This window comes from Bos indicus, chromosome 9 (genome assembly GCF_029378745.1).
Source record: "Bos indicus isolate NIAB-ARS_2022 breed Sahiwal x Tharparkar chromosome 9, NIAB-ARS_B.indTharparkar_mat_pri_1.0, whole genome shotgun sequence".
Classification (NCBI taxonomy): domain Eukaryota; kingdom Metazoa; phylum Chordata; class Mammalia; order Artiodactyla; family Bovidae; genus Bos; species Bos indicus.
This window is the reverse complement of record NC_091768.1, coordinates 74404712-74548886: the sequence shown is the minus strand read 5'-3', so window position 1 is coordinate 74548886 and position 144175 is coordinate 74404712. Positions and strand designations below refer to the sequence as shown.

At 39.8% G+C, this 144175-nt stretch overlaps 2 protein-coding genes and 1 pseudogene across 12 annotated transcripts; 2 read left to right on the top strand and 1 right to left on the bottom strand.

The window, feature by feature from the left end:
• Positions 1 to 38799: 38799 nt before the first annotated feature.
• Positions 38800 to 57815, bottom strand: LOC109563555 (zinc finger protein 639-like; annotated as a pseudogene).
• A 493-nt stretch (positions 57816 to 58308) lies between these two features.
• Positions 58309 to 89199, top strand: BCLAF1 (BCL2 associated transcription factor 1). 9 transcript variants are annotated; one of them, XM_070796238.1, is made up of 13 exons: positions 58309 to 58464; positions 66021 to 66111; positions 67782 to 67895; positions 68690 to 69595; positions 71288 to 71434; positions 71587 to 71756; positions 74084 to 74189; positions 75231 to 75315; positions 77719 to 77894; positions 79020 to 79200; positions 80263 to 80409; positions 86226 to 86438; positions 86600 to 89199. In XM_070796238.1, the coding sequence occupies exons 3-13, from the start codon at positions 67792 to 67794 to the stop codon at positions 86603 to 86605; spliced, it is 2241 nt and encodes a 746-aa protein (XP_070652339.1). In that variant the 5' UTR covers positions 58309 to 58464; positions 66021 to 66111; positions 67782 to 67791; the 3' UTR covers positions 86606 to 89199. The 9 variants fall into 9 exon arrangements, 8 of the variants coding, with proteins under 8 accessions (XP_070652339.1, XP_070652334.1, XP_070652338.1 ...); XM_070796233.1 differs by having other exon boundaries at positions 70769 to 71434; XM_070796237.1 differs by having other exon boundaries at positions 68684 to 69595.
• Positions 89200 to 89345: 146 nt separating this feature from the next.
• MTFR2 (mitochondrial fission regulator 2) lies at positions 89346 to 113010 on the top strand. Of its 3 annotated transcripts, none has more exons than XM_070796241.1 (8): positions 89346 to 95673; positions 96709 to 96821; positions 104328 to 104432; positions 104902 to 105014; positions 106274 to 106503; positions 107962 to 108316; positions 110960 to 111134; positions 112124 to 113010. In XM_070796241.1, the coding sequence occupies exons 2-8, from the start codon at positions 96711 to 96713 to the stop codon at positions 112229 to 112231; spliced, it is 1197 nt and encodes a 398-aa protein (XP_070652342.1). In that variant the 5' UTR covers positions 89346 to 95673; positions 96709 to 96710; the 3' UTR covers positions 112232 to 113010. The 3 variants fall into 3 exon arrangements, with proteins under 3 accessions (XP_070652342.1, XP_070652344.1, XP_070652343.1); XM_070796243.1 differs by having other exon boundaries at positions 110960 to 111147; XM_070796242.1 differs by having other exon boundaries at positions 89346 to 95693.
• Positions 113011 to 144175: the final 31165 nt, after the last annotated feature.

Here is a 144175-nt window from a genome sequence, read left to right as displayed (position 1 = left end):
ACCCTAAAGATTGTTTTTATGTGGGTCATTTTTAAAGTTTTATTGAATTTGTTACAATATTGCTTCTATTTGGTTTTTTGGCCATGGGACATGTGGGATCTTAGCTTCCCAGCCAGGGACCAAACCTCCACCTGCTGGATTGGAAGGTGACATCTTAACCACCACCAACATCCCCTCAAAACTCTAATTTTCTTCACAGTCCTTGAAGCCTCTCAGGGGATGACTGCTCATCCCCCGAGCACAGTCTCTGTGCTGTTGCTGAATTTGTGAGAGTTGGAGTACTGTTTGTTACATTTCTGAAAGAATCTAAAACTAATAATCTTTCTAATGGTGTGCTAGACTCAGAATCTTATCAAGTACTTAAAAAAAAAATTGCTACTGCTCCTTATAGAAATTGCAAGTAAAGGAGGGATTTTTTTTTCAGATATTTTATAGGGACCACATGGAAATGGTAAGGAAACAATGGTAAGTGTTATTTTATAAAGAAATATGATGTTACATAAATATACACATAAGATTCCTAAAATGTGTTAGCTGGTCTTTACATTTTGCAGTTTTCATATCAAAATGCTTAAATTACACTTATAAACAAATTTTAGTTACAAACAACAAAAAAAAACCCCACTAGATAAATCATTTAAAAATAGCATTTTTTAGCTACTAAATTTTTTAAAAACATTTGGGGCAGTGTTATAAACACAAAGATAATCCAATAGTTGTGTCTTTTATGCATATTTAAAGTACTCCAAATTTAAATATCTGATGATATTGATTCTATTTATTCAGCTAACATTTTAGGAAGAGAGATATAGAAGTATAAGGCCCAAAACCTTGAAAGCCTGCTTTCTGATAGAAAAAATATGTATTGCTCATGTTCTCGATAGGAAGAAATGAAATGGGAATGTAGCATAGTTTATAAACTAGGATATACTAGAGATGAAAATGTCATTCTTTCCTAATGGCACTACCTTTGCTATGTTACCTTCTGCTGCTGCTGCTGCTGCTAAGTCACTTCAGTCCTGTCCGACTCTGTGCGACCCCATAGATGGCAGCCTACCAGGCTCCACCGTCCCTGGGATTCTCCAGGCAAGAACACTGGAGTGGGTTGCCATTTCCTTCTCCAATGCATGAAAGTGAAAAGTGAAAGGGAAGTCGCTCATTCGTGCGACTCTTAGCGACCCCATGGACTGCATGGACTGCAGCCTACCAGGCTCCTCTGTCCATGGGATTTTCCAGGCAAGAGTACTGGAGTGGGGTGCCATTGCCTTCTCCAGTGTTACCTTCTAGGTTTCCTGCAAATCATGAATGTTATCAACCTCTTCTTAACCCTTTGAGTCAGTTCAGAAAAAGGGTTTCCTTATGGTATCTCATCCACACTAGGAGCACAGCCAGAGGCATTTCTGCTTCACTCATAACCAAACCAAGCCAACTGGTTGGTTTGGGCTTTTAGCCTGTTATGGAAGAAAATCAGCATCCTCACTAAGGAGCCATCCTGAATGTTCCTGCTGCTGCTGCCCAGCCACATCTTACACCTGTGGAACTCTGCTCCTGCTGTATCTTCTCTGTTGGGACATTAGTCAAGGCTCCAACTGTTGTCCATGATGGATTCTCTTACACTTGGTGCAAATTTCCAACAATAACAGGACTCAAAACCCCAAATCTATTGGGCTGGCCAAAAAGTTCATTTGGGTGAAAAGGCAAAACCCGAACAAACTTTTTGGCCAATCCGATTTAACAGGTACCCTGAGACAAAGATGTCAGTCTGCTCAGAGGTGGCCCGCAGGATTTCTAACCAAAATAAACAAAGCCAGATGCTAGGTAAAGTGGTCAGGACAGATTTTAATCAATAATACACTGTTGCAATAGAGGAAAGAATCCAGGATAAATGACACCTAAGTAATCTGTACAGAGGTGATGGTCTTTTAAAAGGAGAATGAGGGAATAATGAGACAGCTGAGCAGGCGCTCAGTGGAGTCAGGGAGGTAAAATATTACAAAAAGTTAGAAGAGAAGCACTGGTCCATATGAAAATCATCTGGACTTGTTAACTGACTCTTATCAAAGTTGGGCTCCTACACTCCCCCGGCAGCTGGGAGCCAGGACCCTATCTTTAGGTGTCGGCTGGAACAGTGTTTCTTGCTCATGCTGTTCCCTCTGCTAATATTCTCTACTTCATATGAATGTTTGGAGGATTCCATGAAGTCTAGCATGTAAAGGTCTTAGCATCATGCTTAACCTACAGTAAGTGTTTGGTATTTATTAACTAAATAAAAAGACTCATCCTTCAATATTCAGCTTGGGTTTCTTCCTTCAAGAAGCCTAATTCCTTCCCGAGTCTCACTGCAGGTTAGGCGCACTTACTCTTTTCTAATGTTAGCTCCCTGAATATGCCTCTATTGTTGTAGTAGCCACAGTCTATTACATTTATACTCATGATTTTTCTCCCCAACTAGACTGAATTCTTAAAGAGAAAGACTATTTCTCATCTATGTACAGTATTTCCAAATGTCCAGTGTGGCCCCTGGTACCCATTAAGGACTTACAATAACAATTGTTATAATGGATGGATGTTTGCATGCATTCATGAAATCCTCATCCAGACTTTTTGGCAGTTTTTGAATTACTACTGCTACTGCTAAGTCACTTCAGTCGTGTCCGACTCTGTGCGACCCCATAGACGGCAGCCCACCAGGCTCCCCTGTCCCTGGGATTCTCCAGGCAAGAACACTGAAGTGGGTTGCCATTTGATTTACTATGTAGCCCTTTATCCTTGAATATCTTTCCTCCATTGGCGTTTGTATTAATTGGAGGTCAGTTGCAGACAACAGAAACCAACACAGTATTTTCAGCAGAGAGGGATTTAAACACCATTAAAATCATTGGATAGAGAAGAAAATGATAACCCACTCCAGTATTCATGCTTGGAAAATTCCATAGACAGAGGAGTCTGGCAGGCTACAGTCCATGGGGTCGAGAACAGTCAGATACAATTTAGCAACTGAGCACAAAATTGTTGGAAGGACTGAAGAGCATGCTCTAGACTGGGCCTTCAGGAATGACTCAGATCACAGCAGAAATGACCCACTAGGAGAGCTACTACTTCTCCCACACAGGAAGATGAGAATTCAGGAAGCTGCCCCTGGAACCATTGACTTCAGAAACATATTGCCTTCACTGAGATCCAAAGATCAGGAAGCCATCACAACTGAACTTTTATGCAAGAGTCACACAAGCAAAGCATGAATTCCTAGGCCTTTGCCTCTTGTCCCCCAGGAAGCCGGTGCCTGAATGCCAAATGACAGCTTCGAGGAACAGAGGCAGCCAACGATTCCATGACCTTACTTGTCAGCAGAAGCAGCTCAGAAGTGCTATCAACATCTTGCCAGTCTCACTCAGATCACCTGATTCTCAGAACCTGCATCACATCCAGACCCTCTGGTTGCAAGGAAATCTGGGAAATGACACCACAGAAGGGCATCCTAGACTCACAGTGGACTGGTTGTTAAGTCAGCATACAAGTCAGCCCCAACTCTGTACTCTTCACTGAGTCTTCCCTCTCATCTCAGCACCACCCCCAATATGATTTTACCCTTAGTCATGACCCTTTCCCCTGAAATTGCCTTGAATAGCTTTTATACACATTATTATTTCCTAGCCCAATTTACAAATATTAATTTCCAGCCTTTTCCTTCCTCCTAAAGTTGTCCTCTTGGTCCATATGCCTGTCACCTGGTACCACTTGGGCATCCTCCAGCACTGCAGACTCAAAATGTCTACAATTAACTGCATCAGTTCAGTTCAGTTCAGTCGCTCAGTCGTCTCCGACTCTTTGCAACCCCATGAATCGCAGCACGCCAGGCCTCCCTGTCCATCACCAACTCCCAGAGTTCACTCAGACTCACGTCCATCGAGTCAGTGATGCCATCCAGCCATCTTATCCTCTGTCGTCCCCTGCTCCTCCTGCCCCCAATCCCTCCCAGTATCAGAGTCTTTTCCAATGAGTCAACTCTTTGCATGAGGTGGCCAAAGTACTGGAGTTTCAGTTTCAGCATCATTCCCTCCAAAGAAATCCCAGGGCTGATCTCCTTCAGAATGGACTGGTTGGATCTCCTTGCAGTCCAAAGGACTCTTAAGAATCTTCTCCAACACCACAGTTCAAAAGCATCAATTCTTAGGCGTTCAGCCTTCTTCACAGTCCAACTCTCACATCCATACATGACCACTGGAAAAACCATAGCCTTGACTAGATGGACCTTTGTTGGCAAAGTAATGTCTCTGCTTTTGAATATGCTATCTAGGTTGGTCATAACTTTCCTTCAAAGAAGTAAGCGTCTTTTAATTTCAGGGCTGCAGTCACCATCTGCAGTGATTTTGGAGCCCAAAAAAAGAAAGTCTGACACTGTTTCCCCATCTATTTCCCATGAAGTGATGGGACCAGATGCCATGATCTTCATTTTCTGAATGTTGAGCTTTAAGCCAACTTTTTCACTCTCCACTTTCACTTTCATCCAGAGGCTTTTTTTCCTCTTCACTTTCTGCCATAAGGGTGGTGTCATATGCATATCTGAGGTTATTGATATTTCTCCCGGTAATCTTGATTCCAGCTTGTGTTTCTTCCAGTCCAGCATTTCTCATGATGTACTCTGCATATAAGTTAAATGAACAGGGTGACAATATACAGCCTTGACGTACTCCTTTTCCTATTTGGAACCAGTCTGTTGTTCCATGTCCAGTTCTAACTGTTGCTTCCTGACCTGCATACAGATTTCTCAAGAGGCAGATCAGGTGGTCTGGTATTCCCATCTCTTGCAGAATTTTCCACAGTTTCTTGTGATCCACATAGTCAAAGGCTTTGGCATAGTCAGTAAAGCAGAAATAGATGTTTTTCTGGAACTCTCTTGCTTTTTCCATGATCCAGCGGATATTGGCAATTTGATCTCTGGTTCCTCTGCCTTTTCTAAATCCAGCTTGAACATCAGGAAGTTCACGGTTCACGTATTGCTGAAGCCTGGCTTCGAGAATTTTGAGCATTACTTTACTAGCATGTGAGATGTTAACCCCCAAATCAACTCTACCTTTATAATCCCTTTCTTTTTTCCCCACCACCATTTAAGTCATCCATGCTTTGAACATCAGATATTTTATATTTTCCATTCTGCATTCAGTCTCCAAATTTCCCTGTTACATACTTCTAAACTGTTTCTACCCTGTTAGTTGTGGCCCCTTGCAGCTGCACACCACCACTGAAGCACCCTTTGCCTCAGAAGACTGCAAGTTCAGACATAGTTGCCTCCTCACTTTGAAGGCTCACAATTTCAATGTCACACAGGCTAACATGAAAGAAAAGCAACAGAGTGGTACCTTAACTCTGAGCTGTTGTCAGCAGGTTCCTTGAGTTTGCCTGTAGTGGGATTATGCATGTCTAACCTTTGACTGTGTGGATCACAGTAAACTGTGGAAAATTCTGAAAGAGATGGGAATACCAGACCACCTGATCTGCCTCTTGAGAAATCTATATGCAGGTCAGGAAGCAACAGTTAGAACTGGACATGAACAACAGACTGGTTCCAAATAGGAAAAGGAGTACGTAAAGGCTGTATATTGTCACCCTGCTTATTTAACTTCTATGTAGAGTACATCATGAGAAACGCTGGACTGGAGGAAGCACAAGCTGGAATCAAGATTGCCGGGAGAAGTATCAATAATCTCAGATATGCAGATGACGCCACCCTTATGGCAGAAAGCGAAGAGGAACTAAAAAGCCTCTTGATGAAAGTGAAAGAGGAGAGTGAAAAGGTTGGCTTAAAGCTCAACATTCAGAAAACGAAGATCATGGCATCTGGTCCCATCACTTCATGGGAAATAGATGGGGAAACAGTGTCAGACTTCATTTTGGGGGGCTCCAAAATCACTGCAGATGGTGATTGCAGCCATGAAATTAAAAGACACTTACTCCTTGGAAGGAAAGTTATGACCAACCTAGATAGCACCTTGAAAAGCAGAGACATTACTTTGCCAACAAAGGTCCGTCTAGTCAAGGCTATGGTTTTTCCAGTGGTCATGTATGGATGTGAGAGTTGGACTGTGAAGAAGGCTGAGGGACGAAGAATTGATGCTTTTGAACTGTGGTGTTGGAGAAGACCCTTGAGAGTCCCTTGGACTGCAAGGAGATCCAACCAGTCCATTCTAAAGGAGATCAGCCCTGGGATTTCTTTGGAAGGAATGATGCTAAAGCTGAAACTCCAGTACTTTGTCCACCTCATGCAAAGAGTTGACTCATTGGAAAAGACTGATGGTAGGAGGGATTGGGGGCAGGAGGAGAAGGGGACGACAGAGGATGAGATGGCTGGATGGCATCACCGACTCGATGGACATGAGTTCGGGTAAACTCCGGGAGTTGGTGATGGACAGGGAGGCCTGGCGTGCTGCGATTCATGGGGTCCCAAAGAGTGGGACACAACTGAGCGACTGAACTGAACTGAACCCCCACTCAGATCATCAAGACTGAGAAAGGTCCACTCCCATGCCCAGCTCTGCCAGGAAGTTTTTCTGGTTATAGTTTGCCTGTTATTAACCTTTGGTACCTGTATTCCTTCAAAAATATGGGGCATAGGCTCCTGGGAAGGAGGAGTACAACAAGTATGTATGTACTCATTTCTCATTTGCTATCTTAAGTCCACCATTTCTTGCTAAATGCTGACCACTTCCTTTGAAATATATCACCTCTAAGTCTATCTTTATGTTCCTACTCTCATCATCTTCATTTCTACTCTGGTCCCATTCTTATTATCTAATGCATGGACCATGCTCAAAATCTTTTGTCGTTTCCTCATAACTATCAGCTGATGAAGGTTTAGTTTTTTTCTTTTTTCCGGCTGCACCACATGGCTTGTGGGATCTTAGTTCCCGAACCAGGGATTGAACCTGGGCCCACAGCAGTGAAAGCACCAAGTCCTAACCACTGGACCGCCAAGGAATTCCCTGGAGGTCTTTAAAAGGCAACTCATCAACTGATTTTGACTCAAAGCAGATGATTACTCCAGATCAGAAAAAGATGATATAACATCTAACACAATACAATCTTCCCTTTGCATTCAGTGGAGACCTAAAAAGTTATGAACAGTCAGGTTTTTATGAGCTAAATAGTTTCTTTCTCTCATATGGATATACAAGTTAAAATATTGTTAGGATTTGTTTCATCCCTAAGTTTTAATGAAATTTGAGGCTTATTGATAATTGTCTTTCCAAATTTGTATACTGGCCTATTTCAAAGTTAGAGAAAATTTCCTCTATTAAGTAGAAAATACAATTATCATTAAAGTAGCGCACACTCATTGCGGATTTACTATGTGCTGGTCACTGTGTTAACATCTATTATGCATTCGCTCCTTTAACTCCTTTCATCCTCACAACCTCTTGAGGTTGGTACCATTATCCTCTGAGGCTTGGAGAGGTAAATAATTCTGTGAAAAAGCACACAGCTTCTAAGTACAGAATCAGGACTAGAGCCCAGGTCTGCTTCCAGGGCCCAAGCTCACAGTCACTGCTCCATCTATGATGTGACCTCCAAAGTGAGTTCATTGGAAATCATTGTGCTCTGTGTGTGAAGGGAATTACTGCTTTAGTTTAACAGTAAACTTTCGGGGTGGGGAAGGAAGCTGCATCTTATTTATCACTGATTAAATACAGAGATCAACAAATAAATACATTCAGAGATAATTGGAGTAAGGTTCTTCATTCTCAGAATAGTTACAGATATGGAAACCCAGTTGCATTGAATTAGATTTGGAAGCATTGATGTGAATACACAGTATCTATGATAGAGATTTCTATACATATACACATGTATATACATACATTTATTTAGCTCTGCCTATTGAGAGGACCTAGAAGGAATGACAATCTATTAGCAATGACCACATCTAGTATCTAGATATTTGTTACTGAATATTGTCTTCTACTAAAAGTAACCAGAGAAATGGCTGTTTGCAAGGCAAGGGTAGGAAAAGTACATGAGTTTGGTATCTTTTGTCCCAGAAACTGGGCAAGTGCCTTAAAAATTACAGGAACGTCAAAAATGTACAGGAAACAAGTTTTGAAGGCCTTCCATTGACCAAATCTAGGACACTTTGAGCATGAAAAGAATGATGATAGTCATAGTTTGTGACCCAATAAATAAAAGAGAAGCTGATGAGGCCATACTGATTTAAAATAGAAGGAAAAACTTTAACTCACAGTCAAATTTCAGGTAATAAATATAGAAGTATGGAATCTTAAAATCACCATTTTTCAATTATAATAACTGGTTCAGGCAATAATAATCAATGAATACCACAAACAGTGGGTGGAAATTTGATGAGGAACAGCATATGTACACAGTCTTAAAGTATTTTTCCACAAAATACCTATTATTAATTTAAAAAGTTAACAAAAAACATTAGAGAAATCTGTCAAATACCATCTGAAGCGATAAACATTACCACCAGTTCTAGTCGTGGGCCAGACCCACATATATATCCTCATATGATACACAGAGAAAGCATACATTTTTATATTTCTGCCTAGAATGCATAATCTAAATTTAGTGAGGATGAAACGTCAGGCAATCCCAAAATAAAGAGCACTTTACAAAGTAACAGGCCTGTCCTCTCCCAAATGTTATGGCTGTGAAAGATAAGGAAAGAGAAACATTCCCAGATCTAAGGAGTTAGAGAGAAAACCATATAAACTAAATATAATATATATATATAAACTCTTTGATTGGCTCCTTTGTCTAGAGAAAACAATATTGGAACAATAGCCAAAATAAATGGGGCTGGGTGGGGAGGTCTGTGAAATAAACAGTGATGAGTATCAATGTTAATTTCCAGACTGCACTCTCATTAAGTTGGGAACTACTCTCAGAAATTACAAACTGAAGTATTGCGCTGACCAAAAAGTTCAGTCAGGTGTAAACCCGAATGAACCTTTTGGCCAACCCAATATTAAAGGGTTAATAGGAAGCATATCTGTAAACCTCAAATAGCTCAGGGGGGGAATATACGTAATATACCTATAATAGGTATTATATATGTGTATATGTGGGTGTGTGTCTGTTCACATAAAGATCCAAAGATGAAGCAAATGTTAAAAGTTACCTGGAGAATCTCCATGAAGGGTATATGAGATTTCTTTCCGTTATTTCTGTAACTTTTCTAGAATTTGAAATTACGCCAAATAAAGAATGTTTAAATATATGTACATAGCTTTGGATGATCTCCGTTCCTTCTGCCTGCCATAAGCATAGAAGATATGACCACCGTAACCTACTTTAAGGATCCCATTCATAGCCCTGCTGTAAACCAGCACTTTAACCATGAGCGAGTCAAACAATAACAATGGCTTCTATCTGTTGAAGTCTTACTGTATGTGGAGACAGCGCACAAACCACTTTATACATGGTACACACCCTCCCAACAAAGCCAGGAGGCTCAGGAAGCCTCAGCACCTTGCCCAGGATCACACAGCTAAAAGAGGCAAGCTGTGAATTCAGGCCTGCCTCGTGCAAGGTTCGGGCTACAACAGCTCTGCTATTCTAGTTTATAAAAAGACAAAACTGCATAAATGCCTATGAGACCTCTTTTAGCACTAAGATTTTATAATGCACATTTCCAGATTTCTTTTCTGGAGACTGTGATTCATTTGGTGTGGTGGTGAGGGTGCCCCAGGTGACTCAGACTCAGGCTTGCTGGTGTCATATGTGAGATGCCTTGGCCAAAGCTCATTTGAGATGACATCTGGATCCTCATCTCACAGTATTTTCTCTTGACCTGTGTGTAGGTGACCAGTATCCCCCTCTCGGCCAACCTTTGCTGCATGGCACGCTTAGAGAGCAAAAACATTGGAGCTGCTCTCTGTGAGGGAACCAGATCATGTCCATGACTTACATGCAGTGACCATGCATCCTGGTCCTGGGATACTGATAGCTCCCCTTTTTCCTCTTCCATGGGTCTGCGGGCACAGGTCTTATGGTTAGAGCCCTCCTTCTAGGTCTGGGTGTCAGAACCTCCCATACACAGTCTGTCTCCTGTACACCCAGTCAGTCCCCATATCTAGCCAGTGGACCTCTGACCAGACCAGGTCGCACTTTTGTCCCCAAGGCTTTAAGGGACCACTAGATCATGGGAGGGAAAAGGCAATGGCACCCCACTCCAGTACTCTTGCCTGGAAAAGCCCATGGATGTAGGAGCCTGGTGGGCTGCAGTCCATGGGCTCGTGAGGAGTCGGACACGACTGAGCGACTTCACTTTCATTTTTCACTTTCATGCATTGGAGAAGGAAATGGCAACCCACTCCAGTGTTCTTGCCTGGAGAATCCCAGGGATGGGGGAGCCTGGTGGGCTGCCCTTTGTGGGGTCGCACAGAATTGGACACGACTGAAGCGACTTAGCAGCAGCAGCAGCAGATCATGGGAATCATTTACAGTTTCACCAAACACCAGTATAGATTCTTCAGAGCTTCATACATGCTCTTAAAATCATATGCATATATTGCTCATCAAGTCACATTTTCCAGCCCAATACTTTCCTTGCCAGGGGCAGTATGTCTATGTTTATATAAAACCTAAGTGCCTCACACAGAAGGCTTGTCTTTGTATCATGATCATTTGACTCTGAAATACAATTCTCTGTAGCCTTGCAGCTCAGGCTGGGTTCTCAGCCCGACCTCTCTTGATAATGACGTCCTCACTCACTCTCCAGCTAGAAATGACTAGGGTTGCCATGACAAAACAAATAGGTTTTGCTGGCAGAAGCTTTTGTATGTGAGTTTGTGTAACTTCTGTGTCTGACTCTCAGTATTGATGAAATGGGCCCCTCCAACAGCCTGGAAATAACAGTAAAATACAGATGTCACAGGTAATGTGACAAGTATTTTTTACACATACATCAAGAAAATAGGGCTTTGAAAAGAGGTAATTATTTAAGCTTCTTAAGCCCAAAGAATCCAGATGTTTAATTATAAAATGTTCCCTTCTAATTCTAGATATAACCTCTCCTGGGTAACTTTGAACTCTGCTAAATAATATGATTTGCCCTTCTGTTCCTTATCCCTATTTTTTTTAATATAAATCAAAATATGACAAGAGTCATTTAAGTGAGCAGAGAGTCAATAATATGAATAATAACTATTTGTGAAGGGCTGACTGCCTGCATCAGAGTCAGGGACTTAAATTGCATTATTTTGAATCCTCCCACCACCTGGCAAAGGTAAGTATCCTTATTCCTATTTTAAAGATGAAGAAATAGGTTAGTGGCAGAGCTGAGATTTGAACTCAGGTCATCTTGACACCAAAGTCTGTGTTTCATCTACCAAACACATCCCAGGGAAAGTTATGCAAATAAACATTACAGTTAATGCTCACTATTTCGGCTTGACATTTTAGGGATGGGTTGGAAAAGGGATGGAAAAGAATAGATTTGGGGACTAAGGCACCTATGAGCCTTACCTTCCTCTACCCGTGGCAGCCCTGAGATAATGGATAAAGCCAGCACTTAAAATCAACAGTCATGGGCTATAAATATTAACTTTATTCCCCATTTTGTTCTCTCCATGCTGTTCCCATGGAGACACAGATCCTCAATTTATCTGGAATTCAAATCGCCCAGAGGATGTGCCTGCGAGAGCTATGAGAGGGGCCCTGTAAGAGGCAGACCCTGTGCAAAGCTTCAACCCCTGCCTGAGCCCAATTGACCCCTCTCCTCATTCTTTCTCCCTTTCTCATTTTCATTAGCAACTGACAGTGAGATGGATGTTGTAATGAGATATGGACTCAATAAAATACTTCTCCATTTCCAAACATTATCAGGGAGAGAAAGAAACCTCTGCGGTGACTGACTGGCCATTTGTAGGCAAGTCCACAGCCAATTTTCAGCAAAGCTATTCTTTCATGGGTAGAAACCACGCCTAAAACTGTAGATATTACCGATACCTACGGGGTCTAATTAGACATTGCACACCCACCCTGGGCACTGGCTTAATTAAAACATTTATGCTGCCATTTTAACATTGAGATATATTTCATACCTTCCAAACAGTATGGATTCTTGAAAAACAAAGCTCACCTTCAGATGGTCTAATGTGCCATCAAATGCTGCCTTGTGTTTTTATCTCAAATGAGATTTCTAATTTGGCCATTCTGACAGTATTTTCTTGTTTCTCAAGCTAGGTATTGGGGGTGGGGAAGGAGGGATAAAAAAATTCTGCTGTGCCTCAAAGGGTTAGTACTCAAAATATATAAAAAATTCTTGATAGAAGAATGAATAGCTAAGAACATTAGTACTGAAAGGGAAAACCTAGTAACAATGATAAATAAAAGCCAAATTAAATTATCTTGGAAAAATAAGAAAAAACTAAGTGTAACTCATTCCTGTCTTCATTTTTCTTTTTGGTTTCTCATTTTTGTCTTCCTAAACCTACAAAGACGACTTATGAATGTATAATTGAAGTTCCGACCCCTTCTCCTCCTTGCATATAAATTTCCTTAAAATTGGAAAGCTTGTGGGAATCAAAGTTTAGTCTCCATCTCATATATAAATATCTCATGAATAAGAAACTAAGAAGTAATAATAACTTCTACAGGTTGAAGGCTGGCTGTGTCTGCCACAAGTGAGGGTTTTGAGCTATGAATCTGCATTTTTCACTGAATTCTCACAGCATTCCTGCTAGACAGACAATACCAAAGCCATTTATCATTTTGCAAATGAAGAAGTTGAGGCTCAGAAAAACTAATGCTGCTGCTGCTGCATCACTTCAGTCGTGTCCGACTCTGTGCGACCCCATAGATGGCAGCCCACCAGGCTCCCCCATCCCTGGGATTCTCCAGGCAAGAACACTGGAGTGGGTTGCCATTTCCTTCTCCAATGCACAAAAGTGAAAAGTGAAAGTGAAGTCGCTCAGTCGTGTCCGACTCTTAGCGACCCCATGGACTGCAGCCCACCAGGCTCCTCCATCCATGGGATTTTCCAGGCAAGAGCACTGGAGTGGGGTGCCTAGAAAAACTAATGAACCTACCTAAATCACATTTGGTAAAAGCCAGAGGCAGGATTGAAACCTACGTATGTCTTATTTGAAATGTTATTTTCATCTACTCTATGCTGTCATTCATTAGCTATCCAAAGTATAAGCGATGTTATGATAAATAAAGAGCGAAAGTGTTTCTTGAAACCCTAAAACCAGGTGTGTTTTAACGGTAGAGATTCGGAAGATTTTCTTTCAACACAATAAAGTGCCTGGGACAAAACAGGAGTGAAACTAAACTTAGCTCCTCTTCCCTCAGACAGAGCAGCTTAACTTGTACTAGAAAGTTTTATGCACCTGCGTCAGCTTGAAAGTCTCCTCACTGCAGGTTGACAGACAGTTCTGTGGAAAATACTGGCACACACCATTCGCTGCCCTGCTTTCCCCTCTATCCATTCCTCCTCTGATCCCGCCCTCCGTGCCCTAATCCTATTCAAGGCCACAGAAAATGGGATTAAAGGAACACAGCCAGCCAGCAAGAAATCCTTTCTAACCTTCTTTTTAATGCTAGGTGTTTTCTGAACACAGCATATAATCTTTATTAAGCACTGGATGCCCTTGTCATGGCTCCTTTTACACCGGGATTTATCCTCTCAGGAAATGGATAACAGAAGGGCAGAAGGAGAAAGAAAGAATATAAATGGACTGTGTTATTCCAGCTTTCAGCCTAAATGAAAAACAACCAAGCTTCCACGATTACATCAGGTAATACTGGCTGCTTCGAATCATGTGGTATGCAAATATGTGTATTTTTCAAAGACCAGATCTGTACTATTCAGAGGACCCATAAGACTCTAAAATAAGTATCATTTCATTCTAGTCATTAACAGGACCCCAGGGAACCAAAGCCTGTTCAACATGGGCTCTAATATCAATATTTCTCAGCAATTCTATGAGGAAGCTTGTCACTTGAAATATGTATTGCTTTCTGAGAGGCATTCCAGATGAAGAGTCTGTGTCTTTCCTTTATTCCTACAACCATATCATTAACTTTTCTTCTCCTCCTTCTCTTCTTCCTCCTTTTTCTCCCCTCCCTCAGATTTTATCAAACTCCTTGATATCATGTGGGGTTCCCTCATAGCTCAGTCAGTAAAGAATCTGCAGGAGATCCGGGATCGATCCCTGGGTCTGGAAGATCCCCTGAAGAAGGAAATGACAATCCACTCCAGTATCCTTGCCTGGAAAATCCCATGGACAGAGAAGCCTGATGGGCTGCAGTCCATGGGGTCACAAAGAGTTGGGCACTACTGAGCAACTAACACTAACAAATATGTAGTTAATATTCACTGATTGTAATTTATACCATTGTTCTATTTACACACTATTTATCCCTCCATTCTTACACCTTCTTATAAATGAATATCTTGTTAAGACTTGGCAGGCTGACTAAAAAAAAATCTTTCTAACTAATATAAATGTTAAACCTTATTTCAGGGAGAAAATTTTTGTGATGTCTAGCACAACTCTAAATATTTTCAGAGTTCACTGCAAAAGCAGTTTTAACAAATCCACCAAGAAAGTGAGCCTTATTATGGAGTCATTAAGATATAATCTATTTCACCTCAAAAGAAAATCCAAGCTTTTGCTCACTCAGGACTTAAAACTAAGGCTCACATATTTTAAGTGGTTTGTTCTGAACTGGCCAGGGAGTGATCTTATTAGGACATGAAAAGCCTCTTGTGTTTAATTCTCACTAGCAGATAACACTCCATCTGGGACCAGTAACTCAGATCCAAATGGGGCCAAATCAGCTCAGCAGAATCACCTCAGAGCCTTTGCTGTCCTTAATGCTGCAAGTCTAAGAGATCTCCAAGCCTAGAATCAAACTGTCTGCGAAAAGCACCCTGTAGGATGCTGGGGCCATCGCAGGGCTGAAGCTGCCCTATCCTGTCATGATTAAGAAAGAGTGTACAACCTGGAATTCTAACTGCACCACTTACAAGCTGTCAACTAACTCCTTTGTTCCTGTATTCTCATTTGTAAATGGGGCAAAAACTATACCCACTGGGACTTGCCTGGTGGTCCAGTGACTAAGACTGCTCTCCCAGTACAGGGGGCCCGGGTTTGATCCCTGGTCAGGGAACTAGATCCCGCATGCTGCAACTAAGTTCGCATGCCACAGCTAAAGATCCCACTTGCCGCAGGGCCGATGGAAGATGCTGAGTGCTGCAACTAAGACCTGGCATAGTCAAATAAATTAAAATAAAATCACTTCATGGGAAACAAGGTAATCATATCTGAACTTGGATATTCTGGTCAGACTATGCATTTCAATTCATTTGAGTTAAAAGGCCCATGAAGTAGTAACAAAACCAAAAACCTACTTCCTAGAGTGAATAGGACTAACTGAAATGAGATGTGGAAAGCATTTATAGTAGCACTTGACATAAATATTGGTTATTATTATTTTTTCTATTAATATGACTATTAGGGCCTCTCTGGTGGCTCAGTGGTGAAGAATCCGCCTGCCAACGCAGGAGACGTGAATTTGATCCTTGGTCCGGAAAGATCCTACATGCCATGGAGCAACTAAGCCTGTGTGCCACAACTCTGGAACGTGCTCCAGAAAACCCGGGAACTGAAACTAATGAGCCCACATGCTGTTCATTAGAAGACTGTGCGCTCTAGAGCCTGTGCTCTGCAACGAGAGAAGCCACCGCAATGAGAAGCCCGAACACCGCAACAGAGAGTAGCCACTGCTTGCCACAACTAGAGAAAAGCCCTGGCAGCAGTGAAGACTCAGCACAGTCAAAAAGAAATTATTTTTTAAATTACTATTATTACAAAAAAGGAAAATTAAAGTTGTTTTGCCAACAAAGACAGAAATACAGATCAATGGAACAAAATAGAAAGCCCAGAGATAAATCCACGCACATATGGACAACTTATCTTTGACAAAGGAGGCAAGAATATACAATGGATTAAAGACAATCTCTTTAACAAGTGGTGCTGGGAAAACTGGTCAACCACTTGTAAAAGAATGAAACTAGAACACTTTCTAACACCATACACAAAAATAAACTCAAAATGGATTAAAGATCTAAACGTAAGACCAGAAACTATAAAACTCCTAGAGGAGAACATAGGCAAAACACTCTCTGACATACATCACAGCAGGATCCTCTATGACCCACCTCCCAGAATATTGGAAATAAAAGCAAAAATAAACAAATGGGACCTAATTAACCTTAAAAGCTTCTGCACAACAAAGGAAACTATTACCAAGGTGAAAAGACAGCCTTCAGAATGGGAGAAAATAATAGCAAATGAAGCAACTGACAAACAACTAATCTCAAAAATATACAAGCAACTCCTACAGCTCAATTCCAGAAAAATAAATGACCCAATCAAAAAATGGGCCAAAGAACTAAATAGACATTTCTCCAAAGAAGACATACAGATGGCTAACAAACACATGAAAAGATGCTCAACATCATTCATTATCAGAGAAATGCAAATCAAAACCACTATGAGGTACCATTTCACGCCAGTCAGAATGGCTGCGATCCAAAAGTCTACAAGCAATAAATGCTGGAGAGGGTGTGGAGAAAAGGGAACCCTCTTACACTGTTGGTGGGAATGCAAACTAGTACAGCCACTATGGAGAACAGTGTGGAGATTCTTTAAAAAACTGGTAATAGAACTGCCTTATGATCCAGCAATCCCACTGCTGGGCATACACACTGAGGAAACCGGAAGGGAAAGAGACACGTGTACCCCCAATGTTCATCGCAGCACTGTTTACAATAGCCAGGACATGGAAGCAACCTAGATGTCCATCAGCAGAATGGATAAGAAAGCTGTGGTACATATACACAATGGAGTATTACTCAGCCATTAAAAAGAATACATATGAATCAGTTCTAATGAGGTGGATGAAACTGGAGCCTATTATACAGAGTGAAGTAAGCCAGAAAGAAAAACACCAATACAGTATACTAATGCATATATATGGAATTTAGAAAGATGGTAACAATAACCCTGTATACAAGACAGCAAAAGAGCCACTGATGTATAGAACAGTCTTATGGACTCTGTGGGAGAGGGAGAGGGTGGGAAGATTTGGGAGAATGACATTGAAACATGTATAATATCATGTATGAAACGAGTCGCCAGTCCAGGTTCGATACACGATACTGGATGCTTGGGGCTGGTGCACTGGGACGACCCAGAGGGATGGTATGGGGAGGGAGGAGGGAGGAGGGTTCAGGATGGGGAACACATGTATACCTGTGGCAGATTCATTTCAATATTTGGCAAAACCAATACAATATTGTAAAGTTAAAAAAAAAAAAGTTGTTGTGCCAGGCCTAGAGATATATTATATATTATCTGAATTTGGGGGAGTATTTTTCAAGATTCATTAGCTTGGGCAAAGAGCACATATTTGGTTGTTTTGCCTTAGGTTTTAAAAGAAAATATTATCTTTTAACCTTTTTTGTATTGTGACATATAATACACATGTAGAAACAGAGGTAAAATATAAATAATAGTTTAAGGAATTATGTTAAATTTAACACCCATGTAAATCTCCCAGGTCAGAGAGGATTATTACCAAAACCCCAGAAAACCTCTGCATGCCCTTTCCAAAACACAAATCCCTCCTTCCCCAAAAGTAGCCACTATTCTTACTTGAATATAATCGCTTTTTTGACTCTTTTTAGGCTTTAAACCTAAGCATACCTAAACACTAGACTGTGGTCTAGCTACCTTTTTATAGCAAATATAAAATGAAATGGTACAGTATGTTTGTTTCTGGTTTCTTTTGATCAACATTGCCTTTGTAAGATTCCACATTTATTTTTGTATTCCACTGGATGAATATGCCATATATTTACATATATACACACACACAAGTCTATGCTCCAACCAGTAACGCTGAAGAAGCTGAAGTTGAATGGTTCTATGAAGACCTACAAGACCTTTTAGAACTAACACCCAAAAAAGATGTCCTTTTCATTATAGAGGACTGGAATGCAAAAGTAGGAAGTCAAGAAACACTTGGGGTAACAGGCTAAATGCCTTGGAATACGGAATGAAGCAGGGCAAAGACTAATAGAGTTTTGCCAAGAGAACGGACTGGTCATAGCAAACACCCTCTTCCAACAACACAAGAGAAGACTCTACACATGGACATCACCAGATGGTCAACACCGAAATCAGATTGATTATATTCTTTGCAGCCAAAAATGGAGAAGCTCTATACAGTCAGCAAAAACAAGACCAGGAGCTGACTGTGGCTCAGACCATGAACTCCTTATTGCCAAATTCAGACTGAAATTGAAGAAAGTAGGGAAAACCACTAGACTATTCAGGTATGACCTAAATCAAATCCCTTATGATTATACAGTGGAAGTGAGAAGTAGATTTAAGGGCCTAGATCTGATAGAGTGCCTGATGAACTATGGAATGAGGTTTGTGACATTGTACAGGAGACAGGGATCAAGACCATTCCCATAGAAAAGAAATGCAAAAAAGCAAAATGGCTGTCTGGGGAGGCCTTACAAATAGCTGTGAAAAGAAGAGAAGTGAAAAGCAAAGGAGAAAAGGAAAGATATAAACATCTGAATGCAGAGTTCCAAAGAATAGCAAGAAGAGATAAGAAAGCCTTCCTCAGCAATCAATGCAAAGAAATAGAGGAAAACCACAGAATGGGAAAGACTAGAGATCTCTTCAAGAAAATCAGAGATACCAAAGCAACATTTCATGCAAAGATGGGCTCGATAAAGGACAGAAATGGAATGGACCTAACAGAAGCAGAAGATATTAAGAAGAGATGGCAAGAATACACAGAAGAACTGTACAAAAAAGATCTTCATGACCCAGATAATCACGATGGTGTGATCACTGACCTAGAGCCAGACATCTTGGAATGTGAAGTCAAGTGGGCCTTAGAAAGCATCACTATGAACAAAGCTAGTGGAGGTGATGGAATTCCAGTTGAGCTATTCCAAATCCTGAAAGATGATGCTGTGAAAGTGCTGCACTCAATATGCCAGCAAATTTGGAAAATTCAGCAGTGGCCACAGGACTGGAAAAGGTCAGTTTTCATTCCAATCCCAAAGAAAGGCAATGCCAAAGAATGCTCAAACTACCACACAATTGCACTCATCTCACACACTAGTAAAGTAATGCTCAAAATTCTCCAAGCCAGGCTTCAGCAATACATGAACCGTGAACTTCCTGATGTTCAAGCTGGTTTTAGAAAAGGCAGAGGAACAAGAGATCAAATTGCCAACATCCGCTGGATCATCGAAAAAGCAAGAGTTCCAGAAAAACATCTATTTTTGCTTTATTGACTCTGCCAAAGCCTTTGACTGTGTGGATCACAATAAACTGTGGAAAATTCTGAAAGAGATGGGAATACCAGACCACCTGATCTGCCTCTTGAGAAATCTGTATGCGGGTCAGGAAGCAACAGTTAGAACTAGACATGGAACAACCGACTGGTTCCAAATAGGAAAAGGAGTACGTCAAGGTTGTATATTGTCACCCTGCTTATTTAACTTCTATGCAGAGTACATCATGAGAAACGCTGGACTGGAAGAAACACAAGCTGGAATCAGGATTGCCAGGAGAAGTATCAATAACCTCAGATATGCATATGACACCACCCTTATGGCAGCAAGTGAAGAGGAACTCAAAAGCCTCTTGATGAAAGTGAAAGTGGAGAGTGAAAAAGGTTGGCTTAAAGCTCAACATTCAGAAAATGAAGATCATGGCATCTGGTCCCATCAGTTCATGGGAAATAGATGGGGAAACAGTGGAAACAGTGTCAGACTTTATTTTTGGGGGCTCCAAAATCATTGCAGATGGTGACTGCAGCCATGAAATTAAAAGACGCTTACTCCTTGGAAGGAAAGTTATGACCAACCTAGATAGCATATTCAAAAGCAGAGACATTACTTTGTCAACAAAGGTTCATCTAGTCAAGGCTATGGTTTTTCCTGTGGTCATGTATGGACGTGAGAGTTGGACTGTGAAGAAGGCTGAGGGCCGAAGAATTGATGCTTTTGAACTGTGGTGTTGTAGAAGACTCTTGAGAGTCCCTTGGACTGCAAGGAGATCCAACCAGTCCATTCTGAAGGAGATCAGCCCTGGGATTTCTTTGGAAGGAATGATGCTAAAGCTGAAACTCCAGTACTTCGGCCACCTCATGCGAAATGTTGACTCATTGGAAAAGACTCTGATGCTGGGAGGGATTGGGGGCAGGAGGAGAAGGGGACGACAGAGGATGAGATGGCTGGATGGTATCACTGACTTGATGGACATGAGTCTGAGTGAACTCCGGGAGTTGGTGATGGACAGGGAGGCCTGGCGTGCTGCGATTCATGGGGTCGCAAAGAGTCGGACACGACTGAGCGACTGATCTGATACACACACACACATACTGTTTCTGCTGTTGATAGGCATTTGTGTTGTGTCCACTTTGGACATTTGGATAGTAAAAATACTGCTGTTATCCACACTCTTGAACGCATGTCTCGTGGTGCACTCACACACACTTTATATACTTGAAGTGGAACTGCTTGATAACAGGAATGCAGATATTCATATTTAGTTGACAATGTCATAGTGTTTTCTAAGATCAATGCATTGGGTTGCCAAAAAGTTCGTTCAGGTTTTTCCATATGTCTTAACAGGCAAACCTGAATGAATTTTTTGGCCAACCCTCAGACACAGCTGAGCAACTAAGCACACGCACCGTCTACACTCTAACCAACAGTGATAAGAGCTCCAGTCGCTCCACATTCCCACCCCAAATTGGTCTTGTTAGACTTTTTAATTTCTAGTCATTCCTGGATTACTAATAAGAATGAGCACTTTTTGAATTTTTAGTGGCTATTTGGATATGCATATCTCTTGCCCATTTTTCTTTTGGGTTTTATCTTTTCCCTATTGATTGGTAGGAGTTCTTACTATAGCCTGTATATGATTATTCTTGCTTATGAGTACTACTGTTGTCTTCTAATTTTCAGCTTGCATTTTCATCCTCTTAATGGTGTCTTTTGATGAACGAAAGTTCTTAATTTTACTGTTGTTCAAGTTCTCAATCTAGTCCTTTATGTTTGTTCGTGTGTGTCCTATTTTAAAAATGTTCCCAATTCTGAGTTCATGAAGATAAGAGTATACTGTAGAGGATGAAAGACCAAGAGCAAGTTGCTTGCAAATGGCCATCTACTTAGAGTCCTCACAGGACAGAGCAAGCATGGGCTCTGCACACTAATTCCATCACAGGGGCCCCACACTCATGAACTCATCGACACCTAATTACCTCCAAATGCCATCGCTTTGTCTCTTTGGGCTTCAACATACAATGCTCTGAGAGGGACACAAACATTCAGTCCGTAACAGTCTTACTATGGAAATCCATTTTTGTTAGCCATCTAATATTTCTTCTGGATAACAAATTGCCCAGCACTATTTCTGAAAAACTGTCCTTTAGCAACTCCTCTGGAATATTACTGTGATCTCTGCAAAGTCGCTTCACAGGCCACCAGTGCCTCTTTAGGTTGCCACCGCGGTGTTATCCCATGTCCCAGTGCCCCAGAATTGGAGATACAAAGGGAAAATTTCATGCAAAGATAGGCACAATAAAGGATAAAAATGGTAAGGACCTAAAAGAAGCAGAAGAGATTAAGAAGAGGGGCAAGAATACATAGAAGAACTGTACAAAAAAAGCTCTTAGTGACCCAGATAACCACAATGGTGTGGTTACTCTCCTAGAACCAGATATCCTGAAGTGTGCAGTCAAGTGGGCCTTAGGAAGCATTGCTGCAAACAAAGTTAGTGGAGGTGATGGAATTCCAGCTGAGCTATTTCAAATCCTAAAAGATGATGCTACGAAAGTGCTGCACTCAACATGCCAGGAAATTTGGAAAACTCAGCAGAGGCCACAGGACTGGAAATGGTCAGTTTTCATTCCAATTCCAAAGAAAGGCAATGTCAAAGAATGTTCAGATTACTATACAGTTGCACTAATTTCACAGGCTAGCAAGATTATGCTCAAAATCCTCCACGCTAGGCCTCAGCAGTACGTGAACTGACAACTTCCAGGTGTAAAATCTGGATTTAGGAAAGGCAGAGGAACCAACTATCAAATTGCCAACATCTGTTGGATCACAGAAAAGGCAAGGGAATTCCAAAAAATATCTACTTCTGCTTCACTGACTATGCTAAAACCTTTGACAGTGTGGACCACAACAAACTGTGGAATATTCTTAAAGACATGGGACTGCCAGACCACCTTACCTGACCCCTGAGAAACCTGTATGCAGGACAAGAAGCAACAGTTAGTACTGGCCATGGAACAATCGACTGGTTCAAAATTGGGAAAGGAGGACATCAAGGCTATATATTGTTATCCTGCTTATTTAAATTATACGTACATCATATGAAATGCTGGGCTGGATGACTCACAAACTGGAATCAAGAATGCTGGGAGAAATATCACCAACCCCCAATATGCAGATGATACCACTTTAACTATAGAATGTGAAGAGAGCCTCTTGATGAAGGTGAAAGAGGACAGTGAAAAAACTGGTTTAAAACTAAACATTCAAAAAACTAAGATCACGGCATCCAGTCCCATCACTTCATGGCAAATAGATGGGAAAACAATGGAAACAGTGACAGATTTCATTTTCTTGGGCTCCAAAACCATTACGGATGGTGACTGCAGCCACGAAATTAAAAGACACCTTCTCCTTGGAAGAAAAGCTGTGACAAACCTAAACAGTGTATTGAAAAGCAGAGACATCACTTTGCCAACAAAGGTCCATATAGTCAAATCTATGGTTTTTTCAGTAGTCATGTATGGATGTGAGAGTTGGACCAGAAAGAAGGCTGAGCACCAAAGAACTGATGCTTTTGAACTGTGGTGCCGAAGAAGACTGATGGAGTCCCTCGGACAGCAAGAGATCAAACCAGTCAATCCTAAAGGAAATCAACCATGGATATTCATTGGAAGGACTGATGATGAAGCTTCAATACTTTGGCCACCTGCTACAAAGAACTGACTCATTGGAAAAGATTCTGATGCTGGGAAAGATTGAGGGCAGGCGGGGAAGGGGGCTACAGCGGATGGGACGTTTGGATGGCATTCTGATTCAATGGACATAAGTTTGAGCAAACTCAGAGAGATAGTAAGGGATAGGGAAGCCTGGTGTGCTCAGTTCATGGGGTCACAAAGAGTTGGACACGACTTAGGGACTGAACAAAGAACAACTGCAATATCAACTTCAGCAATAAATCAAATGTCCATTTTGTCTCTTGGCTTGGTTTTTCAGTTCTCTATGGTGTCCCACAGTCAATTTGTCTATCCTTGAGCCCAATCCGCATGGTTATGATATTCAGGGAGAGCAAGTCCTCTTTTGTCCTCATCAAGTAGGAAGACTTTTGCATTTCTGAAGCAACTGCAGAACCAATTTCATTTTTAAAATCTGTGGGAATTTTGTTTGGGTTTGCATTGAATCTGGAGATGTATTTTGGGAGAACTGATGTATAATATCAAGATCTCTGATCCACAAAAATGAGATATATACTTCCCTCATTGAAGTCTTCTTTAATAATTTCTCCCAATAATATTTTAGATTTTTCTAACTAGAGGTCTTGTACATTTTCTTTCGAGGTATTTTTAGGTATTTTATTTTCTTGGTATTATAACTGGTTTCTTCTTAAATTTTATTTTCTAATCATTAGCTGCTTGTAAATAGCTTTACAAATGATTTTTTAAAAATCTACCTTGTATCAGCAATCTCACTCTTACTAGTTTACTAAATCTACAATGTCAAATAGAAGCAGAATTATACATCATTCTTTATCACCACCCTTATTAAGTACCATTAATTCATGATAAAAACTTCAGTAAACTTAGTATGAGAGACTTGACTTTATATGATGGCCTATTTACAGAAACATATGTAGCAAGCCTAAGTGTGAAATGTTGAAAGCATAGGCTCTGAGGCCAGGAACCAGCAGAGGATGCCTCCTACCTCTGCTTCTATTTGACTTTGTATCGGAGATCCTAGCCAGTGCACGTGGTAAGAACAAGAACAAGAATCTATAATACTTAAAAGAATAAAACTCATTCTTCAGATTATTTGAATAGGAAAAAATTCAAGTTAATTTAGTAAACTAGTAAGAGGTTAGTGAGATTGCTGATACAAGGTAAATTTTTAAAAAATCATTTATAAAGCCATTTACAAGCAACTAATGATTTGAAAATAAAATTTTAAGAAGAAACAAGTTGCAATACCAAGAAATATCAAATACCTAAAAATAACTCTAAAGAAAGAATTATAAAGCAAAAAATGCCTACCAAGGCTAACCAACAGCCCTGTTATAGCTCGAAATTTCCAGCAGGTGGAGGCAGTGAGCCACCAAAAAGCTTTTAGCCTACAATTTCCTGCTGCCTTCCAAAACCTATTACCAGTTAACTGAGCAGAGAAGTTGGCCTATTTAGCTATTTTATCCCTATTCACTTGTTTGCTGCTGCTGCTAAGTCACTTCAGTTGTGTTCGACTTTGTGCAACCCCATAGATGGCAGCCCACCAGGCTCCCCCATCCCTGGGATTCTCCAGGCAAGAACACTGGAGTGGGTTGCCATTGCCTTCTCCAATGCATGAAAGTGAAAAGTGAAAGTGAAGTCACTCAGTCGTGTCCAACCCTCAGCGACCCCATGGACTGCAGCCCACCAGGCTCCTCCATCCATGGGATTTTCCAGGCAAGAGTACTGGAGTGGGATGCCATTGCCTTCTCCGATTCACTTGTTTAACTTCTAGCATTACCAGGCAGAAATTTCACTAAGGCAGCGTTGCATGATGGCTGCTGTTTTCCTGGTTGGATCTCACTGGGTTTCAATATTCGGTACACTCAATCCATGTCATTATAAGAGTACCTTAAGGGGGCTCTTTTGCTTTGGAATAATGAGACTAGGATTCATATAAACTGACTGAACTCACATCTGTTGACTCATTCTAGTATGAAAGTGTGTTGCTACACACTTGGTCTGCTCAGCCTGCCGTAACAACATGGCATTGGCTAGATGGCTTAATCAACAGAAGATTTATTTTTTTACAGTTCTGGAAGCTGGAAAGTTTAAGATCAATGTGTCTGGTATTCGGTTCCTGGGAGAGCTCTCTTTGTCACTTGCAGACAGATACCTGTTCCTGTGTCCTCCCACAGCAAAGAAGAGTGTTCTCATAAGAACATTAATCCCACCACAAGCCTCATTCTCATCACCTCATCTAACCTCATCCTCAAGTACAATCACATTGAGGGTTAGAGTTTCAACATGGGAATTTGAAGGGGACAAAACATTTAGCCCACCGACATGATGTTGCTAAGTTGCTTTAGTCGTGTCCAACTCTTCGCCAGCCCTATGGGCCATAGCCTGCCAGGATCCTCTGTCCATGGGGTTCTCCAGGCAAGAATACTGGAGTGGGTTGCCATACCCTTCTCCAGGGGATCTGCCCTGGAAGGATCGAACCAGAATCTTTTACATTTTCTGCACTGGCAGGTGGGTTATTTACCACTAACACCATCTGAAAAGCCCCTTAGTCCACGACAACTAACTGTAAAAGATGTATGTAGGTCTCAGAAAGGAGCTGGTAAAAGTTCTCAGCCTAAATGAATAGAATTGACACATTTCTGGTCAAGTCTGGATTCTTTTCTTCACTGATCCTCTCCTGTGAATCTGAGCCTATTTTTGTCCTGTTCCATCTGTCCCAAAACTGGAGGACTCCTATATGAAGGCCCTTATTATCAAAATCTATCTTCTTGCTGCCTACTCTTGAAATCCTTTTTAAAACAGAATTTTAATCACATGAAGACTAAATGGATTTATTTGGTCCACTAAACTCTGAAAAATCCAAGCCACCTACTTTTCTTAGTGTTCTGGGACAATAAATTTTCGGTTTTTTGTTTTGTCTTATCTTTTTTAGTTGAAGTATAGTGATTAACTGGAGAAGAAAATGGCAACCCACTCCAGTATTCCTGTCAGGATAATCTCATGGCCAGAAGAGATGGGCAGGCTACAGTCCATGGGGTCACAGAGAGTTGGACATGATGTACCAACTGAATAACAGCATAGTGATTTATAATGTTGTGTTAGTTTCAGGCATACAGCAAAGCAGTTCAGTTATATGTACTTTTCCAGATATTTTCCACTATAGGGTATTACAAGATAATAAAGTTTCCTGTGCTATACAGTAAACCCTTGTTGTTCATTTATTTTATGTATAGTGGTATCTAATTCCATACTTAGTTTTTCCCTTCCCACCTCCACTACCCATTGGAAAACAAACTTATGGTTACCAATGTCTATTTTTAAGTTAATTTGTATATTTTTGATTCCATATACAAGTGATATATTTGTTTGTCTGACATACTTCACTTAGTATGATATTCTTTAGATCCTTATTTCTGCAAATGACATTACTTTTTTCTTTTTTATAGCTGACTAATATTCCATTGAAAATCTGTAAAAATGTATTGTCCCAGAACACTAAGAAAAGTGGATGGCTTGGATTTGGCAGAATTTCATGGACTAAACAAACCCACTTAGTCATTGTGTGATTAAAATTTTGTTTTAAAAGGAATGTTTGCGAGTAGGCAGAAGGAAGATAGATTTTGATAATAAGGGCCTTCATAAAGGAGTCCTTCAGTTTGGGGAATGATGGAACAGGACAAAAGATGCAAGAGACATGGGTTCAATCCCTGGGTTGGAAAGATCCCCTGGAGTAGGAAATGGCAACCTACTCTAGTATTCTCACCTGGAAATTCCATGGACAGAGGAACCTGGCTGACAGTCCATGGGACTGCAAAGAGTTGGACATGACTGAGCATATACACACTTATCTCCTTTACCTATTCACTTAAAAAAAATTGTTTATTTGATTGTGCTGGGTCTTAGTTGCGGCATGTGGGATCTAGATCCCACCAGGGATTGAACCCAGGTCTCCTATATTGGGAACACGGAGTCTTAGCCACTGGACCACAGGGAAGCCCCTATTTATTCACTGTTGATGGACAGCTTGGTTGCCTCCGTGTCTCAGCTATTTGAAAACAGTGCTGCTATTACCACTGGGGTGTGTGTTTCTTTTTGAATTAGAGTTTGTCTTTTCTGGCTATATGCCCAGGAGTGGGATTGCTGGATCATATGGTAGTTCTATTTTTAAGTACCCTCCATATTGTTCTCCAAAGTGACTATACCAATTTACATTCCCACCAGCAGTAATAGGATGGTTCCCTTCTCTCCACACCCTCTCCAGCATTTATTATTTGTAGACAGCTTGATGATAGCCATTCTGACCCGCATGAGGTGACACCTTGTTGTAGTTTTGATTTGTACTTCCCTAATAACTAGGGACGTTGAGTATCTTTTACATGGGCCTGTTGGCCATTTGTATGTCTTTGGAGAAATATCTGTTTAGATCTTTTGCCCATTTTTTGGCTGACTTGTCTTCATTATTGAGTTGTCTGAGCTGTTTGTTTATACTGGAGTTAATCCCTTGTCATTTACATCATTTGCAAATATTTTCTCCCATTCCAGACTGTCTTTTCACTCAACAATGCCCACTTTCACCACTTCTTTTCAACATAGAATTCGAAGTCTTAGCCACAGCAAAGAGAAGTTAAAAGGTATCCAAATTGGAATGGAAGAGGTCAATGTCATTATATACAGATAACATAATTTCATCATGTACAGATGAAATAATATTCTATGTAGAAAACCTTAAAGACTCTACACAAAACTTTAGAACTAATGAATTCAGCAAGGTGGCAGGATACAAAATATACAGCGATCTGTTGCATTTCTTCGACTAAAAATGAAGTATCAGAGAAAGTAAGAAAAAAAAGAAAAAGAAAAAAAAAAAAACCATTTAAAATGGCATTAGAAATAACACCTCAGAATAAACCTAACCAAGGAGATGAAAGACCCATATGCTAAAACTATAAAACATTGATAAAGGAAATGGAAGACAATTCAATAAAATGAAAACATATCCCATGCTCTTGGATTGGAAAGCGTGAAAGTGAAAGTTGCTCAGTTGTGTCTGACTCTTTGTGACCCTATGGACAATATAGCCCATGGAATTCTCCAGGTCAGAATACTGGAGTGGGTAGCCATTCCCTTCTGCAGGGGATCTTCCCAACCCAGGGATTGAACCTAGGTCTCCCACATTGCAGGCAGATTCTTTACAAGCTGAGCCATCAGGGAAGCCTTGGATTGGAAGTATATTGCTAAAAAGGCCATGTTACCCAAAACAATCTACGGATTTAATGCAATCCCTATCAAATTATCCATGACATTTTTTCATAGAACTAGAATCCTAAAATGTATATGGAACCATGAAGGACCCAAAATTGCCAAAGCAATCCTGAAGAAAAACAGAGCTGGAGGCATAACTCTCCCAGACATCAAACAATACTACAAAGACACAGAAGAGAGCCCAGAAAGAAACCTTCATCCCCTAGTCAATTAATCTTCAACAAATGAGGCAGAATATACAATAAAGACAAGTCTCTTCGGCATTGGGAAAGCTGGACAGATTCATGTAAGTGAATGAAGTTAGAACACTCCCTAACACCACAGACAAAAGATGGTTTAAAGACCTAAATATAAGACATGATGCCACAAGACTTCTAGAACATAAACAAAACATCCTGACATAAACCACAGCAATGTTTTCTTAGATCAGTCTCCCAAAGCAAAAGAAACAAAAGCAAAAAAAAAAAAAAAAAAGGGGACTTAATCAAACTTAAAAGCTATTGCACAGCAAAGGAAATCATGAATCAAGAGACAACCTATGAAGTGGGAGAAAATATTTATAGCTTTTGCTAAGGCTAATTTAAGTGTTTCATTGGACCTTAAAGTCCATACAACTATACTCATTGGTCATGACTCACTCATATTGTTGACCCACGAAAAGGAGTCGTTTCTGGAAAGAAGCTGTTCTCTCTGGCCCTGCCTCTTTTCTCAGTCCTTATCCTATTCTTTCTGTGTATTTCAATCATTCTCCTCTCCCCCTCTGAAAAGTAAATGCTTTCTGGATGGTAACAATCTTTTCCTGATTGTGCTCTACTGGGAAATCTGCTACCTTTTTTAATCCCTACAGATTCTCTAAAATTAGCCAGGCAGGACTTGTAAAGAAATGAAATTAGATCATTCCTTAACTCCATACACAAATATATGCTCAAAATGGATTAAAGACCTAAATGTTAGACGAGACACTATAAAACTCTTAGAGGAAGACATAGGCAGAACAGTAATATAAATCATAGCAACATCTTTTTTAATCCATCTCCCAGAATAATGGAAATAAAAGCAAAAATAAACAAACGGGACCTACTTAAGCTCAAAAGCTCTTGCACAGCAAAGGAAACAATGATGTGACTGATAAAGGATTAGTCTCCAAAATTTATAGCTTATACTTTGTGTGCTGTGCTTAGTCACTCAGTCATGTCCACCTCTTTGTGACTCCACGGACTGTAGCCCACCAGGCTCCTCCATCCACGGGGATTCTCCAGGCAAGAATACTGGAGTGGGTTGCCATGTCCTCCTCCAGGGGATCACCAAACCCAGGGATTGAACCCAAATCTCCTGCACTGCAGGTGATTCTTTACCATCTGAGCCATATGGAAGCTTCAGTTCAGTTCACTCACTCAGTCATGTCCAACTCTTTGTGACCCCATGGACTGCAGCACGCTAAGTTTCCCTGTCCATCACCAACTCCCGAAGCTTACTCAAATTCATGTCCATCGAGTCAGTGATGCCATCCAACCATCTCATCCTCTGTTATCCCCTTCTCCTCCCACCTTCAATATTTCCCAGCATCAGGGTCTTTTCCAATGAGTCAGTTCTTTGCATCAGGTGGCCAAAGTATTGGAGCTTCAGCTTCAGTCCTTCCAATGAATATTCAGGATTGATTTCTTTAGGATTGACTGGTTTGATCTCCTTGCAGTCCAAGGGACTCTCAAGAGTCTTCTCCAACACCACAGTTCAAAAGCATCAATTCTTCGGTAATCAACTTTCTTTAGTCCAACTCTCACATCCATACATGACTACTGGAAAAACCATAGCTTTGACCAGACGGATCTTTGTTGGCAAAGTAAACTTTGCCAGGGAAGTTTAATAGCATCAAAATAAACAACACACTCAGGAAATGGTCAGAAGACCTGAATAGACATTTCTCTAAAGAGGCCATATAGATACCCAATAGGCATATGAAAGATGTTGAACATCACTAGTTATTAGAGAAATGCAAATAAAAACTACAATGAGATGTCACCTCACACGGGTCAGAATGGTTATCATAAAAAACATCCACAAACAACAAATGCTGGACAGGGTGTGGAGATAAGGGAACCCTCCTGCACTGGTGGTGCGAATGTAAATTGCAATAGCATGGAAGTTCCTTAAAAATCTAAAAATAGACCCTAAATATGAAATACATTCTATTTCAATATGAAATAGATCCTAAATATAAATAGAAAACTAAATATGACCCTGCAATCTCACTCCTGGGCATATATCCAGAGAATAACATGGCCCAGAAAGATACGTGCACCCCAGTGTTCATTGCAACACTGTTTACAATAGCCAAGACATGGAAACAACCTAAATAGCCACTGACAGAGGAATGGATAAAGAAGATGTGGTACATATATACAATGGACTACTACTCAGCCATTAAAAAGAATGAAATAAGGCCATTTGAAGCAACATAGATGGACCTAGAGACTGTCAGATTGAGCGCAGTCAGACAGAGAAGGAGAAACAGAACATCCCTTATATCTTGAATCTAAAAGGAAAGGATACGAATTCCCTCACAAAACAGAAAGACTCACAGACTTAGAAAAGGAACCACAAGCTGTCATTGGGAAGGGATAGTTAAGGACTTGGGAAAGGTCATGTACACACTGCTCTATTTAAAATGGATAAACAAAGTTCTATTGTATAGCACATAAAACTGTGCTCAATGTTATGTGCCAGCCTGGATGGGAGGCGGGTTTGTGGGAGAATGGATACATGTATATGTATGGATGAGTCCCTTCGCTGTTCACCTGAAACTGTCACACCATTGTTAATTGGCTGTACCCCAATACAAAATGCTTTTGGTGTTAATAAAAATAAAACTTAAAAAATCAGCCAGGCAGGGAGAATTTCCACCTGGGAAGGAAAGGCAGGTTTCCTGGAAGGCACTTGGCTTTGTTTCACCTCCTCCTAATGGTGGGGTCTCTGTGGAATCATCCAAGCACTTCCCTGCGGATGCCAGAGACTTGATTCACCTACAGACCCCGAGCCAGTTCTTTAAACCTTTGTTGTCATTTTGACCAAACACTTAGAAGTAGTCACTTTTTCAGCTACTTCCACAATTTATAATAATGGTAAAGGTGGTGACAGTGGTGTGGTAAACATATTGAGTTTTTCTGTGCCACACAAGATACTGTTTCACATGTATTATCTCATTTGTATATATGTTTGAATTCAGAACTTTAGGGGTTTAGCAAGGTAATAAATTGCATATATATAGTATGGAATGCTGGGAGCCACCACGGGAGATCCCACCCATGACAAGGTCATGTGGAAGAGATCTGACGAGCAACGCGGATCAGAACTTGAGGGACCCCCTGGATCTGCTCGAGCATCTACCCCAAAACCAGAATCTGTCTGTCTTACTATTTTGTGCCTTTCACCAACTCTTCTGACATTAGCAGGGGGCTATGCCCGACCACCTTTCTCTGGAAAAAGTCAACTCAGGGCTCTAATTAATAAGTCTCTTGGGCATGAAAGGAGTATTTTAATTCAAACCTCTCTGATGGCTTTCTAGCTTGCCTGACAGGTTTATCCAGACTCTTGCAGCTATGCACATGATTGTTCACAGCCTCCCAACCGTGAGAGACATGGGAAGCCTAAAACATTCTAAAAATATAGAGCCTTTCAAAGAGTTAAAAACTATTAGAGTAGTGCTGGTGTAAGATTTCATTGTTGAGCCAATGCTTGCTGCCAAGTTCCCATATCCCTTACCCATTGTGCACCTAGGGGTGCACTGGTTAACATAGTTGGAATGTAAGAAAAACAAGGAGCAGCCTTGGAATTAACCACACCAGACTTTTGAGCTAATTGGTTCTTTCTCTATTGTGACCCACTGCACCTTTGCTCCGTGAGACTGTAACTTTATTTAGTTTTTTCTGAAGCTGGGAGAAATAAAGAAAAAACTAAGGGAAAATAAGTTTTCTGGTTGAGCAGCCTTTATCAAAAAAGGGTCATAAAATGTCCACAGGCCTCCAAGGCCAGAAGATAATGTACACAACATTGTTTATAGGAAAGGTATGCAGAAAAAACCCTGGTTTTGATAAAGACAAAACAGATGTAATGTTTGGGCTGACTCTGCATGACTCTGCATATTTCATTTCCCTCTATGTACAAGTCAAGCTTTAAAAGTTCCTTTTGAAAATAAAGTTATGGGCCTTGCTCACCAAAGGTTGGTCTCCCCGTGTCATTCTTTCTTTCCTTTTCTTTCTTTCTCTCTCTGTTCTTCTTTCAGGATGACTCCTTGGGGCACAGGGGCTCTCTGAGTTCACTTTTTTGCCTAGGCTTCTTAGGCCCGATCGGGAAGGCGCCCTGCGTCTTCACCAGGGAGTGGGCGTCCTGCGTCCTCACCCTACCGAGAGGGTGCCTGCGGCCTCCGTGAACAGAGCAAGTTCCGTGCCAGGAGCTTTACTGGCTTTCTGTGTAAACCAAGGAAGATCAAGCCTCTTTCTCTCCCCTTTTTTTACTTTCCTTATCACCGATGCTGTCATCCTGAGGGTACCCCTGGATCCTGCTGGGGCTGGACCCCGGCAATGGAACACAATTAGTAGGGTTTGTTAACTTGTAATCAAATACATGCATATACCCTCAGTGAAATGTATGAATATGGTAAACTACATAAAGGCTACACAAGTTGCCCCAAAACATTCCAGATTAGGTTTGTTTGCCAATAAATTCAGATTAGGTAGAGTTTTGTTACCAAAAGATTTAGAGAGAATTTTGGAACTACAGATAAGAAACTGTGAACCTTATAAATATTTCAGAACTTGTGTGCTCAGTATCTAAGTTATGTTGGACATTGTGTGACACCATAGACTGCAGCCTGCCAGGCTCCTCTCTCTGTGGGACTCTCCAGGTAAGAATACTGGAGTGGGTTGCCATTTCCTCCTCCAACGGATCTTCAGTTCAGTCACTCAGTCGTGTCCAACTCTTTGCAACCCCATGAATCGCAGCACACCAGGCCTCCCTGTCCATCACCAACTCCCGCAGTTCACTCAGACTCATGTCCATCAAGTCAGTGATGCCATCCAGCCATCTCATCCTCTGTCGTCCCCTTCTCCTCCTGCCCCCAATCCCTCCCAGCATCAGAGTCTTTTCCAATGAGTCAACTCTTCGCATGAGGTGGCCAAAGTACTGGAGTTTCAGCTTTAGCATCATTCCTTCCAAAGAAATCCCAGGGCTGATCTCCTTCAGAATGGACTGGTTGGATCTCCTTGCAGTCCAAGGGACTCTCAAGAGTCTTCTCCAACATCACAGTTCAAACGCATCAATTCTTTGGCACTCAGCTTTCTTCACAGTCCAACTCTCATATCCATACATGACCACTGGAAAAACCATAGCCTTGACTAGACAGACCTTTGTTGGCGAGGTAATATCTCTGCTTTCAATATGCTATCTAGGTTGGTCATAACTTCCCTTCCAAGGAATAAGCGTCTTTTAATTTTGACTATAAAATATTAGTACTTCCAGATCATTACTAATCAAGGATTTTTTTTCCCTCCCACATCTGTATCGAGTTACTTAGCACTATTTATTTAAACATTTCTCTCATTTAATCTTGGTGACTGTTGATCAATTGACCATATATGTATAGGTCCATTTCTGGACTATCTGTTCTATTCCATTTATTTATATATCCTCACAACAATGTCACACCATAATTACTGTGGTTACTGTGGTTTGCCATGAGACCTGAAATCAGGTAATATAAGCCCACATTTGTTTTTGTCTTGAGTTTTCCAGGTTCACTGCATTTTCATACAAATATTTCAATCAACTTGACTTTCCACAATTACTATTCCACAAAAAATTAGCTATTTGTAGACAATATGATACACCTGGACCCCCTAGACAATCATTGATCAAACTCACTCAGTAGCAGGATATTAAGTGAACATGTGGAAGTCATTAGCCTTCTTATAAACAAACAGTATCTAACGACAGGACAGACCATCTTAGTAACAAGATAAAATATTAGAAATAACATTTAATCAGAAATGTACAAATTCATATGAGGAAAACTTTAAACTCTAAATAAAACTAAGTTTGGTAAAATGTTCTCTCTCATATTTGGATCGGATATTGCCACATCATAAAAATGTCAGTTCTCCCTAGTTTATTGATAGACTTAACTCAGTTCCTCCCCTCAAATTCTAGCTTTTTTGTGAAGCTAGACAAGTTGATACATGTTGCTCCATATTAAATTAATAGAAATACTAAGAAAATTTATGGAGAAGGCAATGGCACCCCACTCCAGTACTCTTGCCTGGAAAATCCCATGGACGGAGGAGCCTGGTAGGCTGCAGTCCATGGGGTCGCTAGGAGTCGGACACGACTGGGCAACTTTACTTTCACTTTTCACTTTCATACACTGGAGAAGGAAATGGCAACCCACTCCAGTGTTCTTGCCTGGAGAATCCCAGGGGCGGGGAGCCTGGTGAGCTGCCGTCTTTGGGGTCACACAGAGTCGGACACGACTGAAGTGACTTAGCAGACTTAGCAGCAAGAAAATTTATGAGGACTAGCCCTTACATTGGAGAAGGCAATGGCACCCCACTCCAGTACTCTTGCCTGGAAAATCCCATGGATGGAGGAGCCTGGTAGGCTGCAGTCCATGGGGTCGCTAAGAGTCGGACACAACTGAGAGACTTCACTTTCACTTTTCACTTTCATGCATTGGAGAAGGAAATGGCAACCCACTCCAGTGTTCTTGCCTGGAGAATCCTGGGGACGGTGGAGACTGGTGGGCTGCAGACTATGGGGTCTCGCAGAGTCGGACATGACTGAAGCGACTTAGCAGTAGCAGCAGCCCTTACATACAAAAAATAAACTGTAAAGTCTGTAATTAAAACCGTGGTATTAGCCCATGAATATACAAGCCCATGGAACACAAAACAAAAAATCTACAATTTGATCCAAGCTCATATGAACTCTTTAAAGTGGTATTTCAAGTCACTGAGAGCAAGAAGGTATTTCAATAAATGATGCTACAACTGGCTGGTTGTTTGGAAAAAGTTACATATGGTGTGAAGCATAAAATCTAAGACTGAATTCCCAATGGACCAGTGATTTGAATCTAATAAAAGATGAAATTCCACAAGGACTGGAGGAAAACCTGAGTGAATTTGTCTTTATCTTGAGTGAGAAGAAAGACTTCAACTATGACTGAAAGTCCAGAAGTAGCAAAATAAAAATGGACACATATGATTGTATGCAGAGTACATCATGAGAAACGCTGGACTGGAAGATACACAAGCTGGAATCAAGATTGCTGGGAGAAATATCAATAACCTCAGATATGCAGATGACACCACCCTTATGGCAGAGAGTGAAGAGGAACTCAAAAGCCTCTTGATGAAAGTGAAAGAGGAGAGTGAAAAAAGTTGGCTTAAAGCTCAACATTCAGAAAACTAAGATCATGGCATCCGGTCCCATCACTTCATGGGAAATAGATGGGGAAACAGTGGAAACAATGTCAGACTTTATTTTTGGGGGCTCCAAAATCACTGCAGATGGTGACTGCAGCCAGGAAATTAAAAGACGCTTACTCCTTGGAAGGAAAGTTATGACCAACCTAGATAGCATAATCAAAAGCAGAGACATTACTTTGCCAACAAAGGTTCATCTAGTCAAGGCTATGGTTTTTCCTGTGGTCATGTATGGATGTGAGAGTTGGACTGTGAAGAAGGCTGAGCACTGAAGAATTGATGCTTTTGAACTGTGGTGTTGGGGAAGACTCTTGAGAGTCCCTTGGACTACAAGGAGATCCAACCAGTCCATTCTGAAGGAGATCAGCCCTGGGATTTCTTTGGAAGGAATGATGCTAAAGCTGAAACTCCAGTACTTTGGCCACCTCATGCGAAGAGTTGACTCATTGGAAAAGACTCTGATGCTGGGAGGGATTGGGGGCAGGAGGAGAAGGGGACGACAGAGGATGAGATGGCTGGATGGCATCACTGACTTGATGGACATGAGTCTGAGTGAACTGCGGGAGTTGGTGATGGACAGGGAGGCCTGGCGTGCTGCGATTCATGGGGTCGCAAAGAGTCAGACACGACTGAGCGACTGAACTGAACTTGATTGTATATTTTCAGGGCAAAAATACCATAAACCAAGTCAAAGTCAGGCTGACACAAGTTGCAAAATATATCATAAAGGTCAATATGTTTATCTATCTTAGAAACTTGAGTAAAGGGAAAAAGGCATGAATAAAGTATGTGAAGAGACAACTCATCTAAAAATAAGGCAATGACTCTTACCCATGTCAAACAGTGTTTGACCTTGCTTGTAAGAAACTACATTGAGATACTATTTCTTGCTTATCAAATTGGAAAAAGTATAACATACTCTTTGGGCAAAGCTTTGGGGAAATGGGCACTCTTACATTGCCTGTGGCTTTTCAAATTTGTACAGTTCTCTTAGAGGGCATTTTGGTAATATTTAATAAAACTACAATTGCATTTACTTTTTGACCCAGCATTTACCTTTTTTCCTCTGGCTTCAGTGGTTTTTGATGAGAAGTCAGCTGTTATTTGTGTAATTGTTCACCTTTAGGTAATGTATGTTTCTCTGGTTGCTTTCAAGATTTCCCTTTATTTTTGTTTTTTAACAGTTTGGATTATGATGTGTCTGTGTGGGTTTTGTTTATAGTTACTGAATTTTTTTGTATATCTGAGTTTCTTTGATCTGTGGGCTGATTATTTTATCAATTCTAAAGAATGCAAATACTTATTTTCCTCCCTTCTTTTTCTGTTTGTTTACTGTAATCTCTATTGACTTGTCAAGTTTACTGATTCATTCCTTAGCTGTATTCAGTCTACTGATAAGCCTATTGAAGTATTCTTCATCTCTGAGACCATTTTTTATTTCTAACCTTTTCCTTTGGCTCTTTGTCATAGTTTCCATGTCTCTGCTAAAACCCACCATTTACTCATATTGTCCACCTATCCAACTAGACTCATTAACATATTTATCGATTTTTTTTTGAAGAGTCCCTAATTGGTAATTTCGACAGCTCTGTCATACCTGCATTTGATTTTATTAACATTTTGTTTTTTGACAAGGCCATGCTTCCTTGCATGCCTCGTAATTTTGGTGGAATGCAGTATATAGCATGTTTAAAAATTGAAGGGGCTGAAATAAATTTTATGTCCAGCAAGGGGCATATCTTTCTTTCCATCAGGATGTTAGCCTTGAAATTTGAGTGAATCTAATCTGTAGTTGAGCTGGGCCTGGGCTCTATGGTTAGATTCAGCTCACCACAGATTAAGTTATTTGAAAATCAAAGTGTTAGCTGCTCAGTTGTGTGCAACTCTTTGTGACCCCATGGACTATAGGCCACCAGGCTCTTCTGTCCATGGAATTCTCTAGGCAAGAATACTGGGAGTGGGCTGCCAGGCCCTCCTCCAGGGGATCTTCCCGATCCAGGGATTGAAACCCTTGTCTCCTGCATTGTAGGCAGATTCTTTACCGAGTTATTCAAGGGTTGCATCAAAACACTGTCTTTGATATACTTGGAAACTGTATGCCTGAAGAGCTTATTTTAGCTCTCCGATCTCCCTCTGAAGCAGGCCCCATGTTTTACCTTGGGGTTGGGGGCCTCTCATACAGTTGCTTCTCCCCCAGCTGAAAACTATGAAAAGCAGCACAAGGCCAAAAACGCCTGTGGATTTGTTATCCTCTGGTTTGGCCCTCAGATTTCAGCAGGCCCCACAGAGGTGTGCCTCGGCTGGTGTATCCTTAAGCTCTTCTGCTTTGCCCCACAAACACTCCATGAAAGTCTATGGAAGAGAGCTGTGTCTCCCAGGGATTTTAAGGGCCTGTGTCAGGGGCTTCCCTGGTGGCTCAGTGGTACAGAATCCACCTACCAATACAGGAGACAAGGGTTCGATTCCTGGTCCAGGAAGATCCCACATGCCATGGAGTAACTACACCTGTGTGCCACAACTATTCAGCCTGTGCTCTAGAGCCTGGGAGCTGCAACTCCTGAGCCCACACACCCTAAACCCTGTGCTCAAGGGAAGCCACTGCCAGGAGAAGCTGGCATACAACAATGAGAGTAGCTTCTGCTTGCTGCAACTAGAGAAAAGCCCACGCAACAATGAAGACCCAGCACAGCCAAAAATAAGCAGAAAATTTTTTTAAAGGGGCCACGTCAGCTAAATTTCATTACAAGCTCAGTTGTTCAGTTGTCTCCTTACCTGCATCTGTGGAAGCTTCCTCCTCTCTGCACTGTCCTGTTCACAGCCATGTCAAAGATGAAAGCAACTGTTACAATCTCTCTTCTAGGAAGTGCTTTTACTTTTTGGATTCAATAGGTTTTCAACCTTAGGTCTGCTGCTGCTGCTGCTGCTAAGCTGCTTCAGTCATGTCCAATTCTGTGGGACCCCATAGACGGCCTCCCACCAGGCTCCCCCGTCCCTGGGATTCTCCAGGCAAGAACACTGGAGTGGGTTGCCATTTCCTTCTCCAATGCATGAAAGTGAAAAGTGAAAATGAAGTCGCTCAGTCATGTCCAACTCCTAGTGACCCCATGGACTGCAGCCTACCAGGCTCCTCTGTCAATGGGATTTTCCAGGCAAGAGTACTGGAGTGGGGTGCCATCACCTTCTCTGAACCTTAGCTCTGGCAGGCTCTAAATATTTTGTAGTTTATGCAGCTTCTCATTGGTAGGACGGGAGCAGTGTGTTTTTATTAATAGTTTTTTGTTCTTTTTAATATGCCTACTGGTGTATTTTAAATTACACATATGCCATTCATTGTATTTCTATTTGCCAGAGCTATTCTATTTATGAGCTTCCCTGGTGGCTCAGTGGTAAAGAATCCGCCTGCAATGCAGGAGACACGGTTCAACCCCTGGGTCGGGAAGATCCTTGGGGGAAGGAAATGGCAACCCAGTCCAGTATTCTTGCCTGAGAAATCCCATAGACAGAGGAGCCTGGTGGGCTACAGTCCATGGGGTTGCAAAGAGTATGACATGACTGAGCAACTAAAACAACACTCTATTCATATGAGTGAGCTGCAGATGGCCTACTCCTTTAGAATGCATTTCTTATGCAAAAGGACATTTTCTTATACAACCCATTTAGGTTTTTTGGTACTACAGAACTTGATGTAGAAAAGATGAGAGAATCTGCCATTTCTTAATGACTCTCATTTAAGCAGCAATTTGGCTAAAGGCAAAAAATGGCCTCTGCAGAATCTATTATGCTAAATTTTAGCAGTATTTTCACATTTTCAGAGGAAAGCTGTAGGCTTATTCCAAGAACACAAGTATAGAAATAGATCTACCAGATCTCAAATACTTTAAGAAGTCAGTGATCTGGAATTTTCTTTATCAACATCTTTCCTATTGCCTATAAAATAGTCATCCTACCTGTCATTCTAAAAAGGCATGCATTCATAAGTTATGTATCAAGTGTTTTGAGTAACACATAGTTTGCACATCAAAAAGGTATGTGAAAAGCACACAGTAGGTATGCAGTCCACTTGCCCTGCTGGCTCACATGTTAACAGAGGAAATCCAAAAGGCTATAATATTTTTTTCCTCCAAAAAAGTCGAATTTATTATTTCACATCAACTTTATAGAAGTTAAAGAGAACAATCAAGTTGTTTCATAGACTGGAAGGTGACTTATTAATTCCCTTTTATGTCCAAATCTCATCAGTCACTACATTTGTGAGGTAAATCAGCCAAATACTTGAAATCCAGATGAATTTTAAGATCTTCAATCTGTCCTGTTGAATATTCACAGTATTGAATAAATAAATCCCTTCAGATAAATGTGAATTTAAATGTTTGCAATATTCTAGCATACTTGATGGACAAGGCAATGGCACCCCACTCCAGCACTCTTGCCTGGAAAATCCCATGGACGGAGGAGCCTGGTAGGCTGCAGTCCATGGGGTCGCTAAGAGTCGGACACGACTGAGAGACTTCACTTTCACTTTTCACTTTCATGCATTGGAGAAGGAAATGGCAACCCACTCCAGTGTTCTTGCCTGGAGAATCCCAGGGACAGGGGAGCCTGGTGGGCTGCCATCTATGGGGTCACACAGAGTCGGACACGACTGAAGCGACGCAGCAGCAGCAGCAGCAGCAGCATACTTGAGATGGAGAAGGAAATGGCAACCCACTCCAGTATTCTTGCCTGGAGAATCCCAGGGACAGAGGAGCCTGGTGGGCTGCCGTCTGTGGGGTCACACAGAGTCGGACACGACTGATGTGACTTAGCAGCAGCATAGGTGAGAAGCCTTTCCCACAGTCATCACAAACATGAGGAAAAATTTTACTGTGTTTAGTAGCAACATGTCTGTTCACATTTGTATGAAGTCTACTCCGAAACCCACACACTTGACAAACAAAGAAGTTTTTACATTTGTCAAATGTGATTTTGCTTAAGAGGCTATACTGTCCATGTTCTCCATTGTTATACTTACCACTTAACTCTATTAAGTGGTACACGCATGCTTGTTTACCACAAGGCCATGCAAGTCTTCTGGATCATTCGTTTCATGTTCACAGAACAGACACAAGTACTGTTCATCACAGCTGCTCCTGGAAATGTAGGTAGAGTTCACTGCTTGAAGAGAACTGTATGTCACATTACTTACACCAATAAAGGTGATCACTAAAATGGGTGTCTGCAACGTGCTGTCTGAAGTTCTCAAAAATTACTGTCTTATAATCACACTATTTATAAATGTAGGGATCCTCTTCATGCAGGTTGGCATGTTCGATCAGAAACATGTTGGTAGAGAAACTCTCTTTGCATACTCGACACACGTTTGAATCAGTACGCTTGTGCTTCAAGATCATACACCTGCTTTAAATTGGAAAAATATTTGCTGTTGAACTCACAGAGTTCACATTTATAGAGGCCACCATTGCCAGCTCCCAGTAAAGGCCATTTCTGCTGTGCAGTCACATTCAAAGCTCGGCTCTTGTCAACAATTTTGCAAAGTTTAGCTGGTGGCTTTTCATCAGTTTGGGCTTGGAATCTCTCAGAGGAATTGTTTCCTGTCTCTATATCATAGTCTTCAGAAACTGCATGCACTTCTGCGGCAACTGGAACACCTTCAGCAGTCTGAACTTCTATGGGGCTCTCCTCTTGGGTTTGCTGGTGGACTGATTCAGGGGAGCACAGTCTTTCATCACAAATTTCAGTATCAGCAGATTTTTCTGTAGGAAAGGCAGTGTGGTCTAGAAGTCTAAGTACAGGACTGGAAACCAGGTAGTTTTAATTTCTGTTTCTGGCCTATATTCCATCTGTAAATTTTGGCAATTCATTTGACATCTCTGTATCAGAATCAAAGATTTTGCTGTCAATTTAAGTCTGGTTATCTCACAGAACATACACTGTAACAATGATCAGAAGAACTTCCATTCAATCCATCTGCAATTCTGCTTATTCCAGAAGAATCTGAATAATGAGAAGGATGTAAAGTTTCCCTTTTTCTTTTTTTAGGATATTCATTCGTATCTTTTTAATTTGGTGTAATTCGTAATACTGGAGTGAGGAAAACTGAATTACAGGGAAATTTTCACAGATGGTGAAATATGCCAGTACCCGGGGGTACCCGACCAGCCCAGGCGCAGCTGCGAGGCAGCGGCCAAGAGGCCCGAGCGTGGTCAGAGGAGCGGCCCTGCTCAGGTTGGTGCTCCACTGGGCCCTATAATACAGCATTTTAAAGAACATCAAGTTTCTTTTTTTTAGAACTTCTAGCATTTTCCAGCTAGGAAGAATTCAAGTCCTAAACAAATGCAAGGTAATAAAACAGACATCATACTGACTGAAAAAGGTTGGTCTCAGAGAACAAGAAAGCAGACTATTCCAATCGTGTCTGCACACGTTTATGGAATCATGCTTACTGGGTACCTCAGGTAGGCTGGCCCACAAGACTTGATTTAAAGGTGGGAGTGGGGAAGACTGGGCTTCCCAGGAGGCACTAGTGGTAAAGAACCCACCTGCCAATGCAGGAGACATAAGAGACATGGATTCGACCCCTGGGTTGGGAAGATCCCCTGGAGGAGGGCATGGCAACCCAGTATTCCTGCCTGGAGAATCCCATGGACAGAGGAGCCTGGTAGGCTAAAGTCCATAGGGTCGCAAAGAGACACGAATGAGCAACTTAGCATGCACACATGTGGGGAGGACTTATGCATCTATATTATAGCTAGTTGGTGCTGCAGGACACTGCTTTTTAAAATATTTTTATTTATTTTTTGGCTGCACCAGGTCTTAGTTGCAGCATGTGAACTTTCTTAGCCGTGACGTGTGGGATCTAGTTCCCTGACCAGGAAGCAAACCCGGGGCCCCTGCATTGGGAATGTGGAATCTCAGCCACTGGACCGCCAGGGAAGTCTCACATAGGCCACTGCTTTTTACAATGTTTTGCTCGCTAGTGGCTTGGGATGAGGAAGGTGGGTGAGACACTGGAGATGGACACAAAGATGCGCCCCTAGCATGAGTAGTGGGAGATGATCAGCTGAAGGAAAAGGTGGCAAAGGAGGAGGAGCCATTGTTGCAAGAAAGCAAAGGAGCAGAAAAAGCTTTTTTGGAAAGTAAGCAAAGAGACACTAAGAGTTAAAAACGGCGAGGAGAGATAGATACTAAATTTTGGTAAAAACATAGATATCAACTAATGGATATAGCAGTATGTATGTTGGGCTACACCCCACAGCTCTGCAAGTTTTGTAGTTGCCCAGCCTTGAGACTGAAAAAGAACCCAGAGATAGCGACAGAGACATCAAAGGCTTAATAGATGGGAGGTCTTACATACCTCAAGCAGGTCCTGGAGAATCCACATGCAACAGACTGTGGACAAGACATGGGAGCAGTCTTCGCTACCTGGAGGGAAAAGGCTACTATTTATACAAAGAATTGACATCAGGTTGGCTCATCAGCTACCAGGGAAACCAGCAGCTGAGGCACGTCCCTCATTGCCCCTTGGGTTAATGACCATCACAAGAGTAGATATTGCCCTTTAATAAATTAGCAGATGGAGCCCTTCTGGCCTAAGGGGCAAGCATGCTTATGAGAACAGGGCACAGGTGAAGCAGGGACTGGTTAAGCAGGGGGCTCAAAGAGCAAGAGAATAGCCATCTTGCATGGCCCGATCATATACTCCTTCCCTACCTATCCTGAATGACCCTTATAGTCACAGGGGTCGTATGGGGGTTCTGATGACACACACGGCTGTTCTAGACTCCATTCACTGTTTTTTTTGCATTGCCTGAGGACTCAGGCAGGCCTTTTGTAATATCTTCCACCTGTTGTAACGCATTGCAGACGACACAGGGAACAATGGCTGTTATCACGCTGTATCACTGCTTTGCCCCCTTCTGTAGCTAAAGTCAGAAACCCAAGGTACTCTTACTATTTTACCATTGCCACAGGTCCCAACCAAGCCCTACAAACCTGCTCCTAAGTCCATGTCCCTAAAGCCTGTGTCTGTAATTGTTTAGGGGTGATGGGTTCAGTGTATGGTTGTCTTTTGTAGCTAACCCAGGTCCTTGTATTTTGTCTATGTGAAGCCTACCCCGTACAATGAGATGAACCATGAGGATGGAGCTGCTACTTTTAAGCTGGGAAAAGACTGAGGTTAACAGAATATCACCAATATAATGGAAGAGAAAGCTATCTCTCCCAGTAGACACCTGTCACAGGTCCCCAGATGCTAGTGGATGGCCACCTTGGCATCACCCCCACAGCTTTCTGTTCCCCGTCCTTATGTCCTTATTTCCTGGTGCCTTGGCGTTCCCCAGGAGTTTCCTCAGCCTCTTGGCTGGCTCAGCAATTGTTGGGCTACACCCCTTGGCCTGCAAGCCTTGTAGTTGCCCAACCTCAAGACTGAAGAAAGAGCTCAGAGACAGTGACCCAGATATAAATGACTCCATAGGTCGGGAATCTTACCCATCTGAAGCAAGGTCCTGGAGTGACACACTGCCATGTGCGGCAGACAGTAAGCAGGACACAGCAGCCATCTTTGCCACAGCAGATGTGGGGGAGGAGCCTGCCATTTACAGGGGGAACTGATGTCAGCTATTGCCTCATCAGCAACCAGGGAAACCAGCAACTGAGGCACTTCCCTCATTGCTCCTTGAGCATCAGAAGGTGTTTTCCTTTAATAAACTAGCAGGTGGAGCCATTCTGGCCTAAGAGGCAGGGGGCAAGCACATTCATGTGAGTAGGGTATAGGTAAAGCAAGGGCTCAAAGACCAAGAGAACAGCCATCAGAGTGGTCTGACTATACAGTACATAACTGATTATACAGTACATAACTAAGGTCCCGGCACTGCAGGCTGTCCTTGCACTGACAGAGAAGCCCCAAGAGTGGAGGGTTTTGATGACTTCTAAGACTCAAGAGTTAGAGTAGAGAGGAGATGGCAGGTAGTTCAATCTTTCCACCAGAGACGGCTACAGCCAATCTTCCCTCTCTGCCTCAAATTACCTAGGTGCACATACAACTGCCTCTGCAAATACTAATCTTTCTCCATTATCCAGATTTCTATTTCATATTTCTATTAGCATGACTTTTATCCTGTGAAATTGTGCTCAGTCACTCAGTCATGTCTGACTCTTTGCAACCCACTTGGCTCCTCAGTCCATGAGAATTTCCCAGGCAAGAATCCTGGTGTCGGGTGCCATTTCCTACTCCAGGCGATCTGTGAAATAATAGCCTATCATGTAAAGCAGCATTTGATTCTTTCTTGATCTTATTTACAATATAAGGATAATTTAATCAACCAGGAATGGGTCTATTACAGTAGTTCTCAAACTCGAGTGTATGTTACAGTCACCTGGAAGGTTTGTTAAACCACAGCTTGCTGGACCTCATCCCAGAATTTCTAATCCAGTGGTTCTGTGGAAAGAACAGAATTTGCATGTCTAATAAGTCCCTGGGTGAGGCTGCTGCTGTTTCCAGAATCATTTGCTCTGTTATAGTCACCTGGGATGAATGATGATTCCAGCTGTTCCCCCATCATCATGCTTCTCTTTGATAAAAGGAAAAGGAAAGAGCATCTCAGTTCACATGGATAAAAAAAAAAGTTACATTCAAAATGTTGTACAACTGATTGCAACTCACCAGGGTGCTGACACCAGGCTTGAGAACAACTTTAAACTATTGACCAAAGGAAGGGTCTGGATTACTTACAGAGGCAAAATGCTGTCAGTTGGGCAGAATGTCAGGATTAGTATCTTTCTAAGAGTCAGCTAGATCCTTTTGAAGAGGACTTCTTGAAAATTAAATGTTTCTTTAAATAGAACTATGACAAGCACTCCCTCATTCCTGTATTTTTTTCTGATCGATGCAATGGCAAAGCCTGTTTTAATGAGATATGATTTTATAAGTTATTTGGCATCAAGTTACTTGTGTTTGATGAGATAATTCATTTCTTATCCTTGTCATATGCATAATACTCAATTTCTTCACCCAAGGAACAACTGATCAATAAATATTTGTTGAATGAATATTCAACATCATAAAACTGAGTATAATTCTTGTGTTGTCCTGTTGGCTGCATAAGGATAATAGACATGGTGCTAAAAACTCAAGTTGTTAAGGTGAGGGTCACAAAGGGAGAAATCTTCAGAAAAAAGATGTAGTGGGGAGACGTGTTGTTTTACCGAGGAACTTTCATGCAAGAGCCTCTGCCACGACAGTAGATTATGTAGATTACTGTCTGCACCAGAATGTGCAGCTGGGGGTGACATGGGACTGGGACCCAGCCTGCATTCTGTTCATCTACTCATCAAGCCACGTACCTGAGCATGGGGCTGCCACCATCCAAGGAAAGAATAGGTTTGCCTAATTAATCTCAAAGATGCATGCTCAGTTGCTCAGCCATGTCTGAATTGCTGTGACACTTTGGACGATAGCCCATCAGGCTCCTCTGTCCATGGGATTTTCCAGGCAAGAATACTGGAGTGGATTGCCATTTCCTCTTCCAGGAGATCTTCCCGACCCAGGGATTGAATCTGAGTCGCCTGTGTCTTCAGCATTGTAGGCAGATTCTTTACCCATTGAGCCATCAGGGAAGCCCCCAATACCGATTAACTCTTGGCAGCCTAGTTTCCCTGTGTCTGGATTTTTCTCCATTAATTGGTCATTGGCCATCTTGAAAATGTTGGTGGGTACATAGCACTACTAATTGTTTCACCTGAACACTTCATGCATGGAACCCCATGGTGGACCTCCAAGAATTCTTTGTTGCCATGCCCCCATCAGCAGAGGATTGGACTCTTTTCTATGAATACTGATGGACAGCTTTACTTTGTGGATTTAGGGATTCTGGGAAGGCCTGATAAATGATCCCCAGAGGAATCTTACCCTATTTAACAACTAGAGCTTGACATTCCAATTTAATTTGATCATCTTAGCTCAAGGCATGTTGAAATGAAACAAGTAATTAAGAATTATTCTGCTGTCAGTGTACTGCTTTTAGCACTCTGTGGTTACGTATGTCACAGTACTGAGCAGAAGACATTATGGATTTACTTGGCTGAGCCATTTCCCTTATCCTAGGCTCTCTGGGTCTTGTCTCAGTTTTAGTCCTCTCATTTTCCCCAGTACTTCCTACAATCTCTGTTACATAGTAGGCCCTCAGCAGATGTTTATTGACTAAATGAATCACCAACAATCCTATCACATCCTTGTTTAGTTTATTCAGAAAAATTAAGATTCTATGTTCATAACCTTAAAATTTTATTTTTAAGGTACGCTAAAGATTTTGATTTCTTATTTTCTGATCTAGATGGTAAACCCAAATTAGTTCTTCGCATCTTTAGATTTACAGATGTCTTATCATTTGGAATAAAAATCACTTCACAGAAAATGGTTTGTTATTACCATCTGCTTCTTTCATTTGACTCTGTTCAATTTTCAAATGAGCTTTAACATTCTACTCTAGTACATATTATTTTCATTGCTTTTCTTCATATTTTGGGCATTTGTTCTGGCACTATCCATTAGACCATATCCTCCTCTTACATGGAGCAATGGCTAGCAAATGGCCGTTCACCAAGAACTACATTTCCCAGCCCTCACTGGGTCAAGTTGTGGTCATGTGACTAGTCCACACCAATAAAATGTGATCAGAAATGATGTCTTCTTCTAGGCCAATATAAAAAAGTATACTTCCTCTGTACCCCTTTTTTCTTTTGCTGGTTGTCATAGAGCAATAATGAGCCTTGTAATCTTTACTGTATTATGGATTCCTTTGGCACACATTAAAAGCCTCTGAATCCCTTTGCAGAATGTTTGTTAAATGTATACAAATCTAGAATTATAAAGGAAACAAACTATATTAAATAAAATTATTAGACTATTTAGAAAATCAGTAATACATAATATATCTGAGTATATTCATTATCTATCACTATGTAACAAATTACCATAAAACAAATTTTTTTTCATGGTTTCTGTGGGTCAGGAGCAGCTTAACTGGGCAGTTCTGGTCCAGAGTCTTTCAAAAGGCTACATTCAAGGTGACAATTAGGAATGCAATCATCTGGAAGCTCGAGTCAGGGAAAGACCCACTGCTAAGCTTGCTCAAACAGCTGTTGGCAGGTTTCAGTCCTTTGTCACATCCATTCCTCCAAAGAGTTCTCATGTCATGGCAGCATGACCTCCCCAAGAGCAAGTGCTCAAAGAAAGGGCACAGAATCCATTGAAATGTTATAGCCTAATCTCAGAAATGACATAGAATCACTTTTACCAGAATCTATTCACTAGAAGAGTATTACACAAAGGTGCAAATGCCAGGAAACTGGGGGCCATGCAAAAGCCTGCATACCACAATGATTTTTTTGTTTTTGTTTTGTATTAAAATACAAGATCTAGAGGAAAGTCTAATAACCACTGCAATTTTGAAAGTGTGCTGAGTATAAGTGATTCTTTGAAAGTTTGGCAACAACAGTGATGATTTTAAAAATCTATGATTTGTTTGTTACAAAGATGCAAGTACTGCTAATAGTTTCTGTGGTTCTTGCCTATATTTATAATTAAAGGAAAGGACAAATTTTGGTTTGAAATTAACAGTGATGTAACTTTTCCCTTGCAAATATATGGGCAGCCCTGAATTCTATCCATGAATCCTTTGGAGGTTAGCAGACTCTTGAATTCTAGCCAATGACCCTATGAGATTGGAGAGCCCCAGATAGCTTAGTACCCCAAATCACTACTTGAGGAAATAGTTATCAAACCATTACAATTGCCTTGATCTGTTGAGAGAGAGAAAGCCTCTATCATGTGTGAGCCATTATATAGAGTCTATTTGTTATTAAAACTATTTGTTGTCTAGTCCCTAAGTTTTGTCCAACTCTTTTGTGACCCTGTGGACTGTAGCCCACCAGGGGCCTGTCACAGGGTTTCCCAGGCAAGAATCTGGAGTGGGTTGCCATTTCCTTCTCCAGGGGATCTTCCCAACCCAGGGATCAAACCTATGTCTCCTGCATTGACAGGCAGATTCTTTACCAATGAGCCATTCTCTCTCTCTCTCTTTAGTCGATAAGTCAAGTCTGACTCTTTGCCGTGGACTACAGCCTGCCAGGCTCCTCTGTCCATGGGATCCTCTAGGCAAGAATACTGGAGTGGGTTGCCACTTCCTTCTCCAGGGGATCTTTCCGACCCAGGAATCAAACCTGGGTCTCCTGCATTGCAGGTAGATTCTTTACCAACTAAGCTATGAAGGAAGCCCCAATGAGCCATTAGGGAAGTCCATTTGGTACTACAGCCTATCCTATACTCCCTAATACATTTGCCAATTAATTACAATATTATTTCTACTTTATTTTGTCCTTCAACATACACTTTTGAGTAAAATTTTAACTTACCTTTGTGTTAAATTCCATAAATTTATCTGCTATTTTAGAGCATTCATCTCATTCCACTATCATCTAATTCACTAACTTAATATGTACATGTAATAAAGACATGTAGAGACTAAATTATATTATTCCAGTGACTTTTATGTTTTTCTTCAGGTTTCAGTTTTATACACCAGATGGTTGCCAGCTGGATCCTTATGAATAAATTGTAAATAATCAATAATAATCAATATTTTTATGGCTCATGCTCCTAAAAGATATTTAAGCACGTTAATGAACTTGTGTTCAAACAATGAGCATCTCATCACAGGGACAACAGATCATCCCACATCCCATTGGCAGAAATATCTCCCTGGGACAAGTAATGGAGCCTGAAAGACTGAAGGTATCTAGGTAAAGCTTCTGGATGGGTTTGTGTTAAAAGAAATTAACCTAGTTATAGTACAAGGTTGGGAGAAGGCAATGGCAACCCAGTCCAGTACTCTTGCCTGGAAAATCCCATGGACTGAGAAGCCTGGTAGGCTGCAGTCCATGGGGGCGCTAAGAGTCCGACACGACTGAGCGTCTTCACTTTCACTTTTCACTTTCTTGCACTGGAGAAGGAAACGGTGACCCACTCCAGTGTTCTTGTCTGGAGAATCCCAGGGACGGGGGAGCCTGGTAGGTTGCCGTCTATGGGGTCCCACAGGGTCGGACATGACTGAAGCGACTTAGCAGCAGCAGCAGCAGCAGTACAAGGTTGAAGGGGTTTTGTTGTCATGGACATTAAAAAAAAATGGTACAACCACTAAGAAAACAAAGTCGGGTCTGTGATTTTACAATTCTTTCTAAAATTGAATTTTAAAGATGAGCCAGTGGTGTTAATTTCAACCTAACTAGCCAGATCCTAGTATGACAAAATGAATTTTGAAAATAATTGTCTTGCAAAAGATCAAGTCATTTTTAGGCATATATATAATGGCTGGTTGGAAGTCAGCATAAAGATTCCTTTTAAATGGAAGCGAACCATGTAACATTTATAGTTTTCTTACTGAACTATATAGTACTCCCTTTCACTGTTCAAGAGAAGATTCATTAAGCAAAAACAGCACTATAGGGCACTCCAGAAAAAAAAAAAAAAGAAACAACAATTCTCTCTGGAAGCAAATATCCCCCAGCAGTAATTTAGAACTAGATTGATCAAAATGGTGATTTACTAATGAATATTTCATATTCCTCTATTAAAGTATAATTTTGACCATGATTTATAAGAACCACATACAAAAAAAAATCTTTTCTTACTTAGTTCTTAGCTCCTCATTATCTTATGCAACTTAAGTAAAACTAAATGGTCTAAAGTGAAGACAAATTTGTATTATAATAGCAGTGCTTATTGTAAAAGTTTTAGAATATACAGAAAAGCTTGCCGCAACTAGAGAAAGCCCATGCACAGCAACAAAGACCCAGTGCAGCCAAAAATACATAAATAAAATAAATTAAAAAAAGAAAAAGTGTTGTGCTACATTGAAATTAGTTACAGAATGATAATATATATATATATATTCTCATATAATTTTATTACTTTATTATAAAATTCTAATGCAGTTTTCTTTATGAAAAGCTATAGAATGGAGTTAAACTGTTGGGTCTCTGATAATGTTTGTAGACCATCTAAAGTATAAAATTATTATGACCCTGTATAAGATTATATAACTTATATTGGAAAGAGCAAGCCATCTGCAAAGATGGCCAGAACTTTTCTTATGACTTGGATTTATCTGACAACTCCCAGTAACTTTAAAACCTAGATGAATATTTATTTCCCTTACATTTACTTTTTACTTCCTTTCAGTTTCATGGGGCAAAAATCAGGTATTTTCATAAACAAAGCATAGCCTAAGGTTTGGAGGAAGAGAAGATTCAGGTGTGGCACTGATAATTTATTTTCTGTCTTGATGAAAAATTGTGCTGAATAACAGAATAAAACATGGCATCAAAATTCATCTAGTTGACTTTATCTACTTTTCAAATTTCAATCATTTTTTGACATTGACACAATCATTTATCTCTGAAAAGTTGGAGGGCATATGCCTTCCCTGCAGGCAATTTATATATTTATAACTGAGCCATCTTCTCAGAGAGATTATTTAATTCTGCTTCCTCTTCCACACCTGTCATCCCATTGTATACACCCTTAGTGTCTCATTTTTCTAATGCTTTAAACATTTAATTTCCAGTTAATATGCACCTTAAATTCATCCTTGAGCTGTCTAGGCTTGAATGCAGATATCATTACCCTATAGTCCCCTTGACACAATGAATTCACAATTTCTGTGCATTTTGTTACCCGCCCCCTCTTGGCTTTTCTTAAGGCACTAATAAATATACCAGCCTGAAACCCTCAAATAGATTTTCATTTCACATTTATCCTTTTGAACAGCCTGGTGCAGCATATAACTGTGGCCCAGATCTGGGAACTACTTAGCCTCCCCTAATGCGAATAGTTTTGTGGTACATGTGATTCGTGGTGCATGTTAGAGTTAGAGCTGGATAATTCCAACAATGTCATTGCTGAGAAAGTACAGCAGGTCAGGGTAATGTTATTACTTATCTTGTGCTTTAAATGCATAAATACAAAAGGAAATTTGAAAAGACATAAAACACTAATACTTAAAATTACAGTTCTACTTAAGATAGAACTATATTATGCATCATTTCTCTATCAAGACCATTTAATCATTACTTGGACACTGAAATTTCTTTAAAAATTTATTTTATTTATTTGGCTGCATCAGGTCTTCATTGCAGCATGCAGGATCTTTAGTTGTGGCATACGAATTCTTGTTTGTGGCATGTGGGGTCTAGTTCTTTGACTAAGGATCAGATCTTGGCTTCCTGCATTGGGAATGCAGAGTCTTAGCCACTGGACCACCAGAAAAGTCCCTTAAATTTCTAAATTTGTTTACTTTGGGGTAATAAGAGAAATGTTCAGATAAATATATATGCATGTGTACATATGCTAGACTATGTATCTTATTACTTAGAATCAGATATATGGGAACTATTAACCAACTTGCATATAAGAGGAACAGTACAAGGTCAGGTTGATCTAATATTACCTCTACTAATAGTATTTACATGGTTAAAACTGCTGTGAAAAGATGGTAGTCTTTAGAGCCGGATGGACATTTGATAAATTTAGTTGACATGTGACTTTGGCAAGATACTCTACTTCTGCAAGTTTCAATTTCCTTATTGTTAAAACTGGGACTATTTATTGAATGTTATATAGTCAGTTCTGCCATAGTGAAACATGTGTGTTCATAAAAATTCATGTGCTAGGGCCCAGAAATAAACATACACATGTACAGTCAGTTAATCTGTGACAAAAGAGGTAAGAACATACAATTGAGAAAAGACGATCTCTTTAGCAAGCAATGCTAGGAAAGTTGGATGGCTGCTGGGAAAGTTGGATGGCTGCAGGTAAATCAATGAGGTTAGAACACTCCCTCACATCATACACAAAAATAAACTCAAAATGGCTTAAAGACTTAAATATAAGCCACTAATGACACCATATGACACTTGCCTGGTGGTAGAATGGCTAAGACTCCATGCTCTCAATGCAGGGGGCCCAGGGTGGATCCCTGGTCGGGGAAATAAGATTTGACGCATCACAACTAAGATTCTACATGCTGCAACTAAGACTCAGTACAGCCAAATAAATACATATTAAAAATAAAAAAAGACATACTATAAAACTCCTAGAAGAGAATATAGGCAAAACATACTCTGACATAAATCATAGCATTGTTTTCTTAGGTCACTCTCCCAAGGCAAAAAGAAGTGAAAGCAAGAGAAAAGAGTAACAGAAGATGAGATGGATGGCATCACTGACTGAATTGACATGAGTTTGAGCAAACTCTTGGAGACAGTGAAGGACAGGGAAGCCTGGTGTGCTGCAGTTCATGGGGTTGCAAAGAGTTGGATACGACTTAGAGATCGATCAACAACCTATAATGGAAAAGAATCTGAAAAAGAATGTATACATATATGTAGCTACATATATATACACATATGTATATATGATTGAATTACTTTGCTGTACATCTGAAACTAACACAACCTTGTAAGTCAACTACACTTCAATAAAAATTTTTTTTTAAAAAGGTAATGTGCTAGGCAAAATAACAATAAAAATCACAGGGCTTTTGGCAAAAATAGACTTAGGATATAATACTCAAAAACTTCATCAGTTACATGTGAAAAAAAATAGGAACCTAGCAAGTATGGTAGCAGAGTTTCATACATGTTAAGTGGTTAAGAAACACATAAATACTAAAATACTATTTTATTTTAAAAACACCTGGTTTACTTGTAGAAATGAGTATCAAGAAAGCTGTGAGCTGTTGTGAAGAGGCAGAAGGAGAGAAATCTGAAATCAGAAGGAAAGCTGTAACATGAACAGAGGATGAATGTGAGTTGAAATAGCTGGTAGGTGCTGGAGTTGCTTATGTTTCAGAATTCTCATTCAGTTCAGTTCAGCTGGGTGTTAATTATTGCACTCATGTAGTGTTTCTTGCAGACTAAGTGGCACAGAAGCCCACTGTCCTTGTCTTTTTGACTTCACACACTTAAGCACATGCTTCTTTTGGCTTCAAAGACAACCTCCGAGATGGTCTCCAATGATCTCCACTTTCTGGTATCCACACCTTTTAGTCTGCTTTCACACTGCACCAGGGTAGGTCTGAACAGCCAATAAAATATAGTAGAGTGATGGTGTCACTTCTGAGATTAGCTTATAAAGGTAACAACTTCTGTCTTGGACTCCCCTTTCTCCCATCATTAACTGGGGGAAGCCAGCTATAGCATGAGGACACTGAGGCAACCCGTGCAGAGGTCCATGTGATTGGGAACTGAGGTCTCCTGCCAACGTTCACATGAGTGATTGTGGAGTGCATCTCCAGACTTCAGATGTTTGCAGTCTCAGCTGACAACTTCACTGCAACTTCATGAGAGACCCTGAGCCAGAATCAGGCAGATAACCCCTCCAGATTCCTGACCCACAGACACTGTGAAATTATTGTTTAAAGTTGCTACGTTTTGTTATACAGTAACAGAGAAACTACTACATTTGATTTTGTCTTCTACCTCCCTGGCTGTTTTTTCTCAATCTCCTTACTGGTTCCTCTCCTCTTTAAATAAATGTATAAATGTTGAAATTCCCTGGAGCAGAAAAGATCACCTTCTGTTTCTGGAATGGAAAGAATGGTAGTGAACATAATTAATCAAGAGGAGGGTGGTTCCAGGTGAGAATAAATAGATAAGTGCAGGTCGTGGTACATAAGTGGTTATGTATATATAGTGGATAAGCTACATAAGTAGTTTGGATTTCAATCCAGCTGCAGTGGAAGGTTAAGATTGTAATCAGAGATATGGCATGATTTATTTGAAAGGGATCATTCAAGTTCTCTCTGAGAAATGGACTGACAGTGGGCAGGGAGACCAGCTAGGAGGCTGTTTTAGTTTAAGTGAGATAACAATGATAATTGTGAGAAAAGGAAAATGCAAATAATTGTAAATGTATTTTGGAAATGGATTGACAGGTCTCAGCTTATTTATTGGATTAAAAATTCAGGGAAAGAGGAAATAGTGTTGCTCCCTAGATTTTGACCTTAATTCACTGGATTTTGATAGTGTTATAATAGTTGGGAAGATTGGAGAGAATAATAGGGAAGGAAAGAATAAACAGGTTGGGAAAAAGAAAGGAAATTAGAAATTTCATTTTTTTCTAACATTTTCATTTATTTATTTAGATGCACTGGGTCTTAGTTTCAGCATGCAGGATCTAGTTCCCCCACCAGGGACAAATTCAGACCTCCTGCATTGGGAGCATTTAAAACTAAACTAATTTAGTTTTAGCCACTGGATCACCAGGCAAGTCCCAGGAATTCCATTCTTAATATTAGGTTTGAGATGTGTGTGAAACCTCCAAGAAAGACAAGGTATGAAGTCAAGTATGTGTGGGTCTGTGGTTCAAAGAATTCCAGTTTTGAGATAAAGTACAAAGATGATACTTAAAATCACAGGATGACAGATATAGAAAGACAAGAGATGACTCAGGACTGAACCCTAAAGAATTTCAACAAAGAATGTTCTGCTCCTCCTATAACCTCTCTCAAGGAAGAAATGGTTTTTGGTGATAAAGCTAATAATAATTCCATTACCTCACTTTTGGTGGCCTTTCCTCTCTGCTCTTTAATAGCTAGATTAAATAGCCAGCTGGCATAATCTGTGGGCAAGTATTTCTTATGAAAACTTTGAAAGTATTACATTTATTGCAATAATCTTTGTGAGAAAGATGCACATTAATCTTGGTGGGACTTAAGAACAATGCTTAACAGTCATATTTTGATATTTCAATTTTTTAAAATGAATATTAAAGAACAATAGTGTAATAAATAATTCTTGAATATATAATTTTGGTAATTTTAAATCTTGGGGAAAAAACAACTTCCATGTTCGTAGCAGGCAAATCGAGGATAGAAAGGGGGGGGGGCGGGGTGGAGGAGGGTGGAACCCAGTCAACTTGCGCTCACCAGTAGGAAGTGAAATAGATTTGGCAAGGGAACCATTTCAATTGTACAGATACGAAAAAATGCCAGACCATTTGGGAAAATATCCTCATAAATAGAAAATGTCTCTACCCAAAACACAGCATGCAGTTGAGGGTTCTTGTTTGTGAGCAACAGAAACCAACTCTGGTTAGCTCATTCAGAAATTTACTGAAATATCAGCTAGCTCCAAGTATCAGGATACATTTTATCACACACACACAAAAAAAGAAATCAATACAAAGCCTTGGGAAGGATAGGAACTGAGGAGGTAGCAGAAACAATAGCCAACCACTCACAGCCCCCCAGCCTACATAACCTAAACTCTTTTGGCCCAACTTTGTTTTGCCTGCTTCCCACTACTAATGGGTTAGCAACAGTTACTATTCTCAGGGAGTGGGAACACGCCCTCCAAATTCCCCTTCAACTTTAATTTCCCCAAATGAGAAAACAGTTCCAATGTTGTTCAGCCTAAAAAGACAAACAAAACCAGTAGAAGGAGGGAGTCTGCCTTCCAAGTCTAACCTTCCAACACCATTTTCAGATAGCAAGTCCTTTCTTGTTCTCTCTTTCAAGTTACCTTAAATGAAACAAACCAAAACCCTAAGGAAAGAGTTTTATAAACATAGAGTAAACTATCAATGTTAAGTTAAATTTAGCTTACTGATTGATTATTCTTTTTGTAGGCATTTATCTTATTAAGGTTGGTCATTTGTTTACAATTACTATTTCTTCTTGGGAAAATTTCTTTTTATACAATGTCCTTTTGTTAAATGGGCTCTTGATTTTCTCATGTTCCTCTCCACTTTCTTTGTATTTTCAACAGGGTAAAAAGTTCCATTACAAAGAATGGAACTGTATTGGTGGAATGTCAGGTTTTGAAAGTAAAAGAAAACAATACAGTGAAGTACATAAACCATGATCTAAATTCAATATCCTCTAATTTTGGAGATTGATAAAAGTGTCATATAGCAAATGAACCTAATTCAAAAGAAGCCTGGATTGCTTTTTATTAAAGGATTTGTTCCAATGTCTCTTCTACTTAGTTATTACCTCAGGTTATTTAAAGGCCGTTATACTGCCTCAGATAGCAACATGACTTCGTTTTCAATGCATTCGCAACAGAATTGCAGAGAAACGCTTAAGATAATATCCTAGCTTATAAAACACTCGTCAGATTGTGGTTTATCCTGATATAATGGGTAAGGGCTTTTAGCTTTAAATCAACCCCCTCCCTTACTTGCAGAATAGTAGTTGTATTGAGCCATCAACGGCTTTTCCTTTTTTTCTTGTAATATAGTTTATCCATTCAACAAATATTTATTGAGCACCTGCTGAATGCTTGGGACTTATCAGTGCACGACATAGGCCAGAGATTCCTGCTTCCACATTCTGACAGTGGTGAGGGGTTGAGGGGCAGGCTGTACAAGAAATAACCGAGAATACATCCCATAAAAATGAGGTATTTTTTCTAGTTGAGCTCGTAAATTGGACGTGATGAGAGAATGCCCTAAGCACAGTATTAAATCCACGGCTAGGGCCCAATACTGGACTGCATTTACTGACAGAAGACTGGTTACTAATTAGAACTTTTAAATCCTTTCAGGCAGTTCAGGTCCCTTAACAACAAAGTAATAACGATTTTAGGCCCTAAGGAATTACGCGCAGCTAAGTCTTAATAGAAAATGTGCTACGACTCTTACTTGAAATTTTATCCAAATGAAAAAATGTGGCTTCCCTTATTCATAATCTGGTTTATATTTTTGGCAGATTAGGTTGTTTCTGGACCAGCACAACTGATCGTTAAGCTTCGTGTTTTGCTTTATTTTTATGCTCAAACCAACGTCTCGAGGCGTCTAAGTGGTAATGCTTTAACCACGTCCGAGGACAAGAAGCAACCTCTGACGCAAACCGCCAGGATAGCCTAAGCCACTTCGGAGTACTGCAGCGTGAACTCCGCTACGGGTGGGAGAGTTGGTGTGACGCCACTCAAGAAACGGACGCAGATCGTGGCCATTTTTCTACTTCTAAGTGCGTCTGGCATATTTTCTATCAAACAAAAAGCTACACTTCCTAGCTTACAGTTGGCGTCTGAGAAAAAACTCGGCGCTTCCTGGCAGAGAGACGCAATGTGCTAATAGAGTCCGTGTCTTTTCCTCAGTGTGAAATTATCCTTTTGTTTCCGGCCTGGTCAGAGTTGGTCCCACAGAAAAAATAGACCAGACGAGCAAAAGTGGGGGCAAGCCAGGTCCGGAGGGTTCGCTCAATGCAAACCAGGGAGACCAGCGAATACCCCGGTGTGGAACCACGACCTCACATCACCAAAACACCCCGCCCACTTTCTACCGCCACCCTGGCGGAGGCGGCTGATGAAGACCGGAAGGCGGAGCCGCCAGATCATCGCGCGAGACCAGCCACGCGACTTCCCAGAAAGCCTCAGGCAACATCTTTACCGCGGCCGGAGAGCGGGTTTAGGGCGGTGGAGTGGGTGGGACTTGGTCAGATATTTAGCGGCACCGGAGGCCACGCCCCAAATCGGAAGTGACGGAGAGGAGCTAGCGCGTCGAAGATACCTCTATGGTTTTCCTCCCGTTCTTGAGTGGGGAAATGGCCGCTGTGTAGTTACCGGTGAGATAAGTCCCGGGAACCGTCCTTCGGCGTGTCAGGTAGGCCTTGCGTTGCGTCTAGATAACTCAAAAGGCAGTGAATATCGAGGAGGAATGAATATTACTGAATCTTTTGTTGGTAGTGGCGGGTTGGCGGTGACAGGAGAGCCCAGGAAACGTTGTGCCGTTATTTATGCGTTTCCCAGCCAGTTTCCCTCAGGCTTTCGAGGCACTACGGGCCGAAAAGGTGGGGGGTGGGGTGAGCAGCGAGAACCGTGCGCGCGCGCGCGCCTGCGAGCCTGGCTCGAGACCCACAGACCGCGCGGCCTTCCGTGCGCCTGCGCAGATCTGCGTTTTCAACCCTTCCCCCATTTTCCTCAGTCCGGACCTCTGCGCGTGGCCGACTGAAAGCTCTCCCCGGCGCACGCGCGCTTCCTCTTCTCTCCCTTCTCCGCCTACGGCTCCTCTGGCGGTCCGAGGTGCAACTTGTGTTCGTTTCTCATTGGCTGGAATCGCCACCTTTCTTTCCGGCCTGAGAGGCTTGGACAAAATAACTAACCTGCAACAAAGTGCTTTGGGTAGGTTAACCCCTTTTCGCGCCCTCTTTTAACTCCTTTTCCCAGGCTTCACGCTCCCGGTCGGTTTACGCCTTGATTTTGTTACTCTAGTTTGTCCTAGGATCTCGTTCCGCGCTCTCTGACCCTGGCATCCGCCTCCGGCTTTCTGGGTTGCGGGAAAATTTTCTTCGGGTTCCCCTGGTAACTGATTTGAAGCGAGAGTGCACTCTTGACTCTAGGATTTGGTGCCTAGTTACTAGCTTGGGCAGCGGTCTCAGCCGATGGGTGTAAGGACGGCCCTGCCACCTCCGGGGCTAAAGGGCAGTTCTGGAGTATCCGCTAAGCCACGTCCTTCATGCAGATTTAGCCACTGTACCTTGTGAGAAAAGTTGCATCCGCGATTGGTGGTATAAATGGATGGATGGGAGTGGTGAGTTGAGGTTAGGGACTTTGCCATCATAAATCCTTGGTTGGCTTTATTTAAATTTTAAGGTGTATCTCGTCAGAATCCAGCAGTAGTGGCAACTACTTTTCTAAGTCAAACTTTATTTATTTTATATATATGTATAATTTTAGAAGTGAAAAAACTTGAAATTAAATTTGGAGGTAGATATGACCAAAAATGACATACAGAGATGAGCTCCTTCAGTCTTGTATTTTTTTGTGCAGCAGCGCCTCTTAAATTTGGGGGATATTAAAAGGCAAAACAGTTTATTTCTCACTGTGAATTCTCATTCAGATTGGACTATAGCTGGAATGGTTGGGCTACAGTTTAGACAAAGAACCTTTACATAGGAGGAAACGCTACCAGTTTATTTGCAGTTTTATGTGATCCTAGACAATTTTGGATAACTAATTGAATGGGAGGATTATGTGTCCGAAATAACTTACTTTAGGTGAGTAAACTAAAGCCTGTCTACTGATGGCAGTTAGCATCTTGTTTTAAGAATACCACACTTTTCATTGTCACATTGTGGTAGTCATGGGAATCCTCCTTGATTCAGATAATTGTGGCAAAGGAAATTTTTTGGCTAGAGCTGATTCTTGAGTTGGAAGAGCAGTAGTGTTTCAGGACTTGGAGATAGATCTCTGAAAACTTGTGACTTGGGTAGGCTCAGGTTTAGTTCAGTGTATTGAATATGGGCGGCTACCTATACTAGATTAGCTATGTGAGTGACAACTTGTGTTAATAGAAATGGAAAGTCTTTTCGCTTCTATTATATATAGAACTTCGTATTAGGGTTTTTCAGAAGCTGCATTCAGAATCATTGGGGAAGGACAGGGAAGCCTGGCATGCTTCAGTTCATGGGGTGGCAGAGTCAGACACGACTTAGCAACTGAACAACAACCACAGCTATGTAATTTACAGTGATTTATTAAGTGACAAAAAAGTGGATAAGGGAATTGGGAAGTCCAATTGTCTCTGACTGGTAAGTGTAAATGTTTAGGTTATAGCTGTAGGTTATGAATTTGTTTATTTTTCAGTTCAAGTTTCTTAAACAGTGGTTGTCAGTGTTAGCCCCAGAATGTTAAGTAGTTAATATTTTCTTTGCCCCCAGCTGGAAAAAAGTCAACAAACGTTGTTCAGTTGTTAAGTCGTGTCCAACTATTTGCGACCCCCATGGACTGCAGCACACCAGGCTTCCCTGTCCTCACCATCTCCCAGAGCTTGCTCAAATCCATGTATATTGAATGGGTGATGCCATCGAACCATCTCGTTTTCTGTCATACCCTTCTCCTCTTGCCTTCTTCACTCTTTCCCAGCTTCAGAGTCTTTTCTAATGAAATCAGCTCTTTCGCATCAGGTGGCCTAAGTGTTGGAGCTTCCTTCAGTCCTTCCCATGAATATTCAGGACTAATTTCCTTTAGGATTGACTGGTTGGATCTCCTTGCAGTCCAGGGTCCCTCGAGTCTTCTCCAATACCACAGTTCAAAAGCATCAGTTCTTCCATGCTCAGCCTTCTTTATGGTCCAGTTCTCACATCCATTCATGACTACCGGAAAAACCATAGCTTTGAATAGATGGACCTTTGTTGGCAAAATAATGTCCTCTGCTTTTTAATAATGCTGTCCAGGTTGGTCATAGCTTTTCTTCTAAGGAGCAAGCATCTTTTAATTTCATGGATGCAGTCACCATCTGCAGTGGTTTTGGAGCCCGAGAAAATAAAGTCTGTTTCCGTGGTTTCCTCATCTATTTGCCATGAAATGATGGGATTGGATGCCATGATCTTCGGTTTTTCAGTGTTGAGTTTTAAGCCAACTTTTTCACTCTTCTCTCTTTCATCAAGACGGTCTTTAGTTCTTCTTTGCTTTCTGCCATAATGGTGGTCTCATCTGCATATCTGAGGTTATTGATATTTCTCCGTGCAATCTTGATTCCAGCTTGTGTTTCATCCATCTTGGCATTTTGCATGATGTACTCTGCATAGAAGTTAAATAAGCAGGGTGACAATATACAGCCTTGATGTAGTACTCCTTTCCCAATTTGGAACCAGTCCAGTGTTTGATACTAAGTATTTAATATTTTCTTTGCCCCCAGCTGGAAAAAAAAACCTACAAACATTAATGTAATAATAATACAGGTTGACATTTGTGTGTTATTTCGGAATTTTCAAACCTTCAACTTGATCTAGTATTTCTCCATATACTAGTTTAGCTCAGGCACTCAGTTGTGTCCGACTCTTTGCAACCCCATGGACTGCAGCACGCCAGGCTTCCCAGTCCACCACCAACTCCTGGAGCTTACTCATACTCATGTCCATCAAGTCGGTGATGCCATCCAACCATCTCATCCTCTGTCACCCTCTTCTCCTGCCTTCAGTCTTTCCCAGCATCAGGGTCTTTTCCAATGAGTCCATTCTTCGCTTCAGGTGGCCAAAGTATTGGAGTTGCAGCTTCAGCATCAGTTCTTCCAATGAATATTCAGGGCTGATTTCTTTTAGGATAGACTGATTGGATCTTCTTGAATTCCAAGAGTCTTCATTGATGCCAAAGCATCAGTTCTTTGGCGCTCAGCTTTCTTTGCAGTTCAGCACTCAGATCTGTACATGACTGCTGGAAAAACAATAGCTTTGACTAGACGGACCTTTGTTGGCAAAGTAATATCTCTGCTTTTTAATATGCCGTCTAGGTTAATCATAGCTTTTCTTCCAAGGAGCAAGCGTATACTAGGAGGAGGCAAAAAAGGTAGAAAACTTTTTAGGGCCACATGAACCAGGGAGTGGCACAATCTGGTCTGGAATGCAGGTATTCTTTTTCTCAGTTCTGCATGCTTTTTTCTAAAGCAGGCTGCCAAGGAGCTGGACACAGAACCAAAAATTTGTGACTAAACCATTTTTTTTTTTAAGCTTTTTCTTAAGGAAATATTCAAGCACAAAAGTGGAATATTGAGCTGTTATTTAGGCTTAATAATTATCAGCATTTACCAACTTTAACATTATTTGCTTTTTTTTGAGAGTGCTTAAAAATTATTTTATATTGGAGTATAGGTGATTAACATTGTGTTAGTTTCAGGTGTAAAGTGATTCAGTTATACATGTGAAATCTGTTCTTTTTCAAATTCCATTTTTCTGGAGTATTTTAAAGCAAAATTCCACTCATTTTATTAAGCATTTCTTGAGTTTGGAGCCTTAGACCACTTGGCCATCCTCACACCCTGTTAAGCATTTCTTGACTTTTTAAATACTGCTGACTAATGCTATGCCAAAAATATTAAATATTAATCATTTGAAGTGAAATTAATAAACTTTGAATATAGACCATGTGCCAGATAAGTCATTTCTATTTATTAGTTTAGTACATTTAATCTTAAGCCTATGAGTAAGTACTGTTACTAGCTTTATTTTATATCTGTGGAAAGTGAAGCTGAAAGAGATTAAAGTAATTTGTCCAAAGTTGGGTAGCTGGTTAATTGTCAAACCAGAATTTTGAACCTAGTCAATTGGAGTAATAGTCATGGGAGGTATTTTTAGGATTATTAAAGATATGAATAGCAGTAGTTTCCAAAAATTTGGAGCCCACATCCTGAATATGCTAAAATTAAGACTGGGCTCAAGTACTTACTGTTACTTCAACCTTCTAATTTGTCTCCCTTTTCTTTGCTCCATGTGGTTCATGCTCTATACAGCAGCCATCTTAAAATGCAAATAAATAAGATGGTGACACTTCCCAAATCAGACCTTCTACGACCTTCCCATTACAGTTAGAGTAAAATCTCAACTCTACTCTGGCCTCCTTATTAGATGCCATTTGATTTAGTCCTTTCCTGTCTCCTGCCTTATCTTGTACCCTCTCATTGATCACAGTACCTCAGCCTTCTTACAAGTTTGTCTTGAATTGGTTAAGTTTGTGTCCTTTACCTAGAATGCTTTTCTTGGATCTTTGCAGTGTTCCTTCTCTTTAACTTGTTACCTTTTTAAAGATGGTTCAAGGATCCACTGTAGTAGTCCTCCTCTCCATCTCTTGACATCACTTTGTGTTCTTTGGTTTCTCTCTTCCCCTGGCTTGAACGTAAGCTCCAACAGAGAAGGGAACTTAATGTCTCACTTAAAGTGCTGTATTTCCTACAGTAGTAGTGTCTGGCTTCTGATAGTCTCCTTTGTTTAAATTCATATGAATTATGAAAGCTTAAATTCATCTGAAAGGTGGGGTTAAATATGTAGCTTATGGGATTATGAGGATTAAATAAGGTAATTTTATTTAAAGTCACCTAGCACAGTTCTTCAGAGAAGGCAATGGCACCCCACTCCAGTACTCTTGCCTGGAAAATCCCGTGGATGGAGGAGCCTGGTAGGCTGCAGTCCACGGGGTCGCTGAGGGTCAGATATGACTGAGCAACTTCACTTTCACTTTTCACTTTCGTGCATTGGAGAAGGAAATGGCAACCCACTCCAGTGTTCTTGCCTGGAGAATCCCAGGGACGGGGAAGCCTGGTGGGCTGCTGTCTGTGGGGTCGCACAGAGTTGGACAGTGACTTGGCAGGGACCTGTCGTGTCTCCCATAATATATAACACAGTGCTTTGTATATAGACTTCCGTTTAAAGTAGAAAAAAGGCAAGCTGATTACAATTTTTGTACTGTCTTAAATATTAACAGTATTAAATGTTAATTTGTAATGTATATTATTAACGTATTATGTGTCATATTTTGTATATGATCATTGAGTTTTTTGTATGGATGCTTGAATATATTCATTGATTGTGAATAAGAAGGTACGTCTGCTAGGCTAACAGCCTACAGCCCCTTTTCCCTCACTTTGCTGTTTCTAGCATATATTTTCTTGGTACCTCAGAAAATCATGACTTGGAGTAAAGAGAGACTTGGCAATTGGTTCTTCTTTGGATATACAGAAACTAAAATAAGCCTTTTAGAATTGTTTGGGGGTAAGTGTTGGTTAAAATGAGCCTTGTATCACTTCCAGCAGTGAATCAGTAGTATTGGACTTCTCGGTCAGAATAAAGTTTCATAACAGCCTATCAGTTTAGAAGATGAGAGTTTTTCTCTGCCCACTTGGGGGATCTAATATTTTTAAAACTAAACATAGGAATACTTTAGAAATCTTTCTGTTTAATGTATCCGTGTTCTTTTGTTTTTGCTAATTTTTATTTTGCTATATTTCCCATACTTGCTAGGTTCCTATTCTTTCTTCCTATCTTAAAAATAAAATAATTCCCTTAGCTGTAAGGCCCTGTATAAATATTTAGGGAACATGTTATTGTTTTACCAGTTTAATCTTATTTCTTCTACTTTGTGTTTTCATTTTTATTACATTTTTTCCATTGGATCAATAATTTGATAGGACAGATATTAATGTGGGTTTTTTTCCCACTTAAACTGATTTATTAATTCCTTGAGTGTAGTCACATACAATTTTGTATTGTTTAGTTTCTGATCCCCTCGTAGTTTTGACTGTGCTTTGTACATAGCTGAAAATGTGTGCTAAGTCATTTCAGTCATGTCTGACTCTTTGTGACCCCATGGACTGTAGCCCTCCAGGCCCCTCTGTCCATGGGATTCTCCAGGCAAGAATACTAGAGTAGGTTGCTATGCTGTCCTCCAGGGGATCTTTCTGACCCAGGGAACAAACGTGTGTCTCCTGCATTGCAGGCAGGTTCTTTACTACTAGCGCCACCTGGGAAGCCCCATAATTGATAATAACTGAATTTTATTCATAAGGCTAAGCATTTCAGTAAATACTGAAACTGCTCAATACTTTGTGTATAACTTAAATTTATTTGCATAGTAATGTAAATTAGTTTTGGAAGAGCTCTGGCTTCCAGTTGATACTTGTTTCATCTACTGGCTGGTTGTTTTTTTTTTTTTTTTGAAACATCTGGTATATAAGCAGCAGCAGCATGATAGTTGTTACATTAACTTTAAAAATCGGCTTCAAATGAAACTGAACTATATGAAAGGAAGTGGTCAGGAGAAGATAAGATAAATAGCATTAAAGTAAACTCAAAGTATAGTTGTTATAAACTGTAGCATTATGAATACTAACTGTAGATGGTAGTAGTTGAATCCTAAGTTGTGTCCGACTCTTGCGACCCCATGGACTGTAGCCTGCCAGATTCTTCTGTCCATGGGATTCTCCAGGCAAGAATACTGGAATGGTTTGCAGTTTCCTTCTCCAGGGGATCTTCCTGACCAGGTCTCCTGCATTGCAGGCAGGTTCTTTACCCACTGAGCTGTGAGGGAAACCCTTACTATAGATACATAACATGTTATACCAAGATGGCCACTTACGCTAACCACTTTGGAATTTTCTGATAGGATGACAGTATAGCTTCTGTTTTCTAAAGCCTAGATCGCTAAAATTAGAACTCAAGTGCTTGCATTAAAGGTCCTGCAGTTTCATAATGCACTGCTGCATTCTGATTAAAACAAAAGTTAAATTTCTTTAAGCTTTTATGGTTAAAAACTTATTTCCTGATTCAATATTCTGTTCCTGAAATATTTAGTGCCTTTATTAAGAGTTTATTGCAGTGCTGAGTGATAATATGTTGTAAATAGTGGATTTTTTATCATAATTCAAATTTTTTTTTTTTTTATCTTTGCTAGGAATTTAATTTCTCAGAGCATTCTCTCCAGGAAGAATCTTACAGTATCTCAAAGACTTCAGTTGACTGCTTGATCCTGCATAAAACCCAAGGTAGATGATTAGTTTTTCTAGTCTGAAGTTTGGACTTTTTAAAGAAAATGTGACTTCTGAACCTAATGATTTAGACTGATTAAAAGTGATATGGTCTGAAACTTTTGTTATGGTGACTTGTATGAAGTAAGCCAGATTTTTAAAGTTTTAGGGAAAAGATTCTCTTTTATTTCTAGGTTGTATATCTGCTTCTACTTCTATAAACACATCTACTTAAAGACTCAAAACACACAGTTATTCAAAAATAATCAGGACAAAATAGCTCTGCTTATTTAACTTATCTTTTATGCGTACAAGAGGAGTTCCATAACTTAACTTTTTCCCCTTTACATGGGTGTTAAAGTTAGGTTTGATTGCTTATTATGTGCTGAAAATTGTTTTAAGAATATTACATGTATCAACTCATTTAATCCTCTCTACATCTCTGAGGAAGGTACTGTCTTTATATCTTAACTCACTTGGAATTAAGAGTGAGAGAAGATGAAGCTGGTGTTTGTCTCTTTGAAGACAGTTGTGTTTTATTTTAGAATAAATATTTGTTTGAAACCCATTGAATTTGTCATTTATGTGGCTTTTTTGGTGAGGAAGTATGCAGACATCATTGCCTCCTCTAGTTTATCTCAATACTTTTCAAAAACTTTCATACTACTGAGCAAAGTCTAATTAGGTCAAAATGGTTTAAATACATGGCAATTGCAGGCTATTAGGAAAGTTTAGTGAGTTGATTTTTTGGGGAAAAAATACTTAATTTTGTGTAAATTAGTGAAAATTTAAAATAGTTGTAGCAGGAATAAACTTGGGAGATGTGTAGGTTTAATTTTGTAAAGAGTAGATCTTATAAATCAGTCCTGTTACTAATTTCATGAGGTCTGATTATTGCATTAGATACTAGCTAGTATTTAGAAAAGTTAGAATATTGGTGTACAGGTTCTCTTTTTCTTGCCGTCCCAATCTCTTCTTGCAGCAATCTCTTTAGTTTCTTTTATCCTTTTTCATCTTTTCACCAGAAAGCTATAGGGTGAACTAGGCATTGTCACGTAAGTCCATTTTTATTTCTACAGTCATGACTGTTGAAAGCAGAGCTTTGAGCTCCAGCTGTTAAGAGACTTAATGACCTTTATTCTACTGGGAGACTTATCCGTCACCATTCCAAGCAGTATTGCATACATGGAGTGGTCAGTTTAGTCCCATTTCAAAGCCATAAAGCACTTATGATGACAGCTGGGTAGGTTTACTCTGTTTTTTAATATTATGTCATTTGTATTTTCTTTTCAGGTTTGTTATCTGTAATACTCTGATATTATTTATCTTTTTTACAGGAGAGGTAGGCATTTGTATTGGGCATGGAATAACATCTAACGTACTGCTGCAGTCTGATGTCATTGCTCTTTCTGACTTCTGCAGCTGCTGCCTTTTTTTGGATTGAGGCACATAAGTGGAAAAGTCCATAGAAATCTTCTGTTGTTTCTTTACAATACCTGCCATGCAGGTGCAAATACAGTTTTAGTTAGGGATAATTGACTTAGTACTTACTTGAATAATGATGGGTAATATCCTTTGGGAAACTTAATGTTTTATAAATTTAATTTGTATCTGAAGATAAGTTAAATAATAGAAACTACTTCTCTTGCATTGTGATTTTAACCTTTTTTGCCCTCTCATTTGCCTAGGAGAAAAGAAATGGGTCGCTCCAATTCTAGATCACATTCTTCAAGATCAAAGTCTAGATCACAGTCTAGTTCTCGATCAAGATCAAGATCACACTCAAGGAAGAAGAGATACAGGTGAATTACTGTGCTTTTACCTCTTTAAATTATAATAATCATACCAGCTAACAGTTATAGATTGCTTACACAGGCAGAGTGCTAAATTCATTAACATGTTTTAGTCTCCAAGAACGCTGTGAGTGGATCTGTTGTTTAGAATTAGTTCACTGGGGAAACTTTGGATGAATTTCCTGCAGATAAAGGGGAACTGTTGTAATGTTAAGAGATGAATTGGATAATGTAAGAATTATTTGGCAGTAAATAATCTTTGCTATTTCATAGTTTCTTGTTTCTGACTCTGAGGTCTCAATAGGTTTATTCTTTTATATAAAAATGATTGACTCTGGTGGTTTTTCTTTAAATGGTAATACATACTTAGCATGGAAAATAGAAACAAGTTAAAAATAAATGACCATGATCTTATTATGAATTAATGTTAGTTTCTGATTTTTCTTTAGTATTTTTCTTGACCTAGCTTTTTATTACATATACATTTAGCCACTAATGAATATTCTTCCGTGGCATTACGTATTCTTTTGACATTACCACTTTAAGTGCCTGCATGAATGTGATGTGTTAGTGTGTCCCATTGTTGGATGTTACTTTTTCCCCCGTTTTCTCGATATATACCTTAGAATTGAGATGTTTTTCATTGAAAATAATAACCTTTAACTTTTATATAAATGAGGGGTTTTTTAAAAAAAATACATTTTTAGCTTTGACGTCTTATTTGCATAATATATTCAATCAGAATGGTACAATGGAATAGTTTATTTTTCTTTCATTGATATTTATTTCATTTTTAGTTCTAGGTCTCGTTCCAGGACGTATTCAAGATCTCGTAGTAGAGATCGAATTTATTCTAGAGATTATCGTCGAGATTACAGAAATAATAGAGGAATGAGACGACCTTATGGATACAGAGGAAGGGGTAGAGGGTATTATCAAGGAGGAGGAGGTAGATACCATCGAGGTGGTTATAGACCTGTTTGGAATAGAAGACACTCTAGGAGTCCTCGACGAGGTCGTTCACGTTCTAGGAGTCCAAAAAGAAGATCCGTTTCTTCTCAAAGATCCCGAAGCAGATCTCGCCGATCATATAGATCCTCTAGGTCTCCAAGATCATCCTCTTCTCGTTCTTCGTCCCCTTATAGCAAGTCTCCTGTCTCTAAAAGACGAGGGTCTCAGGAAAAACAAACCAAAAAAGCTGAAGGGGAACCTCAAGAAGAGAGTCCTTTGAAAAATAAATCACAGGAGGAACCGAAAGATACGTTTGAACACGACCCGTCTGAATCTATTGATGAGTTTAATAAATCATCGGCCACATCTGGTGATATTTGGCCTGGCCTTTCAGCTTATGATAATAGCCCCAGATCGCCCCATAGTCCTTCACCAATTGCTACACCACCTAGTCAGAGTTCATCTTGCTCTGATGCCCCCATGCTCAGTACAGTACACTCTGCAAAAAACACACCCTCTCAGCATTCACATTCCATTCAGCATAGTCCTGAAAGATCTGGGTCTGGTTCTGTTGGAAATGGATCAAGTAGATACAGCCCTTCTCAGAATAGTCCAATTCATCATATCCCTTCACGAAGAAGCCCTGCAAAGACAATCACACCACAGAACGCTCCAAGAGATGAGGCTAGGGGACGTTCCTCATTTTATCCTGATGGTGGAGATCAGGAAACTGCAAAGACAGGAAAATTCTTAAAAAGGTAAGAGTTAAGAGAATTTAGATCATAATAGTAATATTTCTCTGAATTCTGTTTGGATTTATGTTTTAAAATTGCATTGTGATGTGTATTTAAGTATTTTTACTCTTGACTTCTTTCTTTTTATAAAATAATTCCAAGTTGATTGTAAAGTGTTTTAATGTTTATGAAGATAATTCATGCTCTTCCTTTTCATTTCATCCATTTTTTAAGTCCAGAATTAAGAATGTAAATGAGAAGTTGAAAGTGTTAAAGCATTGAAAGCTTATTTTGTCTTCATCATTATAACGTGACCTACATAAAATAATGCAGTTATATATTCTTGTGTGGTAGTATAAATAGTCCAGCTGCCAATTTTTAATAAATTTTCCTGACTGTAGAAAAGATAATAAATGGTATTTCTTATTGACTCCAGTAACATTTCAGAGAGATGCTTGGTCTAAATGCTAATTTTAAGCATTACTAAAGGTTCCTTAATGAAAATGGATTACTAAGGTAATATGGTTGGTTTTAAGTAAGGAAATACAGCAAGCTTGCTATTTATTTTTTTAGTGCTTCCCAACCTAAAATTAATTTTTTATTGAATTGATATGTAGTTTCTACTTAATATTGCCAGAAATCATTTTCTACTTAAAAGTATATACATGAATTATTTTGTGATTTAGATAGAATAGTAACATCTAATATTAACTACACTGAAGTCCACCTTTTTGAACTCTTACTTAGTAGATATGTTAGTGAAATTTTGAGTGTAATAAGTAGGATTCAAATAGATAAATATATTAAATAGATAAGTATATTTTAAGTATCAGATAAGTGTATTACAGATAAGTTTTTAGTAGTTCTTAGTCTCAAAAATTAAACTTAAGCTCTGTGGAAATTTGGATTTGTTAGTGCAGAATTGTGAACTATGAGTAAACAACAAGTTTTTGAGAATGGCTTTACTTTTTTTAAACTTCAGAAGTCTTAATGTGTGCATTTATTTAAAAACTCAGCACATAAGCTTTATGGATGCTTTTAAGGCTTTCTGTAAGTGGAATCTGAAAAAAGCAATTTTCAGTAGGATTTTTTCCTCCTATTACTGGCCCTGTGATATTGGGAAGCACAGTTAAGTATGTAAGTGGTCCAGAATGAATGCAATCCAGAGTTACCATCCTCTTCTTTGCTTATTCACAGGTTCACAGATGAAGAGTCTAGAGTATTCCTGCTTGATAGGGGTAATACCAGGGATAAAGAGGCTCCAAAGGAGAAAGGATCAGAGAAAGGGAGGGCAGAGGGAGAATGGGAAGATCAGGAAGTTCTAGATTACTTCAGTGATAAGGAATCTGGAAAACAAAAGTTTAATGATTCAGAAGGGGATGACACAGAGGAGACAGAGGATTATAGACAGTTCAGGAAGTCAGTTCTTGCAGATCAGGGTAAAAATTTTGCTACTACGTCTCATCGGAATACTGAGGAGGAAGGACCCAAGTACAAGTCCAAAGTTTCATTGAAAGGCAATAGAGAAAGTGATGGATTTAGAGAAGAAAAAAATTACAAACTTAAAGAGACTGGATATGTAGTAGAAAGGCCTAGCACTGCAAAAGATAAGCACAAGGAAGACGACAAAAATTCTGAGAGAATAACAGTAAAGAAAGAAACTCAGTCACCTGAGCAGGTAAAGTCTGAAAAGCTCAAAGACCTCTTTGATTACAGTCCCCCTCTACACAAGAATCTGGATGCACGAGAAAAGTCTACCTTCAGAGAAGAGAGCCCACTTAGGATCAAAATGATAGCCAGTGATTCTCATCGTCCTGAAGTCAAACTCAAAATGGCACCTGTTCCTCTTGATGATTCTAACAGGTAATCCACATTGCTCCCCAGTAAATAATCTGTGGGTGGTTAGTTAATAATCCAGTTAATTATCTTATTTTCTGACCATACTTCCCATTTTCATATTCAAACCAATGGTATATTTTGTTTGTATGTGTCTGTCTGTTACCGATATGCTCCAGACCTGCTTCCTTGACTAAAGACAGACTGCTTGCTAGTACACTTGTCCATTCTGTCAAGAAGGAGCAAGAATTCCGATCCATCTTTGACCACATTAAGTTGCCACAGGCCAGCAAAAGCACATCTGAGTCATTTATTCAACACATTGTGTCCTTGGTTCATCATGTTAAAGGTATGTTTAGTATTGTGAATTATATTTTTCTTGCAAGTAAAAAAAAATTAACAGCTATGCATAATAATAATGCACCCTAGGGCTCTATGTAGTCTCTATTAAAATTTTGTATAAATAGCACTTCATAAATGAGATACCAGTCTTGGTAACATTAACACCTATTTAATAAAGTGATTTTTAATAAGTGAAATGTAAGTAAAATTAAAACATACCCTGAAAATCTGTATCATGATAAAAATGATACAGATTTATACAGTGCTGAAAGTCTTTTTGAAATGTGCCATAATACTGTCCTTGAAGTTCAGAGTGCTTGCAGATTATCTTTGATTGCATTCATAAGACCTGTATTAATGTACTCGTGGCATAGATTTATAACAAAGTGGTGCAATGTTGTTACTATTATAAAGAATTTCTTTTTAACCTTTAAAGAAACTTGAAACCAGTGGGAGGGGAAACCAGTGTTTCTGTGTTAATTTTGTATTACTTAATTTGTTATAATATTTTACTTTTTTATATGATAAATCAGAAAACTTTATTAGGATTTTTAAAGGGGGGAAAAAGTTCAAGAAATTTAAAAGTGTGTTAGGTAAGTAGTGATACTGTGAGTAGTGAGTGACTAAGGATAATAATGATGACATTCCTTGAGGTCCTGGGGATGATGAAGGATGTTCTTTTCAACTGAAGTAGTGATACTCTCTTTTCGACAGTGTCTAATTTTAGTTCCAGAGTTACTAATAATTTTCAAAGATTTTAGCTTGCGACTTTTTGGGCAAATAGATGTTATTATTTTATTTTTGTGTTTGAAAGGGAGTTTACCCTGAAGTAGGTTTCTTACCTAGGAATCTCCGTGGCTGTTGCTCTGAAAAGCCGTTTTTGAAAAGTTTGTCTTTGGACCTGAGAACAACTCATAGGTGAAACTTGTCACTCAGGAATTCTTAATGCACTTGATATTTCAAAATAGTGAAGAGTTAATGAATTTCTTTTTTACTGTAATTATTTAAATGTAGTAACAAAAGAGTTTAGCTATTTGGCTATAACTAGGTTTGTGAACCAATTTATGACCATATTACTGTGGTGCATAGAATATGAAACATTAACATTTTTTCTTTTTTCACTTTTTTTTTTTACCTGTCTCTACATTTTACAATTTATTGCTGAATTTTGAGATCAGGTTTTGATAAATTTTTCCTTTTTCCTTTTTTTTTTTTTTTTTTTAAAGAAAAGAACTGTAGTTATGTTTCATTATTGGTATTGTGCAACCGATCTGAACAGCTCTTACTTCATATAGAGCTGAAAATGCCCAGTGATGTTTTCTTTTTCATTGTAACTAGGTCCTGGAATATGTTTTGAAATGGCAAATCCATGTTTCAAAGTAAAATAGCTGTTGAAAGATACAGGCAAAGTTGAATCTTCTGTCTTCCTGGCAAAAATGGCATAAAAACTGAGTTGCTAGCTCAAATTCCTGGGTTTCATGGAATTATGATTGAGGCACTACCCTGGTAGTGGCCATTTCAAGTTTTAATGATTGGTTATGAGACATGTGCTGGATATTGGGCGGTAAGTTGACACAGATGTATGTTGACCTGTTAAGCAGATAGCTTGCTTCGTAATGTAACATTTCATGACTTTATACGTCTTTCTATATTACATCAACAGCATATCTTGAAATGGTTTAAAAAAGAATTGGTGTTGATATTACTAATTTTAAAATTGTTAAAAGACAAGACAGTAATATCAAATGTACTGTCAGGTTTGCCAAGATGCCAGATTTTTGGAGTAATTAGTATTAATTGATGTAAAAAATATTTTTCCAATTGAAGTGCCAGTATTCAGTTTCTTAAATCCAGTTTTTGTTAACAACATAGTTCTTGCCAAAATAATTTTATTAGTTTATTAAAACAAGCTTTGCAAGTTATTTTAGTATTTTCATTTTCTGCAAATGATTACTTGAAGTTAACTTCATTGGTTCATATTGGCAAGGCTTAAGGACATTGACATATTATTGTTGCTTTTTGTTTTATTTGAGGAAGTGTAGTACGTTATTGAAATGGAATTAGAAAGAGACTCTTGATTTAGTATATTTATTGTTCTTGGATTATATGTAATATTGACAGAGACCTGTGAGGAACTTTGCATCAGTTACCTGTTGAGGTACAAGAAGTTACGTGGGACAGGGTAGGAGTTCTTTGTAACACTTGATTCTCTTCTACTAGGTTTCTTGAGTATTTTTATTTTCTATTCACCTGCTACATGCCCTTCTGTCACAATTGAAAATTCCTCTTAAGGTAAAGGTAACTAATTGGGCAGTGTTTCTCCTAAATCAACAGAGCAATACTTCAAATCATCTTCAATGACCCTAAACGAGAGGTTCACTTCGTATCAGAAAGCCACTGAAGAACATAGTGCCAGGCAAAAGAGCCCTGAGATACACAGGTATGTATACCGGGCATGTAAAAATGTTGTTTTGATAGGAAGACACTGTTAAACAAGTTCATGTTGAAGCTATAGATAAGATACATGAAACTATATGGGTATCATGACTCAAATGAAAGTTTTCAGTTTACCATTTCTTTTTAATTTTCAGTATATTTGGTTAAAACTGGTTGTTAGAACTTAAAATACTCACTCTTATCACTTCCCAGTTTGGAATTAAATAGTTACCAGTTTGTCTTTTGGGAGGGGGTTGGATGCCTAGAGTAAGTAACCCTTGAATTTTATTCACTTTGAGTAAGTTTGTAAAATAAAAATGCTTCGTGAGATAGAATTGTTCCTTGTGAAAAGATCGTGAATTTGAAGTCAGATAGTTATTTTCAGTTCCTTGCTCTCACTTAATTGCATTGTGATAAAAAAGTTATTTAATCTCTGAATGTTTTTTTTCCATCTACAAATAAGAAAAACAAATAAAATATCCTGTTTTGCAGGATGATGTTGACAGTTAGTATTAATTGTAAAGTACCTAATTCAGTGCTTAATACGTAGTAGGTATGGTTTTGGTGGTCACTGCTGAAGAGGCACTGAGAAGATTCAACTGACAGTAGCTTAAGAACTCAAGGAGAGGCACAGAATAAAACTAAAGATACTGAATATGTAAAAATATTGGAGATAACTTAAGAACAAATAATCCTATTTGTGTATTTATTGATACTGATGTATTATAATTATATGCTGATACTTAAATGATAATTTTAATCAAAAAAGTTTTTTCTTTTTTGATGATTAAAGTAAGCTTGATATCTTAAAAGATCAGGCTTCATTTGTTTATAAATAATTGGAGGCATTTTAATTTATTTTTAATAAATACAGTTTTTATTTCTTAATTATCTATTAAGAATTAGATTAATAATCTTGCTATACTAAATTTAGTCAACTGGGAGGGAAAATACTGGTATTCCCTTTACAAAAATGGAAAAATTTTAGGAATTTGTAGAATCATAAAATTAATGTGACTACAAATAGACTTTATTTTACATTAAGGAGAATTGACATCTCTCCAAGTGCCCTGAGGAAGCATACCCGTTTAGCAGGGGAAGAGAGAGTTTTTAAAGAAGAAAATCAAAAGGTATGTTTTGAATGCACTTTTTCTTTTCCAAGTTAACTTCTGGTTCATTAATGCTATTGTTCTAATAAGCAGTTTATTTAGGCAAAATGTTTATAGACATCATCTATTTATAACTTGTAAATAGATATATTTTTATATATATATATCTGTGTTAGTGTGTATGTAGTGTTTCATCCTAGAAAAAAATTAAGCTCACCCTTTACTATATGTTAAACTAAGAATAATTAATTTAAATGCTAATGAAAAAAAAGTATTTCTAAGCAAAAGGCAAAGAATCAGTGAGTAGACAGGAAAATTATAATAGGAAAGATACACATTATATAAAGTTTTCTGTTAGAGGTGAAATGGGTGATCCAGAATAAATATTCCTTGATTTATGTGTGCCTAAATTAATATCTTTAGGTTCTTCAAAGAGAGAACGAGAAGTAATCGCCATGCTACTGGGTTTTTGATCTGGACTAAGAAATAAGCATTCTAAGAACTGGTTTACAAATGAACACTTGGAATAAAAACTGTGTTACCATTGGAATATTTGTAGATTTGGGGGAAGAATGCTTTTAAACTTCAGAAAGGAGTCTGAATGACTGGCATTGGGGTCGGGGGACTTTTAAGAATGGAATTCAGTCATTAAGGGGACTCTGTTTAATTGACAATTTGATATTTCCTAGGTAGATTAGTCTATATGACAGGCCATAAAATTCTAGTTGAAATGTGGAGCAGGGTTAAAAGAGAGCAACTGTCTTGTAATGAGAAAGTTAGGGAACGGGTATTACTTGGTTCCAGTCGTGGCCATTACTGATACTATCTTGATAATAGGAACGTGATTAGCTTTTTGGATGTTGGTTTTCTGATAAGAAAAATGAGAATACATCTGTTTTGCAGAGTTGAATAACTGGGCTGTTATGATAACATTGGCACTTTATTACTAGAAACTATTACTAAGGCTTTCATTTATAAGCTTTTTAATTAGGCATGCTATTAATTTATTAAATAAGAAATTTAGAGCTTAGAAAGTGCTTTCTTTGCGTGGGGCACATTGATTTTGGTAAAGCAGATTCTGAGAAGTGAATGCTAATTTTGGCTTTTATTTTCAATGTCTTAGGTTCAATGTTGATTAATTTTGTTTTGTCCACAATTTAGTCTATTCTTGTACTCTTGACAGAGTGAGTGTCTTTCTTCTGTCTTCATTATTCAGACCAGATTTTGATCTAGAGGAGAGAAAATAGTGATAACTAATGGAAGGATAAGAGGAAAAGACATTGCTTTTTATCTTTTATCTTCCTATCTGAATGAACAATTAACATACATGTAGTAGTGTGTAGTTTACATATATAGTTTGGTGTTTACAAAGTACTTCCACCTATACTGTTACCCATGGGCTTGGCAATAGCATATTACTAGGTGAATAGGAAAGTTTTTGCTCTTGATTAGATATTCTCATAACTGTGGGAGCAAATAGGTGAGTAGTTGATACCATTTGGACATATACTTCCAGTTTTAGGAATGTTTATGAACATTGTAGCTAGACTTCCCAGAGTAAGTACTTCGTATTGTTGAATACTAGCAAGGATGTCCACATTGCTTAGCATCTTACTGATGTATAATTTTTCTTCATTCCTAGATGCCTCTTTCCATCTTCCTAAATTATATAGTATTTGAAAAAGCAATGGAACAAGAAGGAGGTGAATTGTGACCCAGTTAAACTAATGTCCGTTGCAATACCTGAATTGAGAAAGGGCAGTATATGGCCCAGATACTGAGTACAGGATTGGGAATGAATCTTTCTGGCTTTGTTTCTACCCTTGTTCAACCTCAGTTGGTTTCATTAATCATATTATGTTTGCATGTTATGGAAAATACAGAATATTTAACTTTTAAAGTGATTTTTATTGGGTTGGTCAACTAATTTGGGAAGAACTTGATGATAATGAGGCTTAAATAATGAGAACCATTTACTTTAGGATCCCTTAACTTTACTGTCAGATGGCTATACCCACAACTGAGTATAATCTCCATCATTGTTAAAGTATATAAAAAGCTGTTTCAAAAGATGAGGGATAATTAACGAGGATGTACCGAGTGGAAAAATAATTATATCATTTTACTATATGAAAGTTTATTATGGATTGCTTTGAACAGAAACCTATGACATTTTGAAGACAATTAGCTTTTAATTACTTCTCCAGTCCTGTTGTACTTGTGTTCACAAGTGTTTAGTGAAAACAGCAAGTACGTTTTTAAACAAAAACTTAAGTATGGAAGTAGTATGTTATATTCATTCTTTTCTGCTACTAAAAATGCCAGCTTAGAAACTGGCAAAAAAAATTGGTATTTTATATATATATTTCTTTTTTTTTCCGTATAGTTTCCCTGAAATCTGTATTTTACATCTGTCTTTTATAGGGAGATAAAAAATTAAGATGTGATTCTGCTGATCTTCGGCATGACATAGATCGTCGGAGAAAAGAAAGAAGTAAAGAACGGGGGGATTCCAAGGGCTCCAGGGAATCCAGTGGATCAAGAAAGCAGGAAAAAACTCCAAAAGATTACAAGGAATACAAATCTTACAAAGATGACAGGTAATTGTTAAAACTGTCGGAGTTAGGTTTTAGCTTCTAATTAGCCTTTAATAATTGTCAGCTTAATTGCTTTCAATTTTGACTGTGTAATCGAATGTTTAAATTTAAACAATTAAAATTATTTGTTTTACAGCAAAAATGTATTTGTCTTTTACACGGCTTATGGTGGATGAGGACAAAAACTTTGGAATAGCAAGCTAACACTGAAAAAAAAATGACAAATTAATGTGTCCTATTATCCAGGCTACATCAGGAGGTTGGACTTCAATGCAGTGCATTTCTAGAAACAGTTTGTGTAAGAACTTTGGTTCGTTATGCTTGATTCCGCACTTTTTCAACTCATAACACCCAGAGTACAAGAATTTTAAACTGATGTCTAGTGGTTTAACATGGGAGAGATGGGGGGAGGAAGGACTAGTTTTTTTGAAATAGCAATGTGTATTAGGCTTTCAAAGTAATGTTTCCATGGATACTGTTAGAAGTGGTAAGAGTTATCGCAGGTATGACCTTTTCGGGTATTGCAGTAGAATCATGTATTGATCATGATAGAGTCAAGTAAATATTAGGAATACTAAGTATCATAGATAATTGTTTTTCTTGCTGTTCATTAGGTGAATGGTGGTAATTTTACTCGTGTTTTTTAATTTATAATTAATTTTAATTTACTGGTATTTATAATGTCATATGCCTTTTATTTCAATAATGGAGTTATGGCCCAATCTGTATCAACTGTTTTCACCTAGGGTTGTACAAACTGCAGTCATTTTGAAACATGGCCTTAAGGACATTCATACTTTTTCCTACTCTTCCCTTCCTTTCCTTTAAAAAAAAAAAAAAATGTTAAAAGTGTTGAACTGAACTTTATATTCTTGAAGTTTCCAGACTGCTAGTTTCTAACTGGCAGGTCATAGCATGTTTTCCAGTAGTGATATAAAACAAATATTGGAGGAGAATGGAAACAGACTATGTCAAAGTTGAACACCCAATCATTTTAGTTTCATGATAATTTTAATAGGGGATAGTTTCTTTGACTTGAAAAATATCCCTCTTATTGTAAGATACAGCAGGGTCTTTCTTAATCTTTTTTTAAAATAGCACATTTTTCTTGTTTCTTTTATTTTTCAGTAAACATAAAAGTAGAGAGCAAGATCATTCTCGATCTTCATCCTCTTCAGCATCACCTTCTTCTCCTAGTTCTCGAGAAGAAAAGGAGAGTAAGAAGGAAAGAGAAGAAGAATTTAAAACTCACCATGAACTGAAAGAATACTCAGGCTTTGCAGGAGTTAGCCGACCACGAGGAACCTTTGTAAGTAATAAAATTATTTTCTGTCTTTGATAGAACTTTACTTTAGAGCACTGTACATAAGGAAAGTAAGATACCTGATTTAGTCATTGTTGTGTGAGCCATTACTCCTGTAGTCTTTAAAATGGTATTTGATATATCTTTATTAAGAAATGCCATTTGGGAGAGTGAGGAGGAGCTGGAGCTGGGATGATAACCTCCTTTGTATAGAAAGTAAAAAATCCATGTTTTTGCCTGATTTTGAAAATATGCCATTTTGAGATTTAGAAGCATCTGTATAACTTATTAACTTTGGAATCAGTAACTGTACATAGTGCTTAGAGACCCAAGAGTCAAGGAAAGTTAATGATTTAGATCCATTTCTTTAATCACTTTTTTATTAATAAGAACATGTCTTGAAACAAAAAAATCCGTTTGTATTAACTTTTCATTTTTGCCTATTCAAGTTCTTTTTTATATGTGTGTCAGTCATAGAAATTACATGACTTTTTATCCTACCTAGTATATATATATTATTATTCCCATGTTTCCATAAATTCTTATAATTGTAAATTTAATGACTTCATAGTAGTGCATCTTCTTGACTCTTTAATTTCTAGGTTCAGATTTCTAACTTGAGCTAGTATCCAGTTAGTTGTTAGTAGGGTTTATTAGATTATTTGGGAAAGAGAAGAGCTTTGCCCATATGGTGATAGGTGTAGTTAACACTTAGGACTCCTGTGTAATTCAAAGAAATTAGACAAATCTTTTGGCTAGTAAAAGGGAAAAAACCAACTTCTTAAAGTTTAAACTATTTAAAAATTTTAGTTCAGGCCATGAAAGAAAGTGTAGTGTTCTGACAACCTAGGTTGACTGTGCATTTCTTCTTAACCTATTCAGCTTTCAATAGGCAGAATTTTTTCCCTCCTTACTAGTATAAAATGGCCACCTTTTCCATCCTCAGTGGCTGTGAAGTTGAGATTTAGGGAAGAAATTAGGGAATGTTTTTTGTTACTGCAGTAAAATTAGAGTTTGCATGTAACTTAATACCTTTTGATTTCATTACTAAACAACTTTGTTAATCAGTTTCGAATTAGAGGCAGAGGAAGAGCCAGAGGAGTTTTTGCTGGGACAAATACTGGTCCAAACAACTCAAATACTACTTTTCAAAAGAGACCGAAGGAAGAGGAATGGGATCCAGAATATACCCCAAAGAGCAAGAAGTACTTCTTGGTGGGTGTTAGAAATCTCTGTTTATTTGGTTTGCATTAATTTTCAAAGCATACTGGGTGAATACATTTGAGTACAGGCATCCACTACTATGAGAAGTTTTTACTATAATATAGGAAACTTTTAAAATAAATCATTACCCAGATGATTTGAAGTTTTGAACATGTGGGTCCCTTTAGTCCTGTTTATACCTTATTGATATTACCTATGGACTGGTCAGGGTAAAGTAAAAATATACCTGATTTGATAGTCACATTCAGAGAAGAACATTAAACTACTTCATATCTGTCTATAAGACGGTCAAGTTAAGAAGGTAAATCATTAAGATTTCCCTTTCATCACTACAGCTGTTTGTTTAATTGAAAGACAAGGAGAAGAATTCTTCCACAGCACATGTATTTAAGGTTTTCAGGAGGTTGTTAACTTTTATTGGAGTAAAAGGAAGATGAAAAATTACATTATGGAAAAATTGCTAGGTACACATTAGTTTGATGCTTCCTTGTGATGCTCTTCTCTCTGAAGTAGTTTGTAAGGGATGAAGCTAGAGGAGGTGGGTCCTGAAAGATTCTCTAAGTAATGATGGAAATTTTTTGCACTTGGCATGGGAGAAGAGGGTTTATCTTCCATTATAGAAACTTAAGGAAATACCAAAACTATTAACAGAATATTCATTTTTGTCATAGCTTTTCAGGGAAGTCACGTTTTAGAGATTATTTCTGAAGACTAGTTGTTTTGTTGAAGCAAGGAGGAAAATAGTGCTGAGTTTTAGAAAAGTGTCTTTTATTTGACTTTTTATGAGTATATTTGAATAAAGCTGAATGTCCGAGCCATCTGCCATGGTAGACTATATAGCTGTATTCTGAACTAGATATATATTTTGGTTGAAGAATGGGCATTGTAGGTGTTTCAAAAATTAATTTCCATTTGCCTCTTTTTTGGAGTACTTTAATGACCAAGAGTCTGGAAAAGTTAAATTTTTACAGAGTGCATTATGCGTAATGTTTCCACAATCTGTGCTTCTTTGAGGAGAAATTTATGCTTGACTTGACAATTTCTGGAAAGTGAAAGGTGTTTTATTGAGTTACAGAAAGTTTAAAAGATACATTTCATTTTTAATATAGGAATTTATGAATTAATACACTGCTGTTTATGCTATGGATGGAAAGATACATAGGATTTCAATTCTTGGTTTAAGAGACTGGTAAAGGGGAACATTCTAAATACATACTGTGGATGTCCTCCCGAGGAAGAGTGGATTATTGCAAAGGAGATACTGATTAAGAGAGACTTTGTAGAGGAGTTTGGATTGAATCTTAAGCTTAAAAGATGAGCAGGTGTGCTGTAAAAAAGCAGGAGTGAAACATCCTAATATAGAGAACTCCAGTACTCACATGGCTAGATGATTGGTATAAGTTTGGGAAAATTAAGAAGCAGGAGCCAAATTGTGGAAGACAGTAATACTTGAGTAAATTTGGATGTTAAGCAGAGTTTGAAAAACGCGGCTGTGACAAACAGATCTGAGAAATAATTGAGTGTCTAAGGGACTAGTTTTGAAAAATGTTAAAGCCACATTTATGAAGGCTTATTCAGGGACCCTCTAGTTTGGTGTTGGTAGTGAGAAGAAAGGATATTGCAAGCACAGGGAATACAGAGGAAAGCAGCTCATTTGAGGTGAAGGTTAAGTTCTGTTATGGAAGTGCCCAAGACATAATAAGTGGAAATGTGCAGTAGGTAGTTGCTAATGCAGATCTAGAGAGAAAAAAACCTAGGTGCCATCGTACAGTCACAGAACCACAGTAATATCACCCAGTCAGAAGAGAAGAGATTAAAAGGCCAACCTTTCAAAGGTGTGAATGAGGAGCAAGTGCTTGTAAAAATGCCAGACAATAAAACAAGTGTAAAAGCACAAAAAGTTAAGGAAATGAGAGGTGAACAAGTTAAATAATTGTTTAACACTTTAAACATTTTGCAAATATTTAATTTGGTGGCTCAGAGGATAAAGAATCTGTCTACAGTTCATGAGACCCCGGTTTGATCCCTGGGTTGGGAAGATTCCCTGGAGAAGGGAATGACTACCCACTCAGTATTCTTGCCTGAAGAGTCCCATGGACGAAGAAGCCTGGTGGGCTACAGTCCATGGGGTTGCAAAGACACGACTGAGTGACTAACACTTTCACTTTTCTATGATATTCTTTCTAGTATCATAGTTTTTGTCTTAAATTGGGACATAATTATTTTTGATTAGCATATAATTAGGCTTTAGTTACACTAATCAAGAATTTAACATTCTACATGTTGCTGTTCTGGACTATATTTTAAAATCTTCATTTCTGTATAAGACATACGTGTGTATTTGTCACAGGCTAGTGCTCACTAGAAGTATAATTAATGTCACATTTCTTCTTATATATAACTCAGTTCCCCAAATTAATTATTTTGGTTGTTAATTAATGAGCCCTTGGAATGATAGCTTTGGTTTCTCCATGTGTATTTATGGATAGTCTGTAAAGGTATTTTTCAGTGATGAGACTATAAATACAAAAATTTTTTTTAATTCAGAATGAATGAAGTTGAAAGCTATAGATTGCTCTAGGTTTTTTTCAGAATAATTAATAAGCATGGACATTCTGTCCATAGTAATGAAACATTTAATACTTAGTAATAATAATGGATAACATTTATTGAGCATTTTGTTCAGCACCATTCTTAGTGTTTTGAACTGAAAGTGAAAGTCGCTCAGTTTATTTTCATGCTTGTAAAGTCATTTTGAGGTAGGACCATTATTCAGTTTCTATAGATGAAAAACACAGAGGTACAGAGATTGAGCAGCTTGACCAAAGGTACTTAGCCAGAGAGAGTGGGGTTAGGATTTGAACCCATGTCTTGGGGTCCAAAGGTTCTTAACAGCATGTATCATTTTTCCTCCAGTACTTGGTAACAGTTATTGCATTCTTATCTGAAATTTCCCTTCTCTAAACTTTGAGTTATGCAAAGATAAGATAATGTTTTCAATAATAAATATTTCAGGAAAGATAGTAGACTTTAGAACCTGAGATTCTCTGGAGGGATTGAGAGTATTTGTAAAGAGTTTGACCAAATAGGAAAGTACTGAAATGGGTAAGTTCCCCATGTTACTGTCATCTGAGGAAGAGAAAATTCCTTGTGGAGACAGAGATTTAGATTGGAGCTTTAGTAAATTAACTCTCTTGAAACTCGATCATTCTGTAGAGAAGAGAAGACAATTCAGAAGATTTTGGTTCTAATATGGCCTCCTTTGTTAACATTTTTTTCAAACTGGAATTTTCCTTTAATAATTTTACTTATTTTTGACTATTCTGTGTCTTCATTGCTGCTCATGCTTTTTCTCTAGTTGTAATGTTCAGACTTTTCATTGCAGTGGCTTCTCTTGTTGCAGACCATGGTTTCTAGGGCCGGTGAGCTCAGTAGATGTGGTTTCTGGGCTCTACTACACAGGCTTACTAGTTGTGATGCACGAGCTTAGTTGGCCATGACACTTGGGATCATCCTGAGTTGGGGATCAAACCTGTGTCTCCTGCATTGGCAGGTGGATTCTTTACCATTGAGCCACCAGGGAAGGCCTCTGTTAACATATTTTTGATTATATATTATAAATATCTCATATCCCCTTTATCTTCTATAAAGTAGTTAATGTTAATTAGTCTACAGTAAGACTGAAATCTTAGATATAAGAATTTGAGGATTAAGACTCAGTATGCTTTAGGGACTTCCCTGGTGGTCCATTGTTAAGACTGTGCCTCCACTGTAGAGGGCATGGGTTCCATCCCTAATCGGGGAACCAATATTCTGCATGCCACTTGTCCAAAAAAGGAAAAGAACTAGTATGCTTAGCATTAAAATGTCACTTCGGTAGCTGCTGGGATATCCTTTGAGAAACAAAGGATATGTTGTGATGATGTAGCTGTTTAGTTTCAGATTATTGTGTAAGATGATTGTATAGTTAAAAGTAATTGCTAGTCTAACTCTAGTGTCTAGCTTTGTTACTGCTTTTCCTGTTTTAGCTCTTGGCTACCTCATTTAGTAGTCATTTACTGTTACCATGACTCCTGGGAAGCTTACTCTGAGGATGATGAGCATAAGGGGCATTGGAAAAGATTGGCTCTGTGGCTTTGGGCAAGTTACTCAGTTTCTCTGTCCCTCGATTTCTTTATTCCTAAAATGGAGTTAGTATTTTACAGTTGTTGTGAGGATTAGATGAGTTAGTATATAGAAAATGCTGAGACCAGTGCCTCATCCTTAGAAATAAGCACCATGTAAGCATTATTACCACCACCTTTGATTGAGTGCCTGTCTGTCAGGCACTGGGCTGGGCACTTTTTACAAATCATTTGTGTTCCTTTAAGACTATCTTTGTTTTTTTTTTAAGTGAGGAAGTAAAGTTCACTCAGTTTCTGTTAAGATTTAAATCCATACCTCTTGCTTCAAAACCCATTTGCTTCTTCCTACAAATTCATGGAATACTGTGTAAACATCACAAATGAAAAGCATAAACTATAGAGTTGTGATGATAACAAAAAGGAGCTTGAAATTACATCATTGTATGTACGTATTATTTTGAGTGGCAGACTATTTTAAAATAATTTATTTGGGATTTACAGTTAAACTTTGACGTACTGGAATGGTACATTTTTGATAGTTCCTAAGTTCATTCTTTGGTCATCTCACTGGTTTGATAAAGCTAGATTATTAGAAAAGAAATTGGTGAGGGCTCTTTTCACACTGTCTGTTAATTACATGTGTGAACTTTTTAAGTCAGGTAGGAGGGTGAGCTGTATTATGTGAATATGCACAAAGGCACATTCTTTGTTTTGAAAAGGTGCTTAGTTATGTATTATTTTTTAAAAGTTTAGTGACTTTGGGACAGTTGGTCAGTATCAGTACTCCATAAGTTAGGCAGCTATGTTTGTATTATACCTGTTGTCTCATAAAGGGGCATCATTCCCATTTTTTGTAGGTACAAACTTAAAAAGTTTGTTTGAGATGGGCAGCAGTTACATTACAGGAGAACTTCTCATTTTTTGTTTTGTTCTTTGGGATGTAATACTCATCTACTTGTACACAAAGCCAAGTACTTTTCACTTTTTCAGATTGTTTAGGTTAATGGGATAATTTGTAATTTGGGGAACAATCTATTTGGATGCAGTTAATAAAAAATTAAAGTTGGGATGTAATAGCTGCAGAATTTTAGGTTAGTGAACAAGAAATAAGTTGCGGTATTACCCTAGGGATCATGCCATCCTGATTTGGCTTGTGCCCTTGCCAAGAAGATTAATATGTAATACACATTAATTTAGATTTATCTCAGTAGGATTTTTAAAAGTCTGTATCTGTATGTAAAAGATACTTCTTACCACCTATTTTATTTACTAAATGTTATTGATAATGTTGTAATGACATTTTTATACTTTGTTACGTATTTGTGACGGGTAATTTTTTTGGGAAAATATCAGTTACATTATCTCATTTATGCATAGTAGATTGAAATAATGGAAAGCAGAACAATAAAAATTTTGATAATTGGCAGTAATTTAGCAGTTGAGATTCTTCAGTAAACTGTCTGGGCAGCTCTCAAATGCTTGGGTTACTAAGCATGTAATTATTTACTTTCATGATGCAGCATGTTTTTGTTGAAAAGTTCAGTTTTATTGGTTTTGTGTATTTTAGAACAGTACCCACCTCATATACCCAATTTTCAGAAGATTTATACAATAACACTATTGGGGATGTAATTATATTCCTTACAAGAAAGACATTTCTTTCTTTGTTTAACCTTTCTGTAGCATGATGACAGAGATGATGGTGTGGATTATTGGGCCAAAAGAGGAAGAGGTCGTGGTACTTTCCAACGTGGCAGAGGGCGCTTTAACTTCAAAAAGTCAGGTAGCAGTCCAAAGTGGACTCATGACAAATACCAAGGGGACGGGATTGTTGAAGATGAAGAAGAGACCATGGAAAATAATGAAGAAAAGAAGGACAGACGCAAAGAAGAAAAGGTAGAGATTTTCAACTTGTTAGTGGTTCTGATATGTTATTTTGTGTGAGTTTCTTGGGCCAGTTAGTTATTTGATTTTTAGATACAGTGATTATTTTGAATTATTTCACTCTTCATATCTTTGCTAATCTTTATTTTCTTTCTCTCTTTTTTTTTTTTTAGGAATAGGAAATCTGAAGTAAGATTGCAACAGAGAACAGAACTTGCACCCACCATTTTTTTTTACATGATTTTTGTTTTCAAATAAGAATGTAAGCATTTTACTTAAAATTTTACTGTTTGCAAGTAGTCTAGAGAAATTTTGTTTTGAATCTTCAAATATCTTGAAAAATAGTAGACTGTATGTTGAAAATTGTACTGAAATAAAGTAGAAAATTGTTACGTACCATATTTGTAACTATCAACTTTTAAAAAAATATATACTTTTACTGTTTTTGTTACATGCATTGTAATTCTGCTTTGTCTATAAGATATGGTCAAGTACAGCTCTGTGAAAGTTCTGATTCTCTCCCCTCCCTGTTTGTGTTAATGTTTATTCTGAAGTAAACGTTAGCTCTACATACAGATCCCTGAAGAGCAATTGTCTATAGAGACCACACTAATTATTTTAACTGTATACATCTGTTTAACATTCTCCTTAATTCAAACACACTACATTGTAGGGTGACTAATTTTTGAAGTATACCATGGAAAAAGTTGTTATTTTGGTAAACTAAGCTAATTTAACATCTCATCAAATGTTTAAGATGGTAAAAGAAGCTTTGCCAATAGCTCAAAAGTACTAGCTGTTAAAAGTTAAATTGAAAAGTATGAAAAAAATTTTTTCTTAAACTGAAAGCAAGCAGTGGGCTATAAAAAACATTTTTAGGAGCCTTTACCATTTGCATTCAAAATTCAGTGTTCTCTGTTTTCTTTGAAAGTTTGAGTCATGGTCTTAGATATCAGTTCTTTGAGAGAGGAATCTGGTTTGTAATAATACAAACAAAACCCCCATTCCTACGGAACGTCTTACTTAAAAAAGAAAAACAGAACAAAGCCTGTAATTCTGATATTGGTATGGTTATTCTGCAGAATAACTTGATAATGTTAAAAAGATGTGTACCTGACGTCATATCTCACATACTTATTTGAGCTTTTAGACAGCTGAATCACTAGTTCATAGTCTAACTATAAGGAATAATAGGCAAACAGAATATACTGCTCATTAGTAGTATTTTAAGAAACTTGTTTTCCAAATGTCACCAATAAAAAGATTTGACAGGAAGTTTGTCACAGCATTGATCTACCTTGTTTTTTTTCCCCACTATTTCTGTTTCAGTTTGTAAAATGGGTTTTTCTTTTTCTTTCCAAGGGTTCTGTTCTTCAGGAAGATAATCTTTCAAATGTGAATTGCCTTTAATTTATGTTTATGATGATATCTCTTAGAAGGAATGAATATCGGAAATAGTAAAATTTCAGTGCTAAGTCTGCTCTGTGAGCATAATATAAAAGTAGTCAAATTCATTTTGTTAATTCAGCAACTGAATTAGTTGTATTTGTTTGCATTAAAAGATAATGATTATTGTGTTAGTGTAAACAAGCATTTTAAGTGTATGGCTCGTTCATGCTCACTGATGATTTAGGATGCTTCTGGCACCTTGATTGCAGTCAGAGGCATTTACCTAACAGCTATATGAGGGGAAAAATAGAAAAACAAAACTCAACAAATGTGATGTTCATGGCCCTAAGATCCTTAAGCATTGCATGATTTCTCTTACTTTGTTTTTCCGAAATTGAGCAGAAAGGAAACACTGTAAAAACAAATATATGTTGCATTAATCAGGACATAACTAATATTCTCCTAGTCAGCATAGCACGTAATTACCTGCTAAAGCAACATGGATCTGATCTCCAACACAGGAAAATTTTCACCTCCATTTTATTTTATACAAATAAATTTAGCTTTTAACAATTATTATTTGGTTAGATACTGAATCTCTGTACATGACTGTAAATGCGGAGTTTTGCTTTTCCACATAAGAGAAGTGGAAAGGGGAATTTACTGAAAAATTATTTAATAGGGAGTAGGAATAAAGCTACCTAAGGCCTATCAGCAGGTTACAAGTTCAAGTGCATTGCTTTAACCCACATGTACTCATATTTGGTTACTTGTATTAAAATTGAGGGGAAGAGTATCCTATTAGAAAATAGTGGGAAGGGGGATTGTGAAAACACTTCAATAGAATGCCATTGTGGCTGTTATCTTTGTTTTAGAGCCAAGCATATAAAGAAGCCTGTCTTTAAACCACAATTCAACTCTACACTTCATGACATGTTATAAAAGCTGAATGGTTGGTCTTGGTAAGGATATTTGTTTACAAGTGCCAGAAAATAGTAGCTGTTTGATAACCTGCATTAATAGATTTCCTTTTGCCTACAGAAGGAAAATAAAAATAACCAAAGGATATTTCTAGAAAGGATTAAGAAAGCTGTTTAAGAAGGCCATGACTCAGTCCTTAGCTGTGTACACTTTTCAACATCTTAGAAATTTTAATATAAAAAGCATAATTTGTTTTTCCTATTGCAGCCTACTTTTGGGAAGTACTATTTTTCCCTTTTGTCACAGTTAAAATCAAGTGTTGGGAATTCAATTACAATTTGAGTAAAAATATACCCAATAAGAATGAATGTAGATGGCTAAACGATTCTTACTCAGTGTGATGTATAATGCAACAGGGACCCTTGTAAATTGTCATATGCCAATAAAATGTCATAAGTGGTAATAGCTGTTGTTTGTTTACCTGATTTTGAGACTATGTCTGTGTCTTTGCTGTACAGCTAATGTTAGTGGTTTATGTCTAATTTTAGGATACCAGCTCATCTGTTAGTAGAGTTACTAGTATGATGGGGCTTTTGGGGAGATGAGTAAATATTCTATAAAACTGTTCAAATTCACATCTATTTTTTTCTTTTTTCCTCTGAAAACATGGGAAATGTTACAGTGGTGATTGTAAGCCATTTGTTAACACAGCAATTCCAGATTCTAGTCTAGCCTTCCAGTTCATGTGTTCATATAAGAGCTGTCAGCTATAAATTATGATGGAGACAGCAGCATTACTTCTGTTTCTAAAAATGTGGTAGTTATCAACTAAAAAGTGTTTTTTTGGGTTTTTTTTGTAACTTAGTCTTTTTTCACTTTGAGTTAGAACTGGTAATTCTTAACTTCACTTAACCCTTTTGTAAGTTACTTGAAATATAAAGTGACCATTCTGTAACTTTAAACAAGAATTTTCACAGAAATTTGTGTGCTAAGGTAACGTTTTGATTAATAACAAATGTTACTCCTTTCTCTGTATGTTTAACTACACTGGATAATTTTAACATGTATCAGCTACCTACGTAAAAGTATGCCATCTTATTTATTAAGGACTTATTTTCATAAGATAGTTGCTTTTTTTCGTTTTTGACCGCAGCATGAGGGAATCTTAGTTCCCTGACCAGGGATTGAACCTGTGCTCCCTGCGGTGGGGGAGAGGAGCCCTAACCACTGGACGGCCAGGAAATTCCTCTCTTTGACTTTTCAGCTGGAATCTCTGGGATATACTTTGTTCCATGTGGAATGATATTCCTTTCACATTCAGAACAAGAAGTACAGAGACCTGTCTGAATTTGTAACTTGCTTAAATAGGGAAGGAACGTGGAGAAATTAACTTCACCCTTGGATTGTATTTGATTGGTTTCAATCTATATAAGTAGTAGATTGTGATTGATCTTTGACAAAATTTTAGAATATTATCTGTTACATAACATCTTGGATTCTCAAAATATGGTTGAAATCATTATTTATAAATGTGAGTGTCAAGGGTTTAATTGTTCAGTTTATTGAGGTGGATGTTAAAAATTTGAAGTTTATGTTAATGAAGTTTAAAGTGAAAATTTTATTTTAGAATCCAGGAATATATAGAAATAACTGTATTCCATTGTTTGACTTGAGAGCTTTAGTAGAGATTGTGTAAATTTATGAACTGGATCAAGTTTCAGAATCATTCAGTAAGTTGTACATCGTGTGCTAGTTCTCTTTATTGTTGTGTTACCTCCTCACATGTTAGTTTTTTCAAAAATGGATCCCAGTGGTTAAAAAGAACAGGCGTTAGGGTAGCACTTTCCTGTGGCTACTAGGAGAAAAATTTCTAAATAATGTGTCTTAATTATAATGATCTGTATGTAAGATATTTTTCTCAAGGACGTTTTAGGTGTTTGACAGCAGTGAACTGATTTGCAGTGCTTTTAAAGTGCAGAAAAGATGATTCTTGAAAGTAGAAAACGATAAGTGGTTTTAATACTATTCTCCTAAGAATTGGAATCAGATTTTTCTTAGTAATCTCTTAGGGTTGCCCAGCTTCTTGATTGAATAATATCGAGCCCCAGAAGTAGATGATATATTTTTAAAATATGTAACCAACAAAAACCTTCTGTATAGCATAGGGAAGAACTGTGCTCAATATTCTGTAATGGCTTAAATGGGAAAAGATTTGTAAAAGATACATGTATAACTGAGCCACTTGGCTGTATACCTGAAACTAACACAACATTGTAAATCAACTGTAGTCCAGTATAAAAAACCCTTCCCACAAATGCCACCCCAATAAAATAAATTGGGACAAGCAAAAAAATGATAGTAAGTACACCAAACACTTAGGTGAAGAAAGGATGTGCATTCACAGTATGAAGTCTGTATTTGACAATGATAACTTCTTGGTACTGTCATAGTAATTGCAAATTCCATGGCTTGTGAAAAGCCACGTAAAATTACCACTTTGACCCTCCAGAATGGTGGTTTACTTGCAGTCTTACTTAGTCCTTGATTGTGGGAGGTCATAATTTTTCTGGCTTATTTGTACTAGAAAAGGAAACTTTTTTGGCTGTGCCACACAGCTTGCAGAGTCTTAGTTCCCTAAGCAGGGATTGAGCCTGGGCCCTGACAATGAAAGCGTCAAATCCTAACCACTGGACACTCGGGGAATTAATTCCCTAGAAACTTAATTTCTAGGGTACTTCTGAGACTGCTATGAGGGAAATGTTAAATGCACTTGGGAATTTTTTTGAAAGCAGTTGAATATCACCACCAAATAACAATACTTGAAATACATAATTTAGAGACTTCTTTAGTGGTCCAGTGGTTAAGAATCCGTCTTGCAATGCAGGACACAGATTTGATAGCCAGTTGGGGAACCAAGATTCCACATGCCACAGAGCAACTGAGCCCACGTGCCTAAACTGCTGAATCTAGGGCCCACAACTAGAGTGTCCCCTCACCACAGTGAAAGATCTTGTATGATGCAACTAATACCTGAGGCAACCAAACATAATATTTCACTGGTTGATGTCAGTATACAGTGATTTTATGTTTACATTTGGTGATGATACTCAACTTTAAAAGTCAACGTGTGGCTCTTTTCACCCCTGTGATAACTGGTAAAGATGCTCATAACATTTACCTCAGTTACTGTAGCAGTCTTCTAATTTGGAAATCTTGACCTTTAAATTTCACCTTTTAATTGCCATCAGTGAAATGTTTTTCAATTGAAAAAAATTTTTAAATTTCTTTGATTTCTTGTTGCCTAAATCTTAGGATGAACTACAGGAATTTGCTCTGAGGTGTGGTTTTTTTTTTTTTTTTTTTTTTTTTAATCCTTTGCCTTATCCTACTCCTTGTTCATTTACCTATCTTAAAATCTTGCATCTTAGCAAAAAGTCAAAAAATTGCTCTTGTCCTCATTCTTTCAGGCTGGCAAGTCATTCTGCTTATGTGTCATGCTTTGCTAGAATAAATGTTTAGCAATTAGCATTATGTGTTGTGTAGGACATACATACTGTGGACAGGCCATTACCTACTTGGTAGAATGTTAACATTGTACCCTGCCACGTTATTTAAGGTAATTACAATAATTGGAGTTCTCCTAATCACCTAAAATTGAGGTTTGTGTCAGAAGACTAATGGGGTTTCTAACTGGGCTGTCACAAGATTAAGTACCTAGCTTTCTAGCCTTTGTTCAAACCAGCCCTCAACCTCCATTTATTCACTGGGAAAGTATTCTTAACATTGGGTTTAAAGTTGAATCAAAATTCCTTGCTCTTGAGAAGATAGTACCTAGTGTGATGATTAACAATAATGTATTATTAATGATTCTGAAAAAATATATCTAGATAATAAAACCAAAGGTGATAAGCTTATCCCATTAACCTGCAAATAGTGGGATAGGGACACATCACCAACCTGCCTGGTACTGATACCTGTGTGAGTAAAAGTAAGAGTTGGGTAGCATCTGACAGGCTGGAAAAGGAGATTCTCAAATGAGCCTACTAAAACTGGGGCCTTGTCCTCTCCAGTAGTGAGCACAAGGTACCCACAGTAAGTACGGAAAGACTGGAGCACTTGACCTCAGTGAACTCTTCAAGTAGACCTGCCAAGACAAGACTCCCTTTTAAGGACAGGACCCCACAGTGAGGAAAGGACTGAAAGGAATCTTAATGAGCAGAGTAGAGACAGGAGATGAAAAGGGCCTAGATTCAACTGGGAGAGGGGAACACAGCCAGGAAGATCTTAGAAAGCGTGCCACCATATTTTCAAACACCACTAAAAAATGACAGAAAAGGTAGAAAAGACTTACTGAATCCTGCATCATTCTCAAAGTTCAGGAAAAATAATGTCATATCGCATAGAAGATTATCAAGATGTATGTATGACTGTTTTAGTACACATAACATGGAGGAAGGATCTCTGAAAAGTTAGAGGAAAGTTGTCAGCAAGGCATTCATGGAAGATGTAGCATTTGACCTGGGCCCATCTTGCACTTGGATCAGTTGAGTTATATTAATAGTGCATGCTGAAGGAGGTGTGTTAGTACTACTGGTTTTCCTTCTCATGCTTTCAAGGGATATTCTGCCTTTTGACCCTATTGTCTGCTGTTTGATAGCAGATTGGAAAGAGGAAGTTATAAGATCATGATGTATTTGCAAAGGCAAAGGGAAGGATAAGGAAGCTGAGAAAATTTAACGTAGGGTCACTGATCGATTTGTTTTCTTTTACATTTGTCCAGCAGCCCTTTCCTGCTCTTTTCATCCTTATCTAGCTTATACTACTGTGACTATAAGCACTGTTGTTCTGCCAGTTTCTTAGTGTCACATCATTCTTGGTGTCTGTTTTCTCTTACGTATATAGAATTATTTTATTCAACAAACTCTTAATGTTCATCAAATATACCAGGTATTCCTCTAAAATGATGGAGATATAGCCTGGGTCAAGACAGAGTTCCTGTTCTGGACAGTTCCTGTTTGGCAGTAAGTGGAGCATAAATACTACATGATCTGAGTACTGTAAAGAACAATAAGTCATGGAGAGACAGTGGAGACATGCTATTTATATGGTGTTCAGAGAAACCTTCTCAGGTCTCCACTAGAATGTAAGTTCCAGGAGGGTAAGGATCTTAGCTGCCTTGCTAATTGCATTCTCGTTGTCAGAATGATGCCTTGCACATAGTAGACATCCAGTGTTAGCTGAATGAATACATGCTGTGGACACAGAGAAATTTGTTGAAAAATTCTCCCACTTAAAAATTGTGTTGGTCAGCAGGAGAGACAGTTGATCTTAAATTATGTCACTCCAGTGCATTTCTTGCTGAAATATGAAAAGCAGGAGCTGTAGTTTCTTATGAAGCCCAGGAACTTCAGATTAGAACTGAAAATTGAGATATCAACTGCCAGGACTTGGTCATCGCTTAACCGTCGTCAGCTAGGCCAGGTCAGCATCCGGCTCATATTTGATAGCCTAGATAACCTGGAGAATTTCATGAATGCCGCAGATTCCTCGATGACAGTGTTTAGCACCTGCTAGTCCCTTAAACCGGAGAAGGCGATGGCACCTCACTCCAGTACTCTTGCCTGGAAAATCCCATGGACAGAGGAGCCTGGTGGGCTGCAGTCCATGGGGTCGCTAAGAGTCGGACACGACTGAGCGACTTCACTTTCACTTTACACTTTCATGCATTGGAGAAGGAAATGGCAACCAACTCCAGTGTTCTTGCCTGGAGAATCCCAGGGATGGGGGAGCCTGGTGGGCAGCCATCCATGGGGTCGCACAGAGTCGGACACGACTGAAGTGACTTAGCAGCAGCTTAGCAGCAGTCCCTTAAACAGGGCTTCCCTGGTTGGCTCAGACGGTAAAGCGTCTGCCTTCAATGCGGGAGACCTGGGTTCGATCCCTGGGTCGGCAAGATCCCCTGGAGAAGGAAATGGCAACCCACACCAGTACTGGAATTGTCTGGAAAATTCCACGGATGGAGGAGCCTGGTAGGACACAGTCCATGGGATCGCAAAGAGTCGGACATGACTAAGCAACTTCACTGGTTCACTAGTCCCATAAACAACAGATGTTCGCTGAATGGACGAATGATTAAACAATAAAACGCGACACTCCACGACAGGCGTACTTGGGAGAGGGGTCCCACTTCGGGTCTGCATGTAGAGGACGATACACTTTCTCTGCGATGATCTGTACGGGGCACGAACTCGGGATCGTGAGCCTGAGCCAAAGGCCATAAGACTCCACAACGCCAGGCTTCCTACGCAGGTATGTGACAGCGCTGGGGAAACCTAGAGACACGATCTGAGCATGCGTCGCCATGTTTGTGTGATCTGCCACGCCCACTCGTTGGCTCTAAGCTTCCATTGGCTGCCCCGCTGAAGACCCGCCTTCTTGAAGGAAAAGGACATTCAGTGGGTCTAAATAACCTTCCGTAACCAATCACAAGCAGCGACCTAAAGGTTTGTCCAATGACATCGGGCTTTGGTCAAGGCCCGCGGAGTTTAATTTTCGTCCGAGGACGCGGAAGTAGCGATTAGGTCTAAGCCGCAGGTTGAGTGTCGCACGGAAGGAGGGCCGAGTCTTCATCCCGGATACCCCGGCTGGGTGAGGGGCTTCAGGGCCAATTCCGGGGCCAGTGGAAGTGTCGTTTCCGCCCGTGGCAGGCAAGCCGGGACGCGAGGGCGGGCACGTGTGGACCTCTAAGCGCTCCTGGATCAGGACGAGAGCACGCCTGGCCTCGTCCTCTGCGGATTCCGCCGCGAGGTTCCTTAATGACTGCAGCTTGAAGTTCCCGTGTTTGCCGGGAGGCTGGGCTTCGGAGGAAGGTGAACCAGGCGACGGTGATCACCGAGCGGGAGAGACCCCGAGGCGGCTTGGGGCCAAAGGGAGTGACGTAAGCCGGAGCTAGTCTCGGTCTGTTATTTAGTAGTTGGGTGACTAAGTCACGTCACCTATCCGGGCTTCATAATCCTTATCTTTAGAATGAGCTAGGAGGGATGGGTGGTACTCCAATATATCAGTAAGGAAGTGTTATCATTCCTTTTGTTTGGTCAAAGTCTCTAGTCGGCCATCTGCCTGCTCTCAAGGAAGGGCTGAACTCATCCTTGCTTAGTCTCAGCCGAAGCTTTCGGAGGGAGGCGAAGCTTTCGGCTTTCGCTATTGCAACTAACTTGAAGGCTTCCTGCTAAGTTTCCAGTCTATCCTTGATTGATACTTATTAACTAAGTGGTGCGTTGGTAAAGAATCCGCCTGCTGATGCAGGAGATGTGAGTTCGATCCCTGGGTTGGGAAGATCCCCTGAAGGACTCTATGGCAACCCACTCCAGTATTCTTACCTGGGAAATTCCATGGACAGAGGAGCCTGGTGGGCTACAATCCACGGGATCTCAAAGAGTTGGACAGGACTGAACAGCTGAGCACACTAGCACTGGGTCCCTTGCTGCTGCTAAGTCACTTCAGTCATGTCTGAGTCTGTGCGACCCCATAGATGGCAGCCCACCAGGTTCTGGCGTCCCTGGGATTCTCCAGGCAAGAACACTGGAGTGGGTTGCCATTTCCTTCTCCAATGCATGAAAGTGAAAAGTAAAAGTGAAGTCGCTCAGTCATGTCTGACTCTTTGCGACCCCATAGACTGAAGCCTACCAGGCTCCTCCGTCCATGGGAGGGTCAAAAAAAAAATCCTATGAATTTTTAATGCAACTTAACTGATAAACTGAAGGTTTTTTTTGTTTTGTTTTGTTTTGTTTTGTTTTTTTTTAACCAGCCCTTCCCCATTCTCCCATTGCTCTTTGTCTCTCCTCACCTCAAAATAATGCTGGCCAGAGAGATTAGTTTAGTTGATGGTGTAATGTGTAACGAAGGCTTTTTTGTTTGTGTGTGCAGCAGTTATTTATCAAGAGTAATGTTTTCCTATTTTTTTCCCCTTAAGGTATGAAGAAACAATGTTTCTTTGAATTTGCTTCTGTATTTGCCTCATCAATGTCATTCATATTGAGTATCTTAAGAGAAATGCTGGAATATTTTGGTGTTCCCGTAAACCAGGTAAATCGTTTTTAATGGATTTGAATGGACCTGTTGTATTTGGGGTCTTATTTTGGAAATGATTTATATGTCAACATTCAAGGCAAAATTGTTACTTCTGTATAAGGTATAACAAAGGCAAGTTTGCAGTAGTGTAGCTTTGATAATTTGAGTTAAAAAAAAGGATATGATTATTAGGAACCTATTTACTTGAAGGGTCAAAAGCTGATGAAAGATCGAAACCAAGCAAAAGATAGACATGACCCTCATAGATAAAATATTTTTAAAATTCTAGTGGTTTTATTTAAGGTAATTTATTTGAACCTGAAACTAAACACAACATTGTCAATCAGCTATACTCCAGTATAAAATAAAAAGTTGAAAAAAAAATGCTTGACATTTGTTATAGAATGATGAGTTTCATAGTTCAGCAAATTCAGGAGAGAGGTTGAGTTGGTGTCAGAATCATAAACAAATCATATTTTGTCTACTTACTGAGTAGCTATGACATCTAAGATCTCAGACAATATGCACTGTTCTGTAGGTGATGCACGGTGGCAACACATCTTTCTTGTATTCGTGATTCTTAAAATATAGTGTGAGATATGAGAAATATATACATACAGCTATAAAAGTACATATAAGACAGACACAAAAATAATAGAGGGGCATACAGAAAATGGGCAAGTTATTGCTATTTGGTATGGTGAATTAGAATAGTCAAGGATAAATAAAGGATTTTGAACAAAAGTAAGTTGAAGAATGATGGAGCCATTAATAAAAAATGGACAACTCAGGATGAGGAACTACTTTCTCCTAGGGAGATAAGTTAAATGTGTTGGAATATATAAATACAAATATCTTGCTGATAATTAGATACATGGTTCTGGGTGTAGGAAAGAAAAGAGATTCAGATTTGGCGTTTTCTATATTCATTTTTTATTTGACTTTGATGATAGAGGATGTCCATAATGAGGCATTTTGAATTTCAGAATTGAGGTTAAAAATAACAAAGACCGAGGGATAGTTGAAGATTTGCTTCAGTATTCTTGCCTTGAGAACCCCATGAACAGTATGAAAAGGCAAAATGATAGGATACTAAAAGAGGAACTCCCCAGGTCGATAGGAACTCCCCAGGAACTCCCCAATATGCTACTGGAGATCAGTGGAGAAATAACTCCAGAAAGAATGAAGGGATGGAGCCAAAGCAAAAACAATACCCAGTTGTGGATGTGACTGGTGCTAGAAGCAAGGTCTGATGCTATAAAGAGCAGTATTGCATAGGAACCTGGAATGTTAGGTCCATGAATCAAAGCAAATTGGAAGTGGTCAAACAGGAGATGGCAAGAGTGAACGTCGACATTCTAGGAATCAGCGAACTAAAATGTACTGGAATGGGTGAATTTAACTCAGATGACCATTATATCTACTACTGCAGGAAGGAATCCCTTAGAAGAAATGGAGTAGCCATCATGGTCAACAAGAGTCTGAAATGCAGTACTTGGATGCAATCTCAAAAACAACAGAATGATCTCTGTTCATTTCCAAGGCAAACCATTCAATATCACAGTAATCCAAGCCTATGCCCCAACCAGTAACGCTGAAGAAGCTGAAGTTGAATGGTTCTGTGAAGACCTACAAGACCTTTTAGAACTAACACCCAAAAAAGATGTCCTTTTCATTATAGGGGACTGGAATGCAAAAGTAGGAAGTCAAGAAACACCTGGGGTAACAGGCAAATTTGGCCTTGGAATACGGAATGAAGTAGGGCAAAGGCTAATAGAGTTTTGCCAAGAGAACGTACTGGTCAGAGCAAACACTCTCTTCCAATAACACAACAGAAGACTCTACACATGGACATCACCAGATGGTCAACACCGAAATCAGATTGATTATATTCTTTGCAGCCAAAGATGGAGAAGCTCTATACAGTCAGCAAAAACAAGACTGGGAGCTGACTGTGGCTCAGATCATGAACCCTTATTGCCAAATTCAGACTTAAATTGAAGCAAGTAGGGAAAACCACTAGACCATTCAGGTATGACCTAAATCAAATCCCTTATGATTATACAGTGGAAGTGAGAAATAGATTTAAGGGCCTAGATCTGATAGATAGAGTGCCTGATGAACTATGGACAGCGGTTCATCCCTGAACGATGGACAGTGTACAGGAGACAGGGATCAAGACCGTCCCCATGGAAAAGAACGCAAAAAAGCAAAATGGCTGTCTGAGGAGGCCTTACAAATAGCTGTGAAAAGAAGAGAAGCAAAAAGCAAAGGAGAAAAGGAAAGATAAAGCATCTGAATGCAGAGTTCCAAAGAATAGCAAGGAGAGATAAGAAAGCCTTCCTCAGCAATCAGTGCAAAGGAATAGAGGAAAACAACAGAATGGGAAAGACTAGAGATCTCTTCAAGAAAATCAGAGATACCAATGGAACATTTCATGCAAAGACGGGCTTCATAAGGACAGAAATGGTATGGACCTAACAGAAGCAGAAGATATTAAGAAGAGGTGACAAGAATACACAGAACTGTACAAAAAAGATATTCACGAGCAAGATAATCACGATGGTGTGATCACTCACCTAGAGCCAGACATCCTGGAATGTGAAGTCAAGTGGGCCTTAGGAAGCAACACTATAAACAAAGCTGGTGGAGGTGATGGAATTCCAGTTGAGCTATTTCAAATCCTGAAAGATGACGCTGTGAAAGTGCTGCACTCAATATGCCAGCAACTTTGGAAACTCAGCAGTGGCCACAGGACTGGAAAAGGTCAGTTTTCATTCCAATCCCAAAGAAAGGCAATGCCAAAGAATGCTCAAACTACCACACAATTGCACTCATCTCACACACCAGTCAAGTAATGCTCAAAATTCTCGAAGCCAGGCTTCAGCAGTACATGAACGGTGAACTTCCAGATGTTCAAGCTGGTTTTAGAAAAGGCAGAGGAACCAGAGATCAAATTGCCAACATCCGCTGCATCACTGAAAAAGCAAGAGAGTTCCAGAAAAACATCTATTTCTGCTTTATTGATTATGCCAAAGCCTTTGACTGTGTGGATCACAATAAACTGTGGACAATTCTGAAAGAGGTGGGAATACCAGACCACCTGACCTGCCTATTGAGAAACCTGTATGCAGGTCAGGAAGCAACAGTTAGAACTGGACATGGAACAACAGACTGGTTCCAAATAGGAAAAGGAGTACGTTAAGGCTGTATATTGTCACCCTGCTTATTTAACTTCTATGCAGAGTACATCATGAGAAACGCTGGGCTGGAGGAAGCACAAGCTGGAATCAAGATTGCTGGGAGAAATATCAATAACCTCAGATATGCAGATGACACCACCCTTATGGCAGAGAGTGAAGAGGAACTCAAAAGCCTCTTGATGAAAGTGAAAGTGGAGAGTGAAAAAGGTTGGCTTAAAGCTCAGCATTCAGAAAACGAAGATCATGGCATCCAGTCCCATCAGTTCATGGGAAATAGATGGGGAAACAGTGGAAACAGTGTCAGACTTTATTTTTCTGGGCTCCAAAATCACTGCAGATGGTGATTGCAGCCATGAAATTAAAAGACGCTTACTCCTTGGAAGGAAAGTTATGACTAACCTAGATAGCATATTAAAAAGCAGAGACATTACTTTGTCTCAAAGGTCCATCTAGTCAAGGCTATGGGTTTTCCAGTGGTCATGTGTGGATGTGAGAGTTGGACTATAAAGAAAGCTGAGTGCCGAAGAATTGATGCTTTTGAACTGTGGTGTTGGAGAAGACTCTTGAGAGTCCCTTGGACTGCAAGGAGATCCAACCAGTCCATCCTAAAGGAAATCAGTGAGTGTTCATTGGAAGTACTGATGTTGAAGCTGAAACTCCCAATACTTTGGCCACTTGATGCGAAGAGCTGACTCATTTGAAAAGACCCTGATGCTGGGAAAGATCGAGGGCAGAAGGAGAAGGGGACAACGGAGGATGAGATAGTTGGATGGCGTCACCAACACAATGGACATGGGTTTGGGTGGACTTCAGGAGTTGGTGATGGACAGGGAGGCCTGGCGTGCTGCAATTCATGGGATCGCAAAGAGTCGGACACGACTGAGAGACGAACTGAACTGAACATATCTTTGAAACAACTTGAAAATCCCTACTTAGGAAAGTTAGTGAAGTCAGTAGGAGGGTGCCAGAGCAGAAATAGAAGAGGAGGTGAAATCATAAGAGTGGTCAAGATAGTTAGTGGCAATGAAGGAATGAGAGAGAAGGACAGAAGTTTGGCAGAATGGGAATTGCAGAGCAAGACATTCACGTTAACCAAGAGTTACGTGACTGTGTGTGACAGTAGTGGCCATCACTGTAGTGGAGCCTCTAGGCCTGTGGTTCTTAGCAAGGGTGCACCTGTGAGTGATCTGCAGAACCACAGAGATAATTATGTTAATTAAGTCGGGCATCTTTAGCATAGGCTGTGCTGATCAGTGTGAATGTCACTTTTAAATACTTGAAATGTCTAAGTTGAGATCTGTTATAGGTATAAAATATACAATGGATTTTGAAGATTTAGTCTGAAAAAAAGAATATTATAAAGATATTATTTTTAAAAAATATTGATTTCACTTTGACATAATATGCGTATACAAATTAAATACATTAAGCAAATTAATTTCACTTGTCTCTTTCTACTCTTCAAATGTAGCTACTAGAAAGTTGTATCAGATCAGATCAGTCGCTCAGTCGTGTCCGACTCTTTGCAACCCATGAATCACAGCACGCCAGGCCTCCCTGTCCATCACCAACTCCTGGAGTTCACTCAGATTCACGTCCATCGAGTCAGTGATGCCATCCAGCCATCTCATCCTCTGTCGTCCCCTTCTCCTCCTGCCCCCAATCCCTCCCAGCATCAGAGTCTTTTCCAATGAGTCAACATTTCGCATGAGGTGGCCGAAGTATTGGAGTTTCAGCTTTAGCATCATTCCTTCCAAAGAAATCCCAGGGCTGATCTCCTTCAGAATGGACTGGTTGGATCTCCTTGCAGTCCAAGGGACTCTCAAGAGTCTTCTCCAACACCACAGTTCAAAACCATCAATTCTTTGGTGCTCAGCCTTCTTCACAGTCCAACTCTCACATCCATACATGACCACAGGAAAAACCATAGCCTTGACTAGATGAACCTTTGTTGGCAAAGTAATGTCTCTGCTTTTGAATATGCTATCTAGGTTGGTCATAACTTTCCTTCCAAGGAGTAAGCGTCTTTTAACTTCATGGCTGCAGTCACCATCTGCAGTGATTTTGGAGCCCCCAAAAATAAAGTCTGACACTGTTTCCACTGTTTCTCCATCTATTTCCCATGAAGTGATGGGACCGGATGCCATGATCTTCATTTTCTGAATGTTGAGCTTTAAGCCAACTTTTTCACTCTCCACTTTCACTTTCATCAAGAGGCTTTTTAGTTCTTCTTCCGTTTCTGCCATAAGGGTGGTGTCGTCTGCATATCTGAGGTGATTGATATTTCTCCCGGCAATCTTGATTCCAGCTTGTGCTTCTTCCAGCCCAGCGTTTCTCATGATGTACTCTGCATAGAAGTTAAATAAGCAGGGTGACAGTATATAGCCTTTACGTACTTCTTTTCCTATTTGGAACCAGTCTGTTGTTCCATGTCCAGTTCTAACTGTTGCTTCCTGACCTGCATACACATTTCTCAAGAGGCAGATCAGGTGTTCTGGTATTCCCATCTCTTTCAGGGTTTTCCACAGTTTATTGTGATCCACACAGTCAAAGGCTTTGGCATAGTCAATAAAGCAGAAATAGATGTTTTTCTGGAACTCTCTTGCTTTTTCCATGATCCAGCGGATGTTGGCAATTTGATCTCTGGTTCCTCTGCCTTTTCTAAAACCAGCTTGAACATCAGGAAGTTCACGGTTCATGTATTGCTGAAGCCTGGCTTGGAGAATTTTGAGCATTACTTTACTAGCATGTGAGATGAGTGCAATTGTGTGGTAGTTTGAGCATTCCTTGGCATTGCCTTTCTTTGGGATTGGAATGAAAACTGACCTTTTCCAGTCCTTGGCCACTGCTGAGTTTTCCAAACTTGCTGGCATATTGAGTGCAGCACTTTCATAGCATCATCTTTCAGGATTTGGAATAGCTCAACTGGAATTCCATCACCTCCACTAGCTTTGTTTGTAGTGATGCTTTCTAAGGCCCACTTGACTTCACATTCCAGGATGTCTGGCTCTAGGTCAGTGATCACACCATTGTGATTATCTGGGTCGTGAAGATCTTTTTTGTACAGTTCTTCTGTGTATTCTTGCCACCTCTTCTTAATATCTTCTGCTTCCGTTAGGTCCATACCATTTCTGTCCTTTATCAAGCCCATCTTTGCATGAAATGTTCCTTTGGTATCTCTGATTTTCTTGAAGAGATCTCTAGTCTTTCCCATTCTGTTGTTTTCCTCTATTTCTTTGCATTGATTGCTGAAGAAGGCTTTCTTATCTCTTCTTGCTATTTTTGGAACTCTGCATACAGATGTTTATATCTTTCCTTTTCTCCTTTGCTTTTCACTTCTCTTCTTTTCACAGCTATTTGTAAGGCCTCCTCAGACAGCCATTTTGCTTTTTTGCATTTCTTTTCCATGTTTTGGATATTATCCAGTTGTTGGTTGCAAATGTTTTCCTCCACTCTGTAGGTTGTCTTTTTGTTTTGTTTATGATTTTCATGTGGTGCAAAAGCTTCTGAGTTTGATTAGATCCCGTTTGTTTGTTTTTGCTTTTATTTCTTTTGCCTTAGGAGACCAATCTGAGAAAATATTGCTAGAATTTATGTCTGAGAGTGTTTTGCCTATGTTCTGTTCTAAGAGTTTTATGGTATCATATCTTATGTTTAGGTCTTTAAATCATTTTGAGTTTATTGTTATGCATGTTGTAAGGGAGTGTTCTAATTTCACTGATTTGCATGTAGCTGTGCATCTTTCCAACACCACTTACTGAAGAGACTGTCTTTTCTCCATTGTATATTCTTGCTTCCCATATCATAGATTAATTGATCGTGCATGGGTGGGTTTATTTCTGGTCTCTCTGTTCTGTTATTTTGATCTACATGTCTGTTTTTGTGCCAATACCACAATAAGTAAAGCATTCTTAAATTGTTTAGGGCATGATTCATTTATTCACCTCTTTAAAGGAAATTACATGAGTATACTTTGTATTACTTCATTGCTTGAGAAATTGACATTGTCAGTTTTTAATAAAGTTCCCCAGGGTATTTGGTCATTATCAGAAATAAAAAGAAATGAATTTGTGGTGCTTTCTCAAAAGATCTTCCTGCAATATGCTTATGTTAACTGCCTCCCTCAGCTGCACTCCCCTGTACCCCTCGTTTTTAAAAAATACATGTGAATAGTTTGATTCTTTGAAGAAAATAAAAGCATGCTATTCTATATTTTTTAAAAAATGCTATTCTATCTTTAACATTTGTTCTTTTCATAAACAATATAAACATGCTCAATACAGTACTACTTTTTAAATAATGATTTATGTTTAAATAGATTTTACACATTTGGGAAAATAAAGACTATGGATCAGCTCGGAGTATTGTTCGTATCATTGGGAAACTTCTTCCTTTAGAACCTTGTCCCAGGCCTAATTTTGAGGTAAGTCAGTCAACATGTATTATTTAAGTACCATGTATAAAAATTTCTATATGGAAATAGGGACATAGACTGGAATAGAAGAAGAAATGTTTCCTGCAAACCAAACACCTGTAGCTTATCTTGGAAACAAGTAATTTCATTTGTGTTTTTGTCTTTATTACTTTATTACTTTAATTATATCCAAAGATTGCCAGATGTGAAGAAACCCCTGAGTCGTTTCTTTGATTCTTTTAGTCAGTGTTTTATGTTGGATGGCATTCCTAGGGGAGAGAATAGTGCCATATGCATAGACTTGAGAACTATGTTTTCCTGAGTCCTTTTTCTTGCTAACAGGTGTATGTTTTTCTCTTGCATATCCTTTCTCCTTTCACACTTGTGGATTTTTAACTTGTGTAAGCAGTTTCTACAGGCATGTGTCTCCCCCTGACTGCCCGCAGAGCTCTGACTTTCTTTCCCCTTTTCCCTTTAGCTGGTTCCGCTCTTGAACTCTGTGGACCCGGCTAACTGTGGCTCTGTAGTTCCGTCTTTTGCTGACGTTTGGTGTGTGGCAAATGATGAAGAAGCCAGTTATCTCAGATTTCGGTAATTTTTCTACATATCTTGGAAAAGTGGGGTGTGGGCTACAATCTGAATTCTTGCCTGTGTTGAAGTGTGTTCAGACTAAGTGAGCCTTTTCATTTATTTTGTCTAGCTCTATAGTACACTGAGTCCTACTAATGTCTTCATGATAAGGATGACTCGTGTTTTTTCTCATTTTTGGCTTGTTTTTCTTAACGCACATTTAAACCCAACCCAGGCCTGCAAAGGAATGATATTAAAAGGATTTGAAGATTACCACGTTCATTTTTAGGAGAAAGCTCTTTCCTGTATACTAAATACTGAATCTATTTTTCTTTTTTTTAATTATTTATTTCTGGCTGCTCCAGGCCTTTGTTGCTTTATGTGGGCTTTCTCTAGTTGTGGAGAGTGGGGCCTACTCAAGTTGTAGTGCAGGGGCTTCTAACTGTGGTAGCCTCTTGCTGCAGAGCGTGGGCTCGGTAAATTGCGTCTTGTGGGCTCTAGAGCACAGGCTCCGTAGTTGTGGTGCACAGTCTTATTTGCCCCTCGGCAAGGGGAGTCTTCCTGACAGGGATCAAACTTGTGTTCCCTGCATTGGCAGGCAAATTCTTAACCACTGGACCACCAGGATGTCCAATACTAGATCTATTTTGTTTTATATATTTAACCAAAATTTATACAGTGTTTACTGTGTACCAGGCAATGATGTTAAATATATTTCATCATTTGGATGTTTTACTGCTTGGGAATACTAACTTAGGAGTTAGTATATTCAGATACAGGCTGTAAGTACAATAAAGGTCAGTTATTCAAAATTTCTGCTTAAATTTATTCTATGTAAAGCTGGTTTATAAATTTTCAAAAAATTAGAGTACTTACCCCAGTATAACATGGAATCCTTTCAAGCCTTATATTCCAAATATGTAGAATTTCTAAGTAGATTAACTTTATTTCTAAATAAATCCATTTGTACGGTTTGACATTAATAGAACAGTTATAGGATAATTATTTTTGGTTTACAGTTTGAAAGCCAGATGCATCCCTTTCTTCACTGATCACTTCTGGTCACCTGCTAAAGGCAGCGTTCTGTTCTGGGGATTGAGGATACAAAGTTGTGTAAGATACTGCTTGTCCTCAGTGAGTCTACAGACAGTTGTAGAGTAAAGAGAGCTATTCTGATTTTGTTTTGGTGTTTTTGTTCTTTGACTGAAAGAAATTATTTCTCTTAGAAAATTTTCCCTCCCCCATCTCTCTATCCATTTTTTCCTTCATTCCACCCATAGTACATGGAAAAATGAAGAAGAGGAGAAAATTGCATCTTTTCATCCTTTGCAACTATTTGAAGGTCCATTGACACCTGCTGTAAGGCGTAACAAACCAAGAAAAAATGATTGGCCTGAAAGTGAAACTGCAATTAAAAAGATAGCTGCCCTTGAAGATGAGCTAGCTTTTCTTCGCTCTCAGATTGCTGCAATTGTGGGACGGCAAGAACTGGGAAACAGTACAAAAGCTGGTAAGTAACACTGGGTTTTTGTTTTGGTTGGATGATACTTCTCTAGTATTTTAAGTCAGTGCAGTTCTAAGTAAGAAAAGAATGTTTGCTGCTAATGTATCTTCTGAATGACATGGAATGTGAAAGGATGTTGTGTGTGTGTGTGTGTGTGTGTGTGTATAACTGCTGATGTTTGTTAAGAATAAATTAAGATGCATTTGTAGTGACCAGAATGGCTTTGGTTTAAAGAAGAGCTAGCTATGCTGCCAAAGGTTGTAGTTTTATATTCAAAAGCCTATTTTCTAAGTACAGTTGTCCCTCAGCATTTTGGTTCTAGGACCCCTGTGGCTACCAAAATCCAAGGATACTTACGTCCCTTAAATAAGATGGCATATTTGTATATAATCTGTCACATCCTCCATCTTTCTGTATACTTTAAATCATTTCTCATTACTTATAATATCTAATAAAATGCAAATTATTGTAAATACAATAGAATTGCTATGTAAACTGTTGTTAGGGTGTGGAAGATCAAGTTTGGCTTTTTGAAACTATCCTGGAATTTAAAAAAAAAATATTTTCAATCAGCAGTTTTTTGAATCTGCAGATGTAGAGGATATGGGTGAGGATATGGATACAGTCTTTCTAAGTCTTTAGAAAAGCATTGGAAATTTAAGCAGAAGGATGCATTAATTTGAGAGAAGAGTATAGGTTTGAGGTTCATATATTTGTCGTTTGAAGTTATGGCTGCTATACTTCCATCAAATCTAGGTGAATACTGTTTTCTAGATAATTCTCTCTAAAATTTTTAGAGATGTGACTTGCTTTAAATAAAATATACATACACTGTATCTATATGTATGTAGAAACACCTATATAAACACATATATGTTTGTTTATAACCCATACTTTTATAGTATTATATATTTATAATTTATATGAAATATTATATAGAATATGTTACTATAGAATAAAAAATGAGATTATATATACACTTTTTAAAAAGTAGTCATGTTACATATGATTTTAGGAGCAAATCTGTTGTGAAAAATTTAAGTATTTGGTACCCATCTTAGGCTCTTGCCTAGAAAATATGTGTCTGGGTGTTTCTACAGTGTCCTTATAGAGTGAATATATCAGTTCGTGTGTTTCTAGCCACAAGCTGTTGATTGTGTTTTAGCTTTTGTAAACTGAGGATGAAATTTAGATTGTAACTGAAAACATTTTTTATTTTCTCTTTGAAATGCATTCTCTCCCTTCCCCCTACACAGAGAATCCTAATTGGATTACAAAGAAATTTACTACTTGCTTGACTCTTCCAAAAATTGCTAAGCAGATAAGGTTGATTCTCCTTCTTGGCCACTGTGTCATTGTTATGATAGCATTACAGAAATTGTTCCTATTTTGATTCTAATTAGTGTTACATGTCATGTCGGAGACAGTTTTGTGTGATTTTTCAACAGACTAAATTTTCTCTAGGTTTCCTGGACTTGAATGGCAGGCCTAGTGGTTTTGGACAAAAGCCATCATCAGGGGCTACTCAACTCAATGTCAAACAAGATTCGTTTTCAAGTTCAGTGCGTCCCTCTTCTCCTCCTCCACCATCGCCTCCTCAGATTTCTTCTGTACAGCCTCCATGTTCTCCTCTCATGAAAATAGCATCTAATAGTATTTGTGCATCAGATAATTCAACAACTGAAGTGAAACAACAGCACCCAGATGCTGGGAAGACCAATTATAGTCATCACTCAAAAAACCAGAAAAATGAAGCTGTTCCAAACATGTTGGATGTTCTAAAGGATATGAATAAGGTTAAACTACGTGCTATTGAAAGGTATGTTGTCATAATTTGCAAAATGAACCAAAATTTTATCAGTGGTGTTTAAAGAAATTATTTTATCAAAGTAAACATATATAAGTCTTCTCTTTGATTCTTCTTCACCCCAAACACGGCTCCTAGAGAGAATCATTTTCAAATTTTTGTGACTCTTCTAGTGTCTTATCTTCATATTTTTGAAACATTGTACTTTTGCTATTTTTTGATATTTTAGTTATATTTACTGGAATTGTTAAAAATCTGAAATACATTCTCTTAGACATTCTACCTCCTAACACACATGCACACATACACTTCTTATTACATCTTCCAATATGGTTAAGTCACAGTCTTAAATACATGTTCAGAATTTATATCCTTATTATAATAATAAACATTCACAGGAAAGCTATTTCATATACTACAATTACATTTTATTTGTTAACTAATTTTATTTTTTATTGCAGTTAAATATTGCCTCTTTGAATTCCCCTCAACCCCTGGAAATCCCCTCTTGGAGCCTTCTGCCCTTCCCTAATCTTACTTGTTGCTCTCAACCTGCTACATTGTTATCCTAAGGATTTCCTTTGTCATCATAGGCATTCTGTTTGCCCAGTGTTGCATCGCCCACTTCCTGGGTGTTCCCTCTTCTGTAGCTTCCTGAGGAATGCATAAAAGCTAAATTATTTTAAGACCTTACATATCTGAAACTTTTTTTTTTAATTCTTATACTTACTTGCTAGTTTGGCTGGATATATAATTAGCAGAAAATCATTTTTCCTCAGAATTTTGAAGACATTATTTCGTTGGTTTCTAGCTTTCAGTGTTCCTGTTGCAAGGTTAATGTCATTTTAATTCCTGATACTGTGTATGAAACTTGTTTCCCTTATTCTTGAAACATTTGAGATCTTCTTTTTGATCCTAATCTTCTCAAAATTCATGATGATGAGCCCTGGAGTGTTCTTTTAAAATTTCTCATACTGATCACTTACGGACTCAATCAGTTGTCCTTTATTTTTGAAAATTTCTTGTAATATTTTTCTGATACGTCTCCTATTTTTTCCCTCCGTTCTTGAAGCTCCTATTAGAAGTTCGAATGCCAGAATTATTTGTCTTATCTTCATATCTTTCCTCTACTGATTTCTTTCTATTTTTTATTGTACTTTTAAAGAAAGTCCTTTTCAATTCTTCTATGTGTTTTTCCTGTTATCATTTTTTGAGGGGGGAGGCCACACTCAAATCTATGTACCCTCAATGGTCCCCACTGCCACCTTTCATTGTAAGCCACCATTTTATATAATTTCGACTTTGGCAGTGACCTCTTAACTGGTCACTCTCTTTTCATTCTTGCCTCCTTGTCTGTTCTCCATATGTGAATAATAACCAGAGTGATCTTTAACAATTGAAGTCAGATCATGCCATTCGCCTGCTGAAAATCCTTTGGTGGTTTTCACTGTGCTTAGAATGAAATCTTGACACCTTGCTGTGGCCTGGATTCAGCCCTCGTGTCTCTGACGTCCCATCCCACTTCCCATCTTACTTCACTGCACTCCAGTTGTACCTGTTTTCCCTTTCTGACAGATGCCAGCCTCCTTTCTGATGCATCCGTTGGATGTTTACAATAAAACTGACTGCTTGTCATTTCCTTAAGAAGAATGGCAAATCCTTTAAGAGACTTATCCTCATCATCTCATCAAAAGCGCTTTATCCTAGCTACTATCACATTTCCCTCTTTTATTTATTTATTTTGTATTTAAAAAAATACTTAATTTGGCTGTGCTGAGTCTTAGTTGCAGCATGCGAACTCTTAGTTGTGGCAGTGGGATCTAGTTCCCTGACTGGGGCTCAAACCTGGGGCCCCTGCATTGGGAGCGGGGAGTCTCAGCTACTGGGCCACCAGGGAAGTCCCTCCCGCTTTTATTTTAGTCACAGCACTAACTGCTGCCCCAGATGTTCTTGCTTACTTGTTCACTGATGAACTCCTGCCCCTAGAGTGTTCCACCGGAGCAGGGTTACCTCTCTACCCCCAAAGTGTAAAAATGGAACCTGGCGAAAGAGTCAGCATTCAGACTGAGTGAGTGAACAAAGAGCCTGATGTTTTTCTTTTCATGAACTCCATAGTCCTTTTAAAAGTTATTAAATATTTAAACTTTTCTACCCACTGGAGAATTAGAAAATAAAAAAACAAAGATGATATTTGATAAATCCCAGGTTATAATGGATTGTGGTAGAGCCCCATATGGTTTCTCAGCTGTCTGATTCCTAATCCATTGCACCCTTATATTTGTTATCCTAAGGCAAAACATTCCAATCTTTTGAAGACGAAGTAGATTATATTATGCTTCTATTTCTGCTATATAATGCTTAGATTTTTGCTGTGCTTGTCAAGGCTTATGTGCTCAGTTGCTTCAGTTGTGTCCAACTGTTTGTGACCCCATGGACTGGGACCTGCTGGCCTCCTCTGTCCACAAGATTCTCCAGAATTCAATCGGAGTAGGTTGCCAGGCCCTCCCCAGGGAATCTTCCTGACCCAGGGATCGAACCTGTGTCTCTTACATCTCCTGCACAAGCAAGCGGGTTCTTTACCACTAGTGCCACCTGGGAAGCTCTTCAATAAGGAACTTAATACACAAAGTTTTAAGTTATTCCATTTTTTTAAAGGTCCCCTGGAGGCAGACCCATTCATAAAAGGAAAAGAGAAGACTCACCTTGGGATCCAGTGTCTCTAATATCCCATGCACTTAAGCAGAAATTTGCATTCCAAGAAGAAGATTCCTTTGAGAAAGAAGATAATTGTTGGGAGTCTTCTCCATTTTCTAGTCCAGAAACTTCAAGGGTACGCTTATAATGTAAGGTTAAATTTTCAGTTTTTCTCATGCATATTGTTCATGATGTATCTTTACCTTCAAATTCTCTTGAAGTAATTATGTGGACTGGGCCATAAAATTGTTTGTTGATACTGTGTGCTGCTAATGTTCTGGTTTTTGTACTGACTTTCACTTACATGCTCATTTTAGCTTTTAGCGTACTATGGCATTTTTTGAGATAAAACATTTGATTTGAAAAATACTTGTACATAAGTTTCTAATGGTTTCTCCTGAACACATGCTAACTTGACATTGCTGTCTGTCACTGTCGCCGCCCAGTATGAACCGGGCATCTGTAACTTTGAGAGGAGCAGAGAGGAGTGATGTAATAGATTCAACCTAACCATATTTAAATGGGAATACTCCCAGTATTTTTCCTCGTCACATGTAAAGACTGGATTATTTAGATAAATAGAATATTTATAATTGTGCTTAACAAAGCAAATGAGCTTATAATTATCTTTGATGACCTTGCTCCCTGGACACTTAAAAAAATTCACAGTATATTTCAACTCTTAACCCTGAAGATTGCTCCTTATTTGAAGCCTCTTTGCTTTACTTCAGATATAATCCTAATTTGGGGGCTGGTTTCCCATCTCATAGTTTAGTTGAGAATTAAAGAAGATTAAGCCATGGGAACAAGGGGAGAGAGAAAGAGGGACAGAGTCTAAAGTCCGATGGGTGGCACTGGAGTGGCTAAGGAGGAGGGGTGGAGGCTAAAAAGCAGATGACAACTTGCAGAGCAAAGCAGAGCAGAGGAGAATTGTTCTACTCTGTCAGTTCCGGCAGAACTGAGGTCTCACTTTCTGTGACCCCAGCCCTGAGCACCCTGCCTGACACATAGCCCGCTCTCAAACAACTACTTACTATTGAATGAATTAAGCCTCATCGCGTCATTTGGTATGCTATTCTGTTTTTTTACATCAGAATAATGTATTAAACATTTGCTTTATTTCAGTTTGGACACCGTATCTTAAGTCAGAAGTATGTTGAACTAAAAGAAGAACCAACAAACCCAGCAGGTGTAGACCAAGCCATGAGCAACAGGGGCTGTGTCTACACCTAGAAGGCAGGACTGCAGAAGTGTACCTACACGCCTCCCCTGCATGTGAAAGGATCGCGTCTCCTGTTAATGAATTTAAATGTAGTCCATATGCTGGGGTATGTTAGTGCAGACGTCTGAAGGATCTTGACCTATGTCTGGTTTTATAAGATCCAAGAGTTAACAGGCTACTGATGATAGTCAGGTGTATGGATCTTTTTCATTTTTTCCCCACATATGTTAAGTTTATTAAAGCTGAATAAATACTTTGATTGATTTTCCTAAGAGCTAAATAGTAAAGGATTTAACGTTTCTCATTTGAGAATGGTAAGATCTCATTATAAGGTAACGGAAACCATTTAGTGGATTAAGAAAGCAGTGTAAACTAAGTCTGTATTGTACTGCACAGCCAATGATAGTACATTTGAGTTTTTAAAAAAGATTTCTTAAATCAGTTATGACTTGCTTATTTAAGCATCTTTGGCTCTTTTAAAGATTGGTAGTGATATGGTTTACCTGGCCTCCAGCAACTTGGAGATTTTCAAAAAATATAAAATTATAATTTTTTCACCAAGAGAGTCATACTTTGAATCATAGATTGAACCCCCTAAAAAACTTGAGGTGATAAAGAATTATTCTTAGAAGCTGATTTTGACTGTTAAATGCTTGATTGTAGAAGTATTTAAAGAATCTTCTTGATAAGTTTTGCCCTCACTTGCTATGTAAATATGTACACCTGTCATTTTATTTCCTTTGTTCTTTATTATGCTCTGTTCCTTTGTAAATAAACACACCTTTTTGAACTTGTTTGTGTTTTATAGCACTTTAAATTCATGTTTTCTTCTCACTACATTTAGAAACTCTAAACTTTTGGGGGGAAAGAGTTGTGTACTTAGTTTCTTGGTCAGTACGAAGAAACACAAGTTTGGAATAGGTGTTTTTTTCCTCTGCCATTACAGTAATGTGTGTAGGAATTTCCATGTTTCCCTAGAAATGGAGTTTAGGTTCCATTTGGATGGACTCAGCACCCACCCATTTTGGAAGCTCTCTCCTTTTGAAAAAGCCCAGTTTGCTTACCGTTTTCATGTTATGGTGATCAAGAGTTGGCTGCCTGGTTATCTCCATTTCCGACCCCTTTCACCCGACACCTTCCAGTTAGGCCTGGCTATGCCACATTCATCTTATGACCACAAGGAATAGGCTTTGAGTCACAGAAATGTGAACCCTGACATCACCGAGCTGTTGAACTAACACCAGCAAAAGCCATCTCCAGACTTCTTATTACATGAGAAAGATTAAAAAATATGCTGAGTGGGTTTTCTGTTATTTGCAGCCAAAAGCATTCGTAGTGATACAGCAAGTACACCAGTGTGCTTTCATACCTGCCTGTTATTCCCTCTCTGTAGTCTTCTGACACTTCTCAGGAGTTTGTTCATGCTGTTGTCCCCGCCCCTCCTAGACATTGTCCCCATTCTGCCTCTTCTCATCTTGTACTTGGAATTAGAGTCCCTCTTCCTCTGAAATAACTAGTTTTTATCCCGTAGGGCAGTTTTGCATTGTGGGAACATTTTGAAGATACTATTTTCTGCCAAGTGAGATCTATTTCCTAAGAAATCTCAAGTTGGTTTTTTGGGGGAGGGAGGCTTTTCTTTTCTACTTCAGAATGAATTTTCTGCTTGCCCAAAGCACATGTCAGCACTAGGATGCATCAGAATTGAATTGACCTTGGGCTCACCTCTATTAGCTTCCCTGGTGGCTCAGACTTGCCTGCAATACAGGAGATCCAGATTTGATCCCTGTGTCTGGAAGATCCCTTGGAGAAGGGAATGGCAACCCACTCCAGTGCTCTTGCCTGGAAAATTCCATGGACAGAGGAGCCTGGTGGGCTACACCATGGGGTTGGAAAGAGTTGGACCAAGTGACTAACACCTATATTTAGAAGGGTGACTTCCAATGTCCTGGAGAACACAAGACCATGCCGTGAAATTCCCCTTTGGGAGGCCTTTTGAGTGGCCTACACTTGGGCTCCTTGTGACTTAATGTTGACTGTAGAGTTTGTGAGGGTTTAGGTTTTCATCATGAATCTATACGTAAATTAATACCTAAGTGTTGTTTATAACATTTTAAACTTGTCTAAACATATTGTGAATGTGGAAACTTTATCTTCTTGCAAGTTATATAAACAACAGCTTATTTTCCTGACTAAGACATGAATCCTCCCACTTGGTCTTGAAGAGTCCCTCCTCTCCCCTTTTCCTCATATGCCTTTAAACTAAGTTGTATTCTCTCTCTTGATTGGCTGGAAGTTAATCCCTATAGAAGAATTAAGGCATTTGACAAATCATTTGACAAGGCATTCTAATACCATTTTATATTTGGGGAAAATATATTGGTTTTATAATACAGATTGCAGAAAGTTAATGCTGTTCAAAATTTTGACTGGTTGAGACATGCAGATGATAGCAGAGATTGTCAAGGCAGAGAGAGGAGATGGGACTTCCTAGGAGGATACATCAGTAACTGGAGGAGGCACTACTGGAGTTGCAAATGGTGGTTTGGGACTGTTATGGGTAGGGGTTACCAAAACCCTTGCTTTTACAATGAGAATGCATTTGTGCTTTAATTATGAAATTTATATAAAAATTTGGTTGGGAGACAAGCCAATCATGCAAGTATGAGATTTTTATATCAAAAGAGGGCTATTGGGGGACTTTGCTGGTGGTCCAGTGGTTAAGAATCTGCTTTGCAGTGCAGGAGACGTGGGTTTGATCCCTGGTCAGGGAACTAAGATCCCACATGCTGAGGGGCAACTAAGCCCACACACTGCAGCTACTGGGCTTGAGAGCTCTAGAGCTCATGTGATACAACTAGAGAGTCCCTGCACTGCAACAAAAGCTCCTGCATTGCAACAAAGATCCATCTCTTGTGCCACAGCTAAGACCTAATGCAGTCAAATAAATATTAAACAAAAAAGGGCTATTGGGACTTCCCTGGTGGTCCAGTGGTTAAGAATTCGCTCTTTCATTGCAGGAGGCTCCAGTTCAAGGCCTGGTCAGGGGACTAAGATAACACAGGCTGCATGGTGAAGCTGAAATATACAAAAAGTAAATTCATAATAATAATAATAAATCTAAAACAAAACCAAAAAAAGGGCTATTGCAGGTTGGGTCATTTGGGAGGCAGACTGTGAGATAGGGATTAATGTGAGGAAATCTATCTGACTGTGTTCTCAGGATCATACTCCCACTAGGGAAGGAAACAGGAGTGGGTGAGGGAGAAGCTGGGCTGAAATGTAGCCTCAGCAAGGGCCTCAGAGCCCTCTAGAAGGAGCTCTGAAGCTGGAGTAGCCCTATGGAGTAGCCTCCCTCGGTGGTGCTAGCGGTAAAGAACCTGTCTGCCAGTGCAGGAGACACAAGAGACGTGGGTTCAATCCCCAGATTGTGTTGGGAAGATCCCCTGGAGGAGGGCATGGCTACCCATTCCAGTATTCTTGCCTGGAGAATCCCATGGACAGAGCAGCCTGGTGGGCTACAGTCCATAGGGTCACAAAGAATCAGACACGACTGAAGCGACTTAGCACATATGCATGCAGTCTGCCACTGCTCTGAGGGTGCCAGGTCTTTGTGTCTTCACACTGACCCTACATTGATGAGTGCGGCATGATCTTGAGCAAAGCTTCCTTCTTCAACCAAGGGCATTGCCACAGAGGTTTGTCATAGTGGTGCATCACAGTCCATTAGCAGACTAGTCCTCCACAGAAGACATGGGCTCCAAAAATGTTGCAGGGTCCAGCCTGCCTTCCACTGCCATTAGCCTTGAGTAGTATTGACTGTCCAGAATTCCCAGTACCCATTACCCTTTCTTCCTTCTACTTATTTTCTTGAAAATGTTTGCATTTTAAAAATTGGTGTTGAGAATGCTTTTCTGTCTCCAAATATCCCCCTCGAACCTATGCTGCTCCCCTTGGTTTCTGTGTGGGTAACCTTTGGTTGGTCTTTCACAGCTTTGCCCTTTTCTTTTCATGAAAATAAATAGTTTTCAAGGACTCAGAAACATTAAAGTCATCTCATTGTGTGGCTTTGGGAACTAATGGAAGTGCTGGAAATGTGCTGGGAGAACTGAGTTATTACCTCTTGGGCCCCAAGCTCCTTGACTGTAAAATGAAGCGGGACATGCCCTGGGGTCTGATGTACGATATTAACATCCTCTGACTTACTTGGCTCAGGTAAAAAGAGACATAATCATAGATCAGTTTGGTTAATCCTAACTCAATTGGACTTCCCTGATAGCTCAGTTGGTAAAGAATCCACCTGCAGTGCAGAAGACCCCAGTTCAATTCCTGGTTTGGGAGGATCCCCTGGAGAGGGACTAGGCTATCCACTCTAGTATTCTTGGATTTCCCTTGTGGCTCAGCTGGTAAAGAATACGCCTGCAATGTGGGAGACCTGGGTTCAATCCCTTGGTTGGGAAGATCCCCTGAAGAAGGGAACAGCCACCCACTCCAGTATTCATGCCTGGTGAATTCCATGGACTATATAGTCCATGGGGGTGCAAAGAGTTGGACACGACTGAGTGACTTTTACTTTCACAGCTCAATTTGGTTGCCATTTCAGTTTCTGTTCAGTTCAGTCACACAGAAGTGTCCAACTCTTTATGACCCCATGGACTGCAGCACACCAGACCTCCCTCTCCATCACCAACTCCTGGAGTTTACTCAAACTCATGTCCATTGAGTCGGTGATGCCATCATCCAACCATCTCATCCTCTGTCGACCCCTTCTCCTCCCACCTTCAATCTTTCCCAGCACCAGGGTCTTTTCAAATGGGTCACTTCTTCGCATCAGGTTTTCTGTACTCTGTTCTGTACTCTGTGCCAAATATTCTTATCAAGGAGATGTGGTTTTGGACTGGACACTGGTGGGAAATGGTCTGTGGGTCCCTAAGAATTTCTGTTACACTGCACTTGGGAGTGGGCTGTAATTTACCATTCAGGTGAGAGCAAATAGCTCTCATTTTGAATGGCATTGATATATCAGCTCCTGTTGTTAGTGCTTAACAAATATTGACTCTAATCCTTAAAATAAGACAAGGAACTATTGTTTTCCTCATTTCACAGATGGGGACCTAGACGTGGGGAGCAGAATGAACTCCCCCAGATTTCCATTGCTGGTAAGTGGCCAAACGGGATTTGAACACAGGCAGATGGGTTTGCACACACACACACACACACACACACATATATACATGCTTTTATAAAATACATATTTTTAACCCCTGGGAAACATTGTCCATCTTGTAAATTTATTTACTTATTTGTTTACACTTTGCCTTTTTCCTGAAAGTATTTAAGGCAGTTTACAAGGATGTATAAAACTTGGCAGAAAAACTTGAAAGGCAAAGTTCAGACTGCAGTTTTCTATATTTGCCACAAGAGGGAAGTATAGCATTAGAGAGCACCTGTGTGTGAGCTACGTCGCTTCAGTTGTGTCCAACTCTTTGCGACCCTATGGACTGTAGCCCACCAAGTTCCTCTGTCCATGGGTTTCTCCAGGCAAGAATACTGGAGTGGGTTGCCATGCCCTTCTCCAGGGGATTTTCCCGACCCAGGGATCGAACCCATGTCTCTTGTGTCTCTTGCATTGGCAGGGGGGTTCTTTACCACTAGAACCATCTGGGAAGCTACCAACTAGTTATACCACTTGAATGTCAGATATTTAGTCACAAAGTAGACTCAGATTTTCATAACTTGCAAAAACAGCTTACTTTAAAGCGTAATCATGAATTACAAATGACCATAGCTTTTATCAACCTGAGATTTATCATCAAACTAATTCAACTTTTTTTCTTAATTGTAGTTGATTTACAAAGTTTCAGGTGTACAGCAACTGATAACTGAATCAGATTCTTTTTCAGTTTCTTTTCCATTATAGGTTATTAGAATCTGTTGAATATAGTTCCCTGTGCTATACAGTAGATCCTTCTTGTTTATCTATATAATATACAGTAGTGTGTATCTGTTAATCCCTAATACCCCATTTATCCCTCCCCCTCTCCTTTTCCCTTTTGGTAACCATACATTTGTTTTCTATGTCTGCGAGTCTATTTCTATTTTGTAAATAATTTCATTTGTATTTTCTTTCAGGATTCCACATATAAGTGACATCATATGATATTTGTCTTTCTTTGACTTCACTCAATATAATCTTTAGGCCCATCCATGTTGCTGCAAGTGGCATTATTTCATTCTTTTTAATGGCTGAGTAATATTTCATTGTATATATGTACCACATTTTCTTTATCCATTCATCTATTGATATATATTTAGGTTGCTTCCATGTCTAGACTGCGTGCTTCCCTGGTGGCTCAGATGGTAAAGAATCTGCTTGCAATGCTAGAGACCCGGGGTTTGATCCATGAGTTGGGAATATCTTTTGGAGAACGGAATGACAACTCACTCCAGTAGTCTTGCCTGGAGAATTCCATGGACAGAGGAGCCTGGTGGGCTACAGTCCATGGAGTCGTAAAGAGTCAGACACAATGGAGTAACTAACACTTAAACACTTATAAATAATGCTGCTATGAACATTGGATGCTTGTATCTTTTTGTAATTCAGCTCTTTTCCCAACAAAATAAATTTTCTATATAATTCAAGGATAAGAGCAGAAGCCAGTATTGCTAAACTTTAAGATTTCAGTGAGATTCTTATAAGTTCTTCAGTGTAAGTTCAGCAATTATTTGACTACTAGAGAGAAGCATAAGGCTAATTATGAATGATAGGATTATAGTTTTTGTTTTTATTCCAGTAAAGATTGGTACATTAAAGTGGTGGAATTTTGGACTTCCCTGGCTGTCCAGTGGTTAAGACTCTGAGGTTCCAGTGCAGGAGGCATGGGTTCCATACCTTGTTAGGGAACTTAAATCCCACATGATGGCACCAAAAAAAAAGTGGTGGAATTTTTTTTCCCCTGGGTTGGGAAGATAGCCTGGAGAAGGGCATGACAACCCACTCCAGAATTCTTGCCTGAAGAATTCCATGCACAGAGGTGCCTAGAGGGCTACACTCCAACCGAGTGACTAACATTTTCACTTCATACCATAATTTACACTTGAAAATGTTTCCAAAGACATTGTAATTGTTCAAATGATTGCCCTCCCCTTCTACCCCCACCCCCCCACCCCCTGCTTTTGTATTGGCCCAGTGTCATCCTGCAGTTGAGAGAAGCCTTGTCAGAGGCTAATCTGGAGAGGAGTATCAGCGATTTCAGGTCCATCTGCTGGGGCATGGAAGTATGATGTGGCACCTGAGGGTCCCCTGAGTAGGACGGCACTCTGTCCCATGTGGTTTCAGCCTTTGACTAGGTCTCTGTTTGGTCCTCCCCACGAAGGACCTTGAGTTCCCTGCTTCACGGTCAGGCTTTCAGCCTTGCCTTAAGCAGCTGGTAGCCAGGGAGCCTGTGCTGGGTCTGCTCACACTAACCCTTCTTCCCTGAGAACTAGACCATAGCTTCTGTCCTCCAAGGTCCTGCTGCCTGTGGTCAGAGATGATGATAATCAATCACGATAGCTAAACTCAACAACTTAGTTTGTTCTGGTCTCTGAACTAGACATTTTACAAGTATTAACCTGTTAAGTCATATTCCTTTTTTACAGATGAGGAAACTAAGGAGCAGAGTAGTTAGGTGCTTTACCCACATTCATGCTACTAGTAAACTGCTCGAGTTCAAACTCTGGGTTCCAGAGTCTGAGTTCTTTCCTGACCAACCAGCCCCTCCCAGTGGATACCACTGCTGTCTCATCTGACCTCCAAAGACAACAGGTAACATCTGGTCTCCAAAGTGCCAAGTTAGCATAACTCTGTGCTATGGCATTTGCTGTTTCTGCCACATGGGGATTCCCACTCATCCTTTAAGACCCAGTTTAGGGAACATTTTTCTCGGAAGCCTTATCTGATTCTCCCTCTCCCCTAAACTCTCCAGCAGACATGACCACTTCCCACCAACTAGGCTTTCCTCTTTGCTGTTGTATTTGTTGCATTTCTAATTGCTTCCGGGTCTATTTCACCCCAACTCCACTGGGCACTTTTGAAAAATTATTTGTGTATTTGACTTCACTGGGTCTTTGCTGCTGTGCCCAGACTCTCTCTAGTTGCTATGAGTGAGGGCTACTCTTCGTTGCAGTACACACATGCTTCTCAATGTGATGGCTCCTCTTGTTGCAGAGCACAGGCTCTGGGTGTACAGGCTCAGTTGCCCTGTGGCATGTGGAATCTCCCTAGACGAGGGATTGAACCTATGTACCCTGCATCGGCAGGTGGATTCTTAACTTCTGGACCGCAGGGAAGTCCCATTGGGCACTTTTGAACAAACTGAAGGTAGAAGCTGGGTCTTGTTTGTTTCATTTCCTCCTACATCCAAACTGCAGTCACAGCAGCAATTAGTGAGCACTTCAATGTATTAAGAAGGATGTTTAGGATACAGGTTATCTCTTTTAATGACAGCCCTTCGAGAGAGATATTTTTATCCTCATTTTACAGACAAAAATGGAGCTCAAAGAACTGCTACCAACTGAAAAAGCTGGACTCGAACCCAAGCTTGTCTGATCTCCAAGCCTATGCGTGTAACTATTAGACTCCATGCTTTTCTTCAACAAATGTGATAGAAAATGACTTGCTATAAATTTATTTAGTTAAAACAGCATCCGTTATTCAATAACAGACTTTATCCAAAAGTATAAAAAATAATGCAAGTTAATTGCTTGAATTCAAGTAGTTAGAATTACGAGCTGGGGTTTAAACTAGGGCTGCTGAGGCCAGGGGCAGCTGCCCTCAGTCTTTGTGGCCCATGTTAGAAGGGCAAGATCTTTCTCAGGAGAGGCTTTCTTGACTGATAGATCAGGCTGAAACTGCTGACTGCCTGAACCAACCACGGGATGGCAAGGTCTTTGGCCCTCACAGAACCACCAGTCTTGGGCATTTGGTTGACACCTCTGACCATGTGTGGACCTCGGTGAGCAGGTCCCTGCCTCACCCAGATTCCCTCCCACTTTCTGCTAGCTCTGTGTCCCATGATGTACCACAGAAGAGCCTGCCTAAGAATTGCTTCAGAGTCTTTGGAAAACCACTTCCAGCAAGAGTATCTATTTCTCCTCTGAGGATGAATCTGATTTCTGGAATAGACAACTGCCAAGTCTGATGAATGAATGGTTGATCAAGCTGAATGATATCACAACGGGTCACAAATGACGTCCAACTTGCAGGTAATTCAAGTGATTTTCTTGTAAGGATTGTTGTAATCTTCTTCTGAAGGCATTTCCTGAAGACTGGTTCCAAAAATATTTTTGAGCAGTGGCTACGTCGGCTGCATTGTCGGGGATGAATTTTGGAAGCAAAAAACTCACTTAATATGTTTTCAGTACAGAATTTTTGATAGAAGTGTCAGTATATCCATCATAGGGCTTTCCAATCATCCATGTGTTTTGTGATTGGTATTGCCTGAATAGCTATTTGGATCTAAGATTTAAAATGTTAGTTTTAACAAATGATAGAGTAAAATTTTGGATGAAGATAATATACTCTTGTCTCCTTATGTCAAAAGCAGGTTAGATTTGACAAAAGCTGCTAGAGTGTTATGGGCTTCCCCCGCAGCTCAGTGGTAAAGAATTGCCTGCCAACGCGGGAGACACTGGTTCAATCTGTGGGTCAGGAAGATATCATGAAGAAGGAAATGGCAACCCATTCCAGTATTCTTACCTGGAGAATCCCATGGATAGAGGAGCCTGTTGGCTGTGGGGTCACAAAGCATCAGACATGACTGAATGACTAATTAACAATAACTGGAGTGTTACATCGTAAATACATCTATTTACCTTTATTTCTTTAAGATATACAAGGGAATTTTATACTTATCTGTTATTTTCAACTCAAACTGCATATTCTGACCAAATTGAGTCATTAAAAAAATAGATGGAGGGTAAGATATCACAAAAATTGATTTCTTTTCCTTTAATGAAATCTGTCTGTGACCAGGAATCCCTCATCTCATAAATTGTTGACATCGATGATAGTCAGCTGGACGTGAAAAAAAAAAACATTATTTTGTCCAAGTCAACCAGTCTTTGAGCATTTCACGAACTATATGCTGTGTTGAGTATTAGTTTCATAGTTTTTATTTTTAAATTTATTTTGGCCACTCAGATTGCGGGATCTCAGCTGTGCTATGCGGGATAGAACCTAGGCGCCCTGCAGTGGAAGCTTGGATCCTAACCACTGGACCACCAGGGAATTCCCAGTTTCATAGTTTTTACTACAAGCTTTATTTTGTAAGAATTCCAACGTTAGCCTTTTTCAACTTAATTTCAGAACTCGAGTTTGAGGAAAGCATATTAAAATGGACTGTGCATTCTGTTACAGTGGTCCTCTTTCCTTCTCCCTTTCCTCTGTCCTGATACGACAGGGGCAGTTGTGAGGAATAGAAACAGCGCAGACTGGACACTGAGAGGCTGGAGAGCTAGTCACTGCAGTGACTCCAGTGTATCAGTTTGTATTAGCCAAATCTCAAATACCATGTCATATCACTTATACATGGAATCTAAACAAAGAAACTTGTCTATGAAGCAGAAACAGACTTGCAGACATAGAGAACAGACTTGTGTTTGCTGGGGGGGAAGGGAGATAAGGGAAGGGTGGACTGGGAGTTTGGTATTAGCAGATGCAAACTATTACACGTAGGCTGGATAAACAAGATGGTCCTCCTGCATATAGCACAGGGAACTATATTCTATATCCTGTGAAAGTTTAGAAAGTCGCTCAGTTGTGTCCGACTGTTTTCAACCCCATGGACTATACAGTCCATAGAGTTCTCCAGCCCAGAATACTGGAGTAGGTAGCCTTTCCCTTCTCCAGGGGATCTTCCCAACCCAGGGATCGAACCCAGGTCTCCCGCATTGCAGGCGGATTCTTTATCAGCTGAGCTATCAGGGAAACCCTGATATATATCTAATATATATATCATAATATATCTATTATGATAAATCATAATAGAAAAGAGTATGAGAAAGAATGTATATGAATGTATAATCTGAATCACTTTGCAGTACAGCAGAAACTAACACAACTTTGTACATCAACTATACTTCTATAAAACAAGTTAAAAAATATTAGCCAAGTCTTTTAACGTTTTTCAGTCTCAAATTCCTTCTCCATGAATGAAGACTTTGGAAAAACTCTAAAACAAAAATGTTTTTTTATTTTAAAGGTTATATCACTAATATGTTATCCCTTATCATAGAAGAACAAATGTCTAAGTATGTTGACAGTCTTTGGTTCGCTAGACAAGTCCAAGATGACACTTATTTGTTTGTACCAGCTTCCCTGGTGGCTTAGAGGGTAAAGCGTCCGCCTGCAATGCGGGAGACCCGGGGTTCAATCCCTGAGTTGGGAAGATCCCCTGGAGAAGGAAACGGCAGCCAACTCCAGTACTCTTGCCTGGGAAATTCCATGGACCGAGGAGCCTGGGAGGCTGCAGTCCGTGGGGTCGCAAAGAGTCGGACACGACTGAGCGACTTGACTTTCACTTTCACTTTTATTCTATTCAAAAGCCTGAAATATTTTCTCTTGCCCAATTAATTCATAGAACATCAATGGTCCCTTAAGGACAGTGAACCATAAAACATTTCTATTTCCTAGTTATACCTGTATCATACTGGTTTATTCTTGTGGTGGTAAGTGGGGGGGGAGGGGCATTGATTTCTGTATTTTTGGTTTTAATAATTCATGAATGTATTCTACCACCATACACATACTTACAAGTGTGTGTGCAGATGTAAGTGGCATGTCAGTAAGGAATTGCTTTATTCATAGGTGTATCCTTGGCAAATAGAACAAGGTCTGATTTTCCAGGTACCATGCTAGGTCCTTGAGATGTAATAAAACACTTTAAAGATCATCCTAACTGCAACTCTTATTTAACCTAGCTTATACTTATTGAAAGTTTACCTAAAACAGTTACTAGATCTATCTGACTGGTACAGGACCCAGTTAATCTATTTTCAAGGCACTTAGCTAATATGTTTTGAAGATCAAAAAACATTCTAGCTTTGACTGCATAGCATTTTCCAGAAATATACTACTCTTTGTAGACATTCGTAATTTAGTTTTTGAAATCACTTAGAAGTTAGCTGCATGTAATTCTTTTCTCTTTGACACAAAGGGATGTTAGGGATGGTGAATTTTAATAAAATGCTAAGATGTTTTCTGAAGAAAATTAAAGCGAAATTTATTCACATAATCATAACATTTCCAACTATAAGGGGAACAAACTCAAAATATACCTGGAATGAAATGAATATCCCTAAACAATATTTCCTCCCAAATAAATAAATAAACTGCATGTACATTTAAGTTACAGTAGTAGAAGTAGTATCTACTGATTCTACTGTATATTGAATATTTTAGGGGATACTTGGAATAACATATCCATTAGAGATTGTTGCTGCCATTAGTCCATCCGGAGAAGTTACACCAGGGTGGTTAGTGAACAGATGTCCTATTTTATAAGCAGGAGTTTATCCAATCTGATGCACTTAATTTGAAAGAGGAGATTGAAAGAGAGCATGAGAGATCACTTCATGTGGAGAGTGAAAGTGAAAGTGTTAGTTGCTCAGTCGTGTTGGGATTCTTTGCAACCCCATGGACTGTAGCCTGCCAGGCTCCTCTGTCCATAGGATTCTCCAGGCAAGAATACTGGAGTGGGTAGCCATTCTTTTCTCTAGGAGATCTTCCTGATCCAGGGATCGAACTTGGGTCTTTTGCATTGCAGGTAGATAGATTCTTTACTATCTGAGCCACCAGGGAAGCCCCTTATGGAGAGGGGCCTATCTTATGTGTTGTTCCAGACGGAAGCACCAAGCTCACAAGCAGAAGTTACAGGAAAGCCAATGGAGGCTCTGAGTTATGAAGAGGCTTCTAACCCTGAGAGCTGTTTTACCTGGAGTCAAAAACTGTGAGGCTGTGGGATCTGGGTCAGAGCCTCCCTTAATAGGCTGCGGCCTGATGGCTCTGTGATGTGATTTGAACACTGAGTTATATTTCATTTAGAGTATCCATTTCCAATTGATTTGTGAGTTTATTTATAGTAATAACAGTCTTGATAATGACACAGCAGTTTCTCATTTAATATAATGAATGAATTTACATTCAGTATAATGAAAAAGAAAGGTGAAAAAATTTTTACTTAGAAAATTCAGTTTAAAAACTGGATGAAATATTCTGATTAAGCTATGTGGAATTTTCAGGGACATATCACTGATTTTTTCATTAAAGGCAGTCTGCAGCCTATAGCACTGTGCACTTTGAAAAGTGACTTCAAGAAAGTAACATTATCCTCTTCTTTAGACAATCTTCCTTTCAAAGGCCTATTAATTTTATTTTTCACTCTTTAAGGAAACTTGAGGGACTTTCCTGGAGGTTCAGATGGTAAAGAATCTGCCTGCAATGCAGGGGACCTGGGTTCCATCCGTGGGATGGGAAGACCTGCTGGAAAAGGGAATGGCAACCCACTCCAGTATTGTTGCCTGGAGAACCCCATGGGCAGAGGAGCCTGGCAGGCAAAGTCCAAGAGGTCACAAAGAGTCAGACATGACTGAAGCAACTTAGCACGCAAGTAAATTTATGGTAGAAGAAGCCCATTTTCCTTTAAACTAAGTTCTATTTATAAATACATATCGAAATAAAAACGAGATGGCAATATATAGTTTCAAGTTTATTGCTGCTGCTACTGCTGCTAAGTCGCTCCAGTCATGTCCGACTCTGTGCGACCCCATAGACGGCAGCCCATGAGGCTCCCCTGTCCCTGGGATTCTCCAGGCAAGAACACTGGAGTGGGTTGCCATTTCCTTCTCCTTTAAATTTATTAACAACATGTAAATTGCTAATGCTTTAAATTATGTGATATCTCAAAATTGAGTCTTTTAGTCATTTATATTACTTGGGGGAAGTTCTCTGTATTTTCAGAAACAGCATAAGCCTTGCTCATGTGGGATAATGTAATGTCATGGAGTGCTTTTCATATCTATTATCTTTTTTAAAGTTCGAAATGACTTTGAATTAGGTAGTTCGAATTACCTTTTGAAAGGGTAGTTACTGTTATTATTCCCATTTTATTGATGATGATTCTGAGGCTTGAAGGCTTAAGTAATGTGGGAAGTCATATGTTCCAGTAGGAGGCTGGGAGCTGGATTCTTAAAAAACTTTTTATTTTATATTGGAGGATAACCAACAATAGATTAACAATGTTGTGATAGTTGCAAGTGCACAGCAAAGAGACTCAGCCATAGATACACATGTATCCATTCTCCCCCAAACGCCCCTCCCATCCAGGCTGCCACATAACACTGAGCAGAGTTCCCTGCTATGGATAACCTTGTTGATTATCCATTTAAACTACAACAGCATGTACATGGCAATCTCAAAATCCTTAACTATCCAGTTTAGGGGCTGGATTATTGACTGCAAATTCCGTGTTCTGTGGGCTGAACAGAATACCAGAGGTAAAAGGATGGAAAATGCAGTTTCTAAAATAATACCCATCTATTTAAATGTCAACTATGACCATACCTTGTGCTTAGTATAGACATCAGCCTCAAGACTATCTGGTTATAAATGTTACTAAACAGATATAATCAGGGAATCCTCTTGTTTTCCCTGGACTGATCTTCAGTTTCTCTATGAGCATTGGTTATCCATCTGAGATGCAGTTCTCTGTTTAGATGTTTTCAAAAACTTAGAGAAAAACATCAGTTGTTTCTGCTTCTAAGGTCCTTGTTTCCTCTCCTACTTCTCAAACTTTCTTCCTCTCTCCACGGCTCAGACTGCCTTTTGAACACGAAGGCAGCAAGAACCAAAAACCTGAGGATCTGAGAAAGACAGAGGGTTCATTACTAAGCCTTCCTCTGAATCTCTTCTGCAAGATTTCCAACTGACTTCCACACCTGAAGCGGAGTTGCTTCTCATCGCTTCTTTACATGGAAAGTTAAACACTGACTTTTTAAAAAAGTATAGAGGTAACAAAATCATATTATAATCAGGAAATAAAACAAATTGGGGAAGCCCTTGCTAATATGACTACTTAGCAATTTACCATAATTTAGTTTGCCCTTCTTTCCTTTTTTGTATGTTCTGCGATAACCTAGGGTTGGCTGTCTCCTGTCTTTCTATGTGGTCTTTGTGAAAAGAATCCGTTCAATTTAGTGCTGTTGGGAGCAAAGTAGAAATTACTGACACCTTCCCTGGGGATTTGGAAGAGAAGCTCTATGAGTTTAGCTTCTGCACCAAAGGGCTTGTTGAACCATTTTCCCAACAAAGGTAAGTTCCTCATCCCACCTTCAGAAGATATCCTCATGCTAGCTGCTTAGAGAAGACAATTTTTTTTTTCACATTATTGTGATTTGCAGTCATACTGCACTTATAGTATTTTGTTCTTTCATTAACATTATCATCTAAATATTTCCCCTTTCTCTACCTGCCTTATATGTCTCCGGCTTTTAATGATTGTACAATATATCCAGGAAGATGTATCCTCTCATACACTTATTCATTCCTCTAATTGTTGGACACTTAGATTGTGATTAATCAATAATGAATATTTAATTCCCACTAGGTTGTTTAAATTTTTAAAATTTTAGATTTCAGCTTTTTAAAAGCATGCTTGGTTCACATGCATATGTAAAAATGTAAACATGATCAAAAGATTTACAAGTGAAAAGCACATTCCCCAAGCCCCAGCTATCCAGGCCCTCTATTCAGAAGCAATGGTGATCAGGTCCTTCCAGAAGTACTCTATGCGTACTCTATGCATGGATGTATATGCACCTCTTTCTATATTACTGCGTCCTGGCCATAGCGCTGCTTAATACAGTGTGTGGTTTGTGCAAGGACCCTACCCTGAGGCTGCTTTCACTTAGAGAAAAGGGCACAGTTTACTCCTACCAAGGTACTACCCACTGTCTAAGCCTGCAGGGGGCAGAGGGGCAGAGCGGAGGAGCCAGTTTTATAGACTAGAGACCTGGGTGGTTAATCCTGTATTTAGCTAGTTATCTCTTGATGGTAATTTGAGTTATTTCCTGTACAGACTACAACCTTGCACCAAAAAATGTCTATATGCACATCTGTGGATTTAATTTTTGGAAATGCAATTGCTGACACGAAAAGCATATGTAACAGTACCCCCATTCACACGGAGGAAGTTCATGACCAGAGGTGGCTGGCTATGTAAAGACTTGCCTGCTTTGGAGACTTCAAGCAAGGGGACTCTTCAGGGAGCTTCTAAAGGGCCGTCCAACACTGTCAGACTCTGGAGCCAGCTGGCATTATTTCACTGCCTCTGACAAGGATTTAACCCTTTGGTTCATCTTTGGTTTTCTCACACTAGAAGAAACCATAGCACTCAATTCACAGGGCTGTTGTGAATGAATTCATACAGAGTTCTTAAAACAGTATGTTGAAAAGGGCTTAACAAATGTTAGCTGCTATCATCATTGCCATCATCATGCTGTTCTTGCAATTCTGGGCAGGCTATCTGAGAACCTCAGTAAGGCCTGAGACACTTTCATACTTTAGGTCCTTTCGATTTAAGTAGCTAGGAGCCTGGCAGGCTACAGTCCATAGGGTGGCAAGGAGTCAGTTCAGTTCAGTTCAGTCGCTCAGGAGTGTCTGACTGTTTGCAACCCCATGGATTGCAGCACGCCAGGCCTCCCTGTCCATCACCAACTCCCATGGTTTACCCAAATTCATGTCCATTGAGTTGGTGATGCCATCCAACCATCTCATCCTCTGTCGGCTCCTTCTCCTCCTGCCCTCAATCTTTCCCAGCATCAGGGTCTTTTCAAATGAGTCAGTTCTTTGCATCAGGTGGCCAAAGTATTGGAGTTTCAGCTTCAACATCAGTCCTTCCAAAGAACATACAGGGCTGATTTCCTTTAGGATTGACTGATTGGATCTCCTTGCAGTCCAAGGGACTCTCAAGAATCTTTTCCAACACTACAGTTCAAAAGCATCAATTTTTCTTCACTCAGCTTTCTTTATAGTTCAACTCTCATATCCATTCATGACTACTGGAAAAACCATAGCCTTGACTAGACGGACCTTTGTTAGCAATGTTTATGCTTTTTAATATGCTGTCTAGGTTGGTCATAACTTTCCTTCCAAGGAGTAAATGTCTTTTAATTTCATGGCTGCAGTCACCATCTGCAGTGATTTTGGAGCCTCCCAAAATAAAGTCTGCCACTGTTTCCACTCTTTCCCCATCTATTTGCCGTGAAGTCATGGGACCAGATGCCATGATCTTAGTTTTCTGAATGTTGAGCTTTAAGCCAACTTTTTCACTCTCCTCTTTCACTTTCATCAAGAGGCTCTTTAGTTCTTCTTCACTTTCTGCCATAAGGGTGGTGCATCAGTTCAGTCAGTTCAGTTCAGTCGCTCAGTCATGTCCGACTCCTTGCGACCCCATGAATCGCAGCACGCCAGGCCTCCCTGTCCATCACCAACTCCTGGAGTTCACTCAGACTCACGTCCATCGAGTCAGTGATGCCATCCAGCCATCTCATCCTCTGTCGTCCCCTTCTCCTCCTGCCTCCAATCCCTCCCAGCATCAGACTCTTTTCCAATGAGTCAACTCTTCACATGAGGTGGCCAAAGTACTGGAGTTTCAGCTTTAGCATCATTCCTTCCAAAGAAATCCCAGGCCTGGTGTATAGCTGAGGTTATTGATATTTCTTCTGGCAATCTTGATTCCAGCTTGTGCTTCTTCCAGCCCAGTATTTCTTGTGATATACTCTGCATATAAATTAAATAAGCAGGGTGACAATATACAGCCTTGACGTACTCCTTTTCCTATTTGGAACCAGTCTGTTGTTCCATGTCCAGTTCTAACAGTTGCTTCCTGACCTGCATACATATTTCTCAAGAGGCAGGTCAGGTGGTCTGGTATTCCCATCTCTTTCAGAATTTTCCACAGTTTGTTGTGATCCACACAGTCAAAGGCTTTGGCATAATCAATAAAGCAGAAATAGATGTTTTTTTCTGGAACTCTCTTGCTTTTTCGATGATCCAACGGATGTTGGCGATTTGATCTCTGGTTCCTCTGCCTTTTGTAAAACCAGCTTGAACATCTGGAAGTTCATGGTTCACGTATTGTTGAAGCCTGGCCTAGAGAATTTTGAGCTTTACTTTACTAGCGTGTGAGATGAGTGCAATTGTGTGGTAGTTTGAGCATTCTTTGGCATTGCCTTTCTTTGGAATTGGAATGAAAACTGACCTTTTCCAGTCCTGTGGCTACTGCTGAGTTTTCCAAATTTGCTGGCATATTGAGTGCAGCACTTTCACAGCATCATCTTTCAGGATTTGAAAGAGCTCAACTGGACTTCCATCAGATATTACTAAAGTGACTGATCACACACACACACACAGGTCACTGGATTTCAGTGAGGGTCAATTTTGTGATGAATTCTCACTCTGCTTCCCTGTATAACTTGCCACTGGATTAGCTGCCCATCCGTCGGGCTGATGCTGGGTCCTAGCTCCCAGGTGAAGTCCTCCTCTGCCTCTTAGGTAGACCCCAGCAGTGTGGACAGTTCTGGTGGTGTGTGTTTGCGTGCATGTGCCCTTGTGAGGTTGGGGCATAGGGTGATTGCAATTGTCTGCCTCACTCTCTGGACAGTCCTTAGCCCAGATCCAGTTGCAGGGGCCTTGCCAGGGTACTGCCACAGGCAGACAAGTGGTGGAGAGGGAGGAGCAGGTGTCCCCACTCACTGACTCATTGGCCTGGCTCTTGACCTCATTTTCCATGTTTTGAAAGGGTTTTGGCAGCAGTACCAACTCCCAAAGTTAGCCGAAGGCTGCGTGTGTATGAAACAGTTTGCTGCTCTGTCAGAGGTTGAGAAAAGTTGTTCTTCCTAAAGGTGATGACAATTTTCAGTGTTGCAAAGGGAACAAAGGCATTATTTGCAAATTAACACATCAGTCCACATAAATGTAATTCAAATAGCTAAAACAAGGCCCAGGAGCAGGGTCAGTCCTTTTCTCCACATAGAGACGGTAGGTGTGTAGGTTACCTTCTCATTACCGTGTGGCTGGCAATAACCCCCTGGGGCCCTGGGCTTTTGTTGGTAGCTTTTGTTTATGTCATTTTTGTAAAATCAGTGCGGGTGTTTGAAGCACTCAGGTTTCCTAGAGGCTGTGTACTTGTTATAGAGTGCCTGTGAGTGTTCCGTAAAGTCAGAGAAGGTTCACAGAGCTGCTTTTGGCCAAAGGGGCCTGTTTGAATAGCTCTAAATTGCTCTCGCCGTCTGAGCTCATGTCTGGTCCTGAAGACAGATTGTGTCCTTTCTGTAGTGCCTTCATTTCTTACTCCTTCTGTGTTCTTTTAAGGAATGGAGCCCTGTCCCCTATGTTTCTGCCTGTTTCTGAGGTGTGTATGGGACTGAAGCATATCATTGCATTTCCCACCTAATTAATTACACAAGTATTTCTGAGTGGGCACCAAATTAATATGGCCTCATTTCTTTCTGTGTCCCCCAAATATTTCCCAGTGACCTCAGTAGGGTCATTTCTGTGGTTTGTTTCTGGTTTCACTAGTCTTTTGCTGAATGTGTTTATTTATTTCCATTGTGATATGTATCTAAGTTGAGATTTTAGAAATGTGTTCTTGTCTTAAGAGCAAACCAGATGTCAAAGCTATTTGGTTTTGTTGGTTTGCTATCTGACTCTCTGGTAGATGTTGTAAGGATTGTTAATCCCGGGCAGGATTTTACATAAGAGAATTTAAAAGAGTGGTCCTTTCCTTGGAAGTTTAAAAAATATTACAAAACCAGAGTTCCACGCTGAGTGAGGACTTCGGTCACTCTAACCTTGTGTCTGCTTTGCTATTGACCATGTGAAGTGTGTGAAAGTCGCTCAGTCATGTCCAACTCTTAGCGACCCCATGGACTATACAGTCCATGGAATTCTCTCAGCCAGAATACTGGAGTGGGTAGCCTTTCCCTTTTCCATGGAATCTTCCCAACCCAGGGATCGAACCCAGGTCTCCTGCATTGCAGGCAGATTCTTTACCAGCTGAGCCACAAGGGAAGCTATTGACAATAAAGGGTCACTTCTAATAATAATGATGGTGATTCTATTTATAAGCTCTCTACTGTTTACCAAGTATTCTCATGGTCACAGCTGTATTTGTCCTCCAAATTGCAATATGAAGCACGAGGTGATGCTGTTGTTTAGTTGCTAAGTCGTGTCCAACTCTTGCGAGCCCACGGACTGTAGTCTGCCAGGCTCCTCTGTCCATGAGATTTCCTAGGCGAGAACACTGGAGTGGGCTGCCACTTCCTTCTCCAGGGGATCTTCGCAACACAGGGGATGGAAACTGCGTCTCTGGCATTTTAGGCGGATTCTTTATCCCTGAGCCACCAGGGAAGCCCCGAAGTATGAGGTAGAACCATAATAATTATATGTCATCCTACCCCCTTTTTGACTCCACTCCCTCCAAGAAGGCAATTTCAAAAGGCTCAAGTAAACAGAAAAGGTAACTATGAATCATCTGGGTCTTCTTGACACCGAGGGGATTCCCAGAACGTGGGACTTTCCATTTTGAAATGAAGACAGATCTGGGTGAAGCAGGAGGTGTTGGTCACCCTGCCACTCTCTGCATACCCCAATAGACAACTGTGACCAAGAAGGCCAGTCTTCTCCAGGGCTCTCCATCCATCACACTGCCCTTCCTGATCCCATCTTCTTATACTGGGGTCCTTGCCAGGCCTGCCTCCCAACCCCTACCAGCTCTTATTCTCTATTTTTCTGGAGCAAAGCTTAATTCAAAAAGGTGCCCTGTTAAAGGAAAAAGAGTGAACTCATGTTGATTGTGATTCACCCCCAAACCTCCTAAAAGATAAAGCAAAGAGAAAGGAATCAAGATATTTTTGTTACCATAGGAACGTAAGAACTGACAAGGGGAAATTGGAATGCTTCATCTGCTATAAGACCTCATTACTTGGAGCTCTCAGCAGTTGATGGAAGGAGGGTGGCCATGGGATGAGGTTTAGCCAAGCTACCAATCTGAGAATCCAAAACAGACCAAAGGGCAGCAAAGCAGAGAAAATATACAAGAAATTCTCTGTGAGGGAAATCTGTATTTATGAAACACATTTTGTAAAAGAGATAATGCACTATCATATAATCATGAAAACTAGACCCGGTTGATAATAAGATTTCCCAGGTAGTGCTAGTGTTAAAGAATCCGTCTGCCAATGCAGGAGATGTAGGTTTGATCCCTGGGTTGGGAAGATCCCCTGGAGGAAGACATGGCAACCCATGCAAGTATTCTTGCCTGGAGAATCCCATGGACAGAGGAGCCTCGCGAGCTATAGTTCATAGTGTTGCACAGAGTCAGACACGACTCAAGCGATTTAGCATGCACACACACATATAGAAACTACAGAAGTTTCCAGGTAAAGGTAAAGGGAGAGTTTGTAGAGCTGAGCTTCCCAAATAGAACTAATGACCGCATCACAGCCACGACCAGAATTAACAGACAACTAGTCAGTGGGCAAAACTAGTTTTCAGGGTGTCTGACAAATGGGAGAGGCCTGAGAGGTGAAAAGACAGATAAAACTAGAAAGCATAGCCGGGTGCCCTAAGTATAATCATCCAATGTCCTGAGCACTCCAGTGGGACCACTGCCCTTTGAACATGGTTAGACTTTCAAGTTGGGCTTGTTGTGGCTTTTGGGCAGGCCCTACTGATAGCATATTGAAAAGCAGAGGCATTACTTTGCCAACAAAGGTCCGTCTAGTCAAGGCTATGGTTTTTCCTGTGGTCATGTATGGATGTGAGAGTTGGACTGTGAAGAAAGCTGAGGGCCGAAGAATTGATGCTTTTGAATTGTGGTATTGGAGAAGACTCTTGAGAGTCCCTTGGACTGCAAGGAGATCCAACCAGTCCATTCTGAAGGAGATCAGCCCTGGGATTTCTTTGGAAGGAATGATGCTAAAGCTGAAACTCCAGTACTTTGGCCACCTCATGCGAAGAGTTGACTCATCGGAAAAGACTCTGATGCTGGGAGGGATTGGGGGCAGGAGGAGAAGGGGACGACAAAGGATGAGATGGCTGGATGGCATCACTGACTTGATGGATGTGAGTCTGAGTGAACTCTGGGAGTTGGTGATGGACAGGGAGGCCTGGCGTGCTGTGATTCATGGGGTCGCAAAGAGTCGGACACAACTGAGCGACTGAACTGAACTGAACTGAACTGTCATATAGGGCTTCCCTTGTGGCTCAGACGGTAAAGAATCTACCTGCAATGCAGGATACCCGGATTCGATCCTGGGTCAGGAAGATCCCCTGGAGAAGGGAATGGCTACCCACTCCAGTATTCTTGCCTGGAGAATCACATGGACAAAGAAGACTGGTGGGCTACAGTCCATGGGGTTGCAAAGAGTAAGACACAACTGAGTGACTAAGCACACACAGTCATACAATGATTGCTTTATTGTTTTACTATTTACTGACTAAGCTCTTGTAAAAATCCTTACAACGCATTTATAAATTCATAGGTATTTTCAACTAAGTTCTGGCACTTACCTTTTCTCATTGGTGGGAAACTTGGTCTCCTTCTTACAACTCCAGAAAGTTCTTTGACTTCTGAAATGTGGGCAAATATGGAAGCACCGAATTAAATGAATAAAGCTCATGAAGCCATTAAAGCCAGCTTATCTTGTTTCTGGGTATTAAATCGTTTGCCTATTCATTGATAAACTTTTATTGAGCACAGTTGTTTTAGGTGTTGGGTTTTATAACAGCAGATAACATGCAGACTATATTCCTAAATTGCTCAAAGTCCAGTCAGTGAAACATACACATTGCCAGTGGTGAGAATACTGAATTGTAAGTGCCATGGTAGAGTGTGATAGTTGTCCGATGGAGGGCAGCCAATCAAACAGAATTGTTTCAATTGGTCCAAAAAGGGTGAGGTGGAGAATGAGCATTCCCACTGGAGGGAACTGTAGGTGCGAGGGCTCATAGGTGAGAAATGACACGCGGTCTTCAGAAACCAGCAAGCGTCACTCAAGACTGCGTGAGGGGAGGCAAGAGGGAGAATGGGACAGTAATTGTGAGAAGACTGTAGAGATTGGCAGAGTTCACAGTATGAAGACCTTAGTGTTCTAAAAAGTTGAAATTTTGGGACTTCCCTGGTGGCCCAGTGGCTAAACTCCATTCTCCCAATGGAGAGGGCCTGGGTTTGATCCCTGGTCAAGGAACTAGATCCCACATGCTGCAGCTAAGACCTGGCACAGCCAAATACATAAATATTAAAAAAAAAAAAAGAGTTGGATTTTTCTTTGAAAAGTCACAAGGGAGACCATTCAGTGACTGCAAAAAGGTTAGTTAGCTTAGTATTTTAGAAAGACTATTGTACTGACAGACTGGATTGTGATATTTCAGATGGGGAATTGGGAAGCCTGAACAAAAGCTTTGTATGGGAAAAGGAGAAGGACAGGGGATAAATACCTAGAAGGTAAAATCAGTAGGGGTGAGAGAGAAAGAGGAATTATCAGAGGCTTCCAGATTTGTTTTGCTTTGGATGACTAGGTAGATGGACACCTTGGTCATTTACCAAGATGGCAAATAAGAAGCCAGTTTTATGGAGAAGATGTGTTCTGTTTTGATACATTAGGCTATATTGGCAGTTTGGGTTTGGAGGAGGTATGGATTTGGTAACCACCATCCAAATGTATCAATAGTTTTTAAAGCCTTGAGTTGAATGAGGTCACCAATGAGGCTTTGTAGGTGAAAGGGTCAGAAGGCCAAGGATGGCACCCTTGGGACACCAGCATTTTAGTAGTGAGTGAAAGACTTGGAGACTTCAAAGGAGACTTAAGACTGGGGTGATCAGCCATCCCAGTTTGCTCTGGTGTGAGGGGTTTTTTGATATGTGGCATTTTCAGTGCTAAAACTAGGAGAAAGTGAAAGTGTCCGACTCTTTGTGATCCCATGGACTATATAGTCCATGGAATTCTCCAGCCCAGAATACTGGAGTGGGTAGCCTTTCCCTTCTCCAGCGGATCTTCCTGACCCAGGAATCAAACCAGGGTCTCCCACATTCTTTACCAACTAAGCTATCAGGGAAGCCCCTTAAAATTAGGAGGCTCCTAAACAAATAGGGATGGTCACTCTACAAAGGAATGGCTAGTAGATGCAAGGAGCGAAATCAAGAGAATATGATGCAAAAAAGAGTATTCAAAGGAAGAAATAGTGAGTTGCAAATAATAATGACATGTGAGATAAAAATAATTATGCCATCTGAATTTGGAAAGATGAGAAGTTTCACGAGCGCTTTTAAGATAGAAGTCAGACCTCAGTGATTTTTAAGAGTTCGTGAAAAGTGCAGACAGAGCTTTAAGATCTTTGGGGAGGTTTTTTTTCTTTCCACTGGCTGCCTTGGATCTTAGTGCGGCATGTGCATGCTTGGTTGTAGCCTGCAGGATCTAGTTCCCTGACCAGGATTGAGCCCAGGCCCCCTGCACTGGGAGCATGGAGTCCAGTCTTAACCACTAGACCACCAGGGAAGTCCCTGAGGAGGTTTTTGTTTTGTTTTTAAAGTTGTATTTCTTTTGATGTGGACCATTATTAAAGTATTTATTGAATTTGTTATAATATTGTTTCATTTTTTTTTTTGGCCATGAGGCACGTGGGGTCTTAGCTCTCCAACCAGAGATCGAACCCTCACCCCTGTATTTGAAGGCAAAGTCTTAACCACTGGACTGCGAGGGAAGTCCCCCTGAAGCAGTTTTTAAATAATGAGATTCTAGTTTTATTGCAACCTTAATTGATCTGTGCCAGCTATCATAAAATAGATATAAGAAGAGAAAAAGGTCTCAGTTTCCTTGATGAAGAAAAGGTAAGTTTTTTTTACTGTTCCTATGCCTAAATTGTTATTTCTGACTGTGTTTTGATAAGCTCTTATGATTCCCTTAGTCAACATAGTTTATTTAACCCAAGATGGTGAACAACCCCTGGAGTCCCATTGAATCTGGTTTAGGAAGTAATTCTTTGTCATTTTCCTTTCCATAAGTTGTGCAAGCCTCTGATGGTTATTCTTCCTTTATGTATTTTCTACATGATTGGGAGAATACTTGCAGTATTGAGATGCAAAAGTTCTTAAGATAAAAAAAAAAGGCATTTAAACAAATTAGGACACACCTGAAACTAAGAAAACATTGTAAATCAACTATACTTCAATTTAAAAAATCTGAAATATGACCACACACAAAAAAATTTTAGGAAGTGGAGAAGAAATCAGGGAAGAGCATGAGGCGAGAACTAGAGGATAGATGAAGGAATTCTTCCTGGAGCTTTGTGAAGAGTATCTCTGCCAGTGAAAGCAGAGAGTCCTCATTAAGACAGAGAGAGAGTCATTCTCCTTGGCAGTTGCTGTCTGCCTTGTTTGGGGCTCTTCCAAATGTGCTTTTGCTCCCATCTCATGAAGATGTTGGAAGTCTGTCTCATTTATTCCTAGTAACTTAAGGAAAAAAATCTTTTGGCCATGCTGCTCAGCATGTGAGATCTTAGATCCCCAACAAGGGACCAAACTGCACCCCTTGCTGTGGAAAAGTGTGTGCATGCTAAGTTGCTTCAGTTGTGTATGACTCTTTGTGACCCTGTAGACTGTAGCCTGCCAGGCTCCTCAGTCTATGGGAATCTCCAGGCAAGAATATTGGAGTGGGTTGCCATGCCATGCCACGTCTTCCAGGGAATCTTCCCGACCTAGGGATTGAACCCATATCCTTACGTCTTTTGCACTGGCAGGCAAGTTCTTCACCCCTATCGCCAAGCATGGAGTCTTAATCAGTAGACTGCCAGAGAAGTCCCCCTGGTAACTTCCATGCCTCTATTTTAAGCAGCTTAGTTATTATTCTTTACCAGCATGGACAAATGATGGTGGAGGGACCATGACTGGGTAGAAGATATTGGAAAGATGAACTGGAGTTCCACTTCCCAGGTGTTGGTTTACAGGCCATCCTGCCCACTCTTTGATTGGCTGCTCCTGGATATTTCCATTTTTTTGCATTCTCTCTCCTTTTGATAGCCTTAAGTCTTCTATAACTATTTCATCTAAGGTTCATTTTGTTGAACAATCATTCTTGGAGTACCTATTATCTGCCAGAAGTGTGGATATATTCTGGGCTTTAACTGGTGAATGAGACAGTTTCAGGGAACACTGTGTCTGGGAACATGGCCTCCAAAGTTATGACAGCAATCTTGCAACAGCTACCATGGAAGCAAAAACTGAAACATATACTGACAATATTGCCTAGAGTAACCCTCCTTGCACTCTGAGCAAGGTGAGAAAAGTCAGGAGAGTGTTTTCATGTTTCCCGTTCAAATGAACATTTAGCAATTTAAAAACTTATTAAGCTGCTACTATGTGGCCATACTGTTCCAACTCATATGATCTTTTTAAGAACCCCATGAGCGGTGCTATTATTAACTCATTGATGTAACAGGGACACAAAGAGACTGAGAAACCCTCCAAGGGATAAACTGCCGGGAGCCGGCATATTGCATATTGCATATTGCATATTGAGTGCAGCACTTTCCACAGCATCATCTTTCAGGATCTGGAATAGTTCAACTGGAATTCTATCACTGCCAGGAGCCAGCGTGAGGCACTCCGCCCGTGGCAAAGGTCATGAGGAAGGAGGCTCGGCATACGCAAAGGCGGGATCGAGCCTCAGGAGTCCCCCTGGAAATTCTCAGAGTCTGCCTACTTTCTGCTTTGTGCTTTCACCTACACCTCTGACTTTACGGGGGGCTGTCCCCGACTACCTCTCTCTGAAAAAAAGAGTTAACTTACAGCTCCAGTTAATAAAGTTCCTGGGTGTGATAGTGTTTCAACCTACAAACTCCTTTGGAAATCCTCTAGCCTGCCTGAATAGGTTTTTCCGGCCACATGTGATTGCTCAGAGCCTCCCAACTGTGAGAGGCAGGAGATGTTCTAAACTGTCTAAACACAGATTCCTTTGAGCAGTTAAAAGATTGATTAGAAATTGTATTGGTGAAGGGATTTTCACTTGTTGGGCCAATGTTTGCTGCTAAGTTTCCATATCCCTTACCTGCTGTGTCCCTGGCAGTGTATTGATTGATATAATTGGTGTAAATAGTAGCTTTAATGTTTGTAACCAGGGACCCTTGAGTTAATTCTTTTTCTTGTTATAGCCCACCACACCTTTGCTCTGTAGGAATGCAACTTTATCTAATGCTTTTGGAGGGTGGCTCCTGACCAATCACCTTTAGAAAAAAATAAGTTTTCTGAAGAAAGGGTCTTAAAATGTTAACAGGCCTCCGCGCCAGAAGATGATGCAAATCACCTAAGCTTTTGCATATGATAAGTTTGCAGGAAGAAAGCCTGGCTTGCTGCATGACTCTACCCTTCCCCCATTATCCTCTATGCATAACTTAAGGTATAAAAACTACTTTGGAAAATAAAGTGTGGGCCTTGTTCACCGAAACTTGGTCTCTCCATGTCGTTCTTTCTCTTACCTTCTGGCTGAATTATTCAGCCTCTTTTCTCCACTGAATTTCCTCACTGAGCTATCCTTATTCTATTACTCTTTATATCCTTAATTAAAGTTTAATTAAGCAGTTGTTTCCTGATCCTCGTCGATGCCGTCCCCGCTTCGAATTCCCTGGATCCACCGGGGCTGGACCCCGGCAATAAACAGCTACTAAGTGGCTGAGCCAGAATTCCAGTTCAGGCCATCTTCCTGTAACCACTCTTCTATGCTGTTTCTCCACTGATCACCACTAGAAATCAGTGGCTTAGTAGACAACTGCTGGTTAATCATAGTAGAGGTGGAAGTTTGAGGGGAAGAGAAGAGTAACAGCCCAAATATTGCATTCTTTGGGTGAGTCTCTGAGAGGTTGTAGTGACCACTTAAACCAAGCCATCCTCTATTTTTCTACCAATGGTTTCTTGGACTAACCAATGTCCTAGTATAACTTCAATACATTCAGTTTAATGTTTACTGACTTGGGTCTTGATTTCAAAATTACGTTCCAGTTGAAATTGGTGCTTGTTGATAGTAGAATCGCCATATAACCTCTTCATTTCTAAAGAATATTGAATTATAGATCCTGTAATTCTAGGAGGAAGAAGGCCTCTGCACATCATGTTAGCAGAAGATGGGGTTGCCTTTAAAAATCTTTACTGAACTCTCTAGAATTCTAAATAAAAATTCCAGGAAGGCTTCTGGGCATCAAGGTCAGTTTCAGGGAAAAAGAGATATTTTATTTTCTAGCAAGTTCTCAAATTCTAAGAATCGTCTCTTTCTTAACTTAAATGTTAATAAGAAATCACTACACAACAGTGTCTAAGTGATCTCTTTCTGTCTGTGTTCTCCATTGCTTTTTGAGAGCCAGCTCTGATTAGATAAAAGAGGGCTTGAGTGAAGTCTTTTTTTCTTGCTGATTTCTGGGCCTCTTTTTCTCCATGAACTGAGTTAGAATTGAGATTACATTCTGGATGTTGTTTGATTTATACTTTACAAAGAGATTGCTTGCATTTCCAATGTGTAATTTTTTGGGCTTCAAAATCACTGCAGATGGTGACTGCAGCCATGAAATTAAAAGACGCTTACTCCTTGGAAGAAAAGTTATGACCAACCTAGATAGCATATTGAAAAGCAGAGACATTACTTTGCCAACAAAGGTCCGTCTAGTCAAGGCTATGGTTTTTCCAGTGGTCATGTATGGATGTGAGAATTGGACTGTGAAGAAAGCTGAGGGCCGAAGAATTGATGCTTTTGAACTGTGGTGTTGGAGAAGACTCTTGAGAGTCCCTTGGACTGCAAGGAGATCCAACCAGTCCATTCTGAAGGAGATCAGCCCTGGGATTTCTTTGGAAGGAATGATGCTAAAGCTGAAACTCCAGTACTTTGGCCACCTTATGTGAAGAGTTGACTCATCGGAAAAGACTCTGATGCTGGGAGGGATTGGGGGCACAGAGGATGTGAGGAGAAGGGGACGACAGAGGATGAGATGGCTGGATGTCATCACCGACTCGATGGACGTGAGTCTGAGTGAACTCCGGGAGTTGGTGATGGCCAGGGAGGCCTGGCGTGCTGCGATTCATGGGGTCGCAAAGAGTCTGACACAACTGAGCGACTGAACTGAACTGAACTGACTGATCAAAAATCATTTACCTTTGATTATCCATTTTTAGTCTTTGCTGCTACATAATGTTCTCCATTATTAAAGAGTAGCCCATTTGGTTGGTCAGGGGTAAATTCCTTTCCATTTTTCAGACTTATTACATCTCCATTTCATCCAGAAAACTGGTGTATTTGATGAGCCTTCCTGTTACAGCTAGCTGCCTGGGCTCACAGTTGACCTCTGCAGACACAGTACAATGGACACTTAAAATGTGTTAGCTACAGACCCTATCTCTGCCTCTAGACTGCACACAGAATCTAGAACAGTAGTATTGCTGGGCTTGGAGTCCCCAAAGGAGAAGCTGAGCTGGTTGTATGCTGAGATCTTCTGGATATTGCTGCTTCTCAAAGAGCCTGCTCCCACCACCCCTCCCAGCCAAGGCTGTCTGGGTTGGGAGCCCCTAACCACTCTCTGGGGGCAAGTGCAAGTTACTGATGCCCAGAACCTCCTTGGGCCCATCACAGTCAATCCAAACCATAAGTCACTTCTTTCAGGAGCTCAGAATTCCTCTTTTCCCTGTGGCTTGAAAGTGCATGTAGGAGAACTTTATAAATCCCTGGACATCTCCTTCCAGCCACAGAGGGAATGTTGAGACTAGTTTTCTGGGTAATCAAATGCCCAGCGTAACCTATCATCCCCGACGTGGTTTACCATCTAAGAATAATGCTTCCTCCATTCATTGTCTTCTTCTATAGTCTCATACTCCATGTTATTCTGATCTAACCTTTCACTAGAGTCCTCCTTTCTGATCCTTGTATTACATTCTCTGGAGCTCCCGGAACAGGATAGACACACAACCACACCCCCTAGCTCCACAACTGACATTCCTCTATCCTTCATGCTTCAATAGAAAACTGCCCCCGCCCTGCCCCCGGCAAGACCCTGCTTTCAAGATGCCTCTCAAATGGAGGCCATTTATCATCAACTGTCCTTCATGTCAGGATTGGGAAATAGGATTGGTGTCCTCTTACATCTTACTGCCACTTCTAGACCATGAGTCCTCGGCCATCATTTGATGTTCCATATTCTCTGTTTCAGTTACTGGAGAGGCCCTGGGCCTCTCACCCCAAGTCCTGCCTTCATTCTGCAGGTCATGACTGCAGCATGAAGTTGAGACCTCATCTGCCACCAGGTCCTTTTTGTTTTTTTTTTTTTTTTTTTAATTTTATTTTTAAAACTTTACAATATTGTATTAGTTTTGCCAAATATCGAAATGAATCCGCCACAGGTATACCCGCGTTCAACCTTCTCCTCCACGTCCTAAAGCTACTCACGCCTGTGGCCAACCCTCCTGGATCTGTTGTTTTGCTTCCAAAATACGAGTGAATAAATGGATTGGAGTGTCTGGAACATTAGTGATGATGAGAGAGTGAAGAAGCTGAAATGTGGAATAAGACACACATTGTCATCTCCAGATGGCAGATGCCAGAGAGATTTTCAAGAATTATTTTTTTTTTCTGAGACAGATATGAATTAGTAAGTGAAGAAGATAGAAGAAAGGCACAAAGATGTGCTTTCGATCTTCCTTCCTGTAAAATTTTTCTCCAGATTTTCCCTCCAAATATGCAAAACAACCCTATCTCAAACCTAAAGCATTCTGTGCCAGTAGCCTCACTCAGGGGGAATCCGGAAGATGTGTATATACTGTGTGTGTGTGTGTGTGTGTGTGTGTGTATAAGTGATGGGGTTGATTGCATGGGAGGTAACGCACAGAGTGGGTTGGTGCACAGTGTCAAGCTGTACTGAACTGAATAGAACTCCCATCCTTGCAATATTCTTGTCCACCTAGAATCTCAGAAAGTGACTTTCCTTGGAAATTATTCTTGTAGATGTAACTAGTTAACATGGGGTCAGACTAGATTAGGGTGGATCCTGACCTCATGACTGGTTTCCCAAGGTACACCTGGAAACTCCCAGATACTAGAAGAGGCAAGAAAGCCTTCTTCCCTGGAGCCTTTGGAGGGAGCATGGCTCTGATGGCACCTTGGTTTCAGACTTCAGCCTCTATATCTGGAAGAGAATGGAGTTTTGTGGTATGAAACCACTCAGTTTGTGGTGACCTGTTAGAGCAGCCTCAGGACACTGATACAGCAGGGGAGGAGTACCTTGGTTTCAGCCTGGTTATTCTTCCTTAAAAGCTTATTTCACTTCAAATGTTAAAGGAAAACCAAACTTCCCTCACCATTTCTCCTCCTGGCCTCCTGTCTCCATCACCAGCCTCATCTGAGTTAGAAGAAGAATTAAAAAGTGGGCTTTCCTGGTGGCTCAGTGGTAAAGAATCCGCCTGTGATGCAGGAGACCCAAGTTCAACCCCTGGGTTGGGAAGATTGCCTGGAGAAGGAAATGGCGAAGCACTCCAGTATTCTTGCCCGGAAAATCCCATGGACAGGTGGCCAAGAGTCGGACACTAGCTGTCTCACTTTATAGTGCAGCAGAAACTAACACAACACTGTGAAGCAATTGTGTGCGTGTGCGTGCTCAGTCATCTGTGTGCCAGGCTCCTCTGTCCATGGGATTTCCCAGACAAGAATACTGGAGTGAATTTCCATTTTCTTCTCCTTGGGTCTCTCTGACCCAAGGATTGAACCCACGTCTCCTGTGTCTCCTGCACTGGCAGGCGGATTCTTTACCAATGAGCCACCTGGGAAGCCCAAAGCAATTATACTCCAATTTAAGAAAAGAAAAGGAAAAAAGAAAGTTAGTAGGAGCACCTAAG

Excerpts from the sequence above, each read along its gene's own strand:
- BCLAF1 (XM_070796232.1), top strand. The coding sequence starts at position 67,792 with ATGGGTCGCTCCAATTCTAGATCACATTCTTCAAGATCAAAGTCTAGA. Across the intron at positions 71,757-74,083 it reads CTTGGTTCATCATGTTAAAG|AGCAATACTTCAAATCATCT; the intron begins GTATGTTTAGTA and ends CTAAATCAACAG. Across the intron at positions 75,316-77,718 it reads TTAAAGAAGAAAATCAAAAG|GGAGATAAAAAATTAAGATG; the intron begins GTATGTTTTGAA and ends TGTCTTTTATAG.
- MTFR2 (XM_070796241.1), top strand. The coding sequence starts at position 96,711 with ATGAAGAAACAATGTTTCTTTGAATTTGCTTCTGTATTTGCCTCATCA. Across the intron at positions 96,822-104,327 it reads TTGGTGTTCCCGTAAACCAG|ATTTTACACATTTGGGAAAA; the intron begins GTAAATCGTTTT and ends ATGTTTAAATAG. Across the intron at positions 108,317-110,959 it reads AAACTACGTGCTATTGAAAG|GTCCCCTGGAGGCAGACCCA; the intron begins GTATGTTGTCAT and ends ATTTTTTTAAAG.